The 144,179-nt window shown below is 33.3% G+C and overlaps 2 protein-coding genes across 5 annotated transcripts; one reads left to right on the top strand and one right to left on the bottom strand.

Moving 5' to 3' along the window:
* The first annotated feature begins 13,308 nt into the window (after nt 1-13,308).
* LOC123211855 (serine/threonine-protein kinase WNK1) lies at nt 13,309-19,569 on the top strand. Its single transcript, XM_044630787.1, has 13 exons — nt 13,309-13,946; nt 14,106-14,520; nt 14,595-15,255; nt 15,555-15,595; nt 16,120-16,188; nt 16,881-16,981; nt 17,154-17,232; nt 17,470-17,568; nt 17,665-17,733; nt 17,874-17,923; nt 18,038-18,119; nt 18,263-18,357; nt 18,961-19,569. Exons 1-13 carry the CDS (start codon nt 13,549-13,551, stop codon nt 19,085-19,087), a joined length of 2,286 nt encoding a protein of 761 aa, XP_044486722.1. The 5' UTR covers nt 13,309-13,548; the 3' UTR covers nt 19,088-19,569.
* A 15,920-nt stretch (nt 19,570-35,489) lies between these two features.
* LOC123210663 lies at nt 35,490-96,292 on the bottom strand. Of its 4 annotated transcripts, XR_006501284.1 has the most exons (64): nt 96,011-96,292; nt 95,432-95,513; nt 95,030-95,133; nt 93,887-93,982; nt 93,723-93,767; nt 92,539-92,589; nt 91,855-91,955; nt 91,586-91,703; nt 90,926-91,027; nt 90,611-90,811; nt 90,060-90,217; nt 89,692-89,850; nt 89,382-89,474; nt 88,856-89,207; nt 88,015-88,128; nt 85,646-85,741; nt 85,511-85,578; nt 84,723-84,843; nt 84,426-84,647; nt 84,073-84,300; nt 83,868-83,977; nt 83,579-83,675; nt 79,881-79,982; nt 79,653-79,793; nt 79,358-79,426; nt 78,093-78,581; nt 77,658-77,978; nt 77,323-77,454; nt 76,621-76,734; nt 76,086-76,270; nt 75,199-75,307; nt 74,972-75,115; nt 74,481-74,756; nt 73,574-74,245; nt 73,149-73,367; nt 57,751-57,854; nt 56,739-57,034; nt 56,464-56,548; nt 55,396-56,094; nt 54,953-55,271; nt 54,643-54,801; nt 54,393-54,556; nt 54,085-54,265; nt 53,724-53,993; nt 53,421-53,627; nt 52,919-52,973; nt 52,213-52,343; nt 51,378-51,890; nt 50,451-51,269; nt 50,288-50,364; nt 48,636-49,089; nt 48,359-48,445; nt 47,590-47,745; nt 47,312-47,496; nt 46,393-46,935; nt 45,509-45,686; nt 45,272-45,414; nt 45,062-45,188; nt 44,240-44,455; nt 37,283-37,639; nt 36,662-36,820; nt 36,295-36,582; nt 35,988-36,196; nt 35,490-35,878 (listed from the first exon to the last, which is right to left on the bottom strand). XR_006501284.1 is itself a non-coding variant. In XM_044629135.1 (63 exons), exons 1-63 carry the CDS (start codon nt 96,023-96,025, stop codon nt 36,044-36,046), a joined length of 12,831 nt encoding a protein of 4,276 aa, XP_044485070.1. In that variant the 5' UTR covers nt 96,026-96,292; the 3' UTR covers nt 35,868-36,043. The 4 variants fall into 4 exon arrangements, 3 of the variants coding, with proteins under 3 accessions (XP_044485070.1, XP_044485072.1, XP_044485071.1); XM_044629135.1 differs by having other exon boundaries at nt 35,868-36,196; XM_044629137.1 differs by having other exon boundaries at nt 35,868-36,196; nt 54,643-54,723.
* Nucleotides 96,293-144,179: the final 47,887 nt, after the last annotated feature.

The raw sequence follows: 144,179 nt of genomic DNA, 5'->3' as shown, positions 1-144,179 counted from the left end.
TTTATTCCAATGAAAGATAGTTTTACTTCAAATCAATTGACCCAGATTTATGTACGGGAGATTGTAAGATTACATGGCGTACCCAAAACTATTGTGTCAGATAGAGACCCTAGATTTGTTTCAGCTTTTTGGGGTAGTTTACAAAGAGCATTGGGTACTAGGCTGACATTTAGCACAACATATCATCCCCAAACAGATGGCCAGACAGAAAAGGTGAATCAAATACTAGAGGATATGTTGAGGGCTTGTTGTTTAGATTACAAAATGACCTGGCATGAAATGATTCCATTGATAGAATTTGCATATAATAATAGTTACCAGTCCACCATTAAAATGGCACCATATGAGGCTCTTTATGGAAGAAAGTGTAGATCTCCATTACATTGGGATGACATAGGAGAGCGAGATGATTTGAGTCAAGTTCTTGGGCCTGAGTTAACCCAGAGGATGGTGGAAGATATAAAAACTATCAAGATTAGACTGAAGCAAGCTCAAGACAGACAAAAGAGCTATGCAGATTTGAAAAGGAAAGAAGTAGAGTTTCAACCGGGTGACAAAGTTTTTGTGAAAGTAGCCCTTTACAAGCACATGATGAGATTTGGAAGAAAAGGGAAACTTGCTCCAAGATTTATTGGCCCATTTGAAATTCTAGAAAGAGTGGGCAAGGTGGCTTATAGACTTGCACTTCCACCTAGTATGGATCGAGTTCATAATGTATTTCATATTTCTTTATTGAGAAAGTACATTAGCGATCCTTCACATGTATTGAAATAAGATGATTTGGAATTAAAGAAATATTTAGCTTATGAGGAGCAACCGGTGCAGATACTAGACAAAAAAATAAAAGAGCTCCGAAATAAGACAATTCCATTAGTGAAAGTATTATGGAAGAATCATAAGGTAGAAGAAGCCATATGGGAGGTTGAACAATAAATAAAAGAGAGATTTCCCAACCTATTTGTTTAAATTTCGAGGACGAAATTCTTTTAAGAGGGGAATAAATGTAACACCCGGATTCAGGTTGTTAGGAAGAAGAAAATAAGGAAGAAGAAAATAAGGAAGATAAGCTTAAATCACCTAATTACCAAGAAAAAGGTAAGAATTTCATACTTTACATACTTGAAGTAATTTAAGTTAGATTATTTAAATAACCTTTATTTATATAAGTGTGTAAGGTATTAGAATTAAGGTGATTTATGCTTAAATGAATAAAGAAATTCATTAAGATTTATGATGTAATTTTTGGCCATAAGGGTATTTTAGACATTTCATATTCCTAGGGTTAGCTTTGTGGATTTTGTGTGTTGAATATATGAGAAATGATGAATTGATGAAAGAATTTGCATTAAATTAATTTTTGCTAATTATGTGTATGATATGTGGAATAGCCCTTATATTAAGTTTATATTATATATTTTGAAATTAATTTGATGCATGAGATATAAATAAATGCTTGAGAAAATAATATGATGTTTGATAAGGAGTGAAAAGAATAAGGGAAAATAATGATGGACATATTTCATATTATGGTTATACATGCATACATGAGGAATCATAACATATGCATTATTTAGAAAAAAAAAATAAAGAAAGAGGACAAACATTTTCTAAGTTATGCATATTTTCAGAAAATGGAAGACAAGTATTTTTGGTTTTATAATGACTCATATGATACAAGAAAGTAGAAAACATACTTAAAATCCTTACACGTGAGCTTTACTGTATGGACAGTAAAGAAAAATATCAGCTGTACTGTGTGGACAGCAAAGAAAGTTATTAGTTGTACTGTGTGGACAGCAAAGCAAAAAGAAAAATATTAGTTGTACTGTGTAGACAGCAAAGAAAAAAAAATAGTGAAATATGCATGTAAGAGAGAATTGTATCTTGTATGGTGACTGCAAGTACTGTCATATGTAGTCTAGACCGGTCAATAAAAATATTTGAAAAAAAAAATAGAGAAAGAATTAGCAAATATTTTATGAAAGTCATTCGCATTAGAATCATACATGCAAGCCTATGTGGCTGATAAAGAGTTGAGAAAGATGTATGATCAGAAAATAGAAAAGTCATGACACTCATATATGCATAAATCATAACAAGTGAATCATATTCGTATAATAAGGAAATGAATAAATGGGTTAAATAAAAGAATTATGCTATATGTTTAAAGCGTCTTCCGTGTCAATTATTTTGTCTGTGAATAGCCCAGATACGCTGAGTATGGAAGAGATTAGTACTGGTATGAAATACTTTGAGTATTGAGTATGATTTTCTTACTGAGCCATGGTCACTCACTCCGTTTAATTTAATATTTTACAGGTAAAAAGTTGTAACAAAGGTTCCCGGGGAGCACTAATGAAACATAAGGCTAAAGGAGAAAAACACCATGTTTTTGTTGATTTTTATGCCTTGATGTAGATATTGGTGGATATGTATATATTTTGTTTCTTATATGTATATATATGTATATATATATATGGCTAGTTATGAAAAATTGGTTATAAAGTTTCTGTGGGTGATAATTTTTATGATGGTTATTATTATGTACTTATTTTATTAATTGTGATTATGTGATAAAAATCCAGTCGATTGATAGGACTGGTTTGTGTAAATTGTTAATTGGGAGTGTTACAGGATATAATTAAAAAGAGAAAAAAAATTCTCCGGACCCTCTAAAATAGGGAAACTCTTACCGTTTTTCTATAACACACCTATGAGTTAGGAGAGGTTACACATATACTATGATCGACTAATCACGAAAATTTATAACTCCGATTATCTAGTAGGCACAGTCAAAATTTATAAGGATGAAATTCTATAAACATTGAGAAATTATGATGGATACACATGTTGTGTATAAGTTCATTCAAAGTAGATTATAAAGGAAAACGCTATTACAGTATACCCTATCGACCTCCCCTTATGGTTTGTAAAACAAATCGGAGGTATAATTTGCCTCAACTATCTTCTTGAATAGTTTAGGCCACTCATAATCCTCTGGTTGCATGGTACTCTAACTATCGAATGCCATCTCGATATGCCCCACAAAGAAGGTGTGGGTTGTTGTCCAACTTTATGGAATGACGGCTTACTACTCGTGTTGGTACTAATGTAATCATGCTAAAAAAGAATCCACATACTGAAATAGATATATAAAACTTGAATTGTATTAGTTTTTGATGAATATATAAAACATTTAACCAAATTCAATGGATATGGCAACTTACATTGTCGGTTAGCCACTCGCGCAGCTTGACAACAATCTTCTAAAAAGTATCTCTTAATTAAGCTCCAATGAAATAAACCTTCTGGTCATTGGATGCAACAGCTCTAGTTTCCATGTGAGGGAAAATTCCTCATACTCTGTAGCAGAGGATGGAATGGTTCGAACTTGTTGTTTCGCCTTCGGTTTGATTGGATTTGTATACGGAATACAAACGAGAGAACTATTCTAGATGACCCTATTATGAGCAATTCACACCAATTGAAAAATAACATAAAACTATTAATTCACCATATAATCTTAATTAACAAATACAATTAAATCGGTTAATGTTACGTTATCAATGTACGACGGAGGAGGTTTAGCGGGAGAATCCTCTATTATTCTCAAGTCAACCATTTCTACCTCCTTGATGGACTACAAAAGTAATTTTATATTATCAGTGATCAATGTATATGAAAATATACAAATTATAATGGATATACCTTATCTTACTCTCCATGTGAAATAACTTCCAATAGCTCATCCCTTTGTGAACTAGTTTTAATTACCTTTTTACTAAAGCTGAGGTTATCAACAATTAACCAGAACTACTTATCTTGAAAAAGAAGAAAAAACCATTTTAAATATACATAATAATATTAATAACAAATTGATTAATGACATTTCGTTAAAAAATACATTACATTTACGATCAGGAAAAGTGTACAGGGAAAACTCTCGATCGATACTTTTTATGGCTAGTACCTTATACAAATATTAATAATAAATTGATAAATGACATTTTATATAAAATATAATAACAATAATAATTTTCAAACCTCAAGTCAGGGAAGTGATGTAACTGAAGGCCTAACCAAAACACTCTCATGATCGGTATCTTGTATGAATATATTAAATAAATTAATCAATAAAAATTCAAAAAATATATAGTAACAACAATAAATGACAAACCTCGGATGGGAAAGGTGTAACCGAGACCCCTTCATGGCTAGTACCCTATGCTAATAATAATAACAATTTGATCAGTGACATTTAATATAAAATATAATAACAACATTTCATATTAAATTTCATATAAACAATTAATTATAGACCTCATGTGAGAGACATGATGGAATCGAAGGGTTAATAGGTGAGGCCTTCCTAACACCATCATGAGTACCCTGCACAAAGTTAATATACATGTTAGAGAAACATGTAAATACAATTTTTATAAAGAATAAATAAGATGTGGCTTTGTCACCTGATCGACTGGAGCTGGGTGTGAACATATGGTAGATATTCATCCAAACATGTAATAAGAAACCAAAGAATCAAAAACTGTTTTTACTGTTCATGTGGTATGTGTAGTTTTTTTGTTCTTGCAGTTTAACCAACCAAATCAACTTCAAATCCAACCGAATTCTTTTCATCATAATCACAACACAATGAACTTTCTTTCAAGCTATGGATGTACACAATTGGTATAAAATAAAATAATCAAATTACAAGTAGAATGCAGTGACAAAAATTGTAATTATGTTGCAACTCTTTGCATAAACAATATTAACACATATACAAACTCTAATTTGGACTTTTAAGGAAACATAAAATGTAACCAAGGTAGACACGTCAGCTCTACCCGAAGCACGAAAAAAAGCCCAAGCACGATAAAGCTTGGCCTAACACTGTAGAGTGTCGGGCCAAGCCTATGGGCCTATCGAGCTAGGCTTAGGGCTTTAATATTAGAACCATGAGCTGGTTTGACCCGACCTGACACTGTTTATAAAAAAAATAAAAATTTTTATTTTTTTTTCCTGCTTCTGTTGCCTTGCGGCAAAAGCAGAAATCTGCTTTTGTCAAATGGCAGAAGCTGATTCTGCCACTTGGTAGAAGACTTTTCTACCAATTGGTAGAAGTTGCTTCTGCCAAATGCTGCTTGTCGTTGCTTAATTTTTTCTTTTAAATTTTTTAATTAATTTATTTTTTCTCTATAAAAACCTATTCAATTTTTCATTTTCACTTTCAATTACAATTACAAATTTCTCAAACTCTCAATCTTAATTATTTTATTATATTTTTAATCTCATTTTATTTTAATTTTATCATTACAAAATATTACAAATGAATCCAATGTCAAATAAATTCAATCAGTTTGAATATTATCATGTTGATGTTGATGATATTATTGATGATGCATAAGGTGGAATAGGCGGAGCACCAACAGGTGAAAGTGGTACAGTCTTCGGTTTTAATAATTGAAAAATAATTTATGTTTAAAAATTTTAATTAAAAAGTTTTTAAAAATATTATTAAATAGATCGGGCCGACCCGATTAAATCCTGTTTGGCCTAATTAAGGCCCGTTATTACATGGGCCAGGCCTTAGGCTTTTATATTTCAATGGACCGACCCGGTCTGAAGGCCTATTACTGTTTAGGCCTCAGTTGACCCAACCCGGCCCATTAACCCAATGTGTAGAACCAGAGCTAGGCCGCCTCGGCCTATTAACATCTCTAAACCAAGGCATAAAGGAAAGCTCCACCAACCTTGGGGTTTTCCACTATCAATCTTCTACCAAGAATGATTGGATAAAAGAAATGAGATAAAAGCCAACAAAGCTTTCAAATTTTCATTCAAAATGCCAACCAACCAATTACAAATGAAGGCTCACGCCTTTATATATGAGGCATGGATGACAATGATACACTTTGGTTAACAAAATTAATATAAAATCAACTAAAATCCCTAAACTAAACCCATACCCAATTTAATGAATACAAGACAAAATGGTACACCTTTTCCTTAAATGTAGTAATCTTGTTTCCTAACTAAGGCAACCATCTTCTCTTCTAGTTTAAAACCAACCAAAGGCATACTTTGAGCTCTTTGGGCTCTTTGGGCTTCAAAAAAGGAGTCTTGGATGTTTGGGCCAATAGTGGACTTCAAAAGTTACACTTTTGGATCAACTGGAGCAATGTAAGTGGGTTTTAAGTCCACTTAAGGAGGTTATACCTAAAGGTGGATTTGGACCAAAATTAAGGAGGTATTGCATCCTTGGGCTTATATGTTGCTGGAAATTTATCCATCTTAGCTTCTTGGGTGGCATGGTGACTTGAAGAAGACATAGAGCTCAAAAATAGAGAAAGATCTGTGTATGCATCATCTTCCCCGGGTTGAGAAGGATTTGCCCTCAGATCCTGAAGATGGCTACCTTCCACTTACTAACCATTTATAAACAAACTCTATTTCTTGACTTTTTTTCCCTTAATAGCTTTATGAACATGTTATGGACTAAGAGGAGTTAAAGTGATAGTCTTATCATTGAATTTAAAGGAGTAAGTGTTTTTCTTGCCATCATGCTTCACTTCCCTATCAAATTTCCATAGTCTTCCCACTAACGAGTGACAAGCATCCATAAGAATCACATCACACAAAATCTCATCATTATAATGCTTACTAATGGAGAAAGAAACAAACACTTGCTTAGCTACTTAGAAGCTGGTCCTATTACTTAACCATTGGAGCTTGTATGGTTGAGGATGAGGTATGGTAGGTAATCCAAGTTTTTCCACTAAGGTAGATAAAGCTACATTTGTATAACTTTCACTATCTATAATTAAAGAACACATTTTAGCTCCAATGGTACATCTTGATTGGAAAATTTAGAGCATTTGTTCCTCTTGTAGAAAGGACTTGGAATGCAATGCTTTTTTAATCACTAACATCTCTCTTTCATCAACCCTTTGCATGACCTTTTTCTTCTTCTTCTTCAACAGCTTCATCTTCATCGCTATAATCTTTATTTTCTTCATCTTCTTGAAGAGATTCTTCAATAGCTTAAATCTCCATCAATGACAAAGCTCTCTTATTTAGGCATTCAACCTGGAAGTATCCATAGCCTTGACATTTGAAACACTTTTTTATTGAAGAGATCAAGTTTTCCCATCTTTGGTTTGTTCTTGCTAGGTTCTACCACATTTTCTTTCCCTTTCTCCTTGGAAGTGGTTTCGACAACCTTATAGTTTGATGAGGAACCTTTTTGAAAGGTGGTTCCCTAGTTGAAAGGAGGACTTTTAGAGAATGAAGTCCCTTTGTTAAATGGCTTGGCAATTATGGACTTCAAGGCCTTCTTTTGCTTCTCTACCTTAATAGCCAACTTACAAACATCTTCAAAAGTGCAATATGGTTTCAATTCCACCATATGCGCAATGTCTTGGTTCAAGCCACCAATGAATCTTGTAATGGTTTGCTTTTTCACCAGTTCACTCCTTATTAATAGCTTCTCAAACTCCTTTATGTAGCTTGAGGTAAAAATCTTGTTTATGGTTGTCCAGGAAAAATCTTCTCTTCATAAGCTTCTTTAGTTTCTCCCAAGATCTTATTATCTTTTTACCATCCTTCTCTCTTTGTTTTTTTAAATTTTCCCACTACAAAGAAGCATAGTCTTTAAACTTTAGGTGGCTATTTTTCACTTTTTCTTATTTGAATAGCCTTTGTACTCAAAAACCCTTTCTATGACATGCAACCAATCAACAAAGTCATCAGGATCCATATTACCCTCAAATTTCATAATTTTAATTTTCAATCCCCTATCATCATCCTTATTTCTCCTAGGTGTCCTCTCTTGTTCTTCTTTACTTGAATTATCATGAAACATCAATTCCTCCCTATGATGTCTAGGACGAGAAAGGGGTATTTGGCTTTGGGTTGAAGTTTGCAGTTGTGATAAAGGTGCTCGGCTTTGAGTCATTTGGTTTCTAAGAGCTTTAAGTTCTCACTTTTATTCCTTAATTTCTCCCTTTAATTCCATATAACCAAATTCCCAAGGGTGAGGGGGTGAAGAGGATGATGAGGAGGTTCTTTTATGGGACATTTTGGTAGTGTTTAATTGGCAAAAGTTAAAGGTTTAAGGGTTTTATGATTAGGGGTAAGGGATGGTAAGTGTTTAGGCTTAGAAAAGTGTTGTTTTTAGGCAAAAATAAGCTTCTGTGAACAGTAACGTTTTGGTGAACAATAAATACCAACGGTGAATAGTAGCTCTGGGAGGCAAAAATTAGTCAACAAATCACACAAACACCCTAGGCTCTAATACCAAATAGTGCATATTCTTCCAAACATGCAACAAGAAACCAAAGAATCAAAAATTGTTTTTACTGTTCATGTGGTATGTGCAGTTTTTTTATTTCTTACAATTTAACCAGCCAAATCAACTCTAAATCTAACTGAATTCATTTCATTATAATCACAACACAATGAACTTTTTTTCAAGCTATGGACGTACACAATTGGTATAGAATAAGACAATCAAATTACAAGTAGAATACAACGGCAAAAATTGTAATTATGCTATAGCTCTCTGCCATAAGCTATATTAACGCGCATACACACTCTAATTTGTATTTATAAGGAAACATAAAATATAAACAAGGCATAAAGGAAAATTCCACTAACTTTAGGGTCTTCCTCCACCAACCTTAGGGTCTTCCACTACCAATCTTCCACAAGAATGATTGGATAAAAGGAAATGAGATAAAAGCCAACAAAGTTTTCTTCAAATTTTCATGATAATGACAAAAAAGTGACTTAATGACTCACTTAGGATATGTATAAAAAGTCTATAAAACAGAAAAATTAAGAATATTCCCTCTTATTTATATATATGTATGTATGTATGTTTGAAATTTGAAGAGCATAGAAGCTTTTGAAAAAGTTACCAGTAAAAATACTGATGAGTTATATCCACTTTAAATGCAATGCATCCATAAATGAAAACACAACATCTAAAATAACAATGGTTTTGTCTTTCAAAACCTGTTAACAGACTTTAATTCACATTCTTTTTATATATTCTCATTTGACCATGCATGTATGCATAGCTTTTGAGCTTCATTCAAAATGCCAACCAACCAATTACAAATGAAGGTTCACGCCTTTATATATGAGGCATGGATGGCAATGATATATTTTGGTCAATAAAATTAATATAAAATCAACTAAAATCCCTAATGTATGCTAAGCCATCCATCATAAACTAAACCCATACCTAATTTAATGAATACAAGATAAAATGGTACACCTTTTCCTTAAATGTAAGAAACTTGTTTCCTAACTAAGGCAACCATCTTCTCGTTTAGTTCAAAACCAACCAAAGACATACTTTGAGCTCTTTGGGCTTCAAAAAGAAGTCTTGGACGTTTGGGCCAATAGTGGACTTCAAAAGTTGCACTTTTGGATCAACTGAAACAATTATATAAGTAGGTCTTAAGTCCACTTAAGGAGGTTATACCTAAAGGTGGATTAGGACAAAAATTGAGGAGGTATTGCATCCTTGGGCTTGTATGTTGTTGGAAATTTATTCATCTTAGCTTTTTGGGTGGCATGGTAACTTGAGGAAGATATGGAGCTCAAAAATAGATAAGGACCCATATATGCATCAACACGTAACGATGTCCTTCAAACAAGTCAAACGATCCTATAATCGAGACATCTGAGAAAACACCTCGTCCCATAAATAGGAAATCTCACATAATAGTATATTGCCCTAACAGACCAAAGTAGCATCTATTAGAGATATAATGGATGATGTAGTCAACAGACACTCTTATATAGGGTGATCAGTAGCAAGGTCTTGAACCCTAGGAAAAGTGTGTGGTCTCGGTGGCTTTGGTCTCAACAACAGGAGGACATGTAGTATACTCCGTAACAAGAGGCTTAACGGGCTCCTCAAGTGTCTCAAGACTACCAGCCTGTATATCAATAGGTGGCATCTTAGAGATGCTCCATATATTGCCTAGGAGGGCACCAAAGAGGATAAGGAAGAATGCAAATCCAACATGCCTCTGTATAGAACAATGTTCACATACCATGGTTTACTTCCTTAATTAGTGACGGCTGGAGTGGGAAAATAACATTATCCTATTCATTCAGATATATAATTCAATCTATTGGCAATAATCAAGGTATCAATTAACTAATCAATTAACAATTACATACCTTATTATGGGTGAAAATAGTTCCCATATGACTCAACTAGGAACATCTCATGTATGCCACCTGAACATTCAGGAAGACATATAGACATCAACCAAATCTATCCAATTATACAGGGTGTCGATCATTTCATATATCCAATACTTCAATATAAATATTAATGGTTAAATTTATTTCATTTTGTTCTTGCCAATCAATATGGATAATCAACAAATATACACTTACCTGGAATGCAATGGGACATCTATAGATGTCATATTTACACATGTTAGGCATTTGACTAGAGCAAACTCTGTCACTCGCTTGAGACATCGACTCAAATATTATCTATCACATTAGAACATCTTAGAGCTGGGAATTAAACTCATCTAAATGATCAACCAACCGGAGGTACTTTACAGATACTTTCTTTAGTCGATCATTCTCAAGTAACACTATATACAGACAATACAACAACGCTATTTTGATAGTATCGATATTGTCATCCCCTCATGGTCTAGCCAAGAAAACATGTTCTACATCATGATACTACACCTTTTAACATCCTTGAAAATAGGTATCTCTAATCCTATGTCTAGATCTGCATGAAATATATGATGAAAGTGCAATGATCTGATTGAAAAATCACTCGAAAATTCAAAAATTACAAGTCGAATTATCCTAAAATGACAAAAAAAAAATAGACCTAAATTTTGAAAATTAAATGTTGGAATACCTTGAAATAACAAAAATAAAAAAATTGATCTGAATTTCAAAAAGTACATGTTTAAATATCTTAGAATGACAATAATTGAAAAACTGGACTAAAATTTAAAAACTGCATGTTTAAAAACCTTAAAATGACAAATATCAAAAAATAAAACTGAAATTTGAAAACTATACGTTAAAATGTCCTAGAATTTAAAAAACTGAAAAATCACTCGAAAATTAGAAAATTACAAGTCGAAATACTCTAGAATGACAAAAACAAGAAAACAGATCTGAATTTCAAAAATTAAACATTGAAATACCCTATATTGACAAAAACTGAAAAATCAATTTGAATTTCTAAAAGTATATGTCGAACTACCCTAGAGTAACAATAATCGAAAAACTACACTAAAATTTGAAAACTACACCTCAAAAAACTTTAAAATGACAAATATTGAAAAATAGAAATGAAATTCAAAAACTACACAATAAAATATCCTAGAATGTCAAAAACTAAAAAATTGATCGAAAATCACAAGTCAATATGCCTAAAATGACAAAAATAAAAAGAGAAACCTGAATTTTGAAAATTACATATCAAATAACCCAAGTATGAGAGCTATTGAAAAACCTATATGAAATTTGAAAACTACATTTTGAAAAAACCTAAAATAACAAAAATAAAAAATAAATTTGAAATTTAAAAACTACATCTCAAAAAATTCTAAAATGAAAATATCAAAAAACATACCAAAAATTTGAAAACTATACATTCAAATACCTTAGAATGATAAATATTAAAAAGTTAATCTAAAATTCGAAAAGTGCACGTCAAAAACCTTAGAAATCACAAAAATCGAAAACAGACTTGAAATTCGAAAACCTCACGTCCAAAAACCATAGATTTAGAAAAGCTATCAGTCTGCCCCCTTAACATTTTCTTGCTCTCCCACAGGTCTTAAATGTTTAGAATAATATCAATTTGCCTTCTAACATTTTCTAATTCTCCTATAGGTCCTAATTGCTTAAACAATTTCAATTTGCCCCCTTATTAATTTCACTTCATCTCGCATGTCCAACAAGTTGAAAAAATTGCAATTTCAACATTTCGCCCCCTTCCACATGATTCCCACGTGTCATACCATAGGAAAAGTTTCAAAACTTGCAATTTCCCCTCTCCCCGAGGGTTCCCCCGTATGTCCCCCAACGTTCCTACTATTTAAAAACTTGCATTTGCCCTCTCCTCTGTGTCATTGATTCAACTAGGGGGATATTTCTCAAACCTGGGATTTTTCGATCAAAATTGCAATTTTTGGCTACCATTTCAATAAAAAATGATTGAACACTAAGTTAAACACAATAACCCTAAACTAATTCATCCAAAACAACCAAGATTCAAGCCATTAAATCAATTGTTCAAATCACAAATCTTAAACTAAAAAGACCCTAAATGTTACTCTAATTTATCAAATCTAAATATAAAAATAATTTAAACAAGATAAGGGATGATTTACTCACCTTCTTAATCATTATCATTGTTGAAAATAATAAAAAAATTGATCGAAATGTCGAGCAATATTATGTAAAATGATGAAAACCCAAGCCGTCTCCATTCATCTCCTCCGCGAAAACCCAAGTCATCTTCCTTCGTCTTCTCATCTCATCTTGGGTTTTGCTCGTCTTCATCTACTGAGATGGAGATGATCGACAAGAGGAAGAGGGTGGAGATGGTGATAGTGGCCATCACTGTTGTTAGAGATGGTGACTAGAGAAGAAAAAAAACCCTAAGGGTGGGGGGGAGGAAGTCATTTTTTAAAGCTGAAAAATTGAGATTAAAGTGAAATTATCAGTTTTCAAACCTGAGAAGGGAAATTAAAATAAAATAATTATTTTCTAATATTTCTGATAAAATAATGGTTTTATTCTTAATTTTAATAAAAATTAGATGATGAGTGAGTGTTTGAATTTTTGAAACCTTTTAAATAGAATCTCGAAAATACACTAAACCTTAGGTGGGAATAAGTCTTTTTGGTCAAAAAATAAAAAAGAAGAAATTTCAATCCACGCGCCAAGTAAATTGGACCATTTTGAAAACCCAACACAAAGCAGGCCATTAACCCCATAGAAAATGGTGGCGCGTGGGTTAAATAAGTTTGGTCTGTGGTAAAACTACAATTCGAGTCTAAATAGTATAATTCAATTTTAATTGATACTCTGAGATAAAAGAGAAAAATAAAAAAGTTAAATATAATTAAAAATATAATTTTGTACCTAAATAATAATATATTATAATACAATTAATTATTATTTTATTTTTAATTTTTAATTATTTAATTATATAAAATTATACACATTATAAAATTAAGACAAAATCAAAAAAATAATAACAAAAGTAGAGAGATGTAAGGGAATTAGCGAAGCCAATAAGCTAGCCAAAGAAAGGAGTTGAAAAGTGATTTTTATTTTTTAAAAGTTTATAAACAGCTTCTCGGCTCTCAAGTCTCAACGCTTGCTGTCTTTGTATTTCTGAGTAAATTGACCACACACAAAGAGAGAGATAAGAGTTTTCTAGAGCTTCAGAGATAATAAGAATAAAGCTATTTTTTCAAAAAGTGTTGATGAATCCAATTTCAGTTGATAAGTTTCGCTGATTTCTGAAGAATGGACGCCAATACTCCGCCAGCTGAGGAGCTCCTCAAGAAGATTCAAGAACTTGAAGCCGGCCATGCCCACTTGCAGCAAGAGATGTCCAAGCTTAAAGATTCTAAATCCGACACCAACCACCAGCGTTCACATTCGGTGTCGCCTCGCCGTCCAAGATTGGGAGCTGCTCCAAGAAGGAAAGAACCCGCTACTATATGGAAGAATTCGGCATCGTTTCGATATTCTTCCCCGTTGCAAAGAGAGAGCAGAAGTGGTGAGAGTGGCGTCGCTGGTGGCGCAATTAGCGGGGGTGGTCCGGCGTATGTGAATTTCACTGACAGACAGTATTTGAATATATTGCAGTCTATGGGGCAATCTGTTCACATATTTGATCTTGATGGTCGTATCATTTATTGGTGAGTAGCTAGTTCAGTTAACTGTTTTTCTTCATTTTTTTAAAAATATTTTTGTCACTGAAAACTTGAGCTTTGTATGATTAAATTGAGAAAAAAACAAATTTCTTGTGTGTTAATTTATTTAATAGTTGGGTTATTTGGCCATGGTTGATCATGCAGGAACCGGTCAGCGGAAAACCTTTATGGTTATTCAGCTGCTGAAGCTCTAGGTCATGATGCCATTGAGCTTCTGTCAGATCCTCGAGACTTTGATGTGGCACATAATATGGTTCATAGGGTTACAATGGGAGATAGGTGGACGGGACAATTTCCTGTGAAGAATAAAATGGGGGAGAGATTTTTGGCTGTTGTTACTAATACTCCATTCTATGATGATGATGGTACTTTGGTTGGGATTATTTGCGTGTCTAGTGATTCTCGACCATTCCATGAAACTAGGGTTGCAATGTGGGGTGCTAAGGATTCAGAGCGAGATTCGAGTTTTGGTCATGATAGAATTGGTGTAACATCTAAACTTGGCCTGGATTCTCAGCAGCCTCTGCAAGCTGCAATTGCTTTGAAAATATCAAATTTGGTTAGTATTTTGGTTTTATATTTGTATGAGTTAGCATAGAATGGCATGTTTAAACGGTCAAATCATGGATGCAGGCAACTAAAGTGAGCAACAAAGTTAAGTCAAAGATTCGGACTGGAGAAAATTTAATGGATCGTGAAGGTGGAAGTGGAGATAGTCATCAGTCAGATCATGGGTTCTCTGATGCAGCTCTTTCTGATCATAGAGAAGATGCAAATTCAAGTGGTGCTAGCACGCCAAGGGGTGATATACCTCCATCTCCTTTTGGTGTGTTTGGTCCTGCTGATGAGAGGTTCCCTGTCAGGCCATTCAGAGATGGTGGTGATGAGGGTGAAGGAAAACCTACAATCCAAAAGATAATTACAACTAAGGCAGAACAATGGATGGGTAAGAAGGGCCTATCATGGCCTTGGAAAGGGACTGAGCGGGAAGTTTCAGAGCCAAAGTCTGGTCGTTTTGCTTGGCCCTGGTCACAAAGTGATCAAGACAATGAATTGATAAATCAGAAGATTCCTGGTTCAAAATCTGAAAGCCACATAAATGAAGGTAGTAGGCCTTCTAATAATGAGGCCTCTGGATCCTGGTCCTCATCTGTTAATGTTAACAGCACAAGCAGTGCTAGCAGCTGTGGAAGCACTAGCAGTAGTGCTGTAAATAAGGTGGACTTGGACAATGACTGCTTGGACTATGAAATCTTGTGGGAAGACTTGACAATTGGAGAACAGATTGGGCAAGGTAATCATCTTTCTAGTAAATGGAAACTGTTATTTTATTTAGTTTTGGGAAGGGTTGACAAGAATGACAGGAATGTCATGCCATTAAGTGCAACTGCTTATTTACTCTTAATTTCCTAGTTTATGCTCATTGTTAACATAAATTTATGCAGAGGGTTATTACTGTTTAGCTGCAACAGTGTTATTGCAGACGATCTTCCTGGCAATTTTTATTTTGATGTATGTCCACAGAAATGGTGTAGTTTTGCTTGATTATGTATAAGTCTGATATAAATATGACTTTTTCCCTTGTCTCTGCAGGTTCTTGTGGGACGGTGTACCATGGTCTGTGGTATGGATCAGTATGTTCTTTTGCTCTTCTTTTGATCAATTAAATTTCTGGGATGATGCATAAATTAAATATATTATCCTTGCTGCTTTTTCTGGGATGATATGTTTTAGTGTTATCATTGCATGTCCATAAAGTGTCAACAAACAAACCAAAATCTATCTTTTCATGGGCACTATATTCATAGGAATAATGATGTTGACTCCAAGGGTTAGCAAAATTGATAGAGTATTAGAACTTTTAGGGAGAAGACTTGTGTTTGAGTCTTTGTCATGTTTATGAAACATTGATTTATCTGGCATAATGGTTGTGAGTTTAGTCATTGTGTCTTGGGTTTTCCCGTCAAATCAATACGAGTGGGGTCCCCGGTTACAAAAAAAATAATAATAATGATGTTGATGCACTTGTGCTGTCGCTATTTTTTAATGAAAACAGTATTCTTCGGTCAGTGATCTGAATGTCTTTTTACTGAAATCGAACTATCAAAATAGAATAATCATGTTAATTATGTATAATATTATCCTTATGTTATCGCAGGATGTTGCTATCAAGGTATTCTCCAAGCAAGAATATTCAGATGATGTGATACATTCCTTTAGACAAGAGGTGTGCTTTCTATCATATAGTCATGAATTATTGTTCAGTTACTTGTGTTCTCAGGCTTTTATCTTTTGATAAAAACAAAACCAGAAAAGTCAAGCCTTTTATTGCCGGCTTAATGAGCTTCATTGTATCTTCATTGTATCTTCATCTTGCTCATGTAAATACACAGACATTGTTTGTTTCCAGTATTGTATTGAGAATGATGTAAGTAACTTAAAGAAGTTTGCTTAGTTACAACCCTGTAATTTAGAGAAATACTCGTAGCATATACTTTTTGTTGGATTTTAGTTCATAACTGTATGCAAGATCTAAGGAACCTTTTTGTACTCAAATCTTGCTTTCTGATTGTTTTATATGTTGCAGTATATAATTTTTGGTTGTTTACTATTGATTTTCTTTAAATCAGGTTATGCAATTTTCTCTTTCTTCATTTTGTTATTATTAATTTTTAAAGGCTAATCTGATGCTTACTTAATGATTGTATATTGAGGTTTATTTATTTCTTCATGTCACTTCTACTAGTTTCACCTATAAAAATATGTTGAAATGATCTTTTTAAATGTTGCAGTATATAATTTTTGGTTGTTTGCTGTTGATTTTCTTTAAATCAGTTTATACAATTTTCTCTTTCTTGATTTTGTTATTATTAATTTTTAAAGGCTAATTGGATGCTTACTTAATGGTTGTATATGAAGGTGTCTCTGATGAAAAGACTTAGACATCCAAACATTCTGCTCTTTATGGGAGCTGTGACTTCACCTCAACGTCTTTGCATTGTTACTGAGTTTCTTCCACGGTTAATTATCAACTTCCTTCCTGAAATTCTTTACAAACACTCTGCTGATATATTTTTGCCATATCTTGTCCATACTAAGATACCTAATATTCTCTTTTGATTTTAAATTCTTATTTGCTCTGTACTTCATAAGTTGAAAGACATCCCTTAAGTTTACGTTTTTTTGATGCAGGGGAAGTTTGTTTCGCTTGCTACAAAGGAACACAACCAAACTTGATTGGAGACGGCGTGTGCTGATGGCTTTAGATATAGTGAGTATGAAGCAATTATTGGAAATATATTTTTTAATTTTATTAATTATGATCAGTTTATTTTGGATACAGTAGTGCATATGTTTATTGCATTTCTTTTGAGTAATTGTGGTGCCTTAGTCATTCTTTGGAAGTTTTTCTAGGTGCATTCTGACATTAGTAACTTTTGTTTGCATAGCTTGATTGTATTTCTGTGGTAGTGACTCGTGATTTCTAATATTGCTGAATTCATTGCAGGCACGGGGCATGAGCTATCTTCATCATTGCAACCCCCCAATCATCCATCGTGATTTGAAGTCTTCAAATCTTCTAGTTGATAAACATTGGACTGTGAAGGTATGGAATTAGTTTCTGTATTTTTTGACAATCTGATAAAACCATTTTTGGTTTCTTCTCATTCCATTTATTTGAATTTTGAATATACTAAAGCAGGTTGGTGATTTTGGTCTGTCGCGTCTCAAGCATGAGACATATCTTACTACCAAGACTGGGAAAGGAACAGTAAGTTTTTTGGACACAACTGCCCTCTTCATTAGTTGTATCATTGTTATTAATCTATTTCTTCTTTTACAAGGCTGCATTGGAATTTAAGTTTCAGTTAACCGTCAATCTAATCCACTTACTTTTCTCTTATTTTGTAGCCTCAATGGATGGCACCAGAAGTTCTCCGTAATGAACCCTCCGATGAGAAGTAAGTTTATTCTTTGAGCTGTATTTTTATGTGTTTCCTGTTCTCATACTTGATCTCCGTTTTCCCTGAATTGCTGGACTTATTGAATTTATCTTTTTGATGTTGAAAATTTAGATCTGATGTATATAGCTTTGGAGTGATATTGTGGGAGCTTGCCACTGAGAAGATCCCTTGGGATAATCTCAACTCAATGCAGGTACTGTAATTATTGGGAAAATTATAAGGACAGACATCTTGGAATTGACATACTGTGTCATACTTAACAATGAGATGGGATCAGTTTGTATATTGGATGTTATATATATGAATTTATGAACAACTTGTTTAGGATACCTGCAGGTGATTGGAGCTGTAGGGTTCATGAACCAACGGTTAGAGATCCCGAAAGATGTGGATCCACAGTGGGCTTCCATTATTGAGAGCTGCTGGCACAGGTGCTTATTTATGATTTTTACTCTGTTTGCTTTTATTTAGAGCTATTTAGTACCAGAGATCTGCCACTCTAAACAGCCTTCCCCAGTAAATTGATGCAAGACTGTTGTCTTTGTTGTTGATGAAGATTCTTGAAGATATTGTTAGATTAATTAAGGTACATAAGCCCCATATTTTCTGGATATCGATCATGCCAGACCCACCAAATATATGACTGATATTTTTGTGATGATTATTTTTGTTGCTTAAATTCTCCAGCTTCCATGGCCCCTGGTAGGGGTTTTCTTGGCTGTTGCAAATTCCAGATAGTAAGGAACTTATAACTAGATTCTAGTAGGTTCATTTGTTGATATATGTCAGAATTATGATCTTTTTAGGTACACATCAAATGCTTTGGGATACTGTTTAAAGACATTTTTATCTTTTGGGTTATATTAGTGATGAAGGATTTGGGATGCGTATTTAAGGTCAATAGAGCCATTATTGATCGGAACATTATCATTTCCAATGGTTAAATCTATTTTTCTATTTATTTTTAAACAGTTGAATAGAACATTTAAAACTTTTTGTTGTTGCTAACATGCTAATCAACTTTGTCAAAACAGCAATCCACAGTGCCGGCCATCATTCCAGGAACTGCTGGATAGACTTAGAGATGTGCAGAGAAAATTTGCGATTCAATTCCAGGCATCCCGCTTAGCGGCAGGAGATTACACACAGAAGGAATTATAGTTTATAGACCCAGTTCTCATGTTTGGTTCTATTGCTTCAACCACAGTATTGCTTATTCAAAGCATCAGTGCTATTTTTCCGAAGTATTGGCTTTTTTTTTTGCTGGTGAAAAACGGATGGCTACCACATATTACCCCTAAAAGGCTTATGAATTGGCACAACCACAAAGTCAAAGCTCAAGCTGCCAGATGAAAAGAAAAACAAAAAAGTAAATGGGCTGTTGGTAACATGTGGGTTGTACAATTTTTTTTGTGGTGATTGCTTCTTTGTGCATTGCATTCAGTGTTTTATTTTTTTACTGGCATGATAAAAATCTTGAAAAGATCTGTCAGTGGAGCTTTCTGAAATGGAGTCGGTGAAATCCTGTCACTGTCACCCATTTGTGGTTTCGATGAGAGAATTTGAGCACCTAGTTAAAAAGGAAAAGAGTTGTACAGAAAACATAATTCTCATTGGAGTGCATAGAGACAGAATTGATGTTATTATTAGTGTTTGCATTGTTTATTTATTAAAAGGCCAAATGACTATGTCCCACCCAAGTTTTGCTTTTTGTGCAAAGTTCCCCGTTGACTTTGAAACCCTTATTTATCTATCCATAGATTGTTAAAAAAATGTTAGATTGACGGATTTAAGGTAAAATTATTATTTTATTTGTAATATTAAAAATAAATTTAAATTTAATTTATTTTTTACTCTCAAACCTTAACAACTAACAGTATTTTTTTAACCCAAGTTTTCAAAAATAATATTTTTTTTCTTAAGGTTTTTAAACTTTTCTGATTGAATTTTTCAGCAAAAACTGACGATTTTTAGGCGACGTCTTTTCCTTCTCGAAGTCTCCTCTTTTCAACCGTGCAACATCTTCCCTTCCATGACGTCGTCGTCGAAGAAGACGATACGTTTTCGTCTCTTCGTCTGTGACGAAGACAAATTGTCTTCGTTCAGGGACGAAGATGACATCTTCGTCTCTTAACGAAGACGATTCGTCTTCGTCGATGATAATGTTGTACAACATTGAAAGTATACGACTGGAAGGAGGGGCCGTCGGAGAGAGAGAGTAGGTGTTTGAAGATCATTGATCATCATCAAAAAAATTGGATCGAAGGTTTGGTAATTTTTGAAAACTTGGGTTGGGGGGAAACTTTAGTTTTTAAAGTTTAGGAAGGTAAAAAGAGATAAAATTTTAAGGGATTAGGATTTTGTTAATTTTAAATATTTATAAGTGGATATTTGATATTATCAAAATTAATAGGAAAAAACTTGAGATTGTTGTATATCTTGGGTGGGACATAGTCCTTTGGCCTTATTAAAATGGTGAAGACGTTGAATTCAGTTTAGTGGTGTCCAGCTCAGAGTCAGAGGTTGTTAACGTTCAACGTCAGCTGCTTTTGTGTTTGTGCACGAATGTTCATTCTACTCTAGCTGTAGGTGATCTTTCTTCTCCTCTTTCTGACCTCTTCCTTGGGAATCGTTTGCCAATCTCATTCATCCTCCACCTTCTTCATCACCTGAAGAAGCTTATGGAAATTTAATATTATATATGTATATAATGATGCGTAAGCAAGTGCACTGTTAGTGAGATATGGTTCTCACCTCTCATTATGGTTGACAACTAATTAAGTATTGAAAATTAAATAAACTTAAATTTTTTAGTAAAATTAACTAAAAAAGAAACAAATTCTAGATATATGAATGATATATTATTATATGATTAGATGACTTTGAATTAAAAATAAAATAATATTCTATTACATGATAATACATTATCTGTATACCAAAAGTGTATATACATAACATTGCTCTTCACCTATTAACTTACTCTATCTCTATGTATATTTAAATTACATAGTCAAATTTGTTCTTGGTTAAACTCATGAAAATGACACCGAAAAAGTGACAAGTTACGTGATCAATAACAAATCAAGCCACTAATGTATATTTTAAATTACATAGTCAAATTTGTTCTTGGATAAAATACTCTTATCTAGAAGAAATAAGATGAGTAAAACTTGACATGTTTCCTTTGTCTGACAGTTTCCCTAAATGTAACCAATCGAGTTTCATATTGTCATGGAAGCATGTTCTCATTCTAGTCTAAACCCTAATAGGAAAGTAAACCATTTCTGACCATAATGGTCATGCAATTTTTGAAGTTATCCTATTTTAGTATAAGTTAGAATTGGAATGTGAGTCTACATTCATTATCATATTATGACTATTCAATAATGAAATTACTTGTAACTTTATCTTTTGTCCTATAAATTAAGGATTGTAGAAACGTGAAAAGGACTGAGCAATCTAAGATACACACAATACTAAGATACACTTTACTATGTTGGTTAATCATTCTAATAAGATAACCATGCACATACTAAAAGGAGGGTCTTTAATATTGAAAGCTCTACTTTTTTTAGTGAAAACTGTTCGGGTGATGTCCTATAGCTGATAGTTACTGTTGTAATTTTATGCAATTGTTATTTTTTTAAATTTTTTTGATAACGAGGAACCTCTCCTGAGTCAGACTGTCAATCACTTGGGTTAGAACTAATCACATCGAGTAGGATAAACCTCGAGTTCAATGACCAATCTTATAATTATTGAACTAGGTAAGTCAAGAGTTTAATAAATGACATTTCATTATCTTCTATTATACTCGCAACATAGATAATTGTCCTTGGAATGATTGAACTGTGACAAGGGACTGAGTACATGGTAACTGTTTGTAAAAATCTTATATACATATTCGGTGGTCGTTCTTAAAATGTTTATAGATTTGGTGTTACCATGACCAAAGATATAGATAATAGTGATAAAACTATCATAGTGTTAAATGATTCCATTGAAAAATAATGATAGATCTCATGTGTCAAAGTTGTTTTCGACTGTTTGTTGCAACATATGAGTACACATTATAGATGTTCTCACTGGACATACTTGTTAAAAAGATTTTACATATATGGTTGCTCTAATGTCTATGAAATATATCCTTTTAGTGAATGAAGAGACATGTAATCCTTCGAGTTGAGGTCACCAGACTATCTTGTATAAGAATCTGTATGATTTAATAGCAACCTAATATAGTCTACTTTGTGGATTGCTAGAAAGTTAATGATTAACCATATTGAGATATGTATAAAGACTATGGTGGGCCAATAAAAGATTTATCACTCTCGAGCATATTAGAGTTGATATCTAAAATAGACTCATTAATGTATGACAATGACTAGCGGTGTCAATAGACTGGGCTAGGCCAGCTCCGGCTTGACTTATTGGGCTAATGGGTAGGGTCAGGCACGAGGCCCAAATAATAATAGGCCTTCAAGTCGGGTCAGCCCATTGATATATAAAGACCCAAGACCCAGCCCATATAATAATGAGCCTTAATTGGGCCAAGTCAGGCCTTAATTGGGTCAGACTAGGATTTCATCGAGCTAGCCCATTTAATCAATATTTTTTTAAAAAAATTTTAGTTAAAATTTTTAAACGCAAATTATTTTTCATTTATTAAAACCGAGGACAGTACCCCTAATATTTTATTTATAATTCCTCATTTAAAGTGAAAGAATACCGTAGTTACATGATGAAAAATATTATAAATTGATAACATAGTACAAATAAATTAATTTACACACTATATAAATACAAAACATAAATAAAATATATCTAATATATAACACTTAATTTACTATATAAATTACAAAACATAAATCTAATATATAACACTTATTTACTCATCTTCTATATCCAAATCTCTGAATTTTTCAAAGACAAAGAATTATTATTTACGAATTCATATATTTTCGAAAAAGAGTTAATAAGAGAAAATGAGATTGAAAATATAATGAAATAATTAAGATTGAGAGATTTATAAATGAAAGTGAAAATGAAGAAAAATTGAATGGGTTTATATAGAAAAAAATAAATTAATTAAAAAATTAAGTAGAGGCCTTCTACCACAAAAGGTAGAAGTCGTTCTGGCTTTTACCACTTGGTAGACGCTGCTTCTGCCAAGTGGCAGAAGTAGATTCTGCCTCTGCCTTCGTAGAAGGAAAAAAAAAATTTATTTTTATTTTTTATACACAATACCGGGTTAGATCGGGCTAACCCATGAGATTAATATTAAAGCTCTAAGCTCGGCCTAACAGACCCGTGGGCTTAGCCTATCAAGCTATAGTGCCAAGCCAGGTCTTCTTAGATCAGGTTCTTTTTCGTGCTTCGGGCTAAGGCTCCATTTGGCCCGACCTAATTGATGTATTTAACAATGACCAATTAAATCTATGGTCGTAGTGGGATTAAGTTGGTGTTTGATCTGATATCATTTAATCGTTGAGATAAGTTAGCTCATATGTGTTGAGGGTTTTTAAGGGAGACAATTAATCTATACTTTAGCCTCGAAAGAGATACCATATGACGAATTGATTGAATTGTTCATGTAACTATATCATTGATAGGTTAAAAAGTCAAATGCTGACATTTCGTTAATTAAGTGACTATGATATCTTGCTAAAGGTCAATCTTGGTTTATGTTAAGACAAATATTAGGTCAAAAGCTCAATATGAATTTGGTTACTATCAACCTAGCAAAGAAATTGATACAAATCTTAATGATAATAAAAGAGATCCAATATCAATATTCACAAGAACTAACCCATGAAAGTTTAACAACCAAGTTCAAACACGCAAAACTCATGATTGAATAGTTATATATACCGCGAATCAGAGGTTAATTAATGAAGGTAGGATGCCACTCCCAGGAAAGAGAAGAGAATGTGGGAGATAAGTCTAGAATTAATTGCCACAAGCATGCACTTGAAAAGATCCGAAAAGTTCTTTGAAGAACAAGGGGAAAACTTTTATTCCAATCTTTAAAATCATCAAATATGTGTTTTCCGTAGGGTAGCCACCTTTTTATCCCTAAAGAAAATAATAAAAACCTAATTTAACTAATAATAGGTCTAATAAGGTAAAGAAGAATAGGCTGAAATAAAACAATGTCTAACCCAATTACTAAATATGAGTTTTCATAATAAAATATAACTAAACTAAGGTCCAATTAACACAATTAAGGCCAAATAACATAAAACACTCAACCAAAGTAATTAAGACTTAATATTCCAAGTCTAGCCAAAATAACATGCGGACTCCAAGTAATTCTACCCAAATTTCCATCAACTTTGATGTTCTTGCACTTTAACTAATAATAGGTCTAATAAGCACAAAAAAATGGATTGAAATAAAACAATGCCTAGCCCAATTACTAAAAATGCGTTTCCATAATAAAAATATAATTAAACTAAGACCTAACTAACACAATTAAGGCCAAACAACATAAAACACGTGACCTAAAGTAATTAAAACTAAATATTCCAAGTCTAGCCCAAATAACATGTGAACTCCAAGTAATTTAGCCCAAATTTCCATCAACTTTGATGTTCTTGCACTTGAATGATATTTCCAAGTTTTGATGACGCTTCCAACGCCTCCAAGTTGCCCAATCCTTGTTGTGCATGACTTTTAGCCCAAATCTCTTGAATAAGCCCATTTAAAGCTTATTTTATCTCTTTTACTTTGACCCTAATCATTGGTCCCCCCATACTCAAAGGATCATTATCATTACTTTGGTGAGTTCCTTGCTTGCTTCCTTGGTCTCCATTAAAAACTATGGATCACACACAAAAAGAGTTAATCAAACTTTGGAGGCATAAAATTATCTGAGTTAAATCTTATCCAAGACTCAAATAGAGGATTTTGAGTCTCAGAAAGGTTTTTGGACTCAAAGTACATTTTACAGCACCTAAGGATCAAAGTGTAATAATCTTGGAGTGTTTAGGTGTGTATTAAATTAACCCAACCAAAGCTATCACAATCAACTTGAGAGCCTTAACTATGATAAAATACAAAATAAGAGGGCAACTCAACAACCACTTTTAAAACAAGCAAGATCACCACAAAGCCAATCATCCTGTAAGAAGTCATGAGCATGCCTTTATGAATCAAGTTTCCTTTCCTAAAGCTAGTGCTTTCTAAAAAGAATCTAAAGTTGGTGCAACCTCACCCTTTAAGAATCAACACAAGGAAATGTTACAACTAGCTAGCGGAAAAGTATTAGATAAAACTAGCAACACCGTGGACCACTAACTAAAATCTCTCTATAAAAACCATTCTCTTCCTTCTCTTTAAATAACTTTTCATTCTTTCCTTATTCTTCATCCATTAAACCATCTCCTTGCCTCTGGTTACTATCTTTTAAGTACCATCTCTATCCTTTCCATTCTACCCTCTTTCACTTTTCCCTTGCTTCCCCTAATGGTTTGATAGTGTATTATGGTCTCTTCTCTCTTTCGTGTTCGCCTCTTATTTCTCTATCCTAGTCTTTAGTTTTTAGTATTCTTGGGTTCCTTTTGTTACTCTTTGGCTGTGTTGGTTAAGTGCTCCGTGAGCTGTGTCTGTTACTCTTTGGTGTCTTCGGCCTTTTGTTCTTGTCTTTCTTGTCTATTGGTGTTTTTTAGCCTTTTTTAGCTCCCTTTATGTATTGGTTCACTTCTAGTTTCTTGGTGGTGTTTCCTTATTTAGTTAGTGGTGGTTCTTTTTGGTGTTCATCCTGGTGGTTTCCCAATGTTAGTGAGGTACTTTCGGTCTAGATGGTTTCGATGGCTTCTTATCCCTTGTTTGCTTTGGTGGTGAGCAAGTTGAAGGGCTAAGGTTTGTAGTCTCTTTTCTTGGAGTGCCGATGTTATTTCTTCTTAGGAGGTTGAGTATTGTCGTCAAAGTTTTCCCTCCTAACTCAATTTTATTGATCTAGAGCCTTGTTGGCTTTTTTAATTGATGTGGCACTAAATGTTGACTCAAGAAGTCATTATTCTCTTATTTTAATGATAACAAACTAATATATCCTTAATCATATTGACTAATGACTTTACTTGAGTGTGAGCTTAAATTACAAGAATTTACCTAAAACACTTAAAAAAGTATTAAGATAAAAATCAAAGACAAGACTCAAGTGAAGAATTTTTGAAGATTTGAAGAAACGCTCAAGTTTAAGTTGATGGTTTTTGTATCTTGAAGTATATATTTTCATTAGAAAATATGTTTACATGTGAATGCTCACTCAAAAATTTGTTTTCACACCTTTCATAATTTTGGATTAAATGTTATTTTTCAAACATAATTTATTAAGCCAATTTTTATGAAATCTCAATAACTCATTCGACATTACAAAGTTTTGTGGATTGAAATTTCATATCCCAAAGTTGGTTTTGAATGAGATTTCCAAAATAGGTTAAATTGTCACTTTTTAAAGTTTCTGAAGAAAATTGAGTTTTTCAAAACTTTAAAGGGTAAAATGTAATAAAACTTGGTTGATCAAATTTGACCAATTGAATTTTTTAATGGCTATTGGATCATCTAGAAGCCATATATTTTGGCTTTTAGAAATCCAATCAATTAAATTGAACTATGAATTTTCTAACGATGAATTTTCTAACAGCTAGTGCCACATAGATGTTATAGAAGTGTCATGTCACATTCAATCGACCGAATTCTATCTTCCTTATTTTTCTCTATATAAACTCAATCAAATCCACTGATGAGTGACTTTTGGAACCAAGAGCTTTCATACATTTGCAAGCAAAATTGTTAATAAGTTATTCGCTTGCAAATCCTTTATTCTTAATCAAAACCTTCTTATTTGTTTTCTTAAATACACTTGTGTTAGGTTGTATCAATCTATAACTTTTATATTCACTCTTTGAGAGAGTTTTAAACTTTATTTTCTCAAAAAAAAAAATCGCATTATAAAAAATTGATGTTCACTCTTGGGAAGACTAGAGATTTCTAGTGAGAGAAAATGAGTTATAACATTGTAAAGGTTAATAGCACCATGAAAGTTGTTTTTATTGTGAAGAAAAGCTTGGTTAGGGTTTTATCAACCAAGGATTAGTAGAATACTTTAAGGAAGATAACATAGAACAGTGGACGTAGGCTAAGTTGTGTCGAACCATTGTACATCACTTGTTTGATATTCTCATCCCTCAAATTTGTATCTTGTATTATAAGTTATTTGATTGTGTTGATTATTTAAAATATTTCTTAACATTCTCATAAATTGCATTAAAAATAGTCAATATTCATTAAGTTACATAATTTGGTTTAATTCTTAAATTTGATAAAAAGTGTTTTAAATTACTTAATTCACCCCACTCTTAGGTCATTCGATCCTTCACTAAGTTGGTTGTTTTGAAGTAATGTTTTCCTTTTTACCCTCTGTGTTTCTAGTTTTGTGTGGGTTTTTGGTCTGTTTGTGATGTTCTTTCTTGCATGTATGCAACCAAGTATGTCTTCTTTTATTTTGTTGTTGTAAAGACTTGATTTATTGTGTCATTTGTTTTACTTGGGTGCTGGGGAAGTTCTGGTGATGTAGGGCATTGGATTGTCTAAAATTGAAGTAGACAACTCTCCAAATGATAGGCCTATGCCTCTTTTTGAAAAGTTAGAGTCCAATGCAAATGCCCCTAATCTGATATCAAGATATTCAAAGAATTTGGGCTCTAGATGGAAGAAACTGTTCTCATGTCCGATAAGTGATAGTTTACTCAATTTCTATACTCTTAAATCTAGGTAGAATAGGGGAAGGATCAAAGTAGTCCCTCCGATAGAAGTTTCTATGCTTGGTGTTAACATATAGGAGAATTGGCTTGTGGAATACTTCATTGAGTAGAAACTTCCTTTCTTTAATATGAAGAAGTACATCGAAGTGAATGAGAAGAGCTTAGGGAAAGTTGAAGTGCCGTAAAGAAACAGGTTAATGCATAAACATTAACAAGCTGAAGTGTAGCATTTTTATGAAATTGGTTGTGTTCTTGGAAGTGTGCAATTCCAAAAGTTATAGTCACTACTTGTTTGGTTATGAGAGTACAATTTGAGTTACTATGTATAAAAGTTATTATGCTATTTTTGTATATGATTTTATAAAGATACAATGTTGGTTTTGTGTTTTTTCTTTGTTTACTTAGCCTCTTCTTTTTAAAGTTATCATATTGTTTAGTATGATAGGTTAGAGAGAGGTTGACTTGTGTTCTTGGTTGGCTGATGTCTTCCTATGAGCTAGGGCATGTTTTAGCCGCGTGGTTGTTGTCTCCTTTGTTCTTAGTTGGTTGCTAATGGCCTCTTTGGTTTGTCGAGCTTAGGTTGTTTTTTGTAGCTTGTTTTGGCTATAATACTTAGGCAAAAAAAAAAAAAAAGTTGAGGTGTTGTCAACTAGGCAGTGATGCTTCATGTAGAATTTTGAGGATGACTTTATAAAAGATGAAGTGCTTGAAGAGCACATGTGGAGGATTGCTTGTAGGCCATTGTAATCAAGAAATGGTCACAAAACCTCAGCCTTAATCAAAGAACTTTAGCAAAAATCCTTATTTGGGTGAAACTTTATGAGGTTCCTTTGGAGTTACAAACTGCAAAAGGATAACTATGTTGTTAGTGCTTTGTGAAAGTCTTTATATATGGATAAAATCATTGAGGATGGAAATAGGATTAGGCTTGCTAAGGTTTGTGTTGAATTTGATGCAAAAGGTGGTTTCACAAATGAATTTGACTTGGAAATGTTTGATGGTTAAACTCTTATTGTTAAAGTGGAATGCCTATTTATGCGAACCTCATATACCAATATAAACTCACAATCAATATTTAGAATTACAACTCCATGAAAGATTAAAATAGGCTTATTAAGAAAATTTTGACCTAATGATTATGAACATTCATAAACCAAAAGTATAAGACGCCACTCCCAAGAACAAGTCAAGAAAATGGGAGATAAATCAAGTTTGATCACCACAAGCATTAACTTGAAAAGATTGCAAAGTTTGTAAAAGAACAAAAAGAAAAGTTTTTTTTTTCATTCAATAATTAAAGGTGACTGCTATAGTTTAGGGTTACACAACCCTTATATAGAAAAAAAAATCATACCAACTATGATATAACTAATCCTAACAAAACCCTAAAATCAAACAAATGGGCTTAAGTTAAAATATACCAAAAAATAAAATAAAATAAGATTTTAGGCTAAAAAAAACATAAGCTGACATAAGTAAAAACTAAGCATAATTTAAGGCCTAAAATGTAACCCCTATATGAAGATAATTAAGTTTTGTGTAACACCTCTCTTCTGAAATACTACCTTTTGGAGGGAGATGCCACTAAATTGAATATTTGAGCATACATCTATTTCAAAAAAATATGGTAAAACTAAAAAATCTTTGAATAAAAACTCATTTATTATTACTTTAGAATTACTGAAATGCTCTTATTTAACAAATATTGGAAGTGTATAAAAGATGTCCCAAACTGAAAACATAAACTAAAAAGTCATAGTATGCATAGACAAATACATAAAATCAATTGTAATGTAAAAACTAATAAAAAGATGAATTGATAGAAATGTCGACCTCCGTTTATCCAATTGGTTTCGACGATGTAAGGAATAAAGTAGTGACTAAGGGCGGTGACTTTACAACCTATTCCATCACTAGATTTGGGCCAAAAATTTGTGACAAAGCATATATAATTTGCAGCATCGTTGACTCCTATTCTGCCTTATTTCGACATCAATGACAATCCAATCCAGTGGCGAATGGGTGTGACCTTACAGATCATGTTATAATTAACCTAAACGCCTCTAATTTCACTGCAAATTATAGGATGGAAGTAGCCGCATGCGGTGGCTTCAATGTTCATTTTATAAAAAAACAACCCTGAATTCTGAAATTGAACGTTCTAGTCATGAATTCATTCCTAAAAATGCTTGATTAGGGATTGTCAAACTTTAATTTCGTGGTTCAAGACATCAATTTTGCATCAAAAATTTTTTCTTTAAGGTTGTAGAAATACGTGAATCACTATGCAATTTGAATCTGTAAAGTTATGAGATTACTTGTTGATATTACCTCTTGATATGACTTGGTTTTTCACTTTAGAACCCTTTCTGAATGACAACTTTCAATGAGGTAAGCTATACTACATTCAAAGGGGTAAGCTATATTGCAATTACTTTGCATCATGTTTTAGAATGGGGACCTAGTCAATATATAGTAGGTTAATTGACCTCTCATCAAGGTCAAATAAACCTCAAGGTCTACACTACATTTTCCACTCAAATCATAACCTTTAAGTATATTAGACTTATTTTTATTGATCATTTAAGCTTATTTGTAAAATGATATTTGATTATTCAATTACTTGGTTTTATTAAACCAACAAACATAATTAATATTAGTCCACATCAAAAAATTTTGAACACCTAAAAATTGTGCCCTTGGGATAAACATTCACATTATTTGACGTCTTTATGAGATGATCCAATAGGTGAACATTCATAGGTTATATGATACTCAAAGAATTGTAGTTTCAATTGATATGAGTTTTTCATCTTTATCATTTCATCCTTGCATTTGATTAGCTCAGATGTTATTAAAGTTTATTAGCTATAATTATAGTGCTTTTAATATCTCAGAGACTCGATTCAATGTATCAATGTTGATGTCACCTAGTCAACAATTTTGGTCATCCTTAATGACTGCATTGGGTAATACTAAAAATATGACTGTAAGTGTTAATAATGCGCATATATATATATGTTTTTAAGTTTTTAATGGAGGTGAGAAAACTTAATGGTCATTCTCCTGACATCATGTCAATTATTGTGTCCCTATTTCCATACAAATTGGTTATTTTGGCATCTGTACAAGTATTGTCTATCGGAAGTGACGATGTGTAGAAATAAAAAAAAAGTTAATGATTTGAGTAGACATGGTAATGGGCTGGGTCAGGCCGGCTTTGACTCTGCTTGTTGAGCTTATGGGCCAGGCTAGGCCCTAGGCCCATAAGTAATAACATTCGAGCTGGATTAGCCTATAAATTTTTAAAAGCCTAAGGCCCAACCCTATATATATATAGCCCCGACCCATGGGTTAGCCTATTTAAACAATTTTTTAAAATTTTAATTAAAATTTTTAAACAAATTATTTTTCAATTATTAAAACCGAGAGCAATGCTCCGAATATTTTATTTATAATTGCTCATTTGTGGCGGAAAAATACTGTGATTACATGATAAAAAATATTATAAGTTTATAATATAGTACAAATAAATTAATTTATATACTATTAAATTACAAACATAAATAAAATATATATACTATACCATTTATTTGCTCAATTTTAACATCCAAATCTCTGAATTTTTCAAAGATATCTTCTACCATATGATTCTATATTTTGAAATTAACTTTAACCAAATCCTTCATATACATTATCACCTCGACCATGTTTGAGTGTAAATTGAATCGTCTATTATCCAACATGCATCTACCTGCACTAAAAATGGATTTTGATGCTACAGTCGACACTAGAGGTGTTAGTAAATCTCAGGTTATAGCAGCAAGCACAAAAAAAGTTTTTGTCTTGTCTTTCCACCATGTCAAAACATCTAGTTTTTCAACATTATATCTTTGAACAATTTTTGGATAATGGTTAATATTGATATAAATATAAAATTGACTATAATTTGTATTTTGACTGGTAAGCTACTTACTTTTGCACAAAAGAGACTATATGCATAACTTTTTTTTGTCTGAACTGCTAGAACTTACCTCTGGTATAAAACTTTATTCAGTCTTTTTATATTTTTGTTCATAAATACTATATCAAGTAAAAAATCTTGAACATATTCAATATAATTAACATTTATATTAATTAACAAATTTTTATTAATAACATCAAATAAATTTTGTAGTTTATTAGTTTTTACTTTAGGATCTAAAACAGTAGTTATAGAATAAAGTAAAAAAATTTCACTCTAACATTTTTTAAAAAATTTTTGTTCCACTTGTTTGAATATATTCTAGAAAGTATGAGGAGACTCATGAGACCTATGTTCCTTAAAAATATCATTTATTTTTACTATACTATATATTATTAAACAAGTTGTTGGATAATATACACATGAGCAATGGTCTGTGGCTATCTTCAATGACTCTAACATGTTCATTAGAGCAATAGCCATCTCCCAATCTTGATTTGTAAAAAAAAAGAGATTCATTGAATTTGTTGGTTGGGTATTAAAGTACTATGTTATAAGAACTTCATACCCTTTACACAGTTTCAACATGAGGTATTTGAATTTTACCTTTTCTTCTCAACCCTATTGATTTACATAATTGATGATATGCTTGTATCCATGATGGAGATGATGAAATGTATGCAATGACATGTTTTATAAGAACTTCATACCCTTCGCATAGTTTCAACATGAGGTATTTGAATTTCACTTAGTTTTAGTATCTGCTTTTAATTTTTTTCTTCTCAACCCCATTGATTTACATAATTGATGATATGTTTGTATCCATGATAGGGATGATGAAATATATGCAATGACATGTCTAATTGCTTGTATATGTTTTTTATCCAAACTCAAGCCTTCTTGAGCTATTAAATTAATAACATGACATGCACATTTAATATGAAATAATTTTTCATTAAATGGAGGAGATAAATGATTATACATATGTTCAATAACTTTATTATTATTTTTGGCATTATCAAAAGTAATTATTCTAAATTTCTAAATGTAATAATTTTTTGCATAACAACGAATTAAAATTAATTTATTGGACAGTTGCACAAAAGTACCCTATCTTTTGATTTGTTGCGGTCCATAAATTAGAAGTTATTGAAATAACACTATTAAAATTACTTAATTCTCCAATAACTTTTAATTTCATTAATTCATAATTTATTAGGATGTCTAACTTAAAAGTTGACATGGGAATTCTTCTAGTTGAGCATTATTTTGCATTATCCATTTTAAGATTTCAACTTTTGCATAACTAAAAGGTTCATCAGAAGTAACTACATACCTAGCCATGTAGTTCTACATTTTCATTTGATCATATATAAAAGTTGATATTTCTCTCATATGTCTGAAACTGCTCAGACCTCCTATTGAAGTGGCATTGGGACCAACGGATCGCGATTGGGTGAATGCAATTTGTCTTTATCCTTTAAGCTTATGTGAAATTTTTTTACAGTAATCAGTAACATGTCGACGAAGATGTCTCATACCACTTGTACTTGCATATGTCAAATAAGAACCACAATGTTTACATATTGCTTGACGAATTGATTTTCCTTCTATCGTTTCTTCTATTCGATCAAAGTGCTCCCATACTATTGATATTTGTTTTCTTTTTCTCTCTGTCAAATAATACGAAATTGTACCTATATCACTTTCATCATTTGGTGCTCTATTTATTCCACCTTGTGCATCATCAATAATATCATTAATACCAGTATGATAATATTCAAATGGATTAAATTCTTTTAACATTGGATTTATTTGTAATATTTTATAATGATAAAATTGAAATGAAAATGAAATCATAAACATAAAAAATTATTATTTGTGAATTCAGATAGTTTCCAAAAGAGAGTTTATGAGAGAAAATGAGGTTGAGATTATAATAAAAATAATTGAGATTGAGAGAAATTGAAAATGAAGAAGAGTTGGATTGGTTTATATAGAGAAAAATAAATAAATAAAAAAATTAAATGGCCAGTAGCCGTTGAAGGCTTCTGCCTTTGTGGCAAAAGTTGTTTTGGCTTCTACCACAAAGGTAGTCATCTGCTTGTGGCAAAAGCCTGAGTTGCTTCTACCACAAGCAACTAAGTTTTTTTGTACAAGAAATTTTTTTAATTTTGATTTTTTTTAAAAAGTGACAAGTCGGGTTGACCCATGGCTCGATCTGAAAGGCCTATGGGTCAGGCCTGACATGCTATAGTGCCAACCTGAGCCTTTTCGAGTTGGGCTTCAAAAGCTTGCTAATGTTTCTTTTTATAACATTCCCTTTACCTCACTCTCATTTGTTTTGAAAAGGGTTTTCATGCTTAAACAAGACTGTGAAACTAATTTTAACATCATTTTTTCTAGTTATTTTGGGCTTTTAATAGTGCAGAAGGTTAATTTTGAATAGCTTATTCACTCTTATGCTATCACCTTTTTTATGCCTTTGTTTACTAAACATCACTTGTGGTTTTAAATACATCAGACATGCATAATTTTCCATTGTTTAGTTCTCAGGGTGACTTACTAGGGATTGCCTATTTGCATGATTCTTTTGATCTTTTTATGTTTCTTGACATAACTCTTGTAATATCCCTAGTCCAATAGCTTGACGCACTGTCAATAGTTTTATTTTTGGGCGTTGTAAGCCAAAATACATCTTAACAGTTTAAGAAGCTCACAAACTATGAAATAATTTTAATACCATTTATAACATCCCTGGTCCAATGGTCCGACTCACTGTTAAAATATTATTTAGTTTAGACACACAGTTCATTATGATTTTGCTTTTAGATTTTATAACCCAAAACTTGTATAAGAAGCTCACAAACTATTTAGCTAATTAAATCTTCTCATCCTCAAGCGATATAAGATGTACAGACAAATCCAATATCTTTCTAGTGCTTTAACAATATAGGATTTATTTAAGGGCATTATATCTCTCATGCATTTTAGAGATTGTAATAGAAATTTGAATATAAATGGTTTGTCTATTCGTTAATCAGGTCAAGATAAATCAAAGATTTCATGAGAATATGTGCATACGGTAGAGTACTATGACCAATGATGCTATAGCAAATATTAGAAGGTTTGCTATGAGCTTGAAAATTTTATTTATCATGTTGAGCATGGGACTATACATCGTATGGCATGTTACAAAGTTGTAAACATGAACTTGGATAAGGGAAAATTATATAAAGAGTGGTTCTTCAGCAATAACATAATAATTCCTAAATGTGAAAAATTGCCTAAATAATTAATCACATTTTTTATGTAGTATTGTCCAAAGTAAAACTCAGAAATGCTATCAACCGAAAAGATAAAATAAAACTTGGGACACATTTGCACCCTTGCACTAAAGTTCAAAGAAGTTTTGAGTTGTGGTTTGTGTTTGCTTGCGTGGTCCAATCCCTTTTAAAGTTCTTGTTCTCTTGCGGTACTTGGTTGTATATCTTTCTTTTTCTAAGGTATGGATAGAAATACAAGAAGCAAGTTTCAGTTGTTTCCTTTGGTTTGGAGTTTCGTGGTTTGTCCACTTATTCCATGAAATTATAAACTACATTACTACTTCACCATTCTTGTAAGTTGCCGAGAGCAGATTCAAATCAATGGTTAGCTCAAACTCAATTTAAATTTGAATCAGGTTAAAATGACCAATTTGAGCTCCTATGATGAGCAATGATGTAAAGAGAATTAAAAAGGTCACCATATTAAAAAAAATTGCCAAAGAAAAATCCCCTTAAAAGAGAAGTGTGATGAGCAATAGAACTCCACCAAGCTACCAAGTTAGAACTTCAACTCAGAATTCAACTCTTTCTTGTTATACATAAATTCAAGTTTAAACCAATTTGACTCAAATCTACCTTGAGAGGCTTTCTCCTCAATATACAAAGGTTTGCATGTATGTAACTAATTCAAATATCGTCCCCAAGTCTACTTACAAAAGATGAAATTAAGCACAAACTTTATAAAATTTATTTTTACTAACAATAAAAAATCCTTCAAGCCCACCACTTCTCTATGTTCTACGGAATCTATATATGTTTACTATACAAAATTATCACCAAGCTGTATATGTCTGTCTATTTTCAGATAAATGGCTTTCTTGTTTCAACTGCAAATTATTTCCGATATGGGACAGGAAACTATTACATATGGCGGAAGAAATATATGCAAGAACAGCTGTAAAATTATCAATGATCAGAAGTTATCAGCAAGAAAAAGAAAAGAAAAAGAAGAACGTTTGCAGAATGGTACAAAAAACAGAAACCAAGTGTACCCTTAATATTACCGGGAATGGGGAAAAAAGATTTCACATCACAGAAACATGGGCAATGAGTTATCCAATCAACCACTGCTACTGCCAAAAGATGAACCGAAAGGAACTGATCCAGGCACCTGTTGAGGAGACCAAATGTAGACCCCTTCTTTTGGATTTACTTCACTGTTGCCACTGCCAAGTGGTGTATATGGTTTCATTACTTTCTTTTTCAGCATCTCCTGGATAAAATTATGTAAAGTTTTCATTACAAGCTATCGAGCCTTAGTGCTATGATCAAGATTTAACATAAATGGAAGAAAGCATGGGGCAAAATTACCTTTGAAAGATTATTCCCATAGGTGTTCCTTGCTCGCTCAATTGAAGAGTAAACTTCCACTGCCTGATGGGTCTCACTGCTGCATTTTATAACAAGAACTTGTTCCTTCGTTTCTGTTGATCTGATGTGTAGATAAAGAACAACCCTAGAAGGGAAAGCTTTTGGATTGTCCTTTTTTCCATGAGTCAATTCCATTGTTATGAGGTCATCCCACAGTACATCCCACAAAATAGAACATGGATCCCTAGCAGGGCTAAACTTTCTCTGAGCAACGATGTTGGAGGGTTGCTGTCACATAAATTTACAGTTATGTTGTCCTCTTGGAGGAGTGTAACACCATAAAGTATATTATGTCAATTGAACTTACCTGCAAAAGTATAACTCTCCTATGTGTGACCATAAGGATCTTTCCTTTGGGCAGTAAAAAGTGATCTTCATAAGCATCTGATAAGGCAAACTTCCCACGTACTTTAAAAAGATCAACTTGCCCAAAAAATGAACCTGATTCTGCCAGCTGCAGTATAACCTTTCAAGATGAAGTAATGCATACGATGTCATGAGTCATGGCCAGTACAAGGAAGGGAGATATAGTGTGCTAATTTGACATACAGAAGATATGGGACATCAATAAATAAGATAATGTGAGAATTTGGGCCAATTTGATGAACTTATTCTGTTTATATTAGCCTAGTGCATTAGTTAAAATAATAATAATAAATGTTGGATTGGGTTATAAGTAAATTTTAAGAATGTGAACTAGTTGAAACACAAAAACTAGAAAAAACCTGAAAGAGAACAAAAGAGATTCTTATATTTGTCCTTGGAGAATTTAGTTAATTATCTCCTACATGGATTATGTGTCTCTCTCTACAAATCCTAGTAAGTTCAAATCACAGACTCTCTTTTAATACAGATAAGTTGGGGCAACTTAAAAAACTCTTAACCATCACCTATGCAATTTTTTTCCTTAAAAAAAGGAAAAAAGTACCTGTCCTTGTGCTTTGTACTCATCATATGGATGAAGCAAATTATCACCACCAATTACACGTGGCAGTCTCCTACGTAGAAGTTGCTCATCTGAAGCTATAGCTGATGCTATCTTCATTCTCATAGCATTTGCACCTTCAGTAGTCTTTGATAGAAGATCGAGAACCCCACTAACTGGTTGGGCAGCTGCACCTATTATTCCTTTACCTACACCTTGAACAAAACCCTCAACACCAGAAGATTTTGCTCCTTCAAGAGGCTTTGTTAATATGCCAGTAACACCTCTGAATAGACCCTTTGCTAAGGCACCGCCTCCCTCTCTGATAAAATCACCAAAGTCCTCTACACCTTTGCTCTCCTGAAAGATAACACAGATTACAAAGCAAAAGAGAATGGTTTAGCACATGGAAAAAGATACCAACCATTATATTGATGTGTGCTGTTCTAACGGGAACAAGCAAAACAAGAACACACAGAGAGAAGAACAGAGAGATTCACAGAGGAAAAACAAATCACATGTTTCACATTATTTTTCACACCTCCTATTACAATTTTTCCCACCCATATTTATGCGCTCTTCACACACAAAACGACACCGGTTTATTCACAACTGCTTACAACCAAATGACACTGTATTGCAAGTTTTAAAAAACAAAACACGCGCGCACTCTCCTTTATTTCCTAACTGTCACTCAACCATCCTTTGCGCCACTCCACAAGTTTATATTGTAACAAATCCTCCCTGCTAAGCTTCCTAGCCCTCAAGGAAGCTTGGAAACCTTTGGCGAATATAGTCAACCAACTCCTATGTAGCTGCTTCCAATGGTTCACCCTGCCACTGAATTAATAACTTGGCAACAACAACATTTCCCCTCTGAGCTATCCTTCGATCAAGAATCTTCTGAGAAACCCTGTAATGCTGCTAGAGCTCTGGAGGAAGAGTAGAAGAAGCAGACACTATTGCATAAGCAGGCTTCAGTTAGGAGACATGAAATACATTGTGGATGAGTGCCTCAAGTGGAAGCTGAAGCCCATATGCCACTAAACCCACTACTTCGATAACAGGGAAGGGACCAAAATACTTCAGATGAAGTTTTTGGTTTCCATGATGCATAGTCACTTGTCTATAACCATATCACCCAGCTTGTATTGTTTGTCAGTTTTACCCTTATCAGCCATTGCTTTCATACGGTACTAAGCCTTACTCAAATGGTGCTGAAGAATTTGAATAGTGTCTTCACGCAACCTCAACATGGTATCCACTTCAGTGACTGCCAAATCCTTTGGGAAGTAAAGGATATGGAAGGGAGCAGGGTAGCTCAGAAACACAACACCATGATCACTAGTAATAGAAGCAGGATTCCCATGTAACTTATAGACATTATCTAAGAATTGTTGGGCCACCACCTGCACAGAAAAAGGATGCACCAGCACCATAATGTGGGCATACTTCGTCAATCTGTCGACAACCACCATAACAATAGATCTTCCTTGAGATTTAAGCAACTTTTCGACAAAATCCATAGTGCGTTTTGAAAAAACACCTTCTGGATTTGGTAAGGGTTTTCACTCTTGATGTTAAAAAATGGAGCACTCACAGACATAATTTCAAACACTCATTCACATCCCTTTCCAGTAGACCACTGATGTCATTCTATCGACAGTTGCAACCACCCCTAAATGTCCTCCAATGGTTGAATCATGTAACAACAATAAAAGTTGATGTTGTAAGTCAGGGATGTTGGCTACAACCAGCCTCAATTGCCCATTCTGCCAGTCATACTTCTTTTATCTTAGCATCAATGATGGACTTCAAGGACGAGTCTTCCTGCCACCCAACTTCAATTTGAGTTAATAAGTCATCCAACAACACAACAACAGTGAGGCTATGAAGTTCTCCACTGCTAGACCATGAAAGGGCATCAGCAGCCACATTTTCCCTCCCTTTTCTATACTTGATCTCATAGTCGAATTGCATCAATTTGGCCACCCAAGCCTGCTGTGATGGGGTGGTGATCTTTTGCTCAAGCAAATACTTGAGACTTTGATTGTCAATAAGGATGCTGAAATGCTGGTTCCTTACATCATGCTCCCATTTTCTGATTGCAAACAGAATGGCCAACATTTCTTTTTCATATGCTGACAATAACTAATGTTTTGGAGATAATGTCTTGCTTATGTCCGCAATAGGATGACCCTCTTGGATTAGCACAGCTCCAATTCCTTCATTCGAAGCATCAGTCTCTATTTGAAAAGTCTTAGTTAAATCTGGAAGAGCAAGAACAGGTGCTATACTCAAGCATACTTTCAGTTTCTCATAAGCTTCCAACGTTGCCTCACTCCACACAAATGCATCCTTCTTTATGAGGGTTGTCAAAGCTCTTGTAATGACTGCATAGCTTTTTATAAAGCGCCTGTAATAGCCTGAAAGGCCTAAGAATCCCCTGAGCTACTTGATATTTCTCAAAATAGGCCACTCATTCACAGCTCTCACCTTGGCTAGATCAGTTTCTACCCCCTGTCCAATGATGATGTGGCCCAAGTATTCCACTTGAGCAGCCCCAAAGACACACTTGCTACACTTAGCATAGAATTGGTTAGCTCCAACAGCTGTAAGACAGTTTCCAGATGCTCGAAATGTTCCCCCTTGTTGCGGCTATAAACCAATGTCATTGAAGAAAACGAGGACAAACTTCTGAAGACAAAGCTTGAAAACCTGGTTCATGATGTGTTGGAAGGTTGGAGCACTGGTGAGGCCAAAAGGCACTACCAAAAATTCATAATGGCCTTCATGTGTCTTGAAGGCAGTTTTTTCAATGGAGACTAGGCACATGCGTATTTGCTAATACCCTGATCTTAAATCCACCTTAGAAAATACCATAGCCCCTCCCAATTCATCAAGCAACTCTTCAATTAATGGAATTGGGTATCGATCCTTCACTTTGAGCTGATTAAGAGTTCTGTAATCTATGCAAAGTCTCCATGTTCCGTCATTTTTCCTGATCAATACAACAGGGCTAGCATACAGACTGTTGTTGTCCAGAATGACTCCAAATGCTAGCATCTCTCTCACCATCTTCTCTATGACATCGTTTTGCACTCCTTCATACAGATAGGGCTTGATATTTATTGATTGAAAGCCTTCCTTCAACACTATTTAATGATCTTGGAGCCTTTCTAGAGGTAGTTGTTTGGTTTTTGTGAAAACAACCTCATACTTCTCTAATAACTGATTCAATTCCCTCCATTCCTCTTCCATTTCCTCCTTGATCAACTGAAGTTCAAATGCTTGTTTCCTATCTTCTACATCCGCAGTCCATAGGAGTTGTACCACAGTCGGTTGTTGTTCTCTTCTTAAGAGCTTATTCAACCTGCCATTCCCAATCATGCTCACCCTTACCTCCTTATCTCCTTGCAAATGGTACTACTAGTTAATCATCCAAAAGGTCATTGTTAGCTCCTTAAAATTCCAAACTAAGGATGGCAACGGGGAGGGGCGGGGAGAGGATCTCAATCCCCGTCCCCGTAGGGGATATCAATCCCCATCCCCGATCCGTCCCCGCTATGGGGATGAAAATGATTCTCCGTCCCCTCCTTACAAAGAAAAATCCCCTCCCCATCCTCTCCTCGTCCCCGTGGGGAAAAATCCCCTTCCCGTACCCACAAAAAAAATATATTCTTTTTACCTTGTAAATACAATATAAATATATTAAATAACAAAATTAAAATTAATCTACTATTTCAAATATCATAAATATAATATATTAACTCCTTTGATACGCACAACAAAAATCTAAATAAATTTGAAAAACATAAATAATTTAAAACTATAAAAATATATTAGTATTTTAAATAAATATATTAATATAAAGAGACGGGGAGGGGAAGGGTCGGGTCGGGGCGGGGAGGGGACACATGTATCCCCATCCCCGGCCCGTCTCCAATTGCGGAGATTTTTTTCATCCCCGTCCCTTTTCCCGTTTCTATCAGGGAATCCCTTCCCCGTTAGGGTCGGGGAGGGTCTGGGCCCCTAAAGTCGGGCCCAAATTGCCATCCCTATTCCAAACTATGTCTCCCAAATTATATAACCATTGTGCTTCTTAAATAAGATCATAACTAGTTAAGGGTAAGGTATGCATCCAACACAAACACCTGGCCCTGTATTTTCACTTCTAATCCTTCACACAAAGCTACACAATCTAAGTCTTGACCATTAGTGACCATTACTCGCACACCAACTACCTTACTCAATGAACATCCTAGTTTAGATGCTAACTGCTCACTGAAAAAATTATGAGTGCTGTTTGAGCGAATAAGTATATACAACTTCCTTTTCCCATGGATTTCATTTACTCGCATGATTCTAGAGCCTCCTACCCCCTACAAGGCTTGGAGAGACAATTGCATCAATCTAGGTTCCTCCTGAACAACTTTAGTTTCCTCTACTTCCTTGATGTCATCTTCGGCCAAGTGTTACAATTGTAGCATGAAAGCTTGTTTCTTACATTCGTGTCCAAGGACATATTTTTCATCGCACCAAAAGCAGATACCTTTGGCCCTTTTCCTATCAAAATTTCTACTAGTGTTAGCCTTGTCGGCCATAGTTGGATTAGGTGGATTAATACAACCAGTGTTAGGTGTAGGAAGTAGTCTAGAAGGGTTCTATGGCTTCGATAGATAATTGCTGAAACTTTGCATATAAGAGGAGGCCTTAGACACAGGTGGAATGTAAGGAGTACGTGCGGTAGACTTCGGATGCTCCTTGATTGCAACCATTATAATCTTTTGCAACTTAGCCAACGCATAAGCTTCCAATAACGTCTTTGGCCAGACATCCGCACCGACATTTGCAATGCATCCACGAGTCCAAATGAAAAAAAAAAAACTTAAGGCTTGATCCTTTCTAATTCTAGCCCTAGGATATAATTCATCAAACTCATTCAAGTATTGTTGTAAGGAATTGACCTGTCCCAAGTTTCTTAAGTCGGCTAAAGGATCGTCGCACATTTAGTTACCAAATTGAGCACACATGGCCATCACATACTCCTCCCTTGTCACTACAGCCTCATTTCCAGACTTCATGCCCTGGTGACATTGAATGGCATGATCCTCCAAATGCAATGTTAGGATCTTCACTTTATCTTCATTTGAAGTCTTATCAACATTGAAATAGTATTCGACCTTGGTGATATAGTGATCGAACTACTTGTCATTTCAAAAATTCCAACCTAGTTATCTTCTCCCACTGTGATCGCACCTTCTGGCCATCCTTTGGATTACGATCCTCTTCATTCCTACTAGCTAACTACGTCATTACCTCAATTTGCTGTAAACTCAAACCTTCAATGATCTTCCTAATTTCGTTGATCGAATCCTTCACAAAATCCTATTGGCGCTTTCTTGCCACAACTCGTACATTCACGTTCTGTTAGCCATTGCTAGATCACCACTCTAATACCAATGATGCGTCTTGTTCTAAATGGAATAAGCAAAACAAGAACACACAAAGAGAAGAAGAACAGAGAGATTCACAAAGGAAAAACAAATCACATATTTCACATTATTTTTCCACACCTCCCATTGCAATTTTTCTTGCCCATATTTACATGCTCTTCACACACAAAACGACACCGGTTTATTCACAACTACTTACAACCAAATGATGTCATATTACAATTTTTAAAAATCAAAACACATGCGCGCTCTCCTTTATTTCCTAACTGTCGCTTAACCATCCTTCACACCACTCCATAGGTTCATATTGTAACAAATTTAACACTGTACTTAAATAAGTGAATACTAAGAATTAGGAAAATAGCATCCCAGGATATTCTAAGGCACAAAGCCTAGCCTTCTTTAGAGAGACAAACAAAAAGGAAAATACACATTAATATGCAATAAAAAACAAATTTTATATCAAGAAATATCATAAAGCAAATTAGCCTATCAACAACGGTTAACATGGAGTTGATAAGTCATTTTTTTTTTTTGGGTGGACCTGTGGGCTGCTTTAATCTTTCCATTGATCATAGAAGGCATTTTTTTAATTTGTTTTATTGTTAAGATCTAACACTTTTACCATAGGCGCTTGGTCTACCATTGTAACCTTAATGCTCAATTTCAATCTACTAAACATTTCCTATCAAGAAAACAAAAAAGAAAAAGGAAGAAAGAAAAGAAATCAACTTTGTATCAATTGATAAGAAAAAGGAAAAAAGAAAAGAAATCAATTCTGTATCCACTAAAAGGGAGAAATTCACCGCTTCTTATTTTGATACGCAGAAATACCTCATCCTCATTTGTGTAAGAGGCAATTGCAAACAATAAAATTATGTGCATTCAATTTTGAGTATCCAATTAGATACCCAGATAATATGTTATTATGTGATTGAGTATGTTATCTAGGTATCCAATTGAGTATGTATAGCATTGCTCAATTACAAAACTAACAAGGGTCATGCCATTCAAGCCATTAATAAAATCTAAGAAAAATAAAAGACATTTTCTCTTATGAACCACATTGGACACCACAACTCAGATTTACTGAACTGCCTTAGCTGCAATGTCCTAAAGCAAACATAGTTAGCATTACATTGACTATCATCTTAGCCCAAATAGCAGGGATTACTAAATGCCAGAAAGACAAAAAGTAAGTGCAAGGGGTCCCAAGGTGGTTTTTTTTTTTTTTTTTGTGGCATTTATGGAATTTGCATTCAAGTTTTACTTTGGACTACACTACATAAAAAATCTGATTAAAAGTTACTCGCAGACTTGGTAGGTCTGTTTTTATAATTCTCTAGGCAATTTTTACATTTAGGAATTATTATTATATTGGTAAAGAACATTCTTTATAGAATTTTCCCTTATCCAAGTTCACGTTTACAACCTTGTAACATGCCATAAAATATATAGTCCCATGCTCAACATGCTAAATAAAAATTTCAAGCTCATAGCAAACCTGTCTGTTCAGGATGAATTTCTTGTCCATTGATAGGGCAGCCACACCTTTGCTCATATGTCCAAGTGCACTGCTAGCATTTCCCAATATATCAAGACCCGAGAGCAGTTGCAAAGGTTGGCCAAGAAGATCCTTTCTAATATTTGCTATAGCATTACTAGTCATAGTACTCTGCCGCATGCACATATTCTCATGAAATCTTTGATTTATCCTGACCTAATTAATGTATAGAAAGACAATTCATATTCAAAATTCCTATTACAATCTCTAAAATGCTTGAGAGCTATGCCAAGAAACATAAAGATTAAAAGAATCATGCAAATAGGCAATCCCTAGTGAGTCACCCTGAGAACAAAACAATAGAAAATTATGCATGTCTGATGTATTTAAAACCACAAGTGATGTTTAGTAAACAAGGCATAATAAAAGTAATGACAAGAGTGAACAAGCTGTTCAAAATTAACCATGTGCACTGTTAAAACCCCAAAATAATATTTAACCAGAAAAAATGATGCTAAAAATAATTTGTCAGTGTGCATGCCCAGTTTCCTGTTTAAGCATGAAAACCCCTTTCAAACCAAATGAAAGTGAGGTGTAGGGAATGTTATAAAAAGAAGCATTAGCAAGCTCAAATCATTAACTTTTTAATTGTTTCTACGCATTGTAACTCCCAGTAAACAATACTTGTATACAGACCAAAATAACCAATCTGTATGAAAATAGGTACACAATAATTGGCATGATGCAAGAAGAATGAACATTGAGTTTTCCCGCCTCCATTAAAAACTTAAAAACAAATATATATGCATTATTAACACTTACAGTCATATTTTCAGTATTACCCAACGCAGTCATTAATGATGACCAAAACCCAAGTACTCCTCTTGGTCGTTGACTAGGTGACATCGTCATTGATACTTTGAATCGAATCTCCGAGATATTAAGAGCACTGTAATTACAGGTAATAAGCTTTAATAACTTATGAGCTAATCAAATGCAAGGGTGAGATGGCAAAGATAAAAAACTCCATACCCGATTTGAATGAATGGATCAACCGAAACTGCAGATCTTCGAGTATCATATAATCTATGAATGTTTACTTGCTGGATCATCTCATGAAGACGCCAAATAACAGGTTCGTGAATGTTTATTAGAAAGGTACAATTTTCAGGTACCTGAACAAAAGCATTTAATACAAACATAATCAAAATTGTATACAGGAAATAAATCATAACCATTATACTAATCAGTTGGGAAATTAAAGCTCACAAAAAAACCAATATTTGGATAGACATATAAATCTAAAGATCCATTTGTCTGCTGACTGAACCAAAATTTCAATATATAATCAGTCTCCTCCACAGCTCTTTGAGGCCGGAAAAGAACTGGCATCAGAGTTAATGGTAGCTGGTTATCCACTTGTATTCCACGCAGTCTGAATTTGAACCTGTTGCATAAAATGATAAAAATTCAATTTGCTGATCCTTGACAAAAGCAGATAAAAATTACAAAATGCTCTAGATCTAGAAGCTAGGCACTAATCCAATCAAGAAACAATTCATGGATAACCTGCAGATTGGTTGCAGTGCAGTGGCTAATGCAATATCACAACCTCTCCACTCAGAAACCAATATTCTTTCAATAGGTTATCAAGTAAAACAAACAACTAATGAGACTTAAAGGATGAGAACTCATAACCAGTAACAACACCATCATATTTCTATATTGATCATTTATCAATATAAAAGTCTGCATACACACAAACACATGCATGGAAAAAGTGAAATATTTCCCTAAGCATTCTAGAGCTACATAGAGACTGCAGTCAAAATTGAATGGGACCACTGAATAAAATTGGTGCTGCCTCTAAAATCAAGGGAATCTGACATTTGCCAAATTTGATGGAAAAAACAGTTCAACTTTTAATCATTTGGCATCTTAAAAGCCAGTGCACACAAAATCCAGTATTTAGAATTGGAGCAATCCATTTAAATGATCAAACATATCTTAGGACACATGTAATAGAAACACTTCTCCTTGGCTCAGTATTGTGCTCAGCGCTCTGGTTATGAAGAATACACTGTATATGTTTGTAATGTCAGACTAATCCTACAAACACAAGTACCGAAGAATTAATTGGAAGCAAATCCTACCTACTAAATCCAGACCCCAAGCCAGTAGAATAAGCTAGAAGAACATTCTGTACTGACAAGTATAATATCTCCTCAGGTGTATGGTCTACAATGGATATTCCAAGTTCAGCCAGTTCAACAATGACATGAAATTCACAATCTAAGGAGGACAGTGACTGTTGATTTTGTGAGTCATTTCTAGAAACTTGAGACAGTGGTGATTGGATTCTTCTACTCATAATTGCTGCTGGTTCATTTTCAGGCATCCAATCAGTGATCTTAACAACATTTGTCCTCTCTTCTTTCAGAATGGTAACACGTAGAGCTGCAGCAGGGCCACCAGCTGCCCCCATATTGGGCTGGTGATCAAAAATCTCATCAATATCATACTTTTCTGACTTTGATATATCAGTTCCATCAACTACAAGTTCCAGTAAATGTCGTCTACCAAGATCTTCCCATAGAAAAGAAGCAGCAGAATTGGGAAGAAGAAACCGCCATGAATCACTGGTACCATCAACTTGCCGGAAACGAACGGGTAGAAACATGGAACAATTTTCAATCCTGTTTGTCAAATATTACCATTAATATACAAAGAAAAAGGAAGGAGGGGGGTGAGAGAGGATGGAAGAAAGAAATACATATATCATATTCAAAACATAATAGAAAGAGAACTAAGAATTAGATAAAACAAAAGGAAAGAAAGCTAATTAGTGCACAATAGAAATAACATTTCTTGAAAATCCGAAACACCCATAACAAATGAAATACTATAATTTTACTTCAGTAAAAAATTTAATTGCTTGATACAACATTAATAATAATATTAATAAAAAAATATACACATGCAAACCAAAGAAAAGAAGTAACAGCATTCAAAGTTCCACACAGAAGAGGAAGAGACATGAAAACTTATACGTATATGGCTTTACAGTATAACCTGTAAGGGCTTGAAAAGGAATTCAAACGAAAAATAACTTCATAGCGTGAGCTCTTTGTTCCACCTCTAACTGCAACCCTAAGCTGCAATTGAGCACTTCCAGTATCTGAATTTAAAGAAATGCACATAGCACCTTCATTACTAACACTAAAAGGGGTACTCCATTTATATCCGCGCACCCGCAGCTGAAATTTAACATAAATTACATCAACCTGGGCATAACTATAATATTTAATGGTACAAAAAATAAAATCAGCAACACTATGATTTTTGCAGACCTTCAACAACTCAACTTTGGCAGAACAATGCCATCTAAAGGGCTTTGGAGGATCGGTCGGATGAATCCACTCCACAAACTGAGAATCACACTGTTGCAGGCAGAGACTAAGACCAACCCTGTTAATAAATAAGGTTTGTGGCTGAAAATGAACAACCTGAACATCAACCAGTTGATAGTTGTAAATTAGTGATCAAATGACCTTTCTGTAAAAATTAAAAAATTTATTATTACTTCTAATAACATATAATTATATGCCATCTCTTAAAGCAAATGAGGATCATATGCATTACACAATACAGGCTTTCTATGGCCAATATCAACTTTTAATTTCTTTGAACGAGTCAAAAGATTATATTAAAAGAAATCCTTTTGCAGGGGTGGGGTGTGTATGTCTTGGGGGAGCAACAATCCTTCGATGACTAGAATTTCTAACTCAGCCTCTTAGTTCATCTAATGGTTAGAAACTCCTTATCTGAGTCATTTTATTCTTCTCCGCACATGAACTAGTACTGGAGGCTGGCAGGACAATCAGTAAACAAATGTTCCAATCCTATCAAACTGCTATGGTGATGCATAAACTGCGCTTATATCTGAGACTAGAAACACAAAAATAACTGAAATTGTGACTCTCTCTTCTGATGAGTAAGGCAGAGAGAGAAAATAATAAATTTTTAGTTGGTAAAGGATATAATCATAATACTATTATGTGGAAAGGAAATCAAGATACATATCTATCATGAATTCGGAAACATAATGAGACAATCAACCTTAGTTCTATCTGAGGTCATGTTCAATATAGCTGAAAGTTTGTAATAAGATCCATCAGAACTGCATGCTGTGACATCAACTCGTTCCTGAAGATAAGTTAAAGCAACACAAAAAATAAATATAAATATAAAAAAGAAACGAATTTCAAGAAGAGAATAAACAGCATCAATTAATAATCTCTCTAGCTTCACACGAGTCTCAGAGTCATGGACAGAAAGAAAGAGAGGAAACTGAAGAGAAAAACTGAAAAAAGAGATAAAATAGGCTGGCATTCACCTTCTTTTCCAGCTCAAGCAGTGAAATCCCAGGATCATAAATTTCAGAGCTGCGAATAGCAACAGCAATGCCCACCCGAGGGGATACATATGCATCTTTCTGAGATTGAAACAACATGACACCACTGCGACCTGCAGAATCTTGTGGAGAAAGCATGCTAGGTACAGGACTAGTGTCCTCGATAACTTCAACTACTTGAATGTTTCTTCTACAGCTAGACTGTCTCCTATCCATTGAGAATGTAGGATTTTTCAAAGCTGTTCTTGCTGACTTAACAGCTCTAGATAGTGAGTTAGAATCCATCTCTGCATTGTCAGAAGATTCAATTTCCACAACTCGGTATGCCAAAGGCAGAGATGAATCATTGATAATCCAATATGGAACGAAGAACCTTATGGTTTTGGGAGCAACAGTGGATCCCCCCATGTCTCTTTCAATATTCACACGCAATCTCCTACATGACCAATTCATAATGAGGATTATATAACTGAAAACCAAAATATATGAATGAAAAAGAAATTACAGGTATTAAGTAATCACTGCATGCTAAAGTTTATGATGATATTTAAGAAAAAATTCTTTAAACTTTTCCTCACATGCAAAGTACACAGACTACATACAAGCACAGGCCCATATTGAACAGTGTTACAAATAAAAACCCAAATTATTATAGTTAACTAATGCAATGGAGGCATTTAAACACAAAAGCACTAGGTTAATTTGGTTTTCATGCCATAAGTAACCACTTTATCATAAGTTCACCAAATAAATAAGGGCTCAGCAATTGTATTAGAACCTTTAAAACAAACAAAATTTTAGTTTACAAAAAATAACATAAAAAAGAAAACCTCATGTAAAAAGCTAACAAAAGAGATATAATTGTTGGTTTTTCCTTCTCCATATCTTTTTCTTTAAGAATAAAATAATTATGATTGCATAATTCTGAAAAACAGGACATAATATGATCCTCTCGATGACCATCAAGAGTGTTTAAATTTATTAGGATTTTGTATACCAACAAACTTTGAGGACTTTTCTGATTGAAATACGCACACTCACATCTATAAACCAAAAAGGAAAATGAAAAATGAGGGTAAAAGCAATCTAAGGAGATCAAGTCCAATTTTATTTGTTCAGACTTACACTTTAAATTCTAATTAGCACATAGAAAGTAACATGAAATAACATATATGCAACAAAACAAAATCTCTACAACTATTTATTTATAAGTAACAGAAAGTGTGGCATTACTACAGTTTTTATGATGAGTTTTAAGCATTTAGCTAGATTCTGAACCACTTCCTAACTTTGAAGCTGTAAAATTTCTGAGAAATTGAGCAATATTAAAGCAGAGTGAAGATACACCTTTACACACAAAAGAACATTAATATCATAAAATAAATGCCATTTACCTCTGAGATTTTTTGTGATTATTAGAACCAATGTGATGTGGAAATGAAAAAAGATCTCCCCTGGTTGGACGTTTGTCATAAATTTCCTAAGACTTCATAGCATTTATGACATAAATCCATTTTTGAAAGGTTTTAATGAATTTCAAAACTACTGGATCTGCCATTGTCTTAAATCAAACCTCAAGGAACTCGGTAGAGTTCTCCTGTACTTAAGAAATGGAAAAATGCATTCAATCTAACCTTTTACTTTGCTTGTGGAACATCCAAAATGATGAAATGTTTGCATTTGAAGAAAGATCTAAAACAAGAACAGGGTCCTGCAGTAAGAAAAGCTTAAAAGATGTAAGATTCAACATGCTATGGCATCAACATGAGTACCTACAATTTTGGAATGGATTATCACCTTTTCGAGGACCCAACCACCCTGAACAAACAATGTAAGATATAGAGGTCTCTGGACATCTGCTGCATATATATGTTCACTCTCACGTGAAGAGATTATGCCATGCTGTCTTTCTACATAACGCCCTTCTTTGGTTTTCTCCCAGACTGTAAACTCAGATGGACAAGGAAGTCGGTTTTCCAACTTCAAAGGAGAGTTAATAGATATTCTCCAATCATAAACTGGAGTATTCAGTTCAGTGTGAAGAACGGAGGCATCTGCTCCCACACTCAGCCAAATTTGTTTACTTCCAGTACTAGAACAACAAAAAAGTAAATCCTTCTTCTCGAGTTGGTTCAACTTGAAAGTGAGATTAGAGAATTTGCTTCCTTGTTTCAATGTACTTTGTCTGTAGAGTGAAACTTGATCCACCAAAGCCTGGTCTTTTCCAAATGCAAAGTTGGAACCAATAGCAACAGCACGAGCCCATGTACAAGAGGACTCATCATCAACAGGAAGAATTTGTAAACAGTAGTTGCTATCCTTAAATGTAAATCTCCATGGTAAAACAGCAGAAGATCCAGGAGTTAAGATAAGAAAATCACCCTCCGTGTTACGTCCACCTCGATCAGTGACTTGTTGTCTAATACGGATCCAACGCCGTCGCCGCATAACATCATTAACTGATTTCATACGTGACTTTGAAGACATTAGAGGCCATTTCAGACTTTGATGGCCAGGCCCATATGCCCAGCCATCATCATCAACAAGCTGGGATTTAGCAACAGTCCATGCTGAAGTCCAGCACCAACCAGGGGGAAGGGGAGGTTCGAAGAATTCCTTCAAAAGAAAGCAAGACTACATAAGCATACACAGGAATCGAAAATTAAGAAAGCAGTGAAAAACTTCCAAGAAGAAAAGAAAATATCATTGTATAAATAGACTCACATTTGATGAATATGAAACATTGGTGCTCCAATGCCCCGGACCATTATTAAGAGAGCCAGGCCTCTTGTCACCCCAGCCAGAATTTGGTTGAAAATATTGATTTTCAAAGATCTCTTCCACAATTACATTACAATTGCTTATTCCCAAAGAGTCATTCTTATCATTGACAAAAGAACTATGACATACAGATATCCCCAATGTGAAATCTGCATCATTAACAACAGTCACAAGTCCCCTGAAAATTGCATGTTTCTTTCCATTCTTCAATATAACTTCCGTAGCAATAAACTCATTATCAAATGATTTAGGAACTACTGACAATGGAAGCAATGAACGGATGCTCTTCATAGCACCATCAGGGTGGAGACCAACCCAAAAGCCTACTTCTCTATCTATATGACTCTCACTACCAGCATCCCTTTGCATGCTTGCTATTGTCTTCCTCTCAAAATAAGAATTGGAAACAAACAAGTGTCCACTGTCCTGCATGTCTCCATCATTATTGGGCTGAGCCTGCGAAAAATAACAATATTAAAAAAATTACAATAAACGGAAATGTAGAAACTGAAATTCAGAGTATAAATTTTATTCATATGTTTACTATTACAGAGATATGTTTATATATACACATTAGGTATTCTAGAATAGGAAACGGAATATTTGATTCCTATAATTGAGATCCTAAAATCAGTGTCTACCATAATAAATTTCTATAATTAAGCTCTATATACACTAATGGACATTTTTACAGATTCTGTAACAGGAAAAAAATTATGAAAAATTGAATGCTTGATTGTAATTCACATCCAAGTTGACATGAATTTAAAGAGCTCACCTTTCTCCTCAGCGAGTAAGATACAATATCCTGAACATCATATGATTGATTCAACATCCTTGTAGACCCTACATTCTTTAACATATTAACACCATGGCCAACAGGAAAGGAGAGAGCACTAATAACTTCACCTGTACCATTAAAACACCAATTCCTAGAATAAAATTTACCTCAGCAGATCATCAAGGCAAGAATCATAATCTCAGAGAAAAGCCAAAAAAGAAAAGTGAGAACCCTATTGAAAATCAATGCTGCCTTATCTTTGGCAGCCTGAGGCGAAAAAGTCCTAGAAGAATACAAAATCAGCAGTAAGTAACACTCAACATCATCCAATTCAAGATACGAGATACAGTTTTTGGATGTCAACTGATTTTCTCTGTTGCCATATTCTCTAAATGGGGCTTAGGAAAAAGTTCACATAATCTTGGTCAACTTTTCTCTATTCAATCCTTCCACATGGATCAAAACCTTATCATATCATTTTATATTAAATAGAAATTATAAAGGTGAGAGCACACAAATTCAAGCTCAAAGTTGCATTTGACATTAAGCACAAAAAGAATATCAAAATAAATCTACATCAAATTAATAGCTCTTTGCAAAAAGACATAAATCAGTAATTTAAGAGAGAGGAATAATCAAAATTATAATAACTAAATCTGTGAGGACAAAAAACTCCAAGATGGAGAATGCTGCTAACTCATACCTTTCCCAGCTTTCGCTGCAAGGTTTGTCACCTCCACTTCTACATTGGCCAGCCCCTGCAACAGCCAACATTCAAATATCCCATAATTGTTTAAAACTCTAAAATTTCATGAGGATCACAGAGAGGCAGAAATTTAGACATGCAGACAAAAGAATGTGGAAACAATTAATACTTAGAATCTATATATATAAGCTTCGAAGGCAAGTCCAAGAAAAGGGAAGATAAGCTCAACTGGTCAAATTTGTGTAATAGTATATTCAAACTCCTCCAATGAATCATAATTTTATCATTCCCGAATTTTGTTGTCAGTAATATTAATATTATGGCAGCGCACTGTCATATGGTGATGCGACATCAAAGAAATGAGTAACATGGCAATTCAGGAACACAAAAACAAAGAAGTTAAATATATTCTGTCTTTCAAACTATGTCTCTTCAGATAACTGAACTGATAATCCAACACATACTGCCTTTTTAAAGTGTATTAAGGAAATAAGAACACCTTCCGAGGAACTTCAAATATGAAAAGCTCATTCCACTTGGCTGTGCCTTCAACTAGACCACTGGATTCTGAAACTAAAGGCTTCACACATTTTGTCCTTGCACTCTGAGGGAAAAGCTTTTGCTGATCTGACACCTGGCTATCAACAACAAGGCGCAAAGCACAGAAGAAGTTATGACTGTTACCATCATCAATTATGGGTAAACCCTGCAAAAGTACAAGAAGTTAACTTCCAGTTATAAGGTCGTAGTAATAATAATAATAAGTCTAGTTGTAGTAAATGATTTTTGACCACAGTACAACCTTGGCCTCAATAATCTGCACAACAATATAACAGCGTGCTTCCCTAGATTCATCCACAACATTTAACCTGTCTGAAAACCTTGGAGGTGGAATACAGACAGATGCACAGTCACCATGATGCAGTTGGGCAACCGTGTCTGGATGTTCTTCAACCTTTTTCAGATAAATATCACACCCAAGTTTATTTTCTACCATTACAGTCTTGAAATCATCAACATTCAGTACTGACATGGTAGTGTCCTCTCCACTTCTAAAATGATTATCAGTCTCCTGCTACAACAGTAAGCTAATAAAGCATTAAGAATGGAAAATCAACTAATGAACTTCTCAAAATACAGAAAAGTAAAAGAGCCTAATAGACCTCATGTAATTTGATAGTCTTCTGTTCAAATTCTAGCTGTCTTCTCCATGAAAGAATGGTCTCCACAAAAGTTTCTACATTTGCAGCACTGACATTTATATTAAGAATATTGGTTGCAGTGACATGCACTCTCTTCCCTATACTAGAAGTTGGACGTACACTGGTATCATATGTTTCAAACCTTGTAAAGAAAAAAGAACCATTACTTATAAAAGTGTATTAAATATGTTAAAACTGCTCTATCTTTGTTTTTTCCATTTTTCCTTTAAAAGAAAATATAAAAAAATATACAACATATAACATTTTACTTGAATATTCCATCAAATGACTCTATCAATGGTTCCCATGATTCTAACTGTGTGTTGAAGGTTGAAGCAGCAATTGAGCAAATCAATGCAGCATTCATGGACTCCACCAGACCATGAGTTGAAAGCCTTATATTGGTGATTGTTGTGTCAAATAGAGGTGTCATCTGAAAGGGTCCAAAAACCATCATAAGAAAATCGACTGTGCAGACATCAAGGTATAGAGTCCAGCAACTTTATTCATAAATCATACCATTCCGCACAAGCTACCCAGAACAGTTAAAGAGAAGCGTCTCAGCTTCACCTCAGCAGTTACATTTTCTCGTGTTTTTGGCTTCACAGAATCACAAATAGTGTAAGCCAGTTGGCTTGATGGTTTTTTCAGGTCAGAATGTGCAATAAAAGTACAACCCTATAGACATAAAGGATCAAATTAACATAACCATTCGGCTAATCAAGTGAACATTCAAAATATTGGCAACTTTACAGCATACAAAACAATATAAAGCTCAAACTCAAATTGGTGAATTTAGACTATGAACTCTGTAAATATTGAGATTGACCTGATTTTCAACTTTCCAAATGCTCCAACACTGAGATGCCTTAGAGCTTGAAGATCTAGAAATCGGCACATCAAGGATATTAGCTTGCTTAACGATATCAATCCTTGGGCAGCAAACTAAATCAATACTTGGTGCCTGATCTGCTTTGGAGACTACACATCCTAGAGAAGCATAACCAGAAGGGGCAACTGGATACCAGAAAAAAGCTTCATCAAAGCCTCTTCCAACAATATGGGCAACTTTAGTAAATTGCACAGGCTTTGCAGAGATTTCAGGATTGCCAGACTTAAAAATTATCCCCAGATTAGGCGGTTCTAAGCTGAAAATGCAGAAAGACAATACCACAAGTTTATAAATATGTAGGTGTGAAGGTAATGAAACAGAAGATTCATTCTAACAACTGATAAGAAGTTGTGAAAGCAGTAAAAAACAAAAAGTCTAACCCTTCAATTACACAATCCCCCAACATAGCATAGCCAGACCGTGTTATAGGTCGCCAAATTGAGACTGGCCTGCATAACTCACTACCTTTGTCCCACCAGATTCTTTCAAAATGAGGGGTTGATGTGTAACAACTAGTTGCTTTTGAAATTGACCTAACACCATCCCAACCAGATGAGTTTGCACCATCAGTACTTGTTTGCTGATGCCCATGCTCATGATCATCAGTTAAACTTGATGAAGATGCTTCAGTAGGCAAATGTGATTGAATTGAGTTCCAAAGAAGAACATGATTCAGGTCACAGCTAATGCCTTTGGAAGGGCATTCAATTGAAGAATGTGCATAAAATGATCCAAGAACATTGTCCATGCGCCAGATGCTAAATCCAGATGTGAATCCAGGATTTGATGGGGCACTAAATATGCATTCTGAAAATGTTGTGGATGTGACAAGGTCAGAACGTAGACAATACACAATGTGATTTGAGGGTGGTTGGTCTCCAACATTTGCTACACAGCCCATTGCAGTGTAACCAGGTGGTGCAATGGGCATCCAAAGTGAACAGTCACATTTAACATCAGAATGACCTTCAATTCCTTGAACACGAGAGAGCAAGCCGATGAAATTAAAACCAATTGGTTTACGAACACGTCCATATGTATTACTGACTGCCATTACTGCCTGTGAAGGAGGAATAGACCTGAAGACATTACAAGTATACAAGTAAATATATCAACTCATCGTATCTCTCTAACTTACACCAGAACTACATAGCGACAATCCAAATAAACGGAGAAAAAAAACAATAACTAGAGAGGACTCCAAAGAAATGCCGCGCCTCAATTAAAATACTAAAGGAAGTAAAATAGCAACCATGCATCCATTACAATAACTAGTGTTTAACAATAACATCCAGGAAAGATTACGTGTCATCCTATCAGCTCAAACTAAAGAGAGTTATGTGAATATAAAACACCAAAAGGAAATGAACCATTTTACAACGAAAGGACAGAATTTTAGTAAGGACTGTTAACAAAGTTGGAAGGACATAAACTATACTTCATCTCACCTTGATGTCACACAATCTCCCAGTATAACATAATTTGATGGAGCTTCAGGCCTCCATATGGTAACATTGTTACTCGACCCATTTTCTGCACATATACACAGCCAAACTTAGGCAAGTCAACACAAAAGATCTTAGTTGAGATTCAGTCAGACAATTTCCTCAGCTATACAACAAACATGGCTACATGAAAGTCTGTAGTGACTCCAAGAATGCAGCATTGTAAGCAGTAAGATAAATCATCAAATCATTCCAATAAGGTTGAGGGGACAAATGACCTTTAGGAGACATCCAGATCTGGTTGAAGTTGGTACATGAAGCCAAGGGAACCATATTTCCAAATTGTAGAGCTGTGGCTACCTGACTATGTAGATTAAGTAGAAGAGAAAGGACACCCAAAGAAAGATGGAGAAATACATCAGTTGACATCAAAGACATATTCGTTTTCTTTTTACCAGAAGTGTATCCACCAGAAATATCCACTGGATCCAGAATGATCAGACCAGAACCAGCCTCAATGATCAAATCCTTCAAAAGAGCATGAATCCAGGTATCATTTTCTTTTGATGCATACCTGCTCCAAGGGTAAAAAAACAAACTATTAACTTAATATCTTAAAGTCTTACATATCATCACAATGAAGGCATGTAAACATAAACATTTACCCTAGAAAAGTTGAAGTCTGTCTAAGAAAGAGGGAAAAAAACATAGGCATTAACAGACAGAATGGAAGAAAGAACAGGATGAATGCATCCACCACAAAAAAATAAAGCCACCCACCGCCCCCCAAGCCCAACACACACAACATGGAAAAAGAATTCTTTAGAAACTGTGTAGTTCTTAAAATAAGCATCTCAAAACTAACATATGCCACTTAACCATTTTATGAATAAGATTGGAAAAAAGAACGAGAAAATTATATTTGAACAAGAGAACTTAAAGCATAGAATTGATAATGCACAATTTAAGGTGTCTTAGTAATATAGTCTTATGTTTTCCAATTCTAGGCGGAAGTGTATGATGAGAACTGATCATAGAACCCAGTTTCCACAAATAATTTTCTATTTTCATTGAAAAGATCCTTTCGCAAGAATAACTTTATATGATGGTACAACGAAAACAAAAGATCAAATATGTGTACCCAAAAACAAAAAGAATTAGTAATAGATGATATATTAACTTTACAAAGAAAAAACATAAATTCTAAGTGCAAAAAACTCATAAAAGAGAACAAGAAAGCAGAATCTAGAAGTTGATCAAAATGCAGCAAGATAAAGTAGCCAGTCTTACCTGAAGCTCAGATCCATTTTAGCACATAGAAGCTTTTCACTGTACAAGGAATCATCCAAAGAAGACTTTGTACCATCATAGAAAACTAATTCGGGAGAAACCACCTAAAGGAGAAAAATTAAATTTGAATCATATAATCATTCAAACAATTAAACTGAGAATCACAAAAGCTATCGATACACTTGTTGAGAAATACAATTTTTTCTCTTATTTAGGAAACAGAAGATTGTTACTATTTTGTTAGGGATTTATTTGCAATTTTATTATTCAGTTTTGATTCCTGCAATTTGTTTCCTAGTTTTTAATAGGAAAATCAACCAAATTAGTTCCTAGTTTCCATTCTATATTCTATTATCAATTCTATATGTAATGAAATATGAGATAAAAAGAATTCTGAATTTTTTCTTATGATTTTTGAATTGATATTACACAGTATTATATAGTAGATTACAAGAGAAAAATAGGAAACTAAATCACTCCTAAATCTAGAAAATTGTCTAATCCCTCTATTCAAGGGATTTTAAATTAAACTTCCTAATCTAACTTAATCCCTCCATTTAAGGGATTTCAAATTAAACTTCCTAATCTATTTATAGCTCATTACTTCCTAATCTATTTACAGCTCATTTACAACTCAACACTCCCCCATAAGCCGAGGAATATATGTCTTCCATTCCCAACTTAAATACAAGATCATGGAATCTCGAACTGTTCAACCCTTTTATTAGAACATCAGTTAATTGACATTCTGATGGAACATAGGACATACACACTAATCCTTCCTCCAATTCTCTTTAATGAAATGTCTATCAATTTCAATATGCTTTGTCCTATCATGTTGTATACGATTATGAGCAATATTGATAGCTGACTTGTTGTCACAATAGAGTTTCATAGGACCTTCCCATTTGACTCTCAAATCATCGAGGATAATCTTCAGCCGGAGCAGTTCACACAATCCTTGAGCAATAGCCTTGAATTCTGATTCTGTAGATGATCTTGCCATCACAGTTTGCTTCTTACTCCTCCAACTTACCAGATTACCTCCAAGGAAAGTATAATACCTTGTAGTTCATTTTCTATCTACTAAAGAACCTATATAGTCAGCGTCAGTGTAAGCTTCTAAAGCAAAAGTATCGTTCTTCTTGAACAAGATTCCTTTCCCTGGATTGCTTTTCAAGTAATGCAACACCCTGTAAGCAGTTTGAAGATGAGGTTCTCTTGGATCATGCATGAATTGACTAATCACACTCACCGAGTATGTTATGTCTGGTTGAGTGTGAGCAAGGTATATGAGTTTACGGACCAACCTCTAGTACATTTTTTTTATCAACAGCTGGTTCTTCTTTAGCTTCTCCCAACTTATGGTTGGGATCCATTAGGGTAGAGACTGGCTTACACCCAATATTCTTTGTTTCTGTTAATAAATCAATCATATACTTTTGCTGAGATATGAAGATCCCTTGTGTGAAATATGCCACCTCAATACTGAGGAAGTATTTTAGTTTCGCTAATTCTTTTATCTCAAACTCTCTTACTAGTCTCTGTTTCAATTCATGCTTCTCTTTCTCATGATTCCCAGTTACTATGATGTCATCCACATAAACTAGAATCCTTCATGACTTTTGCAAATCTCCCAAACCATGCTCTAGGAGATTGTTTTAATCCATAAAGGGTCTTTCTTAGCTTGCACACCTTGTTACCTGTGTCCCTCTCAAATCCTGGTGGGATGTTCATGTAGATTTCTTCATCTAAGTTACCATGGAGAAATGCATTCTTAATGTCATACTGTAGGAGTTGCCAATTGAAGTGGGCAGCCAATGATAACAAAATTCTCATAGTATTCATTTTTGCAACTGGAGCAAAAGTCTCCTGATAATCAACACCATAAGTCTGAGTGTACCCTTTGGCCACTAATCGTGCTTTATATCTCTCAAGTGATCCATTAGCCTTGTATTTTAGTGTGAAAATCCACTTACAATCAACAACGTTTTTCCCTTTTGGTTTATCAACAATCTCCCATGTTTTATTCTTTTCTAATGCACTCATCTCCTCTCTCATAGCATCCTTCCATTCCCTTTTTGACAATGCCTTAGAAACAGTGCTAGAGATAGATATGGCATTTAAGCTTACAATGAACTTTTTGTGGGCTTGTGTCAGGCGCTTAAGAGAGACATAGTGAGATAGTGGATAAAGTGGTCGTTTAGTGCACTCTCTAGTACCTTTTCTAATAGCAATGGGAAGGTTTAGGTCATCTGTTAGGTCAGTAGATGTTTCAATAGATTGTGTGTAAAGGTGGGTTAAATTTTACCATGATTTCATTCCCAGAGTCTGAGTTGGATTCTTGAACCTGTGTCAGTTCTGGAACAACCTTTCTCCTTGAATACACCTAAGAAAACCTTGGAAAATTGTGAGGGACACTGGTTGGGACAAGAGATGACTTGGGTTTAGTGACAGAATTGGGTAACTCAGATGTGATTGGCCTAGAGGACTCAGGTTCAACAACACTGGTTGGAACATGAGAAAGGTCAACGACTTTAAGAGGTTCAAATGACTCACAAGTATCGTCATCTATCATTGAAATCTCCCCCTGAAGAAAGGACTTAGAGAAAAAAGGTGTATTTTTTGTGAAAGTGACATCTACAGAGATGTAAAATTTTCTGGATGAAGGATTGTAACACTTGTATCCCTTTTTAGTGGATGAGTAACCAAGGAAGACACATTTGATGGCTCGAGGGTCTAGTTTGCCTCTATGTTAGTCGTGGACATGAACAAAGGCAGTGCACCCAAATACCCTAGGTGTGAGGCCATTAGAGGTTCCAAAGTGAGGATAGAAACTATTAAGGATCTCTATAGGACTTTTGTTGTCTAACACACGTGAGGGAAGTTTATTTATCATGTATGTGGCAGTAAGAACAACCTCTCCCCAATAGGACTTAGGAACATTTCCTTGAAAGAGTAAAGCTCGGGTGGTATTAAATAATTACCCATTTTTCATTTCAGCTACCCCATTTTGTTGAGGCGTGTTAAACACATGATGAATCATGGATAATGCCTTGTGAACGAAAGTAGGGTGACAAAATCTAGTTGAAGTAGTCTCTAGCATTGTCTGTTCTAAAGCTTTTTATTTCAACCCCAAATTGGTTTTGAACCATTGAGTGAAAATTAGATATAACAATGCTAACATCAGATTTTTGTTTAAGAAGAAAAAGCCATGTAACCCGAGTGTAATCATCAATTAAGGGTACAAACCAACGAGCTCCAGAAACATTAGGTATAGTAGAAGGACCCCATATGTCACTATGAATCAAATAGAAAGGATGAGAACTTCTTTTACTACTAATAGGAAAAGATACACGAGTGTGTTTTGCCAATTCACAAATGTCACAATGAAACTCAGAGATATCTAATCCTTGGAACAAATGAGGAAACATGACTTTTAAAACCCTAAAAGATGGATGACCTAGGCATAGGTGATACAACCAAACGGTATCTTTATTCGAGAAACTAAGAAAAGACAAAAACAAATTACTCCTACCCATTTGAGATGATTCAAGGTAGTAAAGGCCGCTTCTTTCCTTAGCAAGTCCAATCCTCCTCCCCGAGCCCTGATCCTGAAAAACATAATAAGAAGGGAAAAAAATAACATAACATTTAAGATCATAGGTAAGCTTTTGAACGGAAACAAGGCTGGTCAACAGTTTTGGTACTTGGAGGACATCTTTAAGGATAAGGGTAGGTGTGATATGTATATCTCCGAACCCTACAACAGTAGTTAAAGAACCATTGGCCACTACAATTTTTCTATTACTTGGGCATGGGGTATAGGTGTGGTAGAGTTGAGATGTGGGGGTCATATGGTCTATGACACCAGAGTCTATTATCCAAGAGTTGGTATAAAATTTATCTAAGACATTCATGCAAAGCGGAAACGAAGGTTTATCTGAAAGAGCCAAAGAACAAGCTCCAGAAAGGCTCCCAAGAGACCCCAACAAACTTCTTAGCTTCTCAATTTCTTCACTGATGAACCCCCCTGTTGTAGAATTTTCTTCAGTTTTTGGCTGCTCTACCATGTGTGCTTAAGGCCTCTGCTGCCCCCCACGGTTTCCCCACTCTCGACTTGGTGGCTTACCATTCAACTTCCAACATTTCTCTTTTGTGTACCCTGGTTTCTTGCAATGGGTAGGGCTGGATTCGAGCCGAGCCGAGCTCGGCTCGCAGCCAACTCGGGCTCGGCTCGGCTCGGTTTTTTTATGGCCGGCTTGAGTTCGGCTCGGCTCGGCTCGTTTTTCATATCAAAACGGCACCATTTTGTATATATATGGATCAAAACGACGTCGTTTTGTATAAAAAATTTAAAAAAAAAATTACCGAGCCAACCCGAGCCAGCTCGAGCTCGATCGAGCCGAGCAGAGCCTGGCTCGTTTCGGGCTTGAATCAAGCCGAGCCGAGCTCGAGCTCAAGCTGGCTCGGCTCGAATCCAGCCCTAGCAATGGGTGCACCAGAGATTGTCCTTGTTCTCCTTCTATTGGTTTTCTCTCCCCGGGTATTTAGGCAGATTACTTTTTCCTTTCTCCTGATGATCTGTTTTTGCTACTAGAGTTGACCCTTCCATAGTTTGTGGTTCAAGCATAACACTCCTTCGGCTTTCTTCTACTCGAATCAATGAAATTGTCTCTTCAAGAGATGACGTGTCCTCCTTGCCAAGGATTTGTAACCTGATTTGATCAAATTCAGGATTCAATCCAGCCAAAAAATCATAGACATGGTATTTTTCAATGAAGCTCTTCAAGATGGCAGCATCCTCAGGGCATTTCATTTCGAAAACTCGGTAATGATCGAGTTCTTGCCACAGATTTTGTAGTAGGTTTGCATACTCTGTAACAAATTTGTCTCCTTGCTTAATAGTTGTAGTTTTGACCTTGATATCGTACACTTGAGCAGCATCACGAGCCTTCGAATATGTGCGGCGAATGAAGTCCCAAATCTCCTTTGCTGTAGTAAAAAACATACATGTGTCACTAATCATTGGATCCATGGAATCCCATAGCCAGGACATAATCATGGAATCCTCCTTATCCCATGCTTCAAACGTTGAGTCATCCTTTGCTGGCCCTATTCCAAGAAGATGGTTAAGTCTTCCTTTGCCCTTTAGGTATGTGTGGACAAATTGAAACCATTTGAGATAGTTCTTCCCATTGAGCCTATAGGAGGCCCGAATATTCAATAAATCTCCAATTTTCTGAACATAATTAGATCCTTCGGATGGGTTAGACTTGCTAGAGACAATGATTTCGGAGGTTAACATGGTGAAAAAAATTCACAACAATTAAGGCTGCCCAAACAAGAATTAGAGAAGAAAAATTAGGAGGAATAACAACAATGAAGGCTGCTTGAAGAAGAAAAAGAGAAAATCTCAAAAAAACCCTAGAGCTCTGATACCATGTAATGAAATATGAGATAAAAAGAATTTTGAATTTTTTCTTCTGATTTTTGAATTGATATTACACAGTATTATATAGTAGATTACGAGAGAAAAATAGAAAACTAAATCACTCCTAAATTTGGAAAATTGTCTAATCCCTCTATTCAAGGGATTTTAAACTAAACTTCCTAATCTAACTTAATCCCTCTATTTAAGGGATTTCAAATTAAACTTTCTAATCTATTTATAGCTCATTACTTCCTAATCTATTTACAGCTCATTTATAACTCAACACTATATAACCTAGGATTATAAATTATGAGGGCATGCTAGAGAGAGAGATGGACTTTACAACCTTGAAGAAACCAGTGGGCAGGTTTGTTGAACTATGTAGCTTGTATATTAGTTGTATGATTAGAGTATACTTATGAGATTTGGTAGCCTTTATATTTCTAATTTATAGGAATCCATTTATTCTTATATTAGAGCAGTTGAATACTTTCTTAGTTTCCCAGTTTGCAATCAACTGTGTATACATATTAGCTATAAACTCTTGTCATTTTTCAAGAAATAATATCATAAAAAAATTCTCCCAAAGTTGTCATTGTATAAGAACCTTAGGCTCTTTGGGATTCCCCCTTTTTTCTTTCCGATTGGTCTATGTTGCCCTAGAAATCAATCAAAATTTTCTTTTTCTTTTTTTTTTTTTTGATATTCCTTCCTTTGTATTCTCTTCAAATAGGATATATAAAAAACTACTGACATCACAATTGTCTCTGAAACATAACAGAAAAAACACTCGATCATTCTATGGGTGATTTGCTAAACATCTAGGTTGTCTATCGCTTGAGTGGTAAAAATTATCTAAACGGTGTCAACTGATTCATACTTTCTTGAAAGGAAGGCGTGAATGGGACTAGAACAAATTTGAAGGACCCTAAATTCCAAGCATGGGATAAAGAGGATTCAATAGTGATGTCCTGGTTGTGGAACAATATGGCTTCAAAGATCAACAACATATGTATGATTTTTGACACAACCAAGGAAACCTAGGGTTGCGTTCGTGAAACTTATTCAAAGGTAAATGATGTTGCACAAATTTATGAGATCAAAACAAAGATGTTGGGCACAATACAAGGTACTCCAACTGTCATAGTGCATGCAAATTATTTCAAGAGGTTATGGCAGGAGATAGGCTCATGTGCCTCAAACATAATCTAATGGTCAAGGCAATTCTCAAGAACAACCTCAATCTAATGGGGCTCAGTGGTTTGATTCAATTATTGATGATTGTACTCGTGTGACATGGATTTATCTCCTAAAAACAAATCAGATGTGAGTATTGGTTTTCCTTCCTTTTTTAACATGGTTAAAAATCAATTTGAGGTTAGAATAAAAAGGTTTCGATTAGATAATGCATGAGATTACTTTAATCAATTTTTGTCTTCCTTTTCAAATTGAGGGCATAATCCATGAATCATCTTTTGTTAACACCCTCCAATAAATAGGGGTAGCGGAAAGGAAAAATGGTCATTTAATAGTAATCACAATAGCCTTTCTTTATCAAAAAAATGTTCCTAAAAGTTATTAGGGAGAGATTGTTTTAACTATTTCACAAATAATAAATAGATTTCCATCCTCTGTGTTAGGCTTTAAAAGTCCCATGGAAGTCTTGTCTACATTTTTTCGAAATTTCAACAATTCAAATAATCTTGCTCCCAAAAGTCTTTGGTTGTGTCGCCTTTGTCTACATCCATTCTCAAAATAGGAGTAAATTAGACCCAAAAAACCTTTGATGTGTTTTTGTGGAGTATTCTTCTACCAAAAAACGGTACAAGTGTTATTATTGTCTCACTAAAAAATTTTATATTTTTGCAGATGTCACCTTTGTTTAGAAAGAAAACTATTTCATTGATCCCTATCTTCAGTAAGAGAAATTACTTGTGCAAGTGTTAGAGCTTCAGTGTATGTGAAAAGGAGAGGAAAAAGGAATGTCAACTCTAGTCAACAAGCTAATGCCAACTCTGGTGGACAAGTTGTGGAAAGGACAAATGGCACCCTTCCAACGGTGGGACATACAACAAACCAACAACAAACAAATCGAGACAGGCAATAGAAGAAAGGAACTACAGAGATAAGCTATGCTGAGGTGGCACGACATGGTTAGGAAGACAATTGCAGGGAGCATGAGGAGAAAAAGGGTCTGGAGAGTGGAATAGAGGCAGAGAAGAAGAAATGAAGAAGTTAGAAGAGCCCTAACTTCTCGAATGCTGGATAGAGATTTGTTGGAGTATTCTTATGTTTTGCTATGTTTATGGGTTGTTAACTGTACTGGGTTTACGTTTTGTATTTTGGTATCTTGAATCTACTATTTTATGTTAGTAATATCATAAAACAGAATTTTGTTGCAAAAGTTTTTTATTAATATTAATATTTCCTCAATAACATTTGCATTCTACAGTTGCATTGTGATTGTAGAATACAATACATACTACCAAAACAACTGTTCAAACCACTTAACTTTTATTCACAGCTTCTAGTATTGCGCACGTCACTTTGCTGGTGAAGGAGCAGGAGCTTCATCTAGAAAACTTAGGTCTACAACAGGGAAACTTCATCTCATCTCCAGGGACCTATTAATGAAGTATCAGAGCATTCGATTCTGCAAATTGATAGACTAACCTCATCACGAACGATGAAGGACAATTGAGGGTCGTTTGATGACTAACACAATGTGAAATTTGAGAAAGATGGGAGAACGGAGTTTATATCCACTGTGAAGGAAATAAGGACTTGAACCATGATTTTAAATGCAAGTTATGGGCTGCCTTGGTGGTGAAGGAAGAGAATATGCATGGGGAGGGTATCCTAATCGAGTTTGACGAAGAAGCAAAGGAAAAGAAAGTTGAACTAACAGAGATAGAAGATTATAGCAACAAAAAGAGTAAATCAGTAAAATCATGTGTTCAAATTTAAAAATCTGGCAAAATATTGACAAAATCCAACAAGAAATGGACCAAAAATGGAGGATGTGTAGTTCACACAAAAAGAAGATGAAAGATTGCAGAAGAAAAAAAAGGAGGCTAAAGGTTGAAGGAGACAAAAGAAGAAGTTAATGAAAATAGGTTTATCCAATTTCCACCAAACCCAAAGCCCAACCTGACCCAAAAAACATATTATATAATTTAAACCCAAACCAATTTCAATTAAAGTCAAACTTTAGTTTCCATAAATCAAACCCAATACTTGCTCAATACCAAACCCAATTTTTTTTATCATTGATTATCCTACTAGCCTAATCAAATTATACGACTCGAGCCCAAATCTCAAGCCATCTAAATAACTCACCCAAACCCAATCAAATACAAACCCATTTAACCAACCTAGAACCATCTCATTAAGTCAAAGCCCTTTACAATTAAATACAACCACCAACAAACCAATGCCATCTACAACATCAACCTAGAGAGAAGAAGGCGTCACACCAAAGAGCTTCATTAAAACCTTGGCTCTCTTTGACTCGGATTTCCACCACCAATAACCAAAAAAAATGGGTAATCTAATTCACACTGGAGACCCTCCGCTTCACTGCAAAATAACCGGAGCACTGCCTTATTGTCCCCATCCATCTTAGCCACAAAAATCAAAAGAGGCCTCTGAGAGCAAGAAGAGCCACACATGAAGAGAAAAGTGTTAAGGTTTTCAGAATCACTTAGCAAAATTAAGAATGTGAATTTTATGCTAATAGAGTCCATTGCAAAGGAACTTTTTGAAGACCCTTTGAAATCTATGGAAACATCCAAGCGTTGGAAGATCAAGAACACTTGTGGAGACTTTGGTCTTAAATATAGGGATGATGAGAGTATTGCTTATGTTGCTTCTAGAATGCATGTCATTTACTCTATTTGTTATAAAGTTCTTTCTAAGGTACGAAGGAGGTTACCAAGTTTCTCGCTTGCAAAAGTATTGGGTTTTGGTACTAGTACTGGTTCCACATTCTAAGCATTGCAAAAAGTTTGGCCTAGATCTTTGGAAAAAGTGAATATAGTTTAACCATATCAATCCATGCAACATGCAAGTTAGAGCCTCAAACAAGGCTTGAAGAATTTACCCCTTATTCATAGTTACAGTAGGATTCAAGCACTAACAAAAGATATCAAAATGTCTAAGAAGGAACACGACCTTGTGATTGCCTCTTATGTGCTTGGAGAGATACATCACTAAAGGACCAAATTACTATAGGCCGCCAACTTTGGGATCTTAGAGGGGATGTTCTAATTTTAGTTGAACCAGATTTGCCCAAGGAAGCTAATATGAGCGCACCGATAATGAGGTTTGAAGGGGAATGTGAATTGGTGTGGTTGAATAACAAAAATGCATTGGTTGTTTCTGATGACTGCTCAAGTAGCAGTAACCATGCGAAGGTTGGATCACAAATCAGTTTATTATGAGGCTTATGTGGTTTTGCAAACTGGTGAATCAACAGCATCAATAGCTACCATTGCCCAAGGAGGCATAGGGACAGTCAAGGCAACAGTGTATATTTCATCTATATATGTTCACTTCAGCTTTAGAGAGAACGGTTGGTAACGTCCAAAAGTGCTTCTCAGCACATTCCTTGAATCTAATTCATGAAAAGCTTTAAGCGACTATAACTAATTTATGATAACAGAATTTACAAAAATAGCCATACAAAAAATGTCATGATGTTCAAAAATTTGTAGAGGTATGGATTTGTTTTCCAACTAATTATGCATAATATTCTTATAAATGGGATTTTTGAGGCAAATCGATGGAAGAAAGCATGGATGATTTTGAAAGAATTCAAAGAATGTGATCATCTTTTAAATGTCATAACATCCACTACAGTTTGGAATTGTTGCTTTTGGTCATTGAATTTTGCACAAGGGTTTGAGCTATTGTTAGCAATGAAGAGTAAAAGATATACATGAAATGAAATTGGTTACTATCTAATGATTGTTGAAGATCCTGTGTCCATATTGTATGGTTGGAAAGTTTCAAGTGCTCATTACTCCACTCAAAAGTGCAAAAATCATCAGCCCTACGAATTATTTGTTAACCCTCCTACAAGTGTTGTTGGTTTACTTCAAAACCCTCCTACGAATTATTAGTCTTGATGCGTTACAATATAGGAAAAATTAAGCTGCTTATTGATGAATCTTCCTATGAACTGGGTGATTAGCTTACAAGCTTGAAGGAAGAGGTTGGATTAGGAGTACCACCGAAAAGGGAATTAGACTATTGATATTTCCCAAGGGGTGACTTAAAAATTATGATCAAATGGGCACATCTTTCAAAATTGCAAAAACTCTTTGGAGCCATATAAAACTCTCAGGAATCATATAAAACTCTCAAGCAACTCTTCCCTTAGTTCCACCTTGAGGACAAGGTGTTTGTAGATGGGTGGGGCAATGTTAGAGCCCAAATGTATATGAAAAGGAGGAAAGGAAAAAGGAATGTCAACTCTGGTCGGCAAGCTAATGTCAACTCTAGTGGACAAGCTAATGGATCACTTGAAAGGTACAAGGCGAGGTTAGCAGTAAGGGCTTATACGCAGACCTATAGGATTGACTACCTTGAGACATTTGCTCTAGTTGCCAAAGTGAATACAATTCAAGTGTTGTTGTCATTGGCAATCAAATCTTGACATGTCTTCTTACCAGATGAACGTGTAGAATATATATATATATATATGGAGATTCCTCCTAGCTTCAACTTATAGTTAGGAAATAAGGTGTATAAATTGAAGAAAACTCCATAGGGTTTGAAACAGCCACCATGGGCCTAATTTATAAGGTTTACCAAAGTTATGTTTGCTATAGTGGATAGAAGCAAAGACAATGTGATCATACCTTATTTGTTAAACAATCTAGTTTAGGGAAAGTGACAATATTACTTGTGTATTTGGATGAACAAAATTGTGACTGGAAATGATATAAAAGGAAAAGAGATCTTGAAAAAGTGTCTTAAGAAAGAATTTGAAATTAAGGATCTTGGAAGATTGCATGGAATTTTTATTTCATAACAAAAATATGTGTTGGACTTGTTAAGGGAGACAAGCAAACTAGGGTACAAGACAATTGAGGCACTAATAGAGCAGAATCATAGACTTGGAGAAGCATTAGAAGGTACGCCAATAAACAGGGATGCTTATCAAAGGCTTGTCAAAAAGTTGATTTACTTCTCTCACACTAGATCTAACATAGCCTATGTCAGTGTAATGAGTCAATTTATGCATAATCCTAAAGGAATTTATCTCCATGTTGTATATCAGATCCTACAGTATTTGAAGGAAACTCCAAGAAAGGGTATTTTGTTTAAGAAATGAGAAAAGTTAGCCCTTGAAGCTTATACTGATTTAGATTATACTGGATCTGTGGTGGACAGGATATTCACATTAGGTTATTGCATGTACTTGGGTGGGAATTTAGTAACTTAGAGAAATAAAAAACAAAATGTTGTGGCTAGGTCAAGTGCAAAAGTTGAATTTAGGTCTATGACACTTGGAATTTGTGAATTATTGTGCTAAAAACAATCCTGATTTGAGAATCAAGTGGGAAGCACCAATGAAACCTTATTGAAATAACAAGTTTGCTATCAATACAGCACATAATCTTTATACAACATGATCACACCAAACATATTGAGGTTGATAGACACTTCATAAAAGAGAAGTTAGATAATGGATTAATTTGCTCTCCGTTTGTGTCTATTGGAGGACAGCTAGCTGATGTGCTAACAAATAGATTACCTACTATAGTATTTCAAATGATAGTTCACAAGCTGGGAACAGAAAACACCTATTCATCAACTTAAGGTAGAATGTTGAACTATTTACAATTGTATGATTAGAGTATATTTAAGAAATTTGGTAGCCCATATATTAGTAGTATGATTAGAGTCTATTTAGGAGATTTAATAGTTTGTATACTCCTAATTTATATGAATTTGTTTATTTCTACATAGTGGTTGACTAGTTTCTTAGTTTCGTAATTTGTAATTAGTTGTGTATATATATTTGTTGTATACTCTTGTCATTTTTCAAGAAATAATATCACACAAAAATTCTCCCAAAATTGTTAAGGTTAATCCAACGATTACTTTAGCTTTATCATTTCATGTTGAGCCATCCAAATCCAATAAAGACAAAATTTGGCTTCTTTACCTTCATTTTGGTCATCTTTCCTTTAGTATTTTCAAAATGATGTTTCCTTTATTGTTTAAAGGATTAGTTAATGATTTTTCATTGTGATGTCTATGAACTTGCAAAACATAAGCAAGTTCAATTCTCAATTAGTAATAAAACAAGTCTTATATCCTTTTACAATTGTTCATAGTGACATTCAGGGACCTTCCACCAATCCTAATATTTCTAGGATTGAATAGATTGTTTCCTTTATTGACGATTATACCTATGAAACATGGTCATATCTTTTGAAACATATATCTAAAGTAAGCTCAATTTTCCCAATCTTCTACAATATGATTCAAACGTAATTCAATGTTGTAAGTAAAAAAATTCGTTCGGATATGGCAAAGGATTACTTCAATCAGTCTTTAATTTTTTATTTTCAGAAAAAGAGTATAATTCATGAGTCATCATGCGTCAATACACCATAACAAAATGAAGTTGCTGAAAAGAAAAATGGACATCTTCTAGTTATTACAAAAGCACATTTATTTAAAAATAATGTTCCAAAACAATATTGGGAGGAAGCAGTTTTGACAACCACCCATCTTATAAACAGATTGCCCTTGAAAAGGCTTGATTCCCCAAATTTAGTACAACTTCTCAAAAAATTATGTCCTTACTTTAGGGTTTCCAATGGTTTGATCCCTAAAATATTTGGTTGTGTCCTTCGTACATGGCCCTTATCAAACCAGAAGCAAACTTGACCCACGAGCCCTCAGATTCATGTTTGTTGGTTGCCCTTCCACTTAAATAGGTTATAAGTGTTATCACCCTCAAACGAAAAAATTCTATTTTTCTATCGATGTCACATTTGTTGAAAACGAACAATTTTTTGCTAGTACCATTAAATTAAACACCATTCTTAAATGAAACTATTAAGGTAAACACTACTCTTAAATCTAATAAAATAGAAATTCTTGATCCAAATGATTTAGATGTTCCTATTGCCATTATAAAATGTATTAGAACATACACCAAATATCCTTTACATTTGTTCCTGACCTATAAATACTTATCCCATAACCACAAAGCTCTCCTCACTAACCTAGACACAATACCCATACCCAAAACTTTATCTGAGGCATTAGGTGACAAGAATTGGAAAATTGCCATGACAGTGGAGATGGAGACTCTAGTGGAAATCAAGACATGAAAGTTGGTGAAATTGTTGAAGGAAAAAAATTTGTAAGGTGCAAATAGCCATTCATTGTGAAGTATAAGTTAGATGATTCACCAGAACGATACAAAACAAGACTAGTGGCAAACGGGTATACTCAGGCATATAGAGTAAATAACCTTAAAACATTTGTTCCAGTTGCTAAGATGAATATTGTACAAGTGTTATTGTTATAGCTGTCAATCTCGATTGAAAACGACGATAATTTGATATGAAAAATACATTCTTACATAATGATATGGAGGAGAAAATTTATGTGGATGTTCCATCAGGTTTTAAGTAAAAAACAAACAAGAATGAAGCGTAAAGATTGAGAAAAACCTTGTATGGACTGAAAAAATCTCCCAAAGTTTTGTTTGGGAGATTTACCAAAGTCATGTTTTGTGTGGGATATAGATAAAGTCAGGGTGATCATACCCTATTTGTGAAACACTCCAGTTCAAAGAGAGTAACAACATTATTAGTGTATTTGGATTATATTATAATGACGGGCAATGATGTATACAAAATATAACAGTTGAAGAAGTGTTTAGTGAAAGAGTTTGAAATAAAGAAATTAGGGATACTGAAGTATTTTTAGGAATTGAAGTTACACATTCTCAACAAAGGATTTTTGCATCCCAACATATATATATATGTCTTAGATCTATTGACCGAAACTAGGAAGCTTGGAAGCAAGACAATTGATACACCCATAGAGCCTAATCTTCAACTTGGAGATGTCTTAGATAATACTACAATAGATAAAAGCTCCTACCAAAGACTTGTTAGAAAACTCCTTTATTTATCACATACTAGACTAAATACAACTTATATTGTGAGCGTTATAAGTTAATTCATGCTTAATCCTTAGGAACTACTTCCCAAGGCAGTTAACTGAATTTTATTCAAGAAGAGAGAGGAATTGTCACTTGAAGCATATAATAATGCATGCTATGCAGGACCATAATCCAGTACAACACGACAGGACAACATATTGAAGTTGATAGACATTTTATAAAGAAGGTTGAACAGTGGCCTAATACGTACTCCATTTGTGCCTACCAAGTGGTCAAGTTGCAAATATTTGCACAAAATGGATGTCTAGTGCAGTTTCTCAAAAAGTTAACGAGCAAGCTTGGAATGAAGGATATCCACTCACTAACTTGAGGGGAAGTGTTAAGAAATGCAATTTTTCCACTTATTTAGAAAACCATAAATTGTTACTATTTTTTTAGGAATTCATTTGCAATTTTATTATTCAATTTAGATTCCTTTATTTTATTTTCTATTTTTCAATAGGAAAGTCAATCAAGTTAGTTCCTAATTTCTATTTTATATTCTACTATCAATTGTATAGAACCTAAGATTATTCCTTAAGAATAATAAAATTAATTTAACATTCAACTTTTATGAATACTATCTAAGGAATACTATCAAAATCAAACTAATATTAAAGACCATAAGAAAAATTACAAGCAAAAATACAATTTTTTACAGTTTTAAAAGAATTGAAGAGAGGTCTAAGAAACCCAGCACTCAAGATTTTAATGAAAAATATTTGGTTAGTAACAAATAATATCCATCCATGAGAGTTCACCTACCTGGGCTTCGAAAGTCAAACTTTGGATCACTTTTGAATCACTTTGAGAATGTGAAGACACATTAGAGGCAGCATAATATTCAGGCATGTGATCTACATTTTTCTTGTCATCATCAACTGAAAAATTATCTGAAACCAAGATGTCAACACCATCTTCTATTGCAACCGAGTAGCTGCTATCATTGCTCAAGTATGTATAGTTCCTCAAAAGCAAACCATTCTGATAGAGAAAAATATCAAAAATAAAAAATGCAAACAGTTAGCCAGAAAATACCAAAATAGTTGCATTTTTGTTTTTTAAAAAATCTAGAATATATGGGTGAAGACAAGTGCAGACGAAGAATTTGTACAAACACAAATTATAGAGATACGAGCCAACAACAAGAAATAATATGAACAAACTTTGAAAGAAGAAAGAATGTGTACCTCAATTTTGACATTAATAAACCGCAATCTCTTGCCACGTCCAATTATTATAATTGGTTGATATTTTGCTGACAGGAAATCCTTCAAATGTTTTTCTGCACTTAAACAAATAATCTTTCCACAACCATCATAAGTATATTCCTCTACACCAACAACATCAGCAATTAACTGTCTACTTGGAGACAAATGCACCACATCTTCACTCTGCAAGTGAACAGGTCCATTGAGAACTATGCTATGGTTTCTACTTATAGGATCATTCTTAGGATCCATTATTTCATCTCTTCCAGTTATTGTCCCCAAAGCTGGTACAAAAAACTCACCAACGGCAAGTAGGAAATCTGGAACAACCAAGACACGAGGTTGCTGAACCCGAACCACATATGACTGAGAGGATGCTCGACATCTATAGTCCATCAACAACATTGTTGAAACAGGTACATCTATGTCCATGCCAACTTCAGAAGTCGGTGCCTTGAAACTTCTCTCATTTAAGAAAGGTGCTTTTCCACTAGAAGGTTGTTTGGAAGCATCAGTGGATGATCCAAGCATCAGACGCATTTCAGGTTTTGTACCAGGGCGAATGTCCATGATTGAAAACTTAGGAATTGTAACATAGAGATCTCTCTCAGATGATGAAGTCATCCGATATGACACCCAAAATCCTTCCAACTGAAAGAGTAAAGAGATAAGAACAAAAGTCAAGCCACATAACATTTTAAATAAATAGCCTCATTCTCATTTAAGAAGAAAAAGGAATAATTGAGACAAACAGCAAACTATATTAGCTAAATACCAGTGATTTAAATATGTAACATTGCCCAAAAACTAAACTAATTAGTCCTAATTTAATTCGTAAAATTGACCAAAAGCAAATAACAGAGCTACAACAAACAAAGATACTCACTGCAACATGAGCTAAAGGTGACTCCTCAATAATGCCAGTGCACAGCTCCAAGAGGGCGTATTCAACTTCAACTGCTAAAACGGTAACACTATGGGACAGTAGAATCTGACTATTCAAATTGACCTTGTCGACCAACATGCGCATTGTTTCATTGGAATCAGATTTGCTGCCACGAAAACTTGCAGGGAGATTGGGTGCTTCATTTAAATTCATAGAAGTACAATTTAAAATAACATGATATTCTTTGTCAGACATCACAACATGCAAGGAACCCACCTGCCCAAAAGAAAGGCCGAAAAATCAAGTGAACCAAATCTTTCTAACCCTCATAAATTATAACAAAGATTAAGACCATCAAGCAGATCATAATTTTAATGCGTACAACCATTACAAACAGCAGCACCACCCACCAAAGGGGCAATTAAAATTCCTTCAATTTGCAATGCAGAATTATATAATTACAGATCATAATTTTCAAGCACAAAAAATACCTTAACTTCAAGAGAAAATGTTGGGAGTTTCCTGAAAACATCCCTCAAACTCCGACGAACAAAAATATCAAGTCCTTGCCCATCTTGTATCATTGGTTTACCTAAAGAACCGTTAATTCCTACAGACATGTTGACCCCTGTAATCTGCAAATATAAACTAAAGTAAACTAGAATTCTCAATCAGGAAAACGAAATTCCAAAAAAAAAAAAATCCAGGAAAGATCTACCTCAGCATGAAGAACATCAATATGAACGGCAGAAGGATCCTTCTCTGAGCTTCCATGCCAATTAATTTCATTTGTTACCTTTAACTGGCCCAAATCAAGTTGAATGAAACTGCATGAACAATACATTAAAAAGGCTATTAAAATTTATCAAGTTTATATAAGATGCACAAATTAATTCCAGTCAAGGAACAGTCAATCTAACAACTTTTCAAGAGTAGAAAAAAAAGAACAGGAAATGCATAAACTTAACAGCGTTCAAGCAATTAAATTCAGAGCCTCTCTGAAAATAACTTTAAAAAAAAGAACCATTCTCTGTTTCAAAAAAGATGAGAACACCCTTAATTGACTCATATATATTATGAAGCCTGCCACTGATGTCATATAAATGAACCTATTTGTTCAGAAGTAAGGAGGACCAACTGTCACTACAGTGAATTAGAGGGAGGATTCTCTACTTGACCAGGGGAATGTACTGAACACAATCAATGGAGAAAACTAGATGTCAGATGAGAACATTTTCCACAATAAAGTGCAAGAGATAAAAGAAGATAATTAAAAACATGGGGAATTATTTATGTCAATAGAAAAATGCAATAGCATTAAAGTTTCCTGAAAATTCTAATAATTACTTTGTATCGAATAATTTTCATAATACAAGATAGAAGAGGTTATCATGCAATAAAAAGAAGAAAATTACTTTGAAGTTTCAAGCTTTCAAGAAAAAAGAAATGTCTATCTGCAAGATCTGTAGGAAGAGATATTTTGCTGAAAAGTGAAACTGTAAAATTCTACAATAAATAGGTATCATTTTTTTTTCCAGTTGCTTATAAAAAAAAGGATAAATGAATTGCATCATATAACAAAAATTAGAAGGCAAATGCACTAACTCTTTGCTCACTGAATTCCTAGGAACAATAATTATAGGAGTGTCAAGTGAGAGGTCCAGCTTCCATGCAGGGGCTCCATCCATCTCATATTTTTTAATTAACCACTCAAAGCCTCCAACTTTATCAACGAGTTTTATAACTTCTTCAGAATGTGGCGTAGCAAGTTCCATAAAGTAAGCAGATATCTGGAGAAGTATGTTTCCACCAAATTAGCCACAAACTTGGTTTTTTAAGTAAACAAATTATTCAAGAAAGGTAATCAATAGTATTTCAGCTATATAGTGAAAACACTAGGTCACAGAATTATATGAAACCATTTAAAAATAAGAAACAACTCAAAATTGCATATGTCAGTTGAGTAGTCATAAGTGAATTCAATTATAAAAAACATTAACAATTAACAATGTAGTTTAGACAGTTGACTGTAACTCAAAGAGCATAACAGCAGCTCTCTCTCTATTCCCTGCAACCCACCCGGAGTAGCATAGATTTCTTTGAAGCTGGTTAAAATATTAAAAGTTGTCTTCTCACATACCTCTTGGATAAACCTGTAGAGAAAAACAATTCGAACACCCGATAGCCGACCAGACAAGCTGTAGTCATATCCTTCATAATTGTCATCTCCAACATTATAAGAGTCAAATTTGAACTGAAAGAAAAAGACAAAAAGGACATGTTAAAGTACAATAGGAAGACAAACAACTATATAAGAGATAAGAAGTTTGAAATTAGCGATTTAAACGAATCAAGCCCAAGCATCTATAAAAAAACATAACAATTTATGTTATATAATATTATGCACAATATTTATGAGATACATGTGTGAATAAATATGTACACTCCCTCGTTCTAAATTGTCTACTCACTTTAAAAGTCAAAACATAATACTATACATCTATACTAAATCTGTATAACTTTCTTTTTCTCTTTTCTTCTACTACTAAAACACATTCATCTAACGGCAAAACTCAACAACATTTAAGATCTGTGCAAATGCAATATATGAATTCCCTAAGGAAGTTACATTTCTAAAAGTCTGGAGCAATTTCAGATGGAGTATACAACTTAAAATTCTTAACAAGCATCAAGAAAAACACTACATTGTTTTAGTTCAAGCCTGATAATTAAATGTCCCTGTAATCAAGCTGGGGTTCAATTTGTTCAAAAATGCATCAGCAAGGCAAAGCTCAAATAGTTTAACTACATCAAATGGCTATCAAAAGATTGACAAATTTACCTTGATAAGGGATTCGACCCCAGGATTGCGTATATCACAAAACCAACCCCAACAGTGATCTGCACCAAGAGACATATCACAAAGTCTGAAATTTCCCAATGTTCCTTCAATATAGATGGCACTTGGGTAGACCTATTAAAAACAAATCAAGTCCAAAAGCCAAAACAAAAAGAGTCAATCCTGGAAATAAAACTGAGATTTTGCTTCACTGACAAAAAACATGTAAAACACAGATGTAAAGTCCATTGACTAAATTTTGCAATAGCAATAGAATATGCATTCCAAGCATTACAGCATAGAAACAGAAAAGGAGAGGATGGCTAGATCCTCAATACCTTAAAGTCTAATAGAAAACTCTCTTGCACAAACATTGCAAGCTGAGAACCGTCCTCCTTGTTCAAAAACACAGACACAGTATCAACATTCATGGTAAAATAAAACATCACACGATCTTTACCATAACCCAGCAACCCCTTTACACGCCCATTATCTTCTTTCTTTTCATTGTTGGTCAAAGAACTCTCATCTGAGCTCTTATTCATGTCCATTTGATTCACCACATAATTAACAGCTCTTAGATCAAAACCAAAACCAATTAAAGCAACAAGAGTGGGTCTGTTGCAAAAGAACTCTAGTTTGGACATATGGATACTCATCTGAAAATTTTCAATTAAATAGATTAGCAAACAATAATAATAATTGCAGTTAACTATAATAATGAGTATAGTCTGGGAACTATAATCCAAAGCCCATAATGCTCATAAAGATACCTGCATATCTATACCCTGATAATCAGGAGAACTGGAACTCCTCATTGAGAAAGCAACAGAAACAAAATCCGAACTCTCACCACCTTGTGCCTCATAAAATATCTCACTAGAAATTCCCTTTCCTTGAATTAAATCATTTTCATGAATTAAGGCTTCAGCAGACTCAAATTCATCAGAATGATTCATTCCATTAATCATGCTACTTGGTGATGTATCCACTTTTGGTGAATAAACATCCATTTCTGTTACAGTTAGAAATTCTGGCAAAGCATCTGTAAAAGTATCGTCCTCCTCTTTATGTACAACAGACGACTCCTTCTCAAGGGTATCACAAGTGCCATGAGGAGTAAGTAAATCATCCTTCTTCAGCACAGAATATGCTAAGTACTGTTGATTTGCAGATTGTCGATCTTGAAGAGCATCTTTAATTTTCAAGGAGTGCAAATTCATCTTGACACCTAGGTCACCATCCAAACTAATTAAGTGCACCTGTACAACAATATTGAGTAATGTTTAACAGAAGAGAACAGAAATAAGAATTTTAGACACAAGCTATAACCGGTTGTTAATGCAACAATAAGTTAACAAAGGCAGCAAAGAAAAAACCAAAAAAATCCCTACTCCTGAAAGCAAACAGGGAGATCCAGAGGTCGCAGTCATATGTCGGCTACATGTGTTGGGACAAACAAAAACATTCTATGTTGCCAATGACATAATTAATCAAAGTAATCAAGCCTTAGACCAGGAAAACAGAAGTGAAAATTCTAGAAATTACATAGTATTTTGCTTCCCAATACACAGGAACACAATTACTTTATTAATTATAAACAGGCCCAACTTTCATGATTTAATTTACAGATTTTAATGATCACTTGTGAAGGATCCAATAAGAGATACACACAAAAGCTCAACAGCTAAAGAATGCAACAGCATGTGAGATGAAATTTCCAACTCAAGTTCAAACGATAAGTATCTGGCATTTGAAAGAACTCAGTCAACATATTTGAGTAACCATCAACCCTAAAATAATTAACAGACTTTTACGGTAGATAAAACAACATTATAGGATCCCAAAAACAAAAAATAAAAGCAAGACTCACTCAATTTTATAATTAAATAATCAAATGGGGGAGAATTTAAAATAGGACCTCCTGGTCAGCTTGACTACAATAGACTGTTAAGTTTTAAACCCAAAAGCTGAAGACAATAGTAAAGGGCAACGCTATTTGAATTCCAACAAAGAAACAGAAACTAGTTAAACAAACCTTTGCCCCATCAGCAAGAACCTCAAGAATTAAAGTCTCTTCAAGTTTCTCTTCTACTTTGTCTCCACTCTGCATAACACCATGAACAAACAGAATGCTCAACAGTAAACCTTATGAAGAAAACCCTCAAAGGTAAACTAATCATTCGGCCAAATATCCACAAAAATATATGAGACTTTGGCGCCCATCCTTAATTATATTTATACGTTTTTTTCTCAAAAACAGAAAGAATTTAGAAGTAATCCTAGCAAGGCAATTCACCATATACGTATCCAGCACCAAAGAAACAGCTAACCTTTCCATATATAAATAACGTTGTTTCCACCAATGCCCCATCAATGACAAGGTTCGCTGTTTTCAAATTTGTTGTCTGGAGTTCATTAAACTCAGCTACACCATCAGTTTTTTCTGAAAGTACATCATCCATTGGAGTAGCCTGCATAAAAGATATATATGCTAATTTCCAACAATAAAAAAAGAATAATTTCAAAAGTTCATAAAGATATTAGAGAAAGTATGATACTGAGGCTTGATATGTGGCCCCCATAAGTTCTTTCAGCCAAGTTGCCTTCTCGCTGTCTTCCCAAAACTTTATAATCAATGTACCAGAAGATTCCAGAGCCTGCTGAAACAATCCCCTCTTATTACATAAAAACCTTCTGATAAATTGGAAAAAAGAATTCACTTTCTAGCACCGAAAAGAAAATGCATGTCCCTCGGATAAAAAAAAAAATGAAGGAAAAATCTCCACCAAAAGTGGAGGTGTGATCTAAAAAAACCAACAACAATAGGATTTGGAAACAATTATAAGAAATTCAATTTATAATAGTTCAGTGACGTTACCAAATAAATTATTGATATATGCAAACCAGCTTGACCAAGCAATAATTTTAAAGATAGCTATAACATGTGAACTTGTTATGCACAATTTCCTTGTATCATATCAGTGAGAGAAAGGATACATGATTTGAATCATATTCTCTTGTGTTTCACTATTTTTTAAGACCATTATGCTTTTGGCAGGAGTGAGGAAGACCCACTGCTATAGAAATATTGTGTATTCAGATTTTCTGTGTTATTTGGAGAAAACAAAATAGAAAATCTTTTACGAAGCCAGAAGGAAAGGTGGTTGATTTTTCATGGAATTGAATTTGGTTCTTAGCATCATAATGGGCTTCAATATCGCATAAGTTTCAACATAATTCCTTTTTTGTTTTTAATAATTGGGATGTAGCTTTGGCTTGAGCATGGAGTTACTCTTTTTTTTTTTTTTTGGATATTTTTCTCAAGGTTTTAATGGAGGAAACCAGGACTTCACATTTATATTTTTCAATATTTATCTCAAGGTTTTGATGTTCAGCAAATGGGTTACCTCCTTTGCATTTTCCCTTTCCCCTGTTTAATTTATGCTGAAGCAGCAGATATTTTCTTGTGCTTTACTTTCCTTCAAATAAGAAAGAAGAAGCAGCTATTTGCATTTTGGGTCCTTAGAAAAATTGAAATCTAGTGCAAGCTATTCATTATTTTGCTGAAACACTGTACATACCATTTACCCCGAATCACTGTACAATTGTAAATAAAGGATATTTGTATTGATTGATTTCCAGAAATTCAATAAAAAGAGTATGTGCATTCAGATCAGTGCTGTCTTACATAACTAGCATAAGAAATTCAGAAAAAACACACAAAATAAACATTGCAAAGACCATCCTTCCAGCTTTCGAGAGACTGTAGCTCTCCCTCTACCTCACTTTTTCACAATTCTTCCATGCTCTAATTTCTCCACCCAAGCCTTTGATAAACTAATGACAGTCATGACCACAATGCCCGTTTTAGCCATGTCATACTTTAAAATGCTCCTTGTAGTATAAACAGTTGCATCAAGGATTGGTCTTGGCACAGTTCTAATGCAAGAACAGTGTCCACTCACATAAGTAAGCCAAACGCTATCAGCCAACAATCACCCTAAATCAGTGTATGCGAGAGAGCTTATGGCTATTGTGTTTGCAGTTTAGAAACAGAGGCATTATCTTCTAAGACAGCACTTTGTGAATAGAACAGATCAAAAGAGTCTTCGATTTTTCATGGGGTAGAATGTTTTAGGGGAAGGACAACAAAAATTGGTAATTAAATTATTAGGGTGGTATGACTTCGAGATCCATATAAACCTGGGCAGCAAAATAAAGCAGTGGATGCTCTATCCAGAAAAGTTGAATTAGCAGCCATATCAGCCCCACAAAGTACATAACTTGAAGAACTCATGGATGGATTTACAACAGAAAAGAAACTGCAAAGGATAATTCAAAATCTACTAAAAGACCCTACCACTCATCCAAGATACGCTCTGAAGCGTGGCACACTGTTCTATAAAGGCAAGTTGGTAGTACCCAAAAGATCAACCATCATTCTCAAACTATTCTCAAGATTTTCACTCTTCTTAGGTGGAAGGACACTCAGGATTTTTTCAGACGTATAAAAAAATTGCAGCTATAGTGTTTGGGGAAGGATAAAAAGAAGATGTTAAAGATTTTGTAGCTACTTCTGAAATTTGTTAGAGAACTAAATATGAAGCATTGAAACTAGCTGGATTATTATAGCCACTACCTATCCCTACCCAAGTTTGGGAAGATGTAACAATAGGCTTCATTAAAGGATTACCTAAAGCCAACGGGTATGACACAGTGTCAATGGTAGTAGATTGTTTCACAAAAAACAGTCACTCTTTACTACTTCAACACCCATTTACAACAAGACAAATGGCTTAAGTATTCAATAAAGAGAATGTAAGACTACATGACTATCCAGGTACCATTTTTTTTAAATCAAGGTCGGGTGTTTATGAGTCAATTCTAGTCAGAACTATTTCGTCTATCCGGAACAATTCTTAAATTCAATTTTGTTTAACACCCCCAGTCAAATGGTCAAATGGTCAAATAGAAGTGGTAAATAAAAGTTTAGAGACATATTTGCAGGGCTTTTCAGGTATGCAACCTAGGTAGTGGCCTAAAAGAATACCCTGGGCTGAATGACTCCTCTTAAAGCATTATATGGTTGCAACCCTCCAGCACTGTTAAGGTTTACAGAAGATCAATCAGCAATAAACGAAGTCAATAAGCAGATTCAAGAGAGAAATCAAATCTTGGATGACCTCAAAGAGAACTTAGCCAAGACACAATCCCGAATGAAGAAATTTGCTGATATGGGCAGAAGAGAGCTTCACTGGGAGATAGGCGAAAGGGTATTTTTGAAGCTGCACCCATACTGACTGCGGTCTTTGGCTAAACGCTTCAATGAGAAATTAAGTCTGCAGTTTTATGGACCATTCGAAATAAAAGGCAAAGTGAAAAATGCTGCATACAAACTAGACCTTCGTCCATATGCTAGAATACACCTAGTGTTCCATGTGTCACAACTCAAGAGGGTAATTGGACCCACAATTAACATTCAACCACTTCCATCCTATCTTATGGAAGATATGGAACTCAAGTTGTAACTACAAGATGTGCTAGAAGTTCGATATGACTCAAATGACTTCCTAGAAATACTAATCCAATGGAAGGAGTTGTCATCTTGGGAAAACACTTGAGAGAAGTTTCAGACTATCAAAGAGCAGTTTCCTTCATTTCACCTTGAGGACAAGGTGACACTAATAGGCCTCCAATCATGCATGTACACAAAAGGAAAAGCGAATGAATTTAACAAAAGAAGATCTCAAGCACATTATCAGAAAATAGCAGACAATCAAGGGACAATTCAGAAGACAGCAAAGAGATAAAATCAGGGCAAATAATGACAACTGAAATTAAGGCATCAAGGCGATAATGGCAGCTAATATCAAGGCATTAGGGTAGAAAACAATAGCTAGAATCAAGGCCAAACAACCAGACCAAGATTGAAAGAACCAAGCCAAAACAGACTATAAAACGAGAAGATCAAATGAAGAGGAGGCAAGCAAGAATTTAGTAATTCATTAAGGAAGCTTAACAACCAAAAGAGGGAGGAAGCAGGCACCTCTACTGCTAGTATATTTACTACAATTCTTATTACTATTTTTTGTATGAGAATAAACAATTGTAGTGTGAGAGTTTTATCAATAAAATTCATTGTGTTTGTGTGTTTACACATTTTGCATTTCTCTATTTAATTAGAAATTCGGTAGTTTTCTAACAGACTGTAATGCAAGTGATTGAACACCATAAACATACATAAAACAAGACTTACCTTTTGACTATCCATTCCTCTGAAACTTATAGCAATACAAAATGGTGAACCACCAATATTTGCCGGTGGAATCTCAAACACATGCCTACCAGCCATACTGCATTGTCCACAAACAAATTTTAGACTTGAGATAGAACCCTTAAATAAGGAGCAATACCAAAATGGGACAACAACCACAACCAGAAAACAATTATTTAAAAAAAATAACACTAATAATAATTGCAAAATAATTAGCAGCAGGATAGATATCAACAGAGCAAAAACACAAAGACAGAGGCCAAGGAAGAACCTCAAGTATCGCTGGTAGCTCTTGGACTTTTCAGATTCCATGACATAGAGATATAAACCAGATAACACAAGAAAACAAGGTTGCCAAGCAGCAACAGAATTGCCAATCCCCTAGATCAAGTCAATTAATATAGAGAATGGTTAAATCAGACACATGATAAGGCAGATAAATAGCCAACTTATTTTCCTTTCTCAAAAGGACATACCGTCCATACTAGAATTCTAGCCTCAACAGCAAGATCAGCAGGACACCAAGGGGCTAGGTTGGCTTGGAAATCATCAATACAAGGCTGACCATAGGTTTCCATAGTACCTTTAAGTAAGTTTAATAATTCCATGAGTCGGAGATATCGCTCAGGTGAAAAGTGAACACCAAGATTTGGCACTTGAACAGAAACACGAGTCGATGGATAACTTGGATGAGGAACTTTGATCTGAAATTAATAGATGCACAAGGATTATAGACATAAGCTCTAGTCAAAAAGAAAAACAGCCAATAATGAATAAAAATGACTAATGTATAAGAAAAACTACAAGCAAAATTACACAGAAGTAATACCTGATCAACAATTACTGCCATTCCACACCTATCAATGAGAGAATAGAAACTGTCAACTTTTTCCATTGTAGGAGATACAACTGGTTGACTATAATCCATTGCTATGACCGAAGTACACTGCCGAGTGTCAAAAGTGCCATCTATGAAAAAAGCAGCAATATCTCTTCCAGATATGTAGAAACGAGAATAAATATTTTGCTTATTTTCCTCAGAATGGCCTCCCTGCAGTATCAATAGTGTCTTTAAGCAATGAATATGACAGCCAGAAACTCAAAAGCCAATATTAAAGTAGCCTACCATGGTGTGCAGAGTAAAATGACCAAAATCCAAGAGAAAATAGCTATCACATCTGGAGAAGCTAGAGGTCCTTATAGGAACTCTAACCTTTGGAGCATCAAGATCAATGTCAAGAGCAAAACTGAAGAAAACAGACAAAAAATAAACATGATTTTACATCATTTGCAGTTTCTCTAGAAGAAGAAAACAGCAGAAAAGAAAGGAAGTCACTAAGGTTGGGCAAAGCAATGAATTTCCTTCAGTTGGAAACAAAAGATTTGTAGTACTGAAGAAGAGAAGATACACAAGTGAAACATGTGTCCCACGTTAGCAAAACAAAATCAGCCCAAGTCGACAAAAGCTATACAAACATGTGTCCCACATTAGCAAAACATGTGTCTTAGCTAACCAAAAGATAAAGAGTAGATATTGCTACCGAAAATAACCCATGAAAATAACTATATAAGAACCCCTTCATAGTTTAGCAACATAAAGAAGAGAGATGAACTTGAAAATCCTTAGAACCTGAAGACCAAAGAATTGACAAAGTATCCCACTAGCAACTAAATTCATACCATATTTTACCTCTAAAGCAAAGTCGCTTCTCTTTTGCCAAATTAGTAAGGCTAACACATGCAGTCTTATCTTTCTCTCCTTTCCCAAAAGCAGATAAGCAAGGAGGATAGTAAACAACCAAGATTTAAGCACATTAAAGAAAATGAAATTTTCATCCACCATGTTATCTAAACACAAACTCAAGAAGTGAATAGAGAGAACATGCAAAGTGAAATAATAACATTGTTGTTTACCTGCTTTGTTCTTCCAAGACCATTTGAAATTGCTCTTGTGCTCGACGAGTCACTTTCTCAAACTTCATCTGCACTAGACAAGCAATAATAATAAGCATAACGAATATAGTGATATTCATTTATTAACAACATTACCTGCAAAGCAGTGGCAGTTTCCAATGCAATAGTTGGGCTAATTGCATTACTTCTCTTTATAAACTCAAAAAACTTATCAAAACTTTTCATCAAAACCTGTGAATATAAAAATTGAGAAGGCTTGATTTATGGGGTATAGTTGAAGACACCAGCAAAAAATCTAAATAAAAGGATGAAAGGGAGCCAGCCAATTATTCCACCAAACAACCAAAAATAGCAAAACACAATTGATGTTATTGATAAAAGGAAATTTCAATAGGATAAACCAGCAATTTGAGGAGCTGGGGCTTTCCAATCAGCCAATTCGAGGAGCCAACAAACTCCCAAATCAGCCCTTGCGCCATAGGTTGCCAACAACTCAAATAATTTTCTTCTGGTTTATTCCAAATTGCCACTGCCCCTTTTATTCTTCTCATATCATAATTTGGAATCCTTAATTCCCTATAATTAATTCAATCATTCATTATTCAAATATTCTTCAATCTCATTATCTTCACTATTATCCTAATTCTATTATTCAAATATTATCCTAATCTTTAATTTTCATTATTTCCATTATTATCCTAATCTATCCAAATCCTAACATTATTAGCCTCTTTGAAAATCACTTTGTCCGCAAGGTGGAAAAATCTGAAAAATTTTTTTGGTGTCCAAAATAGTATTATTTAGTGCCCAGATTTTTTCCTTTCTTTTATGTTTTATTACTTTTTTCTTTCCTTGCTCTTCCCTTTATGCTTCTTCCAGTTTAGGGCATGATTTCAACCAAGCCCTGACTCACCATTTCCCAGCCATCTTCCCCATTTCCAGCCACTTCCTAGCACTAGATCATCTTCTCGGCATCAATTCATCTTCCCTTGCCTCCCACCTTTCCGATCCAACCCTCTTTTGCTTGATCCAAGCTTTGCCACGACCTTTGGTTTTCCAACAAGCTTTTCCAATGACTTGTCTTCCAAAAACCATATCTCACTTATTTGTCTTCTCCCTTGTAAGATTTCACCGCTCTGATACCAATTTGATAGGGAACCAGCAAATTATTCCACCAAAACAACCAAAAGCAGCAAAATAAAATTGATTTTATTGATTAAAGGGGATAACAAAAGGATAAACCAACAATTCTAGGAGCCAAGCCTCTTAGTCCATCAATTCAAGGAGTCGTCAACCTCCCAAATCAACCCTAAGATTGTCCACAATTAAGTTGCCCAAACCTCTAATATATTTCTTTTTTTTTCCCTTTTTATTCTTCTCAATATCATAACATCATATCCTAATCCAATGTCCATTGAAATCTTTAATTCCCTATAATTAATTTAATCATGATCTTGAATATTATTCAACTTCATTATTTCCATGATTCCATTAACATACACACACTTTTGAGAATCGCTTTGTCCTTAAGATGGGAAATTTCTAAAAGATTTTTTAAGTGTCCAATTTTTTTTCTTTTTTTCTCTCTTTTTCATCTTCTTCTTTCTTCCTATCCATGCTCTTCCCTTTACGATTCTTCCAATTTAGGACCTGATTTCCACTTATTTGCCTTCTCCCTTGTCGGATCTCACAGCTCAAAAACTATTTTGATAGCGAACCAGCCAATTATCCCACCAAAACAACCAAAAAACAACAACATAAAATTAATTTTATTGATTAAAGGGGATTACAATAGGATAAACCGACAATTTGAAGAGTTAGGTTCTCTCAATTTGGCAATTCACGGAGCCAGCAACCTCCCAAATCAGCCCTAAGGCTGCCCACAGCTAAGTTGCCCAAAACTCTAATATTTTTCTTCTCTTTTTCCTCACTACTACTGCCCATTTATTCTTTTCATAACATAATATCCCACACTAATTCAAACTCTATTAAAATCCTTAATTCCCTATACTTAATTCAATCATTATCCTAATTTTTCATTATTCAAATATTATTCAATTTCATTATTTCCAGTATTATCCTAATTTCTTTATTCAACTATTATCCTAATCTTTAATTTCCAATTTAATCCTATTCCATCCAAATCTAATAAAGGAGAAGACAAACCATCCCATACATATAGCATGCTAAGCAGACAATGTGCATAATAGAATACATCAAATGGTAATGAGTCATCCAATTACTTAACATATAGACCAGTTATCGCACAAAATACCAATCCACGTGATAAAACACTGAGACATTATATGCTTTTCACCTGCCAGATATGCCTTGAAAGTAACTAGTAACATTTTCAAATTCAAGGGAAACATGGATGACTCTCCAACTACAATTGTTCCACGCAAACAAATTTAGTTGATGACTTTTACTGTGAAACGGTTACAACAGCACCCAATAACAATCCATTAAAGAGATAAATTATCATATATAAATTAAAAGCTTACCGTAACATGGCAGGGGGAAATTGTAGCTGATAGCCTCCAATCAACATTCTCCCCAACTGGTGAACGTACAAAAGTAGCAGCTAATGCATTTTCCTTCGTCTCACTGGAGACACTCTGCAAAAGACATACTAGTATATGTCAACATGCGAAACAAAAACTAAAATTTCCCAATGCACGGGATAGGCGTTCTTAAATTATTATAGTGTTTGTTGGACTTCTTCTTGTTTGCCAATGTATGTGTTTGAATCAATGTTTGTGTGTTAAATCCATATGACAAGTCTCTTAATGATTTTTTTTATAAAAGACCAGTAACGTCTATAATGATATTTGAGAAACTAGAGATTGATTACAAGGGAGTGGAGCTAGTTTCCATTAAAAAGACAGACATATCTTAACATGGGGAACAAAAGGCTTGCAAAAATAATTTAAGCACTGAAAACAAAGTTTGTGATAAACTTCCACCAACAGAGCAGCACCAACTTGTACAAATCAGCCAAAACCCCATTAAGTTAACAGCCATGTTTTGTTAATTTAATTTAACCCAACACATGTGCGATTGTGCTAGAGTATAATACTATTTTTCTATTAGCTTAACCTTTTGAAATAAAAGTCACAAAATAAGTTTCATTAAAGTTTCAAGAGAATGTGCAAAAATACAATAAAGTTCAGAAAATAAAAATAAATATATAAAACTGAAGCTGGCTCAAATTTGAAAGTACCAAAAACAGATATTGAAAGAATTTTCCATGAATTCACATTAGAATATGTGATCCTTAATATCGATAACCTCAAAAACTTGCCACTAAAAATACAAACACCATGACAGAGCATTAAAGCAAACCTCAGCAAGTGAACCTTCAGGTGAAGATAAGCCATAGAATTTCAATAATATATCACAGTGAGTACTGCAATGTTTGAACTTGGTTGAAACATGAAGTTGCTCAAACCGACCACAAAGGATTTCAGTTTCATTGATACTCATAATCCTTGCTGCAGCTTGACCAATAGATACAGTCACTAAAAACTTGGTCATGTTATGCATGTCCTTTCCTAAATGTAACATCAACTCCTCATCCGGCTGGTAACTTAGCAACTTATTTATTGTCTGCCATTCTTCATTAGTCAGACTTTCTTCCACTAGCTGTGATTCCTTCAAAGCATCCCCAACAGAGGCACCCTCTGAGTTCGGAAGCCTGAAATAAGAGGAAGCTAGAAATAAGTTACCGGGAACATATTTAAATAATAAAAGTTAAATTTCCCTGAAAGCACAAGAGATAGCTCAAAGTTAATTAAGAAAAACAATCAATTCACTAATCCAAATCACAAGCAACTTTTTTCCAGGAAAAAGGTAAGCAATTCCCACCCACCATGTATATCGGAACCAACTTTTCTTTTTAAGCCGCCTCTTTTTAGTTTCTTCTTTTGATTTTACTGATTCAACCTTGGCATGTGCAAGTAACCTATACACACATACAAAATGATAACATTAAAAACAGCAAAATGGACAGTTCCAACATGGACCATGTATTGAATACCCAGTAGAAAAGCTTCAGCCTACATATTACAATACAGATAATATATTATTGATTCATGGAATTACAGTATCAACACTTTTGTCACTGTATCAAACTATTTAAAAGAACACCAAACTGGCAAGGGTAAGCTACTTCGGCATACCTCCATAAAAGAATTACTTTGGAATCAAGATCTGCCTCTATTTCTCTAATTTCTGAGTTATCAACAGTTGATGATTGTTGCAAGGAACAAGCATATAACTGAACATAACGACGACGAAGCTGACAGAGATGCTGAATTTTGTCCCACGAGAAACGATAGCTGAAGAAGGAATCAAATATGAAAACGACATCAACTTCATACATACATAAAAGAGTGTTTATATATATGCCTGTGAGCTAATTATGATAAATTCCATGTGAAGTGTTCAAAGCATCATTTGGAAAACAATTCTGCGGAACCCCAAAGTCTTTAATTCACATTAAACTTTTCTAATTAGCCAGTAAGAGTAATAAAATAAAAATATATACCACATTTTCTTCTGCTGAAGGGAAGCTTGAACAGCATAACGCCACCACAAACGAGGAACCTCTGAAACTGGCAAGAAAGGCCTTAAGTGGTAAACTTCCACAAATGTCCTGTGTCTTGAAAACACCTCTAACAGTTTCATCCAATCATGATATTGCTCCTGCAAGAAAAGGTGAATTTACAAGAACTTAGACTTCCATTGACTAGCCAAAAAGGGAATGTTTTTCCTAGAAGGAAGCTTCAATCCAATTTTTTTCTTTCTCCTGCAGTTTAAGAGGAAAAAGATAGAACCACGTGCCATAGGCTGATGAAGAAGTAGAATTCTTATGGGATTAAGTTCAATCTTAGCATCATATGGGCTTAGTTTCTAAAGAAGTTCAGAAAAGTCTTTAGAAAATGAATAAAAAACGCAAGGCTATTATTGGCTCAATTTGGAGTTACTACATGAATTTTCGCCCTCAACTTATTTTGCTTTGTGCTTCACAAAGTACACAGAGGGATTAGAAGCATGTAGACAGTGATAAAATAAAAAAAAAGAAAGAAAACGTCAGACCTCTGTAATAGTTAATGATACATCAGTCAATACAAGCGAAGCCTTCTCAAAAGGAATCTCTGGATCATTTCTTTCTTGATTTCCAAGGCGGTGATATTGAAGCACTCCATTAATAGGTGACACCAAGTACTTGCAACTCAAAGCCCAAGAAGATACCATTCCAGAATCAGCAGCAGGTTCATTAATACCATCTTCAAATATCTGGACAAAAATTAATTGAAAGAGGGATGAAACAAGATGTAACGCATCCCACTAGCCTTGTGGAACATATGCAACTACAAAATAACAGAGGATAATAGTTGGACAAAAACAAACCTCATTCCACTCCGCGGGACTGAGATCTTCCCATCTCTTATCTATCTTCCAGGGGAAGCTATTAGAATTATGATACAGAGCAAGCCTCTCAAGATGTAATGACTGTGGCAAAATCAACATATCTATTAGCCCATATAATTTTTTGTTTAGCAAAGGATGAACATTACTATGACCATGAAAAATTTTCGGTAGAATACAAATTTATCTGAATTATTAGTGACATAAATTTCTCCATTACATGAAACAATCACCTGGTCGGAGAAAAGAAAAAGGATATACAATTGAAAAGAAGAAAAAACTAATTGGGGAATAGCCTAGAATGGGATATATTAAAATTAAGCTCCCTGACGGAATCCTATCAGAAAATAATTATGAAAATGAACAGCTCAACAAACTGATGCCTTCCCCGCAAAACCTTATTCGGCATAGGTAGTTAAAAAATATTTGCTCCTCAGTCAAACTGCTGCCTTCCAACTTTGGTGAACAAGGAAGAAAGGAACTTACTTGAATCCAACACATTTAAGGCCCCGCCCAAACTATTATAAATAATTTTATAAATACAGATCTACATCTTCGACAGATGATAACATGAGACTCACAATACTCTTCTCTTCACAAACAAAACCATCTAGTAATAGCAGTTCATCAAGGAGTGCCAACCTTTCGCAACTTATCCAAAGCGCCACTGGTATCAAAAATTTCATTTCCCTGCTCATCCATAGTAACAGCTGCCAGCCTAGCCAAAGTAATACCTGATGCAAACGGATGCCCTGGATTACTGCAAAATGCAACATTGTCGTATGAAACCAGTAGAAATGAACCAAGGCTAAGGAAACAAAAAAGGACTAACAAGATCTAGCCCATCAAGAAACACAAGTTTAAAAGAACTGAAATGCCAAAAACAACATTCAAAGCAATTGGCCACTTACCTAACAGAATCCTCATATCTGATATGTACATTGCTGATTGATATCTTTAGATTTCCAATGATGGTAGCAATTAGAGATCCAAACCATGAATTTTCAGGAGGCTGCATAAGAATCAACAGTCAATTGCAATTGAAGAATGTGCTTATATTGTCATTTGTTCGTATACCCACATTGGAATTTGGATGCATAAAGGAGGCAAGTACCAGTCAATCTGACTCAAAAAGTTATTTCAAGAAGAATACATAAGGTTATAGAAAATAAAGTATAATTGCTAACATGTAAAAACATACAGATTAAGCCCTTGCTTATACATAACAGATTAGAGAAAACAATGAAGCTTTATTACAATTTTCAAGTTGATAAGTAATGTTAAGCCAATAGCAATGACTCATAACAGCTAACTACAAACACACACAATTCATGATAAAGTAAATAATATATCAGGAAGACTCAAATACAAGACTATTAGGTCAACCTAGCTCTAGCACCAAGTTAAGTTACCAGTTGAAGCCAATAAGTAAGGGTTTAACAACAATGTTTAAGCTCTAACAACCATGAATGAAAATGACGTGCAAGATACATATATCCCTCTTAGCCAATTAATTAATAGTTCTTTGCCAAAAAAAAATTATTTTGAACAAACAAATTAGTCATATAAACTAAAGCAAGAAGTTAAAATCATACACTGCCATGCTTTGACCTTGATTTTGCTTCTAGGATTGCTGATTCTGCTTCCTGCATGGAATTACTAAAAATGAATACAATAAAATAAACAGAAAAAAATAGACACAGAAACTTCAATTGCATAATTCATGTCCTGAACACCACTTGTTATCCTAGGATAAATAACAAACAATGGTAGAGCACTTTGAATGAACATTTCAAGCACCCAAAAGTTTAGGCATATGACACAGCCATGCCAGTTTATGTGTTTGAAATTAATATGCCAAGAAACGTATAATCTAACTATATAAAGAAACCTCATAGTTCCAAAATTAGTTAGTAATATTACTAAAGTTCACAGCAGAAAAAGGCAATATAATTGTAGTGTCCAGAAGCATCCAACAAGTTAATTGATGATAAAAGTTGTTCTTAAAAAAGACAAAGAGATAAAAGGTGTCTTACAAATCATAACACTTCTGAGAACTCAAATCCACTAAAATCATTTTATGTATACATATACACACTTCATTTGGTGTTGTTTCTCCATCCATCTGCCACGTTACTTGTCTTGCAGATATTATTGGATATTTTAGTCAGCCACACCATTAAATATCACAAAAGGTGGACTAAAAGTTGGATTGTGAATGTGTGAAACAAAGCTTTTGATCCAAATTAGCTGCAATAATTCTAGCTATGACAACTTAATCCTACATATGGTGGTCGTTCAAAAGCTATGATGTGATTAAATTAACCAAAGTCAGGCCTCAATGATAATATCATCTATTCTGTCTACTTTTGCAAAATTCTTGTGAAAATCAACTTACTTGCTTCACAAATTATAGAACTTGAACTATATTTTTGTAAGACAATTGCATTGGTCAGGATTATCTTTAAAAACTCCAATTGTTTGATAAATTAATAAATTCACAAAACTCAGCTCCTTAATCAATAAAAGATTCACAGAATCATTCACACCATAGGAAAGAACCCAATGTAGACCTACGGGTTAATATTTTAAAGGAAGTGGCTTCACATGCTGCAAACAGAACAAAATCTCACACGTGTGCATCATAGAACTGCAAGATAATCAAATTGAGAGCGGTGTGCCAAAACATAGTTATCATATAAATCGTTATGCACTTTGAATAAATCTTATCAGAAACTGCAAAGAAGCACGCATAAATAAATGTTAAAATACATTTCACCTCAATGTGCTGAAGTTTGGCTTCAAAAAGTTTCTCCCTGTCATCCTACATCAAATAATGAAACCAGAAAAATTTAGGCCCCAGTGGAAAACAAGCAGAAAAAATCATGTTTATGGAAAAGCAGCAAAAGAATTTATCATTTCATCAACCAAAAATTATTCAACCTTGAGAGTCTGGCCATCAGGAGCAGGATGGGCGAGAATGAAGACACGATCAATGAGAACAATTACCGGTTCCTTGCCTAAGCTTTTCCAGGGAACCTGCAATATAGAAAGAGGAGAATAACAAAAAGGTAGTACAGAACATAAGGGCACTAGAACAAACATCAAATCTGAAAGCTTACTTGAGAAGAAAGCATGACTTAGTGCCTAAAATTTCCAACAAACTTTTCTTTAAATAAAACTAATACACACACCATTGGATAGAAGAAAATATAAGCACAAAGTCAATAATCTCACTACAAGATTCCCTCAAACAGGAATAACAACTTCAGAAAATTAATTTAATAAAAAAAAGGAATAGAAAAGCTGTCCAATCTCTTCGGATGAAGAAAAAAGAGTTCCATTCAAAATGTTCCATTAGCAGTTGCCATGAAGAAGAAAGAGTATGAAATCTTTGCCACAGCAACTTCAGACCACGTCTTTATGTTCCTCGAATATTGTTTATATTTCTCTTAGTCCATAATAATTCAAACCACAAATAATATATGACATCTCCAGAAGGACCACAGATTTTAATCCTCCAAACACCCAATGGTAATGCCAATGATTATGCAATTTTTGTTCAATGGTCAATGATGACCTTCAGAAATTGAATCTCCTCCCATTGAAACCAAGTCCCAAAACTCAGAGAAGGAAAGCATGACAAATCATTAAGCAAATTCCCCAGAACTGCAGCTTGAAATTCCACATGACACTATACCATACAGAATGGTAAGAACAAGGTTTACACAAAAGAAGCTTAAATTTGTTTTTTGAACTTCTTCAGTAACCCACTTCATTTTGTCAAATAAATGATGCCGTGCAAATTTTACCAAAATGACTTATGGTAAATTTCTTTGACTTCAAAATAGAAGATAATTAAACAAGCTAAATTATTTAAAAATCTAAAAAGATAAACCAAATCTCCAAGGGCTAAATGAAAATCTGACAATGTACAAAAATGTTTTTACAATTTTGAGAATGCAATAGTACAGCTTCCCAAACAACCACACATACTGACTCAACCACTTATATCTTCAGAAAGCACTAAGATATATAATCGAGAAAAAGATCAAAATTCAAGTCAAGGGAAAATCAAATAGCCACCTTCAATGTTATGGTACCAACAAAACCAGCTTTGACAGTAACAGGAAGCTTTAATGAATTTAGTGCCTCTGCCTTCAAATTCAAATCTTTCAATACCACATCACCTGTATAAAAAGACATACATTACAGTTTTTATAAACCATGGGCAAAAAAATGTTATCACCAACATGACAGGATTTTGCAGCCAAGCAATGACACCAACGAGTAGAAAGACAGCTTTACCAGTTTTACATCCCGTTCAGAAATTCCTTCTATGGGAAATAATAATTCCTTTGTTTTTTTTTTTTTTTTGGATTTTAAGGCAAAACAATTAGTTTAAACAAGCTTATCTCAGCTCAGAAATATTTGGAAATACATCAGCAAATTGCAGCATACATCTACACTAAAGATTCTAAGAAAAACCTTTCCAAACACTGATTCTTAATGCCTCCGCAGAAAGTCCATGGACATATTCACCCAAATATCTTCGAAGCAAATGCAGAACCTACAAGTGAAGAAACATTAAAAACCCTCTCCAGTTATTCATCGTACAAATACACATGAATATTTTATCAAGCAATAAAACCAAAAACAAATTTATAATCAAGCCAAAAACAACTCAAATTCATGACAATAACTTACAAGAAAAAATATAAATTAAAATATCAAGAAATGCTAAAATTCTTTAATCACCTTGCATGTAATATGATCCCGTTTTTGCTTATTCAAAACACGAAAAAGAAAACGCAAAATACATCAGCAAAAAGAAAATCAGACGGTTCACATTGAACTTAATGTCTTTAAAGCAGCAAAGCTAGATTATATTATAGTAATGAATCTCTCGAGCCTAACACTACAGAATACTCAGCATGACAGGTCGATTGAGCAGCCACAGATACTCGGCACACTCCACCATCAAAATTATAAACTAGGAATTCACGGAGCTCTAATTTACCTAAAACAAATTTATATATTAAAACAAAAAGGAAAAATAACTCGTACGTGAGCTTCGAACATGGTTTATGATAAGCGGTTTGCACCAGATTGCTATCTTCTCTTATATGGTTCTGCGAATTGAAGAAATGATCCACGAAAAAGGATCGCCATCGGAAAACACGTTGGCGGTGCGAGTTTGCTTTTGTTTTATGTTTTTGGAGTATTAATTAATTGTTCTAAGGCTGGTTAAGAGAGAAGTTGACCTTTAAACCCTCAGTCGATTTGATCGGTCGAAAGAAAAAGGCAGGATAAGCGGACGGTTTTTAGCAAAGAAAAAGTGGCACCCGCTTAGCCACTCTTTTAGTGAATTTATGGCCTGCGGAGTCATCCACTATTTACAAATAGGCCACGGACATGTTCTCACCGAAGGGTTAGTCGGATCCCAAACTTTAGCATCAAAGACTAAATATTCATGCATAAGCGATTAAAATTTGTAAAATATATTAGTTTTTAAGATAAAATTATTATTTAATTAATAATATTAAAAATATAAAAAAAAAATTTTATAAATCATAAAAATTAATAATTTTTTTATAGAATCAAACTTTAAAAAGTTACATCTTTACCCCTATTAGATATCCTATTTTCTAATGATATCCTAGTGATGTCTCTCCCTTTCCAATGTGTCTCTTTTTCTCGGCCATTTCCTCCTGGTGTTGTCAACAGCCTTCCCTCGTGTCAAGAGTCTCTAATGAAGACAAATCACCAATGACAAAACGTTCATACTAAAGCGTTTGTCAGCGTTAGAGACACTTCGTCTTCAAGGACACTGATGCGTTCGTCACAATTTGTCTCTGACACTAATCAATCGCCAACGCCAAACAACGACTAATCGTTGATGACAAGGAAAGCTTCAATAGTGTTGAGCATTACAGTTTAAGATGACGAACTTTCAGCATTAGAGACTCTCAATGTTAAGGAAGGTCATTGACAATGTTTGGAGGAAATGGCCAAGAAGGAGAGACATGCTAGAAAATGAGAGACATGCTAGAGAGGGTGAGACATCAGGATATCACTGAAGAACTAAAAACCTAGCAATGATGACGATGTAACTTTTCGAAGTTTAATCCTAGGGAAAATTATTAGTTTTTAGGGTTTGGGGGCGAAAATAAGATAAATTTTTAATTTTTTTTAATATCACTGGTTAAATAGCAATTTCACCCCTAGAACCAATGAATTTTATAAACTTTAATAATCCATAAATGGGTATTTGAGTTTTTAAAACTTAGTAGTTAGCAGTTTAAGATTTGACCAAACCTTGGGAAGGAATAAGTCCTTTGGCATTACAAATAACATTCGTTCATATTAGTAATTATTGGATCTGGGGTCCACCCATGACGGGTCGACCCGATCCAGTTTAATATAACTGTCAAGGGCAGTTATAGAAAGAAGTTAGAGGGTAGTTGGACATATATAAATTGTTCAAACTACCTCCTTATAAATAATGTTATTTTTTCAGAAAGAAGCAGAATTCTCTCCCCTCTACTCTCCTACAAATCAATGCACAAATCTTATCTCTCTAATTAGAAATTAGTACGTAGGTAAATGACGTCGTAGAAATAGACAAACGTCAACACCTCATGCAGTATTTGAAGATGTTTTATCGAAAATTAAAACGGGTACACAAAATCCTTGTTTATATAATTCACAGAATTTGGTCCTGGCATGTTAATTGTTCCCTACATTAGTATCAGAGCCTAGGATATGATTTGCTATGTTTTTTGTGAATCATATTGCGTATATTGTGCAAATATAATCAGTGATCAGTGATTATGAGCCAAGAGATGATATCCATGCGTGAATATGAGTCTTATAATCAGTGATCTTATTCGGGACAAGAATTTGAAACTTTTTAGGATTGAATGGATTCATAACAACTTGCTATAGAGCGACGCTTAGCAATATACAAGAGAATATCCACTATTTTAACGTTATTCCCAAATTAACATAATGCGAGATATTTTACCTAACACAAATATAATAGAGATTTTATCATGGGTAAAGTGACTTAAAGATTAATACGAGTTGATGAAATGGTCCTAGTTAGAGTAAATGATACATTCGTTGTATCATATATACTAGTTAAATATGGGAATTCTGAGATTGATAAAATTTAATGAAATTCTCATCTAGAATTAATATTGGCACAATTAGATTAAAGTTTAAAATGCTAAGCATTTGTGTCATGGAAGATGATTTTGTGTTTTATGTGAGATATTATAAATTTTTAATGCGTAATTACGATAATTAATGTGTATTTGATTGCATTGATAGCGTTGTGTTTGATACATAGTCTCTGTGATCTAGTTAACCATAACATCTTAGAAAATGATGGTTGATTTGAATGTGAATGATACTAAATAGAGATAATTAAACCATATGACATTTGAAATGCACAATATCCTAGATAAGCAAAAGACTTTGAAGGTCGTGCATTAGGTTAAGATAGAGTTGTGGTTGATTAAGGGATAGAAACTCAATAAGTGCCTTACACAAATGTGTTGTGAATGCACATCACGCATGTAAGAAGCAAGACTCACTTCATGTGATATCTTGATTAGTTTCATGTACAACGATCTGGTATATGAGTATCAGTAATGTTCAACTACATATGACTCACATCACGCATGTAAGAAGCAAGACTCACTTCATGAAAAGTTTGGAGGAACTACAGTCCCCAAATAAAGACAGTTGATTGTTGAATCTAATTGAATGTCAAATCTAATTATGAAACTAAAGTCAACTATGCGTAACCTGATACATGAATAACAGGTTCATTTAGAAAAAGCGATCCCTTCCCGATAGTGAGAGCTTATGTAGGTACATATGACGCACAATAAGGAAAGAAGGACTTTTGTTAGTTGTTCTAGCCATATAGAATTAGAGGACAAGCACCCTTGAGGCAGCTGAACTTGGTACTTATACATACATTACAGAATCAAGTTTTAAAAGTGAGTGGCTCAAGTCCTAATACAGGAAGGAGTTGTTTAATGCTCAAAGAATAAGAATAAAAAATCAAAATAGGAAAGTGACAAAAGTACTAGAAGGTAGAGACGGAAACAAGATGAATAGTTACAATAAAAACAATAAGAATTATATTGTTTGTGAATGAACGGACCTAAAAATGATAGTCTTGTTCAACATAAAGTGATGAAACTTTATTTTCTAGCATTATGATATTAACTGAGTATTATCCTACATGGTTTATGACTCAGAAGCCATTGCCTAAGTAACTCATGATAGGCAACAACACAAGGGTTGTCGTAAGAGAAATAGACACAAGCAAATAAGTTTTACGGGTGGTCGAATCTTATACCTACATGAAATCTAATATGCTCCAAATATTCAACAAATCTTGGTCGAAATACTTGTTCTTCTTAAACTATGATATAATTTGAATTTCTCTGGGTGTTTTATTGAAATGCAATATAATTGATTTTTATAGATTTGGTTTATTGGTTGAATGGTTGTATGGTGTTTATCACCTTACATTCTAATAATGTTAAGTTTTTCATTATTTACTTCTTCTATATGTATGGATATGAATGCAAATATATAACATGTTACATTAGGGTATGTTGGCCAAGATAAGTTGAATAAATTGGCCTATGAAAGTTTATTAGGAACTTTCACATAAATAAAACTGTTCACATGTAAGTATTGTCTAGCTAGAAAAACTTCTAGAAAACCATTCGACAAAGCTATAAGAGTTTGACTTCCTTTGCAATTTATATACTTAGGTATATGTTTACCTATGAATGTAAAGTTTGAGAATGTATCTCATATTTCATTACTAGTGATGATACCAATGCTCGATTCAGCCTTGTCTACTTGATCTCCTATAAGTCAGAAGCAGTATACTACTTTAGACACTATATATAATTGACGTTGAAAATCAATTAGACAAAATAGATAAGTGTTTTATGAACTCATCGAGATCTTGAGCATTTGTCCAAAAGGTTCAAGAAACTAAGTAATGAAAAATAAATAGTATGGTAAATAGTAATTCCAAAACTTCGTAACAAACCAGTGTAATGAAGAAGAGTAATTGAACTCTATTGGAAATGGTTAAGTCAATGAAGGCACAAGTAAAACGGCAAGTCACTTTGTGATGATATGATTTTTATTGATGTTGGTGTACTTAACCGATTGTCTACTAATCCAGTTGCTTCCACTCCCTATGCGTTATGGTTGGGTAGAAAACCTGAGTTAATTGATTGCAACCTTAGTGGTAGTAATGTCTATCCATAGCTTTTCTCACAAGTTTGAACAATTGGGACTAAAAAGAAATGAATATATCCTATCAGATACACTGAGCACTCCAAACAATATGTGTTCATTAGGGAGGATTCTATTGGAAGATTAACTGAACTTATATTAGAGATACTATATTCATAGAGAATATTTTTCTTAATAGGGATGATGTTGATAAAAGGTTTCATCTAAATAAAATGAGAAAATAATAAGGATGAGTATATTTTAACGACCATTAGTTGAGTTATAAGATATAAAACTTATACTTGTTCTAAATAGTGGGAACAAATGTAATTGAACTCCAACCTATTTTGGATAGTGAGAGTAATATTCTTCAATTGCTTGTTTCATTCATCTTACCCTAGTGGGAGCATTGAGATTAAGCTTTAATCTATTTCGGATAGTGGGAGCATTAATTCTTAATTGCATTAGAGTGGACGTCCAAAAGTCTTCAAGTGATGTTTTGAAGGGAAAACGACGTTTTCATAACCACTTTCCAAGATGATGAAGAATTTGAAATAATTGTTTTATCCCTTGATAAGAAAATTTTGAAATGGATTGGAAGAAAAGATGGAATACAAAGAAAACAAACTAATTCTAGGTTTTGGTTGACTTACCGCCGAATAGAAAATTCATTGGGAATAAATGGATTTCCTGAATTAGTCGTAAGGTGGATGACTCAATAAATAAATATAATTTCACTTAATAGCGAAAACCTATACCCAATATTTGATTCTAGTTATAATAACACATTTGAATTTAGAATTAAACCAAAAGAATGTAAAAGACAATTTTCTTTAGTGGAAAACATGATAAAGAAAACTGCATGAAACGAGATATAACTCTCACTGTTATAGGTCTGAAGCACAAAGTGTGTGAGCTTCAAGGACGTTGAATGACCTAAAACTATCATCCAGATACTGGTACTTGAAATTTGAAATGATTTCATAAGTGTTAATATTTATGACTTTGAAATGATTAATCAAGACCACCTTGTCTATGTGACAAAGTCTGATGACAAATTTGTAATTTTATCAATGTGTGTGATGATGTATAGATAGCTAGAAATGATTTGAAGTAAGTGATAATCATCAAAGAATAGTTGTCCACATTTTTTTGACTTACAAGATATGGGAAAATATATTACATATTGCGAATTTAAATCTAGAGGAATTGTTCAAAGAAACTTTTAACTCTGTCATAAAAGCGTAATATTCAAAAAGTTCTAGAACAATCCAATATGGTATATTGTGAACCCATTGATATTCCTGTGTTAAATGACGAATTATTGAGCCAAAAGAGATATATCTCAAAACTTAAGATAAAAGTAGAGAAATGTTAAAGGTTACCTATTCAGATGTCATCAGATGTAGTATGTATGCTATGGTGCATACATGCTCAGATATTTATTTTTGTTATTGGGCTGGTTAGTCGATATAAGTAAATGTTGAAAAGAGCAATGAAAGGTTGTATATAGAATTTTGATATTTTTAAAAGGCTTTGTTGATGATTGATTATGCGATTAAGGATCGAACTCGCGTTTGATTGTCTATTGAGATGCCAGTTGGAGAAAGAGTTTAGACTAACGCAAATTATATTATGGCTATGTTTTTCTTACTCCAAAAGGGCTCATGTCTTGGAGCAATAAAAAACAGAGATGCGTAGTTGTACCCACATCGGAAGCCTAATATATAGCCAGTTTAGTAAATGTGCAAGAAACTGTTTGGTTAAGAAGATTATTCATGAATCTAAGTAACAAAACGATATTGTTGAAGCAATAGTTATTTGTTAAAATAAAATATCCTAAATTTTTATAAGATAACCAAACATATCAACACTAGACACAACATAATAAGAGACTATATTTCTAAGAGGGAAATGAATGTATAATATAATTCTACATATTGTATGGTCACTGATTCTTTGATCGAGATTTTTCCAAGAAAAGTATATCTTGCACATATTAAATTTCTTAGATTGCATAGACTATGATTGATAAGTGTTGAGCTTATATATTGTACTGGTGACACAACGTCGAAAACCATAAATTTGAGTTCATTTTATGTTTTGAACTTACGTCCCGAAATTCTTGGGTTTTTATTGCATATATATCATTTTTAGCTCAACAAGATTGTAATGTCACACAAGTTAAAGATTGGCTCACTCACACAAGCAATCGCCTTTGGCGCTGAGATAGCGAGCAAAAATGAGACATTATTCTTGAAAAATGTGATACTGAGAGAGCATACCAATGACAGACAAATTTCTCAAGAAAAGATTTATTGAAATAAAAATGTTGTCTCGATGATTGATCAAGATGAGATCATGAATAGATACATTTGAATATGATCGATTTGGATTCCCTACGTCCAAATAACTTATGAATACTAGATGTGAATTCTTAATATGAATAAATATCTACAAGTGTGAAGATGATTAAGAACTCAGGTTAGGCATTGGGTGTAGTGACTAAACTAAGATCTATATAGTGTTGTGAATGACATTTGAGAAAATACACACTGTAGCATATGATTCACACCATGTGTGTATAAGTAAGATGACCAGTTAAAGTAGTGAGAGGATGAATCCTTGTTCCCTCACTGTGTGAGATTTTATGAGGATTATCTCATGTTAGTACCCTTTGACTATTTACTGTTGTTCGATATTTACTCTTAGTATTGCTATCTTAGCTTGGAACCTATAGCCACGCATGATTTGGTCTATGGAACATGACTAGAAAATCAGTTAAGTTTAAATTGAGAATTTCGAGTAGAAGAGGAAGACTTACATGTTATGTGTGTCCATTGGCTAATCGATCATGTCACTCATATGGAGATTGGACTTGATCATGGATACATAGGAAAATAACACAATGATAAATGAGGGATTAAAGGAAGCTAGTGTTATTGAATAAGTCTGGGGTGCTGCGAGTCTAACGTTTGATTTTTGTTTTATTCGGGTTGAAGTGGTTATGTTATTCCTAATAGATGCATAGTTTTTAGCTCCCAAATATAGGTTACTCGCGAGGTCGCACAACACATTTGCAAGTATGAAACATACTATTATATGGGATTTCTGTGGCTAAGTATTTGGTTTGGGTCTTTCATCATATATGAATGAGAGATATTGGATTCGGGTCTACTTATGACAGGTCGACTCGACCCGGTTTAATATAACTACCAAGACAGTTATAGGAGGAAGTTGGAGGGCAGTTGGACATATATAAATTATCCAAACTACCTCTCTATGAATAATGTTATTTTTTTAGAAAGAAGCAAAATTCTCTCTCCTCTACTCTATGAATAATGTTATTTTTTTAGAAAGAAGTAGAATTCTCTCTCCTCTACTCTCCTACAAATCAATGCATAGATCTTGTCTCTCTAATTGGAAATTAGTACATAGGCAAATGATGTTGTGAAAATAGATTAACGTCAATACCTCATGTAATATTTAAAGACACTTCATCGAAAATTGAAATGGGTACACAAAATCCTTGTTTATATAATTCACAGAATTTGATCCTAGCATGTTAATTGTTCCCTATAGTAATTTTGATTTTTGGATTTATTTTAAGTAAATCTATATTAGCAAAGGCAAAAACATAAGCCTTAAAAAACAATAGATTGGGTCAAAACAAACTAAGTTCATCTTGTTTAATTATCTTTGCAAAAACAACACAGGGGACAAGATAGTAAACAAGAACTAGAATTCAATCATTATAAGGCTCTTAATTCCATGTATACACCAAAAGGATCAAAACAAAAATTCACCATGACCCTCACAAACTTCCCCGACACCAACACTTACATAGTTAACCAAAATACAAACAACCAAAATCAAAAGAAACCACCAAGTCTCTCCAAGGACCTCAAAATGGTAGGAGAAAAGAATGGCATGCACGGGCATACATTTGCATGTACAATCGTGCATTTTGCTTGAAAATTGTGTGTAGCCCTTATCCAAGTTACTAATGTGGAGGACCATGTATAGGTGTACATACTCGAATGTATGGTCGCACATGGGCTAAAATTAAATATTTCTTATTTATTTTTATTCCAATCCTAAACAACAATCAACCACAATTTGACTTATGTAAGAAAAGACTATTTTATCCTTAAACTTACATGTGGGCGTTATAACCTCGAGTACAACTTTGATCTCCAAGGCACTATATAGTTGTAACACTCATAGATACATCTCAAGGGCATAATGGTCATTTTATTTTGATTATGTGATGTATATATGAACTTATGTGAAAATAAATGTTAAAGTAAGGAATTTAAGTCATGCATAGGATGGGCACACCTATATGTCAACTCCATGTCAATTGGAATGGATAAGCGTCGTGTTATTTTAAATTTAAGTGATATATGACCATGTGTAAAGGAGTCAAATGCTCATGTGTGGCATTATACATAAATAGTTTATAAAAGGCATGTTTGTTGTGTTTTAAGAATTTTTTTATACCTATCCAAGTATGGGTATTTACCCAAGAATGAGAGAGGAAATTAAAGCTTGATTGATGGTGATTCACTTAGGAACTCTAAAGATCATTCTCAAGCAATGTGGTGAGAAAGAAAGAAGGGAAGAAAAGGGCTACTAATCAAGTCCAAAACTGAAATCTATAGAAGAAAGGTAAGTAAGATCTCTTTACACCTTATTGTAATGCATTTTTATGGTGGACTGGAGAGTTTCTTCTTTGCCAAAATTATGTAGATGGGAATAATGTTGATTAGACATGATTTTGCCATTAATGTTAATGAGAAAGCCATATTGATGTGAGTTGATTCCCTATTTTTTTAGGGTTTCATGTGATACTATTATTGATAAAGGAATTTCTTGAGTTTTTATGTAAGTTGATGATGATTTATGTATGTATTGCATGTTAGGCTGACACATTGATGAATTAAATTGTAGATGTTATAATTGGATGTTGGGAAAGTTTATTTATTCACATGACTTATGGATATATGTATGAGTTGCAAGTTGTTTGGTACATTCTAATGACACAAAAGGCATGTTAATACTATTATTTTCATTTATTTGTTTGTTGGCTATGTGATATTATGATTTAGATGGATTTAGGTCACATAGAGACATTTAGGGTGCAATCCAAAGTTGCTCTTTTGGTTTTTGGGTTTGTCACACAATTGTGTGGTATGGGACACACACTTGTGTGCATGACGTCCAAATTCTAGATCAAAGTTTTCAACATTTCGAGGATTGTTGGACATTGTTAACGATAGAGTGATTAATTAGGGCATGATATTCACCTATTTATGATATATGTACGATGGTGTGTGAGGTGAAATGATTGAAATACCCTTAAGAGATACACAAGTTGAAGTTAGAAAAGCTTTGGAAAGGATTTACGTTTGGAATAGGCACACGTGTGTATAGTTGATTTTGTTTGCACAGAAAGAGTTCACAATGAATGAAAGACCATGTATGATATAAAGAGATAACATGCTCGTGTTCTAGATGTAACATACCGGTGTGTATAACACAATAGTGACACGCCCTTGAAGGTATAATCATGTCTCATGCACAAGGAAAAGTACATGTTTGTATATCCCAATATAGACACTTGTGTATGAAGGGCAAATTAAATAAAGAAAAAAGGAACTAGGTTAAAAGTTTAAGAGTCATCCCGAGAGATAGTATAAAGATCTCGGGTAAGTAGTGGTACGTAATATGCCTAAGAGATAAGATTATGATAGGGCATGAGTTATAATTAGGGTAAAAACTAAGACGAGCCTAAGGTGATGTGAGACTCAAGATGCAAGCATACTAGACATCATAAGCATAAGATCATTATGAGGGAGCACTGTGAGTATATATTCTTCATACCACTCATAGTGTTTTCACCCAAAGATGATATGATCACACTAGTTAAAAATCTAAGAAGTGGTTTTTTAGTGACCAAGTGAGATATAGTTGGACTTGAAAGTTATGATATGTAGCCTAGATGTTCCCAGGATAAATATATGCTACAAATATGAGAGAGAAGACTTATTATCATCATAGTATGAGTTTAGTGACAGACTTTGGATAACATAGTTAGTATAGGTCAAGTTAAGGGAATTTTTTAGGATTATGTAAAAGTTAGTAGTAAAGTCTTTGACTTATTGAATGGTTTATCACTCATTCCTATACTTTTATGTGTATAGGTACAGGTAATCATGATGGTTACGGGGCGAGAGATGGTCAAAGAGTGTAGAATCTGCATGAGAGCAATTTGGACATTTTCATTGTTTATTTCATTTATATGTTATAAATAAGAAACTATGTATTTTGGTACATACTATTTGCTGATTTGTTTGATAACAATGTTTATGTTCATGACATCTTTTATATGCTTCCAATTGATGATTTTTATGACAAGAGGATTTTGGAAATTTTAATAAATGAAGTTTGATTTTTCAATTATTTGCCATGAATTACATGCTCAAACAGTCAAAGTAATGACATCTTTTTCAAAAGGGCAACACTTCTAGAAAGGGATGTTACAATAAAATGGCCCCAAACAAACTTCAAGAGCTTAAAAAACAATTACATTAGATAGTGACTTTATCAGTTAGAGTGCATTAATCTTGTTTGTGAAAAGAAATATGGGTTGATGCATATATGTATTGACAACGAGGAGTTAAAGACACGCAATAACAAATATAGATATTATGCATGCTTTGAATGTTTGGTTGTTGCTATCACTTGTTATCGTGCACTAAAGCTAGTACTCTTGATGATTCACAGAATGCAGGTAATGAATTGCTCAAGACTATCACTAAAAAATCTAAAGGAAGAGAGATTGTGTCACTAATGAGTTGAGTGGCTTTGTATATGTTTTTTCTTCTCATGCGCTTAGGATTGTTGGATTTTTTTCTTGATTCTCTTTGGCATTGAATCCGCTTTTTTCCTAATCCATTGATGTTGACAAGTCTAGATTTCTTTCTTCCGCGTTTGTCTTCTCTTAATGTGATTAGGAAACTTTTATAGATTCTTTTGTTTCTTCATTCTTTTTCCACAATTCTTCCATTTTATTTTCCTACAAACATAAACAAAATAATTAAATAAAATATTTAGGAATATTATTATTAATTAATTAAAATTCTAAGCAAATTTATTACTAAAATATAAATTTTCACACCTTTAGACACTATATGTGAGCATATTTTTTAGATGCAACATTGCCTACTAAATCATAAAAAAAGGATTAGCTATCTTCTACTACCACTCGCAGTAGTAACTCAATCAGCCTCCCCGCCTACTTTGTCTTATTGGGGTGGTTGATCCATAACAAATGGCTACTCAACTACAAGGGGAACCTCTACTAGCTACCAAATACTCTTATATGCCTCTTAATTCTCCCAAAGAACTTTATGTATTATCTAGCTGATCACCAAACGTTTTATTTGTGGTGCTATAATCACACTGGAGGCCTATCCTTGAGCCTTTATTTGGCTTTTCCCTGGAGTAGGGACATCACGAGCCTCACCAATTAATCTCTTGGATATTCTAATTCTAAAATTAAATAGACAAACTTAGGCAAATATCCCACTATTATAAATGCAAGTTAGTTATGTTAACAATAGTATAAGTGTGGGAGCGGACAAAATTGCATAATGGGCTACTCGTAAACATAATTTATGCACTTTCAAACACTTTACTTAAAACACCTTTTTGGATTCCTAAAATCATGTTCTGATACTATAAATATAACACCCCTTTCCAAATATATACTCTTACCTAAAATATAGACCTAAAGATACATATTAGCTTACTCCCCAAACACACAATAGAAAATTAAAAACATCATATTAAACTTAATCCAACATGCATCATGCAAAATCCAAAAGGTGCAATCACATTTGAATAAAACACCGATAATATACAAGATCCATATCAAATTATCCATTAAGTACATGTATAAAATCCATAATACATATAGTGCGTGTCATAGGAACCATTTGTGTTATCAATTTCAAAGCATTTTATCTTGTATATACATGTAATAATTTATTAATAAAAGAAAGAGTTTTTTTTTGTTCATATATATAAATTGTTTCCTTTAGTTGTATTAATATAAAGTATGTATATGAACTGTCTAGATAATTCACTTAATATGAAAACTGAATTATTGAATTATTCCCTATGGACATGATATAAGTTGGGCAATAATATCATATAGTAGGCATATTGAATGTTTTTGTTGAATATCTTGAGATGATATTAGTGCACGTGACGATGATGGTCATGTCATTAAAACATTAGTGTGGATTAACAATTAGAAAACCGTTTTTCGAACATGAACAATAATGATAAGTCACATGGTCATTAAATTGTAGTCGATGACTTATTTTATAATTGTACTAGTGTAAAATTGAAATTGAAATAATGAAGGATAATAAATTAAAATCATATAAAGTGTTATATGTGTGCAAAAGCAACATTTTAAAAGTTAAGATGTTAGTGAAATAGAAACTAAAAGGGTTCACATGTACAAGTGCATGTAGAAAAGAGCAAGTGGTGTGGCATCATCTTATTTGGTAGAAACAATTCATTTCGCGACACTCAATTATCACTTGGATGGATATAAAGCAAAAACTTATCACTAAGGATAAACTTGTGAGTTGTGACAAGATGGAAAGGGCTACTTGTGTATTATGTAGCAAGGAAAATGAAAGCATTGACCACCTTTATTTTATGTGTGACTTTAGCTTCATGGTGTGGAATAGTTTGCTGGAAGGTTGCAGTTGCGACTACTCTAAGCAAGAATAGTGGAGGTACATAGAACATATCTCCCAAGAAAAATTCCATTTGTAAGATAGGTTTGACAAACATAATTTATAGCATATGGAAAGAGAGAAATAACCACATAATCTCTCAAAAGATGTGCTCTAAGGAGGCGATGATAATTAGAATCAAAAGAGACATAAAGGATAAGGCCTTGGATCTCAAGAAGATTATATTCTTGATGGAGAACAAAATAATTGTTACACATTGTCTTCTACCCCATTGCATATTCAAAAGGATAAAAGAAACCCACCAACCTAGTTTGGATTAGTTGGGTTTGATTCTCTTGTGAATCACACGGTGTTTGATGATATGTAGTCTTAATTTGGTTGGTTCTTGGTTGTATTTGATTTGTTTGTCTTGTTTTGTTATTTGTTGGCTATGTTCGGCTTTGCCTTGGGGCTGTCCTAAACAAGCCTTGTATGCTATGGACTATGTTGCCTAAACCTGAGGGTTTATCCCATGGTAGGGCCTTATTTCCTTAACCCAGAGGTATGTCCCATGGTAAAGTCCTTTTTAGAAGCAATATATTTTAATTACCAAAAAAAAAAATGTATGTATACTCATGCATTTGGAGGAGAATGGGGAAGAAAAAAAAACGTATATGCTCAGAGCCATTTTGCCTTTATATACACATTTTTAATTTCCTTAACTCATGCATGTTGATTTTTAAACTAAAAATGTGTAATTTGTTCACAATAGTATGTACATATGATGTATGTGTACATGCATGTTGTTGGTTTACTAGGAAATCAAGCTTTTCAAGTTTATTGTTGAAATAAAGCTCTCAGCTTTGAGTAATTTGTTGGGTTTATGTTTCCTTTCATATGTTCTAATGATTTTAGATAAAGAAAATATGAATTAATGCATGTATATGATGAAGTGTTTATGAGATACATATATATGTGCTTGATTTAGATATGCATGTGCTTTTGCCTTGAAAAATCGAAGTTTAAATCCTAGAATTTATTTGATGCATGTTCAACTGGATGTATATGATGATATACATTTGTAACACCCTACGTATTTCTAAGGGACATTTTGGTACTTTTAATATGGTATATTTGGTTTTAATATTTAAAAATTTGGACAAGTATTAATACCAATTTGGAAAACTATATTGGGCATGAGTAATGGATGTGCAAACTGTAATTTTGTTTTTATTTAAATGTGAGCGCCAAACTTTGGGAACATGATTTCAATTGTGCTCCTTATCTCTTATTTGAACATAGAGCATTAGAGAGAGAAAAAAAAATAAAAATGTGACCAAGTGATTAGACTTTCAAAGCCTATTTAGAAAAGATCTTAAAGATTCCAGTGTGGTTTTGATACTAGATTATCAATTCAGCAACGAAGCTTCAAGCTAGGAAGGAAGGAAGGTAGAATATTATCTTTCTTTGTTTGATTATATGAGTACGGGGTTGTAACAACAGAGTTTCTGTATGGTTTTAGATGGGTATTTTATGTTTTTAATTTTATGAGAGTTTGATGATGAAAGGAATGGGGATAAGTGACTACATGTGCTGAATTTGTATGTACATGTTTGAACCTCTGAATGAGACGAAAATGCTTTAAAGGATGTCTGTAAATTGATTTTCGTGCCTTTTGTACTGACGAGCAAATAATTCTGTGATTAAATAATAGACGCATATGAAGGTGTTGTCTCAAAATATATAGTATGGATGACAATTATTAAGAAATGGCTTCTCTAACTTAATTAAGGTGAAGATGTTTTAATTAGTACAAAAAAAATGGTGATGAGATGAGTTTGATTACGGGAAATTGGAATGTAATTTATAAGGAATGAAATGGTTATATATTACTGGTGTATATGTAATGAGTGAAAAGTCAAATGGAGAGTATTAGACATGTTAATTGAATCAGGCCATTGACACTATAGTGTGACGGGTCCAACTTATGGGTCTTTCAAGTCAGGTTGTAAAGTTTAATATTAAACCCATAGATCAGTTTGGCTTGGCCTAACATTGTTTAAAAATTTAAAAAAATAGCAAAAGCCTTCCTCTGGCTTTATTTTTTTATTTTTTTACATAAACCAATCTAAATATTTTTTATTTCTAATTTTACTTACAAATCCCTTAACCTCTCAATCTAAATTCTTTTATTATATTATCAGTTTAATTTTCTCTCATTAATTCTCTTTTGGAAACTGTCTAAATTTACAAATAATAATTTTTTGTGTTTATAATTTTATTTTTATTTCAATTTTATTATTACAAAATATTACAAATGGATTCAATGTCAAATGAATTCAGAAATTTGGACGTTGAGAACGAGTAGATGAATGGTATGACATATATATTTTATTTATGTTTATAATTAGGGAAATTATATTAAATGCTCATTTTACCCTTTTATTAAGCATAAATGCCCATTTTTCTTATTTGTAAGCAAAAATGTCCTAATTTTTTTTAAAATACCAAAATTATCCTTCACCGCATCTATATAAACTCTCTCTCTCTCACTCTCACTCTTATTACATACGCTTTTTATATCACTCAAACATTCACTCTCACTTTTATTTTTACTTAACATTAATTACAATTGATTCGTTTGGAAGGAAGAAGTTCTTATTTATGAATTTGAATCAAAAAAATAAATTCATGAAAAAAAGTATTTATATGAATCTTAAGTCAAAACTTAATTTTATTTGTTAAATTTAGTTTGCATGTTATGTAAAGAGGGTATTTGAATATTAGATAATAATTTAGGGGTTAAATGAAATGTTACAAAAATATGGGGGTATTTTAATATTTACAATATATAAAATATTTAAATAACATATTAAAAATGGATATGTATATTTTGATATAGGATAATATACAAAGGTGTTAAATGAAGTGTTTGATAATTATGAAGGGCTAAAAAAATGTTAAAAAATATAAGGAGTATTTTGATATTAAACATTTTAAGAACGTTTTAATAGAAATATTAGGAATAGATAGATGTATTTTGATATAATACAACATACAAAATGTTAAAAGAAATGTTAAATAATTATAATGAGTAAAATGAAATGTTAGAAAAATATGAGAGTATTTTAATATTACACAATATATGAATGATTTAAATAACATATTAAGAATAGATAAATACATTTTGATACAAGACAACATACAAAGATGTTAAATGAAATGTTAGATAAGTATGGGAGGCTAAAAAAATGTTACAAAAATATGGGGTTATATTGAAATTACACAATATTTGAAGGATTTAAATAACATGTTAAGAATAGAGAGATACATTTTGATATGAGACAGCATACAAAGGTGTTAAATGAAATGCTAGATAATTATGGGGGGAAAATGAAATGTTAGAAAAATATTGGGGTATTTTAATATTAAACATTATAAGACAGTTTTAGATGATATGTTAACAATAGATAGATACATTTTCATACAAGACAACATACAAAGGTGTACAATTAAATGTTACATAATTATGGGTGTAAATGAAATGTTTAAAAGGTATGATGATATTTTGATTTTAAACATTGTAAGAATGTTTTAAATGAAATATTAATAATATATAGATGTATTTTGATACACGACAACATGCAAAGGTATACAATTAAAGGTTAGATAATTATGGGGGTAATTGAAATGTTTAAAAGATATGCAGATATTTTGATATTAAACATTGTAAGAATGTTTTAAATGAAATGTTAAGAATAAATAGATGCATTTTGATACAATACAACATACAAGGGTGTTAAATGAAAATTAGATAATTAGAGGGGTTAAAAAATATTAGAAAAATATGAGGGTATTTTGATATTAAACATTGTAAGACGGTTTTAGATGATACGGTAACAATAAAGAGATACATTTTCATACAAGACAACATACAAAGGTATACAATTAAAGGGTAGATAATTATGGGGGTAAATGAAATGTTTAAAAGATATGAGGGTATTTTGATTTTAAACATTTTAAGAATGTTTTAAATGAAATGTTAAGAATAGATAGATGTATTTTGATACAAGATAACATACAAGGGTATTAAATGAAATATTAGATAATTATAAGAGACTAAAAAATATTAAAAAAATATGAAGGGTATTTTGATATTAATCATTGTAAGACTATTTTAAATGGTTATTGTGGGCTTTTTATTATAAATGATTAATTTTTTTCTAAAAATTTGTCATTGTAGGATTAATAATTAAAATGGTTGGTTATTCATCGATTTGTTATTAAAAAGAATGGATTCAAGGTGATGACAACACAATAAAATATGTTGGAGGATCAAAACTATTGATTAAAATTCTCTCTGGAACAACATTTGAGGAATTTATTCAGCTTTTAAAGGAGTCTTACGGTCTTGATCTAATGAAAAGCTACATTTAACTATCCATGAAGCCAAGAAAAATTGAGTTCAACTGCCCTGTACAAAACCAAAATGATGAAAATGTCCAAGGTCTTATTGATATGTCTCGATACTTATAGGAATGCATTTCTGTTTTTATTACATGTACCTTGATTGAAAGACAGGAAGAAGAAGACGTAGAAGAAGAAGAAGAAATTAGTGGAGTGAAAAAAGAATATGATTTAAAAAACTTGTTTGATTTCAGTAATGATGCATTGTATATTACAAACTCATGAGCTCATGGAGAGAAAGATAGGGTTCCTAACTGGGTGACTTTAATGGAAATGACATGACTGATATTCTTTTTGAAAAGGCAAAGCCCGAGCATAAGCTACTTATTATCAAAGGTATGAACATTTTGCAGCTTGAAAATCCTATTTTGGGTGGTGGAAATTATTTTGGGTCATTTTTTGACTATGTCCTTACTGATCTGTTTAAGTGTCTTCCTGATTTTCCTCCACAACCATTAACATCATCAAATGGTACAAGATTGATTCGAGAGCAGAATGTTGTAAAACTTAGTGATATTTTTTATAATAAAGAACAACTGAAAGATGCTATGAAGCGATTTGCCTTATTGAAAGGATTTCAATACAAGGTCAATAAGTCTGATAAAGGGCGATGAAATATTAAGTGTGAGGCTGAAATCTATCAGTGGTATATATCTGCAACCAAATCCAAAGTCAGTAAAGTGTTTCAAATCAGTCAAATGAATCCAACCTACATATGTTTAGTTGATCAAATAATGTCACATCATAGATAAGCTGAGGCTCGAACTTTAGGTCAATTAATGAGGTCAAAGTTTGTGTTAATTGATCAAATTTATCGGCTTAAAGAAATAATTATGGACATCACTGACTAGTATAAAATTGATATTTGATATTCACAGGTTTGGTGGGCAAGAAATTGGGCTTTAAATTCATTGAGGGGCTCACCGAAAAAATAATTTATGCTTTTACTAGATTATTGTTGTAATCTACAGCGTACTAATCTGGGAACTGTTAGCTCTATTGAAACAGACGATGACAATCAATTTAAGCATTTTTTCATGGCATTTGGATGTTCCGTTCATGCATTTAGAGAATATCTTCGATTTGTTATTTACATTGACGCTGCTTTCCTTAAATGTCAATATCTGGGTTATTTATTCCTTGCGGTGGGCCTTGAAGGTAATAACCAGATATACCCCATTGGTTTCAGTGTTGGTAAAAAAAAAGATCACGACATGTGATGTTGGTTTCTCATGAAGATTAAAGAATGTATCAATGACATCTCCTAGTTGGCAATAATCTTAGATCGACATCATGTTATATACTCTGTAATAGCTGAAGTCTTTCCAAATGTTCACCATGGATATTGTTGTCATCACCTTCTGTGTAATATGTGGGCAAAATAAAAGTGAGACTCAAAGGTAATATGTTTAAAAATGTATTAAATTTTTATTCTGTTTAACATTTTTATAAATTTTGCTCATAAAGTTCTCATATTATTTATTACTTTGTAGGTTGCAGGTGCATATTGGAAAGTCATGAAATCATATACTAAAGCAGATTTTGAGGCTATGATGCGATCTCTTGATGCAATGAACCCTCAAGCTGAGGCTTATCTATGTGAGATCAAATTTGAGCGATAGAGCAGAGTGCACTTTCTGAGGCATCGATACAACATCATGATAACTAATATTGTAACGTCATTTAACGCTTGGTCAAACATGGACGAGGTCTGCCTATCACGATACTCGTTGAGTTCATTGGTGGTACCTTGAAGTGATGGTTTTACGGGAGGAGAAACCATGGAAGTACGCACCCAATTATTAATAACAATGTATTTGAGCATGTATTTCTTCCCTTATGTTTGTTATTAACATATGTGTTATTAATATTTTTTCAAATTATGGATGAATACCCTAACTTTGTCACCCCTTGGACGAAAGAAAAGATCAGATGTCGTCTGTCAAAGTTTGCACGCTTGGAGGTTCGGCCAATTACACCTATTCGGTATCAGGTCGTTAGTTTTGGTGGGTACATGTGCATTATGGACTTCAATGAAATGTCCTGTGCGTGTAGAAAGTTTTCGCTTTTATATACTTCGTGCAAGTATGTCGTTGTTGTTGCAAGGCACATGGGTTCATCCATTCTTCCACACAAAGTTCTACCGTGCAATATATAAGGAACCTATCAATCCTCTTAGAAACCAATCAAAATAGGTGCACGCACCAGAAGAAAGAGTTATTCTACCCCCCATTCTCGATAGTCATAATTCGGGTCGTCCTTCCAATAGAAATCGACATCCTTCACAAGAGGAAAATGTTACACCCAAAATTTGCAGTCGTTGTAAGGAACTAAGGTATGTCCAAACCTAATGTAAAAAACCAACACCAATCCTGAGCTCCACCCCACAGGGTTCATCCAAAAAAGGTAAAGGATCGAGATCTTGATAAACTTCTGTTTAGTTTTATTAATTATATGATTTATGACTGTTGTTCAAATGATATGTAATTGATGTATTTTGATTATTGTTTCAAACGTGTAATTGTATTCACATGTGATGTAATAAATTTAGTATTAATAATTTCTTCATTTCATATTTGTTAGAATGACCATTATTCTTCCAATTATTAGAATTAATTTTTCCTAATTTGATTAATATATGTTTTACCTGTGCATTAACTTGAACTTATAAAAATCAATAAATTATGTCATTAAACCTGAACTATATTAAAAAAACAATAATGATATTAACGTTGAAAATAATTTTAAGTATTTCTCTAATACCATAATTTAAAGTTAATAACATCACTTTAATCTCATATAATTATTTATGTGAGAAAATTATTTAAAAAATGAAATAAAATGCATATCCTTATGTAATGATAGATAAAGTATACCATACACATAAGCACATACAATAAATATATACATAACAACATCTGTATCAGATAAATAAATAATGATCAAACTAAATATACATCTGTGATCTACTTGATACAATAAAAATACAACTACAACGCTAAACACCGATATATAAAGGTAGATGACTCTCGGGGAAAATCGACACTCCGTGACAATGCCAAATACTCAATAAAGTATAACATAAACACCCCACAATCATTGGAGCCTTCACTTTGCTAAGGGACACCCTTCGCTAGACGTAACATTAGGGGATCATGTCATGGTGTATGCCCAGACGCTGTCCAAAAATTCGTCGCCTCTAATAATGCCAGTATGAATGCCATGTATGAATGTCGTGCGTGGTCATATCTGTCGTTCAAGACACCCTATATTCCCTAAGTATGATACCTTAGAGTCGTATACCGTAATCAATCAATCACGAAAATCTATAACTCTGGCTACCCAATGTGCATAGTCAAAGTTTATAGGGATGAAAACTTGTAAATAGTGAGAAATTAGAATAGATACACTTGTAGATTATATTATAATTCAATGTAAATTATAATGGAAATACTATTATGTTACACCATATCGACCATCCCCTATAGTTTGTAAAACAATCCTAGGGTATAATATGCCTTAACCATCTTCGTGAAGAGCCCAGGAAACCGATACTCCCCTGTTGGTATGGTCTGCTAACTATTAAAGGCCATCTTAACATGTCTTACGAAGAAGGTATAGACAGTTGTCCAACATTGTAAAACAGTCACATGGTGATCATCTTGGTGTCGATGTAATATAGCCAAAAAGGAATTGACATGCTAAAATAGTATAAAAACTTGAATTGTGTTAGTTATTGACGAATATATAAAACTTTAGCAAAATTATGTAGTATACATAACTTACATCGTCGGTCAGCCACTTGCGGAACTCCACCACAATCTATCAAAAATTGTCTTTCGACTTCGACCCAATGAAGTAAACATCATGCTTGTCAGATGTTGCAGCTCTGATGTATTACACGAGGAAAGATTCCTTATGCTCTATAGTAGAGGATGGAATGGTCAGGAGTTGTCATTTCGCCCTCACTTTGATTGGATTTGTATACAGGGTGTGAATGAGTGAACCCTTTTGGATGATCCGACTGTGTGTAGTATGAACCAACTGCAAGTACATACAACTGTTAATTCATTATTTCATCTTAAGTAACAATTATGAATTAATCAATTAATATTACTTTATCCATGTATGCTGAAGGAGGTTTGATTGGAGAATCTTCTATTATAGTCAAGTCAACGATGCGTACCCCCTCGATAGACTACAAAATCATAATTTTGAAATTGTCAGTGATCAGTATATATGAATGTTTATGTACTAATTACAATGAATATACCTCAACTTGAATTGCATTGGAAACATCCTCTTATAAGTGCTCCCCTCGTGAACTAATATTTATTGCTCTTTTGCTAAAGCTGATGATATCAGCAAGTAACCACAACCAGTCATCCTAAAAAGAAGACAAAACATTTTTAAATAAACATAATAATTGGGAAGAGAAATTGTTCAATGACATTTCATACGAAAAAAAACGCTACCTTTACGATCGGGGAAAGTGTACAGGAAGAACTCTCGATCGATAACGCCTTAAGGCTAGTACCCTATACGAATGAAAAGAAAAAAATGATATTTTATATTTCATATAAAATATAATAGTTACAATAATTGTCATACGTCAACTGGGGGATTTGAAACAATTGGAGATCCAACCGAAACCCTTCTATGAGCAAGACCCTATCGAATATATAAAAGGAATTAATCAACGACAATTAATTAAAAAATAGAGCGACAATGATAAATGACATATCTCAGATCAGAGAGGTGATGTAACAAAAGGGCCAATCGATATCTCTTCATAGCGACTACCCTAGGATAATAGTAATAATAACTTGATCAGTGACATTTCATATAAAACATAATAAAAATATAATAATAGCATTTAACATTAAATATCTCTAAGCAATTAAATATAGACCTCCTGTGACTGATAGGCTGGTGATGACATGTCAATAGGAGAGATTGCCTTGATACTGTTGTGCGTACCCTGTACGAAGTTAATATAGATGTTAAAGCAACAACGAAATACAATTTATATAAGGAATAAATGAGATGTGGTTTTATAACTTGATTGACTGGAGTTGGACATGTATGCGTGACGATTTCCTCTAAACAAGTCAGACGATCCTCTAATCGAGTCATCTGAGAAGACATATCATCATATAATTAAGTCATTTGTGAAAACACCTCGTCGTAAAAATAGGAAATCTCACGTAAAATCATATTGTCCCAGTGCACCAATACAACATCACTCATCTATGATAGGATGGGTAGCACATCCTCAACCCTAGGAAGGTCTGTGGTCTCAGTCATTGTGCTCTGAACTATAGGGGGATATGAAGGTTGCTCCATAATAGGGGGCTGAGTAGGCTCATCAAGTGTCCTAGTTGTACTAATAGGTATATCTAAAGGTGTCATGATTAGAGAAGCCTTATCTCTTGTCGGGGGAGGCATCGAAGATAATGAGGAGGAATATGCATTTAACATACTAGTGTACTCATAAATGTCTGCATACCTTGGTAGAGCCTTATCAATCGGTGACGGACGAAGTGAGAATGTGACATCATCTTATTCATGAAGATATATAACTCAACGTAATTGCAATATTCAATGAATCAATTGACTTAATGATTGACAATCACATACCTGATCACCAGTAAAAATAGTTTCTATATGACTCCAAATAGGAACGTCCTACATACACCACCTTAACATTCGTGGAGACACATGGATATCAATCATATCAACCCAATCATATAAGGTGTCCAACGTCTCATATATCAAATACTACAATATAACCATTAATAATTAAAATAAATGAAGTCGTATTTTTGCCGATTAATATATATAATCAATAAATTTAAATTTACCTAAAATGTAAAAGAAAATTCATAGAGGTCATATTTACGCATTTTAGACATCTGTTTAGAGTAGACTCTGTCACTCGCCTGTGACATTGACTCGTATGTCATCTGTCACACGACAATGCCTCATGGATATAATTAAACCTATCAAGATGATCAACCAACTGTAAGTATTCAATAGATACTTTCTTTCATGGATCATTCCCTAACAACAACATATGAAGGCAATACAATAAAGCAATCTTAACGGCGTCAATATTGTCATCCCTCTATGACCAAGCAAGCCAAAAAAATGCACTCGACATCATGGTACTGCACTTTTAGATAGCTCTAAAAGTATGTATCTCTGATCCTATATCCGAATGAGTAGGGAATATACATTGAAAGAGCAATGAGCCGACTAAATGATAGCCCTGTCATCAAAGAAAACTCAAACAGGCTAAATCTCACATCAACTCCATTAATCCTAAACCATAACTCATCTCTAACAGAAAGCTGATGTAGCTGTCGTTGGAGAAATGCATGCACCAGCACTCCGAAAAATTTGGTATCGGGTAAACGAAGGAAATTCCTAAAACACATCCTCTCAAACAGTTGAAGTTAATCCGATGTCAGTGTTGACCTAATCTTGGACATGGCGGTCTGCTATACATGACATATAACCTCTGCCCGAAAGTGGCTTGACTCACTATGGATTCATATCTCGCCTGCGACACATTTCCTTTTATGAGAAATATCCGCAAAAAATTTAGAAAATTGGTTAGAATTTCATAAAAAACAGATCCCTTAACAAATATGGAAATGAAAAATAAAAAAAACATAGAAGGATAAAAAATGGAAGAACAATCAAAAGAGAAATGAAATTTGAAATCTATACGTTGAAATAACCTAGAATTTTCGATTTAGAAAATAATTTGAAAACCTAAAAATACTGATTGATACTTCTTAGAAATGAAAAAAATATGAAAAATGAAACTGAAATTTGAATCCGATAGGATGAAGTACCTTAGAATATCCTAACATGATGAAATTCAAAAAAACAGAACTAAAATTCGAATTCTATAAGTTGAAACACCCTAAAATGTGAACAATCAAAAAATTATTCAAAAATTTGTAAATACGAGTTGATTTATCCTAAAATGATAAAATTCAAAAAAAGGAAACTGAAATTCGAATTTTATATGTTGAAAAACCTTAGAATGTGAACAATAAAAAAATCATTTAAAAATATAAAAAAATACAAGTTGATATATCCTAAAATGACAAAATTTGAAAAAATGAAACTAAAATTCGAAATTTATACATTGAAATACCTTAAAATATGAACAATCGAAAAATCATTCAAAAATCAAAAAATACAAGTCAATATATCCTAAAATGACGAAATTCAAAAAAATAAAACTGAAATTCAAATTCTATACGTTGGAATGCCCTAGAATGTGAATAATCGAAAAATCATTAGAAAATTAGAAAATAAGAGTTGATATATCCTAAAATGATGAAATTCGAAAAAATAAAAATAAAATTTGAATTCTATACGTTGAAATACCCTTGAATGTGAATAATCGAAAAATTGTTCGAAAATCTGAAAATACAAGTCGATATATCCTAAAATGATGAAATTCAAAAAAATGAAATTAAAATTCAAATTTTATACGTTAAAATACCTAAGAATGTCAATAATCGAAAAATCGTTTCGAAATTTGAAAGTATGAGTCGATATATTCTAAAATGACGAATTTGAAAAAATATAACTTAAATTCGAATTTTATACGTTGAAATACCTAGAAATGTCAATAATTGAGAAATCGTTCGAAAATCTGAAAATATGAATCGATAAATCCTAAAATGATGAAATATCGATAAAAAATTTCATTATTACATCATAAAATGTGCCTAAAAACCCACAAAAATAAAAAATCGAATGTCAAATACGAAAACTACATATTAAAAAACCTTAAAATAGGAAAAATGAATATAAAATTCGAAAACTACATGTCGAAAAACCCTAGATATGGAAAAAATTAATTTACCCCTTTAAAAATTTCTATTGCAAACAAGTCCAATATTTTTTTTCCTTGCCCCCTTAGTAATTTTCTAATCTCTTAGATCCCTTGCAGTTTAAAAAAAGTCAATTCCCCCCAACCCACGGTTTCATATAAAATTTCAATAAGGACCCCATGGACTACCCCCTTTTCCCTATATCCCTAGAATTTTGAAAATTCTAACTTCCCCCCAACCCACGGGTAATCTCTCCTGCTGGTGGGAGAATTCATTTGGTCCGTAGGATCTACTGTTCCTATGTACTCAAGGGCTGATGATTCTAACCCATTTTCTAACCCAAAAATCGTTGTTTTTGTCTCTAATTTTAACATAAATCAAATCTACATATCCTATAACACAAAATCCCTCAAGAAATTTAACCAAAATAACCAAAAATTAAAACATTTTATGCGTTGTTCAAAATCGAAACCCTAGAATTTCAATCCTCAAAATCTCCCTCAAATCTTAATAATCTTAACAATAAATTGATTCAAACAAGAGTAGGGAAAATGTACTAATCTTCTTTGCCATTTTTGGTAACTAGAAAACACAAAAATCGCTTCGCCTATGGAAGGCCCATGGCATAGCCGTAGGAAATGCAAAATTCTTTGATTTTGCACAGTGAAACCGTGAGAAAATAACAGGGAAAATATGTAAAATTCTTGGTTTATATATAGGGGTAGTTTGGTCATTTCACAAAAATGGGGCATTTTTGCTTAAACCTAATTGTTTTGGGTAATTTCGCTTAGACCCCCTAATTAAAGGCATTTTATATAATTTCTCTTATAATTATATAGTATGTAAATTAATTTATTTACACTATGTTATAAACTTATAATATTTTTTATTATATAACCACAATATTTTTTCATCACAAGTGAAGGATTATAGATAAAATATTCGGGGTACTGTTATCAGATTTAATAATTAAAAAATAATTTGTATTTAAAAATTTTAATTAAAATTAAAAAAATTGTTTAAATGGGTTAGGCCTTTAAAAATCTATTGGTCGGTCTGCTCGAAGGCCCATTATTGTATGGGTCTAGGGTTTGATCTGACCCATGAGTTCAATGGGTCGAGTTGAAGTTGCCTTGGTCTAATCCATTGGCATGTCTAATTAAAAGTAAAATTGCTATTTAATGAATAAAGAGACAAATGGGGAGAGAAAATCGAATATAAAGCTGTTGGAGAAGATTTTATGGTTTTGGTATTGACACAAGACCCAATTTTATCATATTTGTTGGAGAAAATTTGTATGTCGTGCGTCGATGATTTTAGCTCATTAAATAGGCAAACTTGGTTGTGTTATTTTTATTAGTGTTGTGATAATTCCTTGTGAAACTGGGTTACTGCATTTGTGATAATTCCTTGTGAAACTGGGTTACTGCATTTGTGATAATTGACAACCATTTTTGTTAGGAAAGAATTTAATGGCAGAACTGGGTTACTGCATTTTTGATAATTGACAATGATTTTTGTTAGGAAAGAATGTAATGGCAAATACAAAAGATCTTATATATGTGAATATCAGTAATAATAATAATAATAAAGAAGAATTTCAGAGTTTCCAATTGTTTACGCGGTGAAACATTTATTTTATTTATTTATTTATTTATATTTCTTTAATGATCGCATGATATACAATCGTGCGTACAAATGTACAAGCTTGGGAGTTTGCCTTTTTTGAACTGTCGACTTATGACAACATTTTTCTAGATACTTAGAACTTGGTGAGTTAACCAATAGATTCTTCTTATGATTTGAATTAAATTTGAGAAATGAGATAAAATAATTGTATGACATCAGATGGGGTGAAGGGATGTAAAAATCTTGAGAACGAGATAAACCTTAATCACTCGTGCCATGCAATTACTTGAGATTGAGGGTTGTTTCGAAGGGTTACCGATGACATAGGCTATGCATCCATAGAGAGAACACGCAATCTATAGTATGCATCTATAGAAAAAGGGAACCCATAGAAATGTGTTATGAGGAGATAGATTCATACATGCTTTGGATTGTGATAACTAAGAGATTAGTCATACCGCCAGGGTACCGAATCCCTAATTCACCTTAGACTGATTGACACAGATGAAATTAATAATTTGAATAAATAAACTGTATTCGAAGAATCCAAAACTTGAATAGGTTATTAATTTTTACGTACTGAATAATTTGTCACTCACTTCTTTTATGTCTGATTTTGCAAGTCAGAAATGAGCTGGTGGGAGACGACAAGATAGTTGATCGATGTTAAAGGCACTTGAAAATGGGATTTTCATTATGTGATTTAAATAAAGTATTTTGACATTTGATTCATGTTATTTGAGTACACACTTTTGATATTATGTTCTATAATCATGCATTGATATATATGTGGTTTAAATACTGAATTATGTGTGACAGTTAGTTTTATTTTGTTTTCCACATAAGTCATTTATAGAGTTGATTTTTATTATTATTTATTTTTTAAATAAATTATTATTTTCTTTTGATTATTGGTAACATTTTTGTTGAAATGTATGACCTTTAATCAGGAGTGTTACAACATTGTTAATTTTGTGTATTATTCATGAAATACATGAATTAAAGGCATACATGTATGGTATGTGCATAGAATAGTTTAATATATGGAGATATGTTAATATATGTGTGTATATATGTTGAACCGTGTAAAGCTTTAGGACGTCATTAACCGGTAGCGCTGCGAAATTAAAATTTTTTTAAAATATCAAAGATCCTAAAACTTATCCAAGATACCCGTTTTAATGCATAGATTTATGAACATGTTAAATACACATAGGGTGTTTAGAAATTATACATGCGTTGTTGGCTCCTCTGAGAGTTCATGTGGCTTTGTGAAGATTGTTATCCAACTCTCTTAAAGTAGTGTCTTAGTATCCACACAGAGCACGAATGGGAGGCCATCCAAAAAAAAGGCTGCTAGGACTTCTATTGACTAGATCTTGGAACTTAGATCATGACAATGGAAGCTTGCATCAACAAGACTCTAGGCATAGAGATGTGTGTTTCGGATTGTTGTGTTAAAAAATTTGACTCAAATTAAACACCTTTATTTATAAGATATACATGAATCATAAGTTAGGATTCTAACTACTTAGATGATAATGTGTCTAAAAGTTCTTATTAAATTAAAAGTCTTAATTTATTGAAAGTTCTAATGCATAAGAATGCTAATTAAATTAAGATTCCAACTCAACCTAAACTTTCTATCAAACAAGAGCTTTGAAGAATCCTTATTTAACTAAAACACTTTAGCTATAAGTTAACTCAACCAGTTGACTTGCATCTAACTAAAACCATATAGTGCATTTGCACGATGCCACGTGACACTATGCACACCAAATGATTCCAATCAAAACATATCCATACGTTTATCTTTTTCCATGATCTTAGGATTATCGTCAAACGATCTTTGCCTCTTGGTTCGTATTAAACCTTTAATGTTGTGACTCATAAGCTCTCTATCGAACTAGTAGTGTTTGTATTTATGTTAAATTCAAACACAGACCAAGATTAGCCTTTAGCAAAGCATCATGGGCACCCGAATAACAAAATGTCAGTGAACATCTTTATAAGCTTTTATAATATCAGTCAACCGATATCTCTTGAGGTTGAGACATAGAAGTGTGTCTATCTTAGTAGTTCCTTGATATGAATTGATGCACATTAATGCCTTACACGGAATAGGCAACCTCATCCTAATGTGGCCACAAATTTAAGCAGTAATGAATGTTTTTCAGCATTTGCATATGAGATATCTTTTCTTATGCTCAGGAGTGATGAATCCTTTATTAATCAACCATTGTCTTTATGTATCTCACGATATGGTCGTTTACTACCTTTATGATACCCTGTTATAATGATATGTTGGATAGTGTCAAACCATATTGATTCTTACATGAGATGGTCTGAGAACTTCAAGTCAAAGAACCATATGCACTTATAGTGTTTAGAAGATTTATTCTATAGACAATAGAACAACCATTTATATGGATATCTTCTAGTGGGGTTAGTCTGATGAACATGTCTATAACATACACCTATATGTTGCACTACGTCGTTGGCAAATAGTTTTAACACGTGAGAACTGTCGCCACCTTTTGGTAGGTCACTCAACACTATGATAATCTTATCATCATTACATATGTGTCTGGTCATTGTAATGTCAGAATTATGGGCATTTCTAGAATAATTATCTAATGTGTGTATAGGGTTCCCATGATTAGTCGTCTAATCCCTTTGTTATAATTCTATCATTTTAAGGGTATATTATTCACACAACCATACAATAGATAAACATATAAACTGAATAACTATAAATCATTTCATTAAGTAATAAGATAAATTATAATTACAAATGTCAAATCACAATCCATATAAAATTTTGGATTTTTTTAAAATTTTATTTCAAACATGCTAAATGTAATTTTAATTGTAACTGAAGTATTTTGGGTGAAAATTAAGTTGTATGGAATTAATGTAATTGCATATACATTAAAATTATGATGCATGGTAAAAGGGGTTTTACATGGCATGTTGAATGATATGGTGTATCTATATGAGTCATGAATATTTAATGTGATTAAATGATAAATTTTGCATATATATCCACTTGCATTTAATCGTGATTAAGTGTGGATGTGATCAAAGTTGACATAAATTGAATATATTCATATAATATATGTAGAGGTATGTAAAATGTTTCATGCACCATAATGTAGTCATAGTACAATTTAAATGTTTGATTTAAAATCGACATGACAACAAATATATTATAAAGTATAAATTAAAGATGTAAAACATTGCATGTGTTCTTTTTCATACATAGTCTTAAATTAAAATTAAATATTATGAATATTTGCATTTTCATTCATGGTATCAAATAAAATTTTTAATATGTTTTTCCCCTAAGATCATAAAGTAAAGGAATGTTGTTTTCAATATTTTTTAAATTTTTGTTCCATTTACCTAAATATATTTTTGAAAGTATTATGATACTTATGTTCTTTAAAAACATCATTGATTTCTACCATGCTATATAAAATTGAACAAATAGTTGAATAATACACACTTAGACATTGGTCCATGGTTGTCTTCTATAGCTTTAATATGTTTATCAGAGCCATAACAATCTCCCAATCTTGATCTATAAAAAAAAACATAATTTTTTGAATCTTTTGGTTGTGTATTAAAGAATTGTGTTATATGAGCTTTATACCTTTACATACTTTCAACATAAGGTATGTTGATTTCTACCTAGTTTTCACATCTACTTTTTATTATGCCAAACTTCACTAATGTCCTCAAAAATAATTGTAAACTGTAGTGGTTAGGTATGATTTAGCCATAAAATATTTTAGGCTTTGATTATGCCAAGCCTCATTAATATCCTCAATGTAAATGCCTCATGCTTTTTCTCTGTAGCCTAAATCACACAAGCCAGTCATACTTTTCCATACTACTTGGTCAAACTTGTAATGGAAAAATAGGCGATCCATATATTCATCATCTTTATTGCATAGTACACATGTTGCTTATTGAATCAGCCCATGTTTCACAAGCTTATCTTTTGTTGTTAGCCTCTCTTTGATGGCCATTTATAGAACAAAAACATGTCTAAGAATGTGTTTATGGAACCACACTAATTTATACCATGTTACTCTCTCCTTTTTGGTTCAAAATGCCTCCCAAGCTGATTTTGTGGAAAAACAATTAGAAACATTCAAAGTCAATAGAATGCGGTCCTCTCCATTGCCAATTTGTATGTTTTCAATTGCACATTTAAGTTCTAAGAGCTTCACAGAGTTAGTAGTCAACCATCTTCATATGCCATCATTAATAATTTCATTGACCTTTGCTTTTGTTTTCAGCCTTGAATCATAAATAACATAAAGACTAAATATTTTAATAATAGGTCCATAACGTGGCCAATTATCAAACCAAAGGCTAGTGATTTTGTCATCTCCAATTTGAACTTTTATAATCTTTCTTGTTTTCTTTCTTAGCTTTAAAAGTTTTCTCCAAATCCAAGGACTGTTACTTGCTGAATGAATCTCTTATATGCTTTTCATGGAATATAAGTTGTTCTGATCCAACATAACCATAGAATGGACCTTCTTAAATCCAAAATGTTCTAAAAGTGCTTCATTATGGCTACCTTATCCGTTCCACACTCCTTATGAGGCCTTGCCCTTTTTCCTCTTTAGGGACATATAACTCTTCCTAAGAGACTTTTGCTTTGTTTTTATGAAGACCCATAACTGCCTATAAAAAGTTTTTGAGGATGACTTCTTCTTCCTTGTGCACTTTTAAGGGAAGAATGAAAATCAACGACCTATAGACTTGAAAGCTAAATAACACTGCTTTAATAAGTTGGAGCTTTCCCATATAAGAGAGGAATTTGCTCTTCCATAACGAGACCCTCTCTACAATCTTCTAAATAAGTGGCTTACAATCTCTATAAGAGATCTATTCGACATTATAGGGATTTATAGGTATTTGAATGGTAGAAAGCCTTCATCAAACCCTAAGATAACAACAAGTCGTTGTTTTTCCTCAAAGGATACACCTGGTAAGAAGATGAAACTTTTGGCTTTGTTTTCCTCCAAATGTAACCATAAATTGAAAGCGTTAAAAGCTTAATAGATGGATTTTATTGATTTCTCATCAACCCTATATCTTGATTTGTAGCTATCCATAAATTATAAGTTACTGAAATAACACTATTAAAATTACTTAATTCTCCAATAACTTTTAATTTCATTAATTTATAATTTTTAAAGATGTCTGATCTAAGAGTTAACTTAGGAATTCTTCTAAATGTAGGTTAAACACTATTTTGCATCATCCATTCTAAGATTTTATCTTCTACGTAATTAAAAGGTTGATCAGAAGCAATAACATATCTAGTCATATAGTCTCACATCTTCATTTGATTATGTGTGAAAGTTAACATTTCTCTTATGTGTCTAAAACCACTTAGACCTTTTAAGAACTAACATCGAGACTAATAGATCATGATTGGGTGAAAGCAATTTGTCTTTTCCCTTTGAGCTCGTATGAAATTTTTTTACAATAATCAGTAATATGTTAGCAAAGATGCCCTGTGCCACTTATACTTGCACATGTCAAAAATGAACCACAATGTTTACTTACTGTTTGATGAATTACTTTTCCTTTGATTGTTTCCTGTATTTAATCGAAGTAATCCCACACCATCGACTTTTGGCTTTTTTTTCTTTCCGTTGAACCTGTGCTTATACCATTTTCACTAGTTGGTGTTCTACCTATTCCACATTGTGCATTATTAATAATGTTATTAACACCAGCATGATAATATTCAAATGGATTGAATTCATTTGACCTTGGATCCCTTTGTTAAATAGTTTTTATTGGAAAAATTAAAATGAAAACAAAATTATAAACACGGAGAATTATTATTTATGAATTCAAAAAGTTTCATAATGATAATTGATAAGAAAAATATGATAAAAAATAATGCAAGATTGAGAGATTGAGATTTGAGAGTGTGAAATTTGAGAGAGGATAATGAAATTTGTAAAAAGGAATTGGGGGGAGGGAGGTTGATGTGGCAGTTAAGGATGACATGGCAAATGACATAGAGACCATTAAACACATGAGGACAATTTTTCCTTGTCAAAATATGAAGTGGAAGACTTGATTACATGATTGTAACTTGCAAAATAGGTTAGAAAAGACCTCACACACTCTTTCATGTGTTTCACTCCTCTCCGAAAAAATGTCACTCAATCACTTGTGTAATCACTCATGTTTTCACACTTTAAATTGGCTTTTCACTTTGATGTGCTGATACTCTAGCTTTATTTCTACTCGATTAAACTCTTCTCTTTAGTTCTTTATTAAACTAATAGAACTCAAATAAAAATACACCAGTAACAAGCTAAAATCAACAAATTAGAATAAATGGAAGAATTAGACTCAATATGTGCACAAGAGGAATTTAAAGAAACGAAAAGGAAATAAGGCTGCTCCCTTTGATTTTAGTTTACTTGCTTCTTTCATTTTCTTTTCTTTTTTTTCAATTGTTATTTTTTTCCCTTGTTTCTAATTTTCTCTAATTTTTAAATTTTTTTAAATATTTTTTCTGTTTTTTGTTTTTTTATACTAATTAAGAACGTAAATAACAAAACCAAATAACTAGACTTAACTTGTGCACATGTAGCTATGGAATTGTGCACAAGGGAAGAAACAAGAAACAAAACAAAATGATTTTTTTTATAACGAAAACAAAATAATTTTAAGGATAAGCAAACTTGATTTAGAGCCGAGCTTTAATACCAAATTGATATGAACCTTACAAATGAACTACGAGATCCTACACGCAAGCAAGAAAACTAGGAACCCAAAAAGCTAAATCAAATTTAAATTTGGTATTATCCTATTTAGACTAGCGCTATAGATAAACATGCAAGCCTTGAGATAGAGGATTCACACTGGCATAATGAAATTGTGAGATTTTTTCTCTTGGTTCTTTTGAGAACTCATGAACTTATCAAAAATATTTTCTTGTGACATTCAAATTTGACTTATCACTCATCTTCATATCTATTCTTGAGTGTGGAGTCAACCTATGCCTTTAGTTCATATCAATTATAGGCATCGAGTGAAGGTTTTTATACCTTTAGTTTGTGTTTGTTATAGACATTGGGTCAAAGTTTTCAAATACTAGGAAGTTAAACTTTAATTGAATTCTTTTGCTTTATTCACATGAATTTTCCGTCTAATCAAACTTCTACTTTATATTTTGACAAGTAAAAATGTTACCAAGGATGTGTCATATCCAAACTAATGTGAACTTCATAGATGAAATATGAGATCCTACATGCCAGCAAGAAAGCTAGGAACCTAGAAAAACTAAATTATATTTTAAATTAAAAAAACCTTAATTTAATATCTATAACATACTCAAACCAAAGGTATAAAAACCTTGACCCGATGCCAATAATTGACATGAACCAAAGGTATAGATTGACGCCACACTTCAGTGGTCTCCTCGTCATTTGTCATATCATCCTTAACTGCCACATCATGCTTCTTACCTTTAGCTTGTGTCTTCAATGTTTTCAGTGTTATCCAACCTACTACACTCTTGCTATAGTCTTTCATTATTGGATCACACATTATTAGTCTTCAATAGATCATATCAAGGGCAGGTCCTTGGGTTTATATAAAAAAAAAAGAAAAAAAAATCAAATGTAGTGACTATTGGCCTCTGGTAGTAGTTATTGAACTACTCTTCCCTGTGGCAAAAACCGTTCTGTTATGTGGAAGAATTCTACCACATAGTAGAAAGGTAGCAACCTTTCAAATTAACTTTTTTTTTAAATCGATAATAGTAACAGATCATGCCAATCGGCCCACAACCTGACCCAATTGATGCTTCTAAATGAGTTCACAATATATGATAAATATTAATTTAGTTGATGGATGAATGATTTAGGAATGATCATGGGTACAATTTATGATTTTTCAAAGTTTTAAAATTTAGGTTGAAATATTCTTTTATTAAGGGGTTTGTATTAAATAATCCCCCCGTTTAATTTTTACTTTTTGGGCTTACATGCCTAAGTTTCGAATGTAATTGAAGTGGTTGGATGAGGACCCAAAAGAAATTCGGATGGTGATCCAAACGAAGATATGGACTTAGGCGAATAATTGGCCATTAGGATGTATTTTTGAAAACCTCATGATCATTCACTCATGTTTGATATTATGCATATATGAAATGTATGTATACCATGTTAAATTGACTTAATTAATCTTAAGTTAAATCTAAAACCTTTCTAATTAAAATTATTAAATTTATGTCTCCCATTATGGGATAACTAAATTATATAACATAAATTTTAATATCCCAAGATTTCTATTATGTGAGGAATATGAAATTTATGTCACGAAATTAAGTTTATTTTGTTCTTGAATGGTTATTTTCATCATGACCAAAATTTCTATTATGTAAGAACATAATGAAAATGTCATTTTAGGAAAGTGTGATGGTTCATATTTAACTAGGTGAGGGTATCAAAATTTCTTTTATATAAGGTATTTGGATCGAAGGGCATGGAAAACGAATCAAGCTTTGTATGGGGATATAAATGGAAAAAGTTTCCTACTTGTTAAATTTAGTTTATCAAGATTTCCATTATATGAGGTTAATTAAATTTAATAAAAATTAGATTCCCCACTAGAAATTTAATCTAATGAAATTTCCAAATCCTATTTAAGGAAATGCAAGATTCAAATAAAATAGTGGGAGTTAATGAGATTATGCATTAAAAGGTTTAAATTTATACTAGACACTAATAAAAACCAATTTTTTTTGCAGTATTCTTTAGATAATTATGATAAACTAAAAAATGCCTAATATTGTTTTATTGTGTATACTGGATAACACATATTAACCAAATTAAACTTTAAAGACTAGCTAAGAAACTTGAGAATCATTTTCAGCTTTAAGAAGGTTAGATACATATTGGAGGCACCCATTCTGTTTGATTTGGCTTCAAATGCCACAGATGATGAAAAAGAAGTTTTCAAAACCTGGCAAGTTGATAATATGCAACTTCGATGAATACGATCTATGTTATATGGTGAAAACCTGGCTCCAAATGCTAGCTTCGATGAATAAAGAACTTCAAATGAAGCATGAAAACATGCAAAGTGTGTACGATATACTCATGAGCTTATAAGAGTTATATGGTGAAAATTCGCGAGTAGTTGAATACAATCTATGTTAGTCTATATCCTGGGAACCATTCATGTTATCAGTTTTATGACACTTTATCTTGCATACACATTTATAATAATTCATTAATATAAGAAACAGTTCTTTTGTTCATATCCATAAACTTCTTCCTTTATTTGAATTAATTTAAAGTATGTATGTAAACTGTTTGGATGATTCAATTAATGTATAAACTGAATCATCGACTTGTTCCCTGTGGACGTGATATTAGTTGGGCAATAACATCACATAGTAGACATGTTAAATGCCTCTGTTGAATATCATAAAATGATATTAGTGTAGGTGACAATGATACTCATATCATTCGGGTATTAGTATGAATTAATAGTTAGAGAACCATTTTTCGAAATGGTTAAATAACTTATCATATGATTGTACTAATATTCGAAGTAATCATTTGATCTGAGATGTAATGGTCGAATTTGATACAGATATATGTGATTTATATGGTGTATAAATACAAGGCTAATCATGTTTCATATGAGAAGCTATATTAGTCATATGTTATTTATATATAGAGGCGAATGATGATTGAGATGAGATCCATTGACTCAAAATACATGAGGTCTGGGATATCTACTAATTCAATCTAAATCTGAGTTGCAAAATGAACATTGATAAATCTTAGTTTTAAAACTATCGAATTTAATGCATGATAATAATTATTCAATGTGCAAAACGGTGAAAGTCATAATATTAATTGAAGTACCTCATTTATTAAACTAAATGAATAAAAGAAACGTCTAAAAACTTAATCCAAATAGTCATTATGCATAAAAAATCATAAAATTGAGAGTGGATGTCATAAATACATAAATATAAATAGATATGAAAAATGACTATTATGCCCCTCACCCTCACGCAATTTCTTTCTAGACTGTTGGCTCCCCCACATGCCCCGCTACTAACCTTTACCTACAAAATAACATAAAAAGAATGCACGAGTTAAAGCACTCAGTAAGTTAGTAACCTCTCGACACCCTGAATAATATATAAAGCTGATAAACCTAATGTTCTATTTTGGAATCTCAGTGTGGTCACAAACTGGCACCCTTTTGCCCATGATATAGGTCATCCACAAAGGTTATTAAGGCCTAAGCTTGTAACACCCACAAGTAAGCTTAAGGGCATTTAAGTATTTTTCTAGTTTTAAATTTGGTGTTAATGATTTTTCAAGGGTATATGTTTGTATATGAAGGCATACATAGCTATGTATAGTCAGCAGAAAGTCAATTAGTGGATCAAATTATAATTGTAATGAAACAAAAAGTTGCTTTAGTTGTGCAACTAGACGTATGGTCATGTATGACCCATACCTATCTATGTATTATGTCTAGAGATAAAATAAAAACACGATCAACCCTAATTCTTTTACATTCTTTTGCTTCCCAGCCATTTAAAAAGTGACAGAGTGTGAAAGAGGAGTCTATGGTCACCTGAGGAGTCATTGTGGATCACCGGAATCACTATAGCCGTGCAAGAGAGGCTTTGCCTTTGGAATCCAAGTAAGTGGAATAGTTTCCATTATTTGATCATGCAATCTTTGGAATTTTTTGTTATATACGTGATCTAAAGATGTTTAGATATAATAATGATGATTTTGTTGATGAAATTGATGTTATATGAGAATATAAAGAGTTATATGCATGCTTAATCTCTTGATTGTATGAATGTTATATGATTTAGCTTGATTAATGCTTTAGAGCTATGTATATGTACTTTGATTAATTAAATTGCATGAATATCATGTTTTGGGTGTGTAGAGACTTCTGTGTATGCCTTGAAGAAGTAATATTGCCGGATTTGTAATAAAAAAAGTGTAGAAACCCTAGGACGCGTTTTCCAAATTTTGACACATGATAGTATGTAGTTCCATACAGGCCCTGTGTTATTCTAGAAATTTTGAAAGTCTGAAGGTCCCATGCTCATTCTAAAGGGAGAAATGCACAGTCGTGTGGCGTGAGACAACCATGTATGTCTGGGTATGGCTTTCCAAAAGTGGATGATATGCACTAGAAGACACATAGATCCAAGTGCACAGGAGTATGTCCAGGTGAACTCCTTGTGAGCATCTGTTATATACACAACCATGTGTTGAGTGTCATATGTCTGTGTTTATAGTTTAGGAGGAGCACGGGCGTGGTTGAGAAACACACAATCGTGTAACCTTAAACAAAGACAAAAGATGATTATACCCCTAAGCTATGTGCATAAAATGGAGAGTTATGCATAAAGAATAATAAGCTAATAGAAGATAAATAATTCAAGAAAAACAAAAATGAGGTGTTTGACTATGTGGACGATGACCTAAGCTAAGATTGAGTTAAATTCAAGTCATAAAGTTAGCAACCTTAAAGCCAATATCACATAACTAGATAGTCACTAACTATGTGTGTAAGTGACAATATTTGTAAGAGCAATAGGGTTAGATACCATAAGATGCATCATGCATTTGGTGCTAAGGCGTTTAACCACCTAGTTCAATTTATGTGTGCATGGTAAGGATATGGCAAGAGTTCCTACTTATAGGTTCTAAATCCCTTGATTACTTTGTTGGTGAGTAGTCTCATTCTCTGTAATTTTTCTATCAATAAAGGCTTGCCAAACTTTACATCTTGTCGATAAGAATCAAAGAGTCAACCTTCCTCACTTTATCACACACAAAATTAGGTTAAACAAGTTTTCATTCGTTTGTATAACTTTTCACAAAATCATGAAAACTGGTCATATTTAAATACAATTTTCATAACTACATGAATGAGCATTCAACTTATAAGTGAACAGTCATTCATCATATTTAAAATCATGTATGTGACTTATCCAATTCTGTTGATTCAGAGGATCATGCACATTGCTAAAAATTAAATATTTTCATTTAGTCTTAACCCATTCAAGTACATGATAAATATAAGTTAACCTATAACATATAAAATGATTATTTTACCCTTACTACTACATTATAGGTGTTACATTCGAGATGGGGTGTTACGACAAATTGTCATTGAACGTAACATCCCTAATCCTTAACATATGGATCGAGTTACTAATGTACTTGTGTAATGACACATGGAACATGTTATGAATATAGTTTATGCTTGTTGGCAACATAAGTTGGTAGATAACCTTACCTACATGCTCCACTATCTCGAGGGGCTCTATAAGCCTTGGAGCCAACTTGCCTCTTCTACCGAATCTTATGACCTGTTTATATGTGTTTACTTTGACAAACACCTTGTCAAATACCTTAAACTCAAGATCGCATCTCCTTTAATTAGCATAGCTTTTTTGATAGTCTTGAGCTTTTAATCTTTCTCTTTAATTTGTTTGACATCTTTAATCATAAGTTGAGTCATCTCAGGTCCTAAAGCCTATGTCAAGGCATCCCTTTCACCTATCTTATCCCAATGTAATGTTGATTGACACTTTGTCCCATAAAATGCTTTATACGAAGCCATCTAAATGGTTACTTGATAACTATTATTATAAGCAAACTCCATCAGTGATAACACATCAATCTAACTCGCTCCTTTATCTAAACAACATATCCTTAACATCTCTTTAATCACTTAATTGACTGTTTCAGTCTAACCATAAGTTTATGGATGGTAGGTTATACCATATGCCAATCTTGTGCCTAGTGACCTATGTAAACTCAACCAAAAAGCCAAAACAAATATCATGTCTCTATTAGACACTATCATCCTAGGTATCATATGTAGTCTCGCAATCTCTTTGACATGTATCTGACTTAATTGATTTATACTCGTGATGTCCCTCACTAGAATGAAATAAGTCAACTTAGTTAACCAATTAACCACAACCTATAAAGCATAATGACCTCTTTTAACCCTCAACAATCCAACCACAAAGTTTATCAAGATATTTTCCCATTTCTACTTTGGAATAATAAGCAGCTACAACAAACTTGATAGTCATTGATATTTGACCTTAACTTGCTGACACGCCAAACATCAAGCCACATAAATTTGCCACATTTTTCTTCATATTGTTAGGGTTAGTGCTTAAAATGAAGCCTTATGACGATACAAGTTTATTAATAAACGTCATATTTGTAACTTATAGTGTCCTTCTTTGTCTATAAAGTATATTAATATATGCTCAAACAAATATCCTAAAAATGGTTAAACTGTGACTAAAGGATCGATGCTTAATATTATGAGAACTCTATGTGTACATTAGGTGGATGTTCTTAAAATGTCCATAACTCTGATATTACCATGACCAAGGGCACAAGTAATAATGATAGAGTTATAATAGTGTTGAATGATCTCAACAAAAGATGATAACAGTTCTCATATGTCAAAGTTGTTTGTTAATAGTTTGGTGTAATACATAGGTGCATGTTATAGATGTGTTCATCGGATTGACCCACTAAGAGGATTTTATATGGATGGTTATTCTAATGTTTATAGAATATATCATCTTAGTGAACGGAGGCACATGCGATCCTTAGACTTGAGGTTATCAGACTGTCTTGAGTAAAAATTGATATGGTTTGACATCAGTCCAATGTAGTTTGATTAGATGATTACCAAAAAAGTTGTGATTGGCCATACTGAGATCGTACAAAGGTTATAGTGAATTAATAAATGATTTGTCACTCTTAACCACAAGGAGTTGATATATCATTTAGGGCTTTTTGACGGATAACAATGATCAATTAAATCTATGACTATAGTGAGATTGAGTTGATGATTAATTCAATGTTTTTTTAATCGTTAGTATAAGTCAGTTTATATAACTCGAGGATCCCTAAGGGAGACATTTCATCTATACCTCAGCCACAAAGAGATATTGTATGACAAAAGGATCGAATTGTATAAGTAATCATATCACTAATAGGTTAAGAAGTCATATGCTAACACTTTACTAATCAGGGGCCATGATGTCTTCATAGAGGCTACTTTTGGTTTGTGTTTGAACAGATGCTAGGTTGGGAGTTTGATATGAATCTGATCACTATATCTTAGTGGAGAGCCTACAAGTCACGCATAAAAGGGAGTTTATCAAACTCTGAAGGTGTAAGGTTTTCCAAGCTGAATCATAGTTCGATTTAATCTAGATTTTGGATTAAAAGTTTTGAGTCTTAGAAAGACTTTTAGACTCGAAAATATATTTTATGATACTTAAGGTAAAGTGAAATAATATTAATTGGTTAGGATTGTATCTGAGAAAGTGTGTGTATATATATATATATATATATATATATAATATAAGTACCCATGAATTTTAAGTGGGCCATGCAAGTGTATATGCATATATGTAGACACAAACATCTTCTCACATGAATTTTGTGCACAAAACGTGGGGTGCACGTTTCTCTCTTTTTGTCTTACGAAAGAAGCCATGGCACATATATTTTATGTGCTTTTTAAAACCCTAGCCACATGTACAAAAGGATGGAAAAAGGCCAGGTGCAAACATTGAATAAAAAAGGCCAGGTATAACTACTTTTTCTTTCTTAAAAAAAAAAAAGCCATTATCGTGGCTTTCATAAAAAATCACAAATCATGCTCAAACTTTAGTAGCTTTCGTGTATGATTTTAACCTCCAATTTGATTTATATTTTATATGGATATTGAGGTTCAAGTCTATTTTAGATTTTGAAAATGATTTTATGATCTGTTTAAATTAATAGAAGCTGAAGAAACCATTTTTATACAACTATATTTTATAAATGCCCTATGTGTGTTAATAGTATGTTTGTGAATTACTTATCTTATAAGGTTAAACCAACATGGGTTTTTTGCTGTATGTTTGTTCATTAATTAAAAAATTTAAACATTATTCCACTGCCCAAAGACCATAAAATCCTTACAGTGGTGTTAGAGTCAACCTTGAAAAATTAATTCACAAAATTATAACTATCAATTTATTTAATTCAATTGTATATATATATATATTTTTAATTGTTGATATTGATTTTTTTTTTGTTGTTATAAAATTTATAATTAACTTTTATAAAATTGTTGTTACAATTTTATAATTGATGCTATTATTAATTTAAATTATTGGCTGATGTTTTGTTGTCACAATTTGTTTGATGCCATGTAAAAAATGTTAATTTGTATTAGATTTATTGAGTTTTACTCTCTTGAAATTTTGCTTGATATTGTTGAATTATGCAGGCTATTTAAAATTCAGTTGATTGACCATTGATTTTGTGTAGTTGCAAGAAATTGCCTTCAAATTGCATTGTTATGTGCTTTGAAGGTTTTTGTTGGTGTGAGGATGGTTTATGTGACATATTCCCTCACCCTAGTGACGTGGCTTACCAAAAATTGGAGAATTTTTTGGTTTCTCTATCATAAGAAAAATCTAGAAAATTTAGACTTGAAAAATGCCATGCATGCTTGGCTCCTAACCATGCATAGGGTGGTTGGCTGGCATCTTCCTCGACACCATCCTAACATAGTGTTGCCAAGCACGGCTGACATCCTATGTCAAAGTCGTGCCCTTGCATGATTTATAAGCGTGCCTGCGATTTTTAGTCAGGTTCTCCAGTTATGCATTCTTTTGGAATTTTCTTGAATTTCAGGTGTATGACTGGACACTTTACTTACATACCCAACAAAGTGGAAAAAATCAATTTAGTCTTGTTTTGTTGAATTGAGATTGAATTAAGATTTTCTTGACCTTGGGGTTGCAATGCAATTATGAAATATTTGAAGGACTAAAATGTAAATTGATACTCGGGTAAAATATTCAAAATTAATTCATTTTAATTTTGATTATGATGTATTATGTTTGTATATATATGGTGCCTAGTAAACAGCTTAAAAACCTTATGAATGCTTTTATTTTTATTTTTGGGTTTATAATAATTAAAATAAGACTTGCATGGCCTACCTTATTTAAAGTTCTATTGTACTTTTTTTCTTATCTAACTCTCCTCGAATGTAACTCGAAGTTTTTGTTTTACGATTGTAAAATTAGAATAGGATTTAATTTTTTATTATTAGAAAAATTATAATTAGGAAACAAAACTATGTACAATTGAAGACTAAAGATGAAGGAATTATTAAAGACTCGAAGAGCATGACCTAGGTTGACCAGTCAACCCCTTATAAATCAAGAGGATTGACGTTAGTTAAAGTTGTATACCGATACGTTTAATTTACATTGTTATATGTATGTTAGGTTTTATTTTTTTGAATAATCACCTCATATGCTAAATAACTAAAATTGGTGAGATAATAATAAATCCCTTAAATATATATATAATCGAAAATAATCAAATGTCTTCCAATATGATGCCTCAAGGCAAGCCCTTGTTTGTTAGAACCTTGTTTGCCAAAGCGAAGAGTACATTTTTACTAGGTGGAAGATCGTGTGATTGTTTGTATTGGATCCGACTTAACTAGTATACCTAACTTGTTCGTTAAAGCGAAGGTGAAAATGTATTAGAGATAAAGTTAGGGACATGCAATTATTATTGCATAGGTGATCCACCCTACTGAAACCAAGAATCACAATTGATATCTCATGATTGATTCATGCGTAATTGCTGAATTATATCGTGGATTTTTATGATTGGTTTAATTAACCTACCTAATTTGTTAATTTGAACTTGTTTGTCAAAACGACGGGGACAATTAATTCAATGTGATCTCGACCCACTAAAAGTCCACTAGGATTTCCCAAGTCCAATAGAGAGGGCTATTGGTTTGAATAAAATAGTAAGAGCATTTATTTGAAAAAAGACCATATCAAATAAATATAAAATTAAAATATGACATTATTCTTAGTTTTGTAGAATAAATTCAACACAGGACCTATCGATTGAAAAAATATTCGAGAATGAGTTTGGGTTTGATACAAATCACCTCGATTGATATCGATGTCTATAGATTGTACTGGAAGAGAAAAGAATCTTGTATATTGTCACACAAGATTTATCAGTTGTGCCCAAACTTAGCATTGAAATGAAGGAATTTAATCCTTGCAAGAAATATGAAAATAGATGACGGAGTGGAGAATGGAACTCATGTGTTTAATATAATTAAATTGATTGAAAGGGCCAAAAATCTAGACTCGCGTATGATGAATAACATGACGTTTAACCATGTTGTCTCGTTTTTATAACATGATGTTTAATCCTACACTAAGTTCATTATGGACTTTCTGAAGGATAATAAGGAAGAATTCATTGAAGGTTTTATAAGATGGTTGTGAATGCTAACATACATATAAGAATGGCTAAATAGGTCGAAGCTTGTTTGAAAATAGAGGAAGAAAGAAGTAAAGTTGATGCCTAACTAAATTCTGAATCATAACCTATGCCAGAACACACTAAACTCTCATAAGGGCATAGTTGGGAAAAGCAAGGCAATTTGCTTTTGATGTGGTAAGTTTAGCCACTGAAGCAAACACTACAAAACCTTTCTAACTAATGAAAGAAGGAAGATTGAATCTTCAACTTTAGGTAAGATTGAGAATTGAACATTTTCTAGAAATCTCAGACTGTTTAACATGAGATTTAAATTCTCACGTCTGTTTGATGTGAAGAAACTGAGGCATAATGGATGCTAGCCAAGAGAAGAAGTGGACTTATAAGTTGGAAATGCAGCACATGCATGCCATATTAGTTGTAGGATTTATGTATTCATTCTAGCTTGCGAGGAAGATGAAAAAAAATAAAAACTAGCTATAATATTTTTCAAAAATAAAACTTCTGATAGATTTATTACTATGATTATTTCAAGAATTTTCGATCATATAAATTAATTTAGACCAATAATTCGACATGGAAGATCGAGTCATGATTGGAATTTTGATTCATTAGATTGTTATTGAATGATGGATACTAGTTATGTTTTTAGACAAAAATGATCATGTCAGCTTTTCATTGTTTTCAGTGGGAGTATCATTTTATTGTTGAATTTCGTCTAAACAATGAGAATTAATAGTTTACGTCAAACAAATTAAATTTTGAATTTCATCTTATTCATTAGATATTCCAATGAATATGATTTGTAGATCTTCATAAATACGAATCTGAATGCCTTAAAGAAATTCAAAGAATTCAAGAAAGAATAAAGAATTCGTTAACATGTGTATTCAATCACTTGGGTTAAACCAAAGAGATGAATGCATAAGACAGATGGTTTTATTTAATATTGAGGTGTAGTGGAAGTTTTAATACCTACTAAATGTTCTAAGATAATACTTTAATGATTGTAACTCACGTTTATGTCTATAAGTATAACACATTTTATATGTGTTGTATGCATTGGATTGAAGTCTAATTATTATTTAACAATGGTAGTGACACTAATTTTAAGAAATTAACTTAAGTTAGTTGAACCATATGCTAAATAGATTATTTTGTATGATATTCTAAAGGAGATTTAAGAATATTGCTCTTCTGGTATCAAATAGGTTTTACAATTTGTTTTGGAAGATTCTTTTAAATGTCATTCTTTAAAAGATCAAGTGGGAGGATAATAAAACTTAATTGAGTTCTACGTCATAAGAAAGACACACAAAGCAAATGATGTGCTAATAAGTACATCACAACAAAAATAACTTATTTTATATAGGGACGAGTAATCAGTCTAAGTATACAAAATCATGTAGGAAAGATGAGTTATGTTATAAGTTTATAAGAATTAAAATTCATATAACTTTTGATAAATACACTGGTCATTTGTGACATTGAAATTTGAGACCTACAAGTGATGCTAAAATCTAGATACACTCATAGTTGTTGCATATCATTACATGTTTGACAATTAATTGTCAAGAGCAGTTCTAATGGAAAAACCTAAAATGGTTATGATCGTATCACAACCAACGGTATTAACCTTGAAAAAGAGTTAGTTGGGTATGTAAGTTGATGAGTTCTTGTAAAAACTCATATGAATGTTGAAATCTAGAAATATTCATACAAATAAAACCATAAAATCTTTTATTTTTATAATGATGAATATGAAATTTGTATACAAAAGCTTATGAGAGTACAATAACGATTCTGACATTGCATATTTGTATGTCGATAAACATTTCAGAATTAAATGTGAAATTTGCAACTAATATAACAAGACTTGGGTAACCACGTAATCCTTCAAATAAAAACTTAAACTAGATTGTTTATATCCTTACTTGATATATTATTGTAGATCGTATAAACTACTACATTTAAGTTGAAGTGTTTATAATAGAGGAAGGGTGAAGGGATTTAGTAAATAAGAATCTGAAAGGATTCTTTTTCATTATGATGATACATGCCTCTCTTAGATTATGTGTCACTAAACATATAAATTGAGAGACAGAGATGATTAGATTTCTATTAGCGTCGGCTATTAGAATGATCATGAATATCATGATATACACTCAAAGTTGATGTCTCAATCTTTTAGAAATATCAGTTGTATCCAAATAGGCATCATTGGATGACACACTTGGAAACATCCTTAATTTCCAAAAATGGAATATGGATAATTTCTAAGATCTTGAACGATGAAGTCACTAAATGAGGAATAGTAACATACAATAAATCTGGTTGAAAATAATGAATATTAATTCAAAAAGACAGATCGTATAAATGTTGAATCAATTCTAAATTGAAAACTGAGTATAAGGTATTCAAATACAGGTTTTAAACAACATATTAGATTGTAAAATTGACTTCTAGCATTATTAATTTGGTGTTGTTAGTACCAAGGATTTAAAAACCGGACCGAACCAACCGATCGAATCGGTTGATCTGTGAACCGGTACTGTAGCCAAGTACCATTGAAGGCAGAACCGGTATAAGGTTGAAATCAGATTGGACCGCGGTTGAACCTCCGATTCGAACCTAAACCGCGGTCCAAACCGGTCTAGGCAGTTCCACAAAACCCAACTGCAAAACCTCAAATTATCGTGAGAGAGGAACAACAACGTGGTGGATGACGAGTATCAAAGATCGAAGGATGATGGTCAGACGACTGTGGTGGTGGTCGGAGAGGCAACAACGACTGCACAGATGGAGCTGGATGTGGCGTCCAGAAACCGACGATCATCGCAGGAACAGAAACTTGCTCTTCCAGCAGCCACGACCGGAAGCAAACACAAAAATCATATATTGAAAGAGAATGCAGTTGTGCTTTTAGATTTTATATTTGAATTGGGATAGAAGTTGTATTGGTTTTCGCTTATGATTGCTGGAGATTGGTTGAATTCTGTGGGTGTTTGATTTCGGCATTTTCAGTTGTGGGAGGTTTGTGGTTATGTGTTTGTTGAATATCATGTGAAGATTTGCCCACCTTGTGTTTGATTTTTTGCCTGACTAAGGTGCGTTTTGTTTGGTTGGTGAATCATGCAGAGATACTTGCTTTATCATAACTTACAATTATCTACTTTACATGGATGGATAAAAATAATATTAAATTATATAATAATATATATATAAATATGTATAAAATTATATATACAAAATAAGAACATATAATATTATTCATATTGGATATAATTGTTTTCTATGGTAAGATATATGTTGTAACAATTAATAATGTATGTGTTTATAGAATTAGATTTGTTTAATGCATATATTTTGTTTTGATGTAAAGTTAATTGTTATTACTTATTACATTTATGTTTAATAATGTATATATTTTGTTAATTATGAAAACTGAAAAGTATGCATAGTATAAAATTTAATGTGTCAAATATATGTAATTACTAATTAGACATAATTTTTTTTATGTTTTTACATAAAACTGTAATTCCGGTCCAATCGACCGATCCAAACGGTCCAACCGGTCCGACCGAAACCGGTACTTAAAACGGTTTTTATTTCGGTCCGGTTATGAAAACCTTGGTTAGTACTAAATAGATCTTTTATGGAGTCATGGTCACATCAAACGATCTAATTGCATACTTTGATGATTTCACCTTTTCACGTTGTCTAGAACAAAGGTTAGTTAACCTTTTAAAAACTGCATAAACAAAGTGTATCAGTGAATGCTCTATTGCAATAGAAGTAATGATGGGCACATGTGGTCATCCGATGTTGT

Source organism: Mangifera indica, chromosome 3 (assembly GCF_011075055.1).
Source record: "Mangifera indica cultivar Alphonso chromosome 3, CATAS_Mindica_2.1, whole genome shotgun sequence".
Lineage (NCBI taxonomy): Eukaryota > Viridiplantae > Streptophyta > Magnoliopsida > Sapindales > Anacardiaceae > Mangifera > Mangifera indica.
Note: the sequence above shows the minus strand (reverse complement) of the source record. Positions and strands in the feature narration are given on the sequence as shown.

What these genes read in the sequence shown, in the direction of transcription:
- LOC123211855 (XM_044630787.1), top strand. Translation starts at nt 13,549, where the DNA reads ATGGACGCCAATACTCCGCCAGCTGAGGAGCTCCTCAAGAAGATTCAA. An exon ending in ATAAACATTGGACTGTGAAG is followed by an intron (nt 17,569 to 17,664) that starts GTATGGAATTAG and finishes ATACTAAAGCAG; the next exon opens with GTTGGTGATTTTGGTCTGTC. An exon ending in CCAAGACTGGGAAAGGAACA is followed by an intron (nt 17,734 to 17,873) that starts GTAAGTTTTTTG and finishes CTTATTTTGTAG; the next exon opens with CCTCAATGGATGGCACCAGA.
- LOC123210663 (XM_044629135.1), bottom strand. An exon ending in GTTTGACTTTCGAAGCCCAG is followed by an intron (nt 57,855 to 73,148) that starts GTAGGTGAACTC and finishes TTTCTCCTTTAG; the next exon opens with GTGGTTTCTCCCGAATTAGT. An exon ending in TGCAGCGAAAGCTGGGAAAG is followed by an intron (nt 52,344 to 52,918) that starts GTATGAGTTAGC and finishes TTAATGGTACAG; the next exon opens with GTGAAGTTATTAGTGCTCTC.